Here is a 139948-nt window from a genome sequence, read left to right as displayed (position 1 = left end):
GTTTGGGGGGTTGTTTTTTTGGTTGCTATTTTTTGTTTGTTTTTTGTCATTTTTGTTTGTTGTCGGTTGCTTGTTTTTGGTTTGGGGGGTTGTTTTTTTGGTTGTTATTTTTTGTTTTTTTTTGTCATTTTTTGTTTGTTGTCGGTTGCTTGTTTTTGGTTTGGGGGGTTGTTTTTTTGGTTGTTATTTTTTGTTTGTTTTTTTGTCATTTTTGTTTGTTGTTGGTTGGTTGGTTTTGGTTTGGGGGTTGTTTTTTGGTTGCTATTTTTTGTTTGTTTTTTTGTCATTTTTTGTTTGTTGTCGGTTGCTTGTTTTTGGTTTGGGGGGTTGTTTTTTTGGTTGCTATTTTTTGTTTGATTTTTTGTTGTTTTTTGTTCGTTGGTTGGTTGGTTTTGGTTGGGGGTTGTTTATTTGCTTGATAGTTTTTGTTTGTTGTTGGTTGTTCATCTGTTTGGTTTTTGTTTTGTTTTGGGAGGTTTTGTTTTTGGTTGCTTTTTGGGTTTTGATTTTGTGGGGGGGGGTTTTTTGGTGGTTTTGGCTGCTTTTTTGGTGGGGTTTTGTTTGTTTTTTTTTTGGTTTTGGTTGTTATTTTTTGTTGCTTTTTGGTTTTTGTTTCTGGTTTTTGGTTTTTGTTTGTTGTTGGTTGGTTGTTTTTGGTTTCGGGGGTTGTTTTTGGGGGTGCTATTTTTGTTTGTTAGCTTGTTGTTGTTTTTTGCTTGTTTGGTTGGTTGGTTTTGGTTGAAGGGGTTTTTTGTTTTTTTGTTGTTGTTTTTCTTTTGTTTGTTGGTTGGTTGGTTTTTTGGGTGTTTTTTTTGTTTGTTTTGGGGGTTGTTTTTTTTTGGGGGGTGGGCTATTTTTGTTTGTTAGTTTGTTGTTGTTTTTTGCTTGTTGGTTGGTTGGTTTTGGTTGAAGGGGTTGTTTTTTTGGTTGTTATTTTTTGTTTGTTGTTGGTTGGTTGTTTTTGGTTTCGGGGGTTGTTTTTTGGGTTTTTGCTATTTTTGTTTGTTAGCTTGTTGTTGGTTGGTTGGTTTTTTGGTTGAAGGGGTTGGTTTTTTTGGTTGTTATTTTTTGTTTGTTGTTGGCTGTTCATCTGTTTGGTTTGGTTTGGGGGGTTTTGATTTTGGTTGATTTGTTTTTGTTTCTTGTCGGTTGTTTGGTTTTTGGTTGGTTTGGGGGTAGGTTTTTGGTTGTTATTTTTTGTTTGTTTGTGTTTTGTTGTTGTTTGCTGTTGGCTGTGCATCTATTTTGTTTCGATTCTTGTTTGCTGTCGGTTGTTTGCTTTTGGGTCGGGAGGGTTGCTTTTTGGTTGTTATTTTTCTTTGTGTTTTGCTGGGTTTTGTTTCCTGTCGGTTGTGCGTCTGTTTGGTTTCGTTTTTTGTTTGGGGGTATTTTGGTTGGTATTTCCTGTTTGGTTTTGGTTTTTTTGGGGGGTTGATTTTAGGGTTTGCTTTTTGGTTTGTTTTTTCGGTGGGTTTCTGTTTTGTTGGTTTCGGAGCGTCGTGATCTCTTTTCGTTTTGGGGGTTTTTTTCGGGTGGATTGCTTGCTTCGCTTTGCTTCCTTTTGGTTTTGCGGCGATTTCCAGCAAGCCTTTCTTGCTTGCTCGCTTGAGCCAGGCCGGCAAAATCCCGGAGCCACAGATCCCGGCTTTTCCCCACTTTTCCGGCCAATGTCTGTGGCATTTCTCCCAGCCCTAAGTCACAGGCATGGATGCTGGTCTTTTCCCCATCCTAGACGGCCCGAGCAACGAAGACGGCCGCGGGGGGAACATGTAGCGGGGTGTCCCCCATAACTAGGCCATTTTGAAGCCACGGGGTGAATTCCCCAGCGGGATCCTTGCCCTTCAGAGCCCGGCTCGGGCACCGGGCCGGGCGTGGCGAATTCGGCGTGCGGCCCGAGCGACTCGGCTATTCAGGGGCCATGCTTTTCGGCGCTCCGTTGTCTCCGTGCCAAAGAGGCTGATTTCTCAGAGCAGCGTTCCCGCTGCGGGGCCAGGCCGGGGGGGGAGCTCCGTGGCAGCGGTGCCTAGTGGTGACTGCTGACGAAACGCTCCGGGGAGGGGGAGGGGGACCAGTCCTTCCTCCTGCCTCCAGACCCTGGCACTAAAACTGAACCCCCTAAATCAGCAGGACACTCCCCCCACACACACACACTCCCGTGGGCCGATCGGTGTCTCATCCCCGAGAAGTCGTGCGCTCCGTTCCCGGAAAGTTCTGACGCCGGCGCTCGGGGGGGGGGGTCCTTTGGGGGGGCTTTCTGCTGCTGAAGCTGGGAGGAGGGTAAGGGGGGGCTAGCCCCCGCCCTGGCATCCCGGGACTCCAGGAGCTGGCACTTGATGGGATGGGCCTGGCTCCTCCCCCCCCCCCCCCAGAGTTTCCACGTGGGATTGGCCGGCCCGTGTCAACGCGGTCACTCCGGAGTGAGCTCGCGCCGGGCGCGAGGCCACGGGGAGGGGCCGGGCGCGGCGCCACGGGGAGGGGCGCAGCGGCGCCCTCCGCCTCCCACCGACGTGGCAGCGGCCCCGGCCCGCTCCGATGAGCCGCCGGCTGCTGCTCTTGGCTGCGCTGCTGGCGCCGCTGCGCGCCCCCGGCCCGGACCGGCCGAGACCTCCGGGGCTGGCGCGGGGAAAAGTGGAGGTAAGGGGGGGGAAGGGGACTGGGAACTGCGGGGGCAGAGCGCTAGGGAGGGGCACGGGCCGTGGGGGGCTTGGGGATCGGGGGGCAGAGCGCTGGGGAGGGGCACGGGCCGTGGGGGGCTTGGGGAAGGGGGGCAGAGCGCTGGGGAGGGGCACGGGCCGTGGGGGGGGCTTGGGGGAGGAAGGGGGGGGGGCGGGGAGGGGCACGGGCCGTGGGGGGCTTGGGGAAGGGGGGGGGCACGGGACGTGGGGGGCTTGGGGATCGGGGGGGGGCAGGGGAGCGCTGGGGAGGGGAACGGGACGTGGGGGGCTTGGGGATCGGGGGGCAGAGCGCTGGGGAGGGGCACGGGACGTGGGGGGCTTGGGGATCGGGGGCAGAGCGCCGGGGAGGGGCACGGGCCGTGGGGGGCTTGGGGATCGGGGGGCAGAGCGCTGGGGAGGGGCACGGGCCGTGGGGGGCTTGGGGATCGGGGGCAGAGCGCCGGGGAGGGGCACGGGCCGTGGGGGGCTTGGGAAGGGGGGCAGAGCGCTGGGGAGGGGCACGGGCCGTGGGGGGCTTGGGGATCGGGGGGCAGAGCGCTGGGGAGGGGCACGGGCCGTGGGGGGCTTGGGGAAGGGGGGGCAGAGCGCTGGGGAGGGGCACGGGCCGTGGGGGGCTTGGGGAGCGGGGGGCAGAGCGCTGGGGAGGGGCACGGGCCGTGGGGGGCTTGGGGATCGGGGGGCAGAGCGCTGGGGAGGGGCACGGGCCGTGGGGGGCTTGGGGATCGGGGGGCAGAGCGCTGGGGAGGGGCACGGGCCGTGGGGGGCTTGGGGAAGGGGGGGCAGAGCGCTGGGGAGGGGCACGGGCCGTGGGGGGCTTGGGGAGCGGGGGGCAGAGCGCTGGGGAGGGGCACGGGCCGTGGGGGGCTTGGGGATCGGGGGGCAGAGCGCTGGGGAGGGGCACGGGCCGTGGGGGGCTTGGGGAGCGGGGGGCAGAGCGCTGGGGAGGGGCACGGGCCGTGGGGGGCTTGGGGATCGGGGGGCAGAGCGCTGGGGAGGGGCACGGGCCGTGGGGGGCTTGGGGATCGGGGGGCAGAGCGCTGGGGAGGGGCACGGGCCGTGGGGGGCTTGGGGAAGGGGGGGCAGAGCGCTGGGGAGGGGCACGGGCCGTGGGGGGCTTGGGGATCGGGGGGCAGAGCGCTGGGGAGGGGCACGGGCCGTGGGGGGCTTGGGGAAGGGGGGGCAGAGCGCTGGGGAGGGGCACGGGCCGTGGGGGGCTTGGGGATCGGGGGGCAGAGCGCTGGGGAGGGGCACGGGCCGTGGGGGGCTTGGGGATCGGGGGGCAGAGCGCTGGGGAGGGGCACGGGCCGTGGGGGGCTTGGGGATCGGGGGGCAGAGCGCTGGGGAGGGGCACGGGCCGTGGGGGGCTTGGGGAAGGGGGGCAGAGCGCTGGGGAGGGGCACGGGCCGTGGGGGGCTTGGGGAAGAGGGGGCAGAGCGCTGGGGAGGGGCACGGGCCGTGGGGGGCTTGGGGAAGGGGGGCAGAGCGCTGGGGAGGGGCACGGGCCGTGGGGGGCTTGGGGAAGGGGGGCAGAGCGCTGGGGAGGGGCACGGGCCGTGGGGGGCTTGGGGATCGGGGGGCAGAGCGCTGGGGAGGGGCACGGGACGTGGGGGGCTTGGGGATCGGGGGGCAGAGCGCCGGGGAGGGGCACGGGCCGTGGGGGGCTTGGGGAAGGGGGGGCAGAGCGCTGGGGAGGGGCACGGGCCGTGGGGGGCTTGGGGATCGGGGGGCAGAGCGCTGGGGAGGGGCACGGGCCGTGGGGGGCTTGGGGAACGGGGGGCAGAGCGCTGGGGAGGGGCACGGGCCGTGGGGGGCTTGGGGAAGGGGGGCAGAGCGCTGGGGAGGGGCACGGGCCGTGGGGGGCTTGGGGAAGGGGGGGCAGAGCGCTGGGGAGGGGCACGGGACGTGGGGGGCTTGGGGATCGGGGGGCAGAGCGCTGGGGAGGGGCACGGGCCGTGGGGGGCTTGGGGAAGGGGGGCAGAGCGCTGGGGAGGGGCACGGGCCGTGGGGGGCTTGGGGATCGGGGGGCAGAGCGCTGGGGAGGGGCACGGGCCGTGGGGGGTTGGGGATCGGGGGGCAGAGCGCTGGGGAGGGGCACGGGCCGTGGGGGGCTTGGGGAAGAGGGGGCAGAGCGCTGGGGAGGGGCACGGGCCGTGGGGGGCTTGGGGATCGGGGGGCAGAGCGCTGGGGAGGGGCACGGGCCGTGGGGGGCTTGGGGATCGGGGGGCAGAGCGCTGGGGAGGGGCACGGGACGTGGGGGGCTTGGGGATCGGGGGGCAGAGCGCTGGGGAGGGGCACGGGACGTGGGGGGCTTGGGGATCGGGGGGCAGAGCGCTGGGGAGGGGCACGGGACGTGGGGGGCTTGTGGATCGGGGGGCAGAGCGCTGGGGAGGGGCACGGGCCGTGGGGGGCTTGCAGAATGGGGGGGTAGAGTCCAGCGGAGGGGCACAGGCCGTGGGGGGGCCTTCTTCCCACCTCTCCCCCCCCAACACATATGGGCAGCGCTGAGTGGTGCTTGCAACCTGAGGAGTCGAGTTTGGGGCAGGGAGGTTGCTATGGGGCGGGGAGGGGGAGGGGACTCCTGCCTCCAGTCCCTGGTACTGAACAGCAAAGCCAGGCCTGGGGGGGTGGGGTGGGGGGAAGCCAGGGGGCTGGGTCCCCTTTCCCCACGAGCAGCAGGCCGCTGGGTGCAAGCAACCCCCCTGGGGGACAGTGGGGACGGGCCCAGCCCTAGCCGGGATCCACTCCCAAACTTTGGGCGAGGGAGGGGGCGGAGCCTCCCTGCGCGTTCCCCTGGAAACCGTGAACGTGGCCCGTTGCCAGGACAACCGGAGGCATGTGGCGTTACCATGGCAACCAGGCATTCGTCGCTGATGACCTGGCTTTGGAATCCTAGAACAGGAAGGGACCTCGTGAGGTCATCGAGTTCCATCCCCCGCCCTCCCGGCAGGACCCAGCCCCATTAGACCATCCCTGGAAGATGTCTACAGAATCCTAGAACAGGAAGAGACCTTGAGAGGTCATCAAGTCCCATCCCCCGCCCTCCCGGCAGGACCAAGCCCCATTAGACCATCCCTGGAAGATGTCTACAGAATCCTAGAAGTGGAAGGGATCTTGAGAGGTCATCAAGTCCCATCCCCCGCCCTCACGGCAGGATCCAGCCCCAACTAGACCATCCCTGGTAGATGTCTACAGAATCATAGAAGTGGAAGGGATCTTGAGAGGTCATCAAGTCCCATCCCCCGCCCTCCCGGCAGGACCGAGCCCCATTAGATCATCCCTGGTAGATGTCTACTGAATCCTAGAACAGGAAGAGACCTTGAGAGGTCATCAAGTCCCATCCCCCGCCCTCCCGGCAGGACCAAGCCCCATTAGACCATCCCTGGTAGATGTCTACAGAATCCTAGAAGTGGAAGGGATCTTGAGAGGTCATCAAGTCCCATCCCCCGCCCTCACGGCAGGATCCAGCCCCAACTAGACCATCCCTGGTAGATGTCTACAGAATCATAGAAGTGGAAGGGATCTTGAGAGGTCATCAAGTCCCATCCCCCGCCCTCCCGGCAGGACCGAGCCCCATTAGATCATCCCTGGTAGATGTCTACTGAATCCTAGAACAGGAAGAGACCTTGAGAGGTCATCAAGTCCCATCCCCCGCCCTCCCGGCAGGACCAAGCCCCATTAGACTATCCCTGGTAGATGTCTACAGAATCCTAGAAGTGGAAGGGACCTTGAGAGGTCATCAAGTCCAGTCCCCTGCCCTCATGGCAGGACCAAGCCCCAACTAGACCATCCCTGGTAGATGTCTACTGAATCCTAGAACAGGAAGAGACCTTGAGAGGTCATCAAGTCCCATCCCCCGCCCTCCCGGCAGGACCAAGCCCCATTAGACCATCCCTGGTAGATGTCTACAGAATCCGAGAACAGGAAGAGACCTTGAGAGTTCATCAAGTGCCATCCCCTGCCCTCCCGGCAGAACCAACCCCATCCCTAGTAGATGTCTACCCAACCTGCTCTTCGATATCTCCAGCGATGGAGATTCCACAACCTCCCTCGGCAACTTAGTCCAGTGTTTCACCACCCTGAATAGTCGGGAAGTTTTTCCGAATGTCCATCCTCAACCCCCCCTTCCTGCAATTGAAGTCCCTAGCTTCTTCTCCAATCATCAAAGGACCTACCATGTCCTTGCTCCTCCTCTTGCTTCTAATATATTTGGAGAATGCTTGCTTGTTGCCGTTTCGGTCTCCACTCCGTTTTGTACCTGGGCCTTTCTAATCCGGCACTCTTACGGCACTTTTATTTGTCTGCTTCTTGGAGGACGCCTCCTTTTTTATTTTTTTTGAGCAGTGTTTCTCAACCAGAGGTTCACGTCCCCTCCGTGATAGTCGAGAGCAGTCTCGGGGAACGTGAACACCGCTGACATTTGGAGAACGCTGAATTTGTGTTGGATGTTTTACCGCTTATTTTTGTCCTTTTTACTCCCCAAAATCTCAACGCCTGCCCAGTGACGATGACGTTGTTTAAACGAATGTGTTGCAATGGTAGACAAAAATTGTGGGTCTGAAAACTGGTTAAAAGACAAAGGGTAGGGATAAATGGTCAGTTTTCAGACTGGAGAGGGGGAACTAGTGGTGTTCTCCACGGGTCAGTCTTAGGACCAATCCTATTCAACGTATTCGTAAACGATCTGGAGAAAGGGGTAAACAGAGACGGGGCAAAGTTTGCAGACGATACTAAACTCAAGGTAGTTAAGACCAAAGCAGACTGGGAAGAGCGTCGACAAGATCTCGCCAAACTGAGCGTTTGGGCAACAAAACGGCAAACGAAATTGAACGGGGAGACATGGAACGTAACGCACATGGGGGAAAAATAACCCCAACTCTACGTACAATATGATGGGAGCTAATTTAGCTACGACTCATCAGGAAAGAGATCTTGGAGTCATCGTGAATTGTCCTCTGGAGACGTCCCCGGCGTGGGCAGCGGCCGTCCAAAAAGCCAACCGGATGTGAGGGATCGTTAAAAAAGGGATCAAGCACAAGATGGAGAATATCGTATTGCCCGTATATAGAACCACTGCGCGCCCACATCTGGAATACTGTGTCCAGATGTGGTCTCCTGTCAAAAAAGAGATACTGGCATTAGAAAAGGTTCCGAGAAAGGCGACTAAAATGATTCGGGGTTGGGAACGGGTCCTGTATGAGGAGAGATTAAAGAGACGGGGACTTCTCGGCTTGGAAAAGAGGAGACGGAGGGGGGATAGGATCGAGGTCTATAAAATCAGGAGTGGTGTGGGGAGGGTGAATAAAGAAAAGTGATTTATAAATTCCCTAAATAGAAGAACTAGAGGACACCAAAGGAAATGAACGGGGAGCAGGTTTAAAACGAATCAAAGAAAGTTCTTCGCACAGCGTGTTGTTAACCTGTGGAACTCCTCGCCGGAGGAGGCTAGGACTATAGCAGAGTTGAAAGAGAAGCTGGATCATTTCACAGGGGTTACGTCCATCAAAGGCGACTAGCCAGGGGATAGAAATGGGGTCCCTGGCCTCTGTTTGTCAGAGGCGGGAGAAGGATGGCACGAGACAAGAACGGCCATGCGGATGAGACGAAAATGCTTGATTTGGCATCTCCGCGTCCAGGAGAAAGTGGCCAAGGAAACGTGTTCCCCTCACCTAAGAACTAGGCATCAGCCAATGACGTGAATAGGCTGAACCCAAACAAAAGGGTGTTTTTTCGGCGCCCCGTGCACAACCAGCGGAACTCCTTGCTGCAGGATGTGGGGGACGATCAGGCTTTGAACGGGGTTCCGGACAGAGCTAGAAAAATTCATGGAGGACAGAGGGGTAGGGATAGTGGTTTTTCGGCGCCCCGTGCACAACCAGTGGAACTCCTTGCTGCAGGAGAGGGATGGCAGGAGACAAATCGCTTGATCCTTGTCTTCGGTGCACCCCTTCTGGGGCCGCTGTCGGCAGACAGGCTACTGGGCTAGATGGACCTTTGGTCTGACCCCGTCCGGCCGTTCTTCTGGGATGAAGACCGGTGTGAGGCAGGGAAGGGGAGGCCCAGCTGCCCGAGGGAGGAGAGGACGGGTGGGTTGGAGACTTGTGGGGTCCCCCGGCAACTTGCCCTCGACGCCCATGACCGACGGGGCGATCAGAGGGCCCAGGTGGGTCCGGGAAGGGCTCCGAGCGGAGGATGGGGAGGGGGGGAAGGTGGCTTGGAGGGCGATCCTGTGGCGGGCGAGGAGGTGGGGGGGCTGGAGACGGCAGTGGGGCTGGAGGCGTTGCTCATGCTGCTCTTGCTGCCCCACAGACGTGCGGCGGATGATGGCTGAACCGCTTGAAGGAGGTGAGTGGCAGGCTCACCGAATTCTGCCCAGCCCCCTCCCGTTGTGGGGGGCAGGCCTGGGGGGGCTCTGCGGCGGGGGGGGGGGGAGCATTCGGGTGCTGCTCACAGTCTGCTCCTTTCCAGGTGAAGGCCTTCGTCACCGAGGACCTCCCTCTGTAGTATCCTTTGCCGGGCCGGCCGGGGTGGGGTGGGGGTCGGGCGTTCTTGCCCCCCAGCCCCGGGGAGCCTCCCTGCCCCCCATGGCCAGGCTCCTTAATTCCCCCTTCCAGCCACAACCTGGTCATGAAACACCTGCCGGGAGCCGACCCTGAACTCGTGCTGCTGAACGGCCGCTACGAGGAACTCGAGGTACGAGCTGGGTGCGGGGAGGCGCTGTGATCCCGGCCCGGGACAGCAGGGGGCGCTGTGCAATACTTGGCGGGGAGGGGGGTCTCCTGGCTGGTCCACCCTGGCCGTGCCCAGCAGGGGGCGCTATGGGGAGCAGGGCCAGGAGTACGTACCGGGGGGGGTCCCCTGGCTGCTTCACCCTGGCCGTGCCCAGCAGGGGGCGCTATGGGGAGCAGGGCCAGGAGTACGTACGGGGGGGGGGTCCCCTGGCTGGTCCACCCTGGCTGTTCCCAGTAGGGGGCGCTATGGGGAGCACGGCCTGGAGTACGTACTGTGGGGGTCCCCTGGCTGCTCCACCCTGGCCATGCCCAGCAGGGGGCGCTATGGGGAGCAGGGCCAGGAGTACGTACGGGGGGGGGGTCCCCTGGCTGCTCCACCCTGGCCATGCCCAGCAGGGGGCGCTATGGGGAGCAGGGCCTGGAGTACGTACTGGGGGGGGTCCCCTGGCTGGTCCACCCTGGCCGTGCCCAGTAGGGGGCGCTATGGGGAGCAGGGCCAGGAGTACGTACGGGGGGGGGTCCTGGCTGCTCCACCCTGGCCATGCCCAGTAGGGGGTGCTATGGGGAGCAGGGCCAGGAGTACATACGGGGGGGGGTCCCCTGGCTGCTCCACCCTGGCTGTGCCCAGTAGGGGGCGCTATGGGGAGCAGGGCCAGGAGTACGTACGGGGGGGGGTCCTGGCTGCTCCACCCTGGCCATGCCCAGTAGGGGGCGCTATGGGGAGCACGGCCAGGAGTACGTACTGGGGGGGGTCCCCTGGCTGCTCCACCCTGGCCGTGCCCAGTAGGGGGCGCTATGGGGCGGGAGCTGGGTGTGGGGAGAAGCCATAGGCTGCTTGTCCCCATGGGGTGGGCAATTATGTTTCCGGGGGGGGGGGGGTGCACTTCATGATTTTTGATAGGCAGGCGTGGGCTGGCTCCGTTCCTAGAAGGGGCGGGTCCTCCTGATTAAAGGGGCGGGGCCTCCTGATTAAAGGGGCGTGGCCTCAGAGGAAAGGGGCGGATCCCTCTGGGCCCCCCGTTCATGACATCGTTCGCCATCGCAAACAGCCCGTGGTTCCGGCAGGGAGAGGGCCAATGACTTCACAGGCTCCTCCCCCCGTCCCCGGATCTCGATTGGTCTGGGGGCGGGGCAGCGTGGGGGCGGGCCCTGAGCTGGCTCCGCCCCCGGGGCCGGTTCCAATGACCCGGTGGGCCGTATTTTGCCCGCTGGTTTACCGCCACCCTTTGGAAGCCAGGCCCACCCAGAGGTGCCCGGCCAAACCGGAGCCCTGAGGCCTACGGTGGCCCGGTTGGGACGCCCACGCCCGGCCTGGGAGGGCAGACCCCCACGGCTCTCCCCCCTCTCGTTGCAGCGAATTCCTCTGAGCGACATGAGCCGGCAGGAGATTAACCGGCTGCTGCAGGAGCTGGGTTTCTACCGCAAGGAGGCGCCCGAGGCCCCGGTGCCGGAGCCGTTCCAGCTCGCCCCGGCCGGGTTTTCGCCCGCGCCGGAGCAGGACCCGGGCCCGCCGCCCCCCGGCCGGGACCACCCCGATCTGTAGTGGGCACGGCCGCCCCCTACCCGCCGGGACCGAATGAAGCCCTCGGCAGAAAGTCTTACGTGCTGAGGGCGGATGTGGAGAGTCCCGGGGGGGGGTGGCACGCTGGGGGGCACGGTCCCAGGGTGTGGGTCCGGAGCAGGAGTAAAGCCGCCTTCAGCCCCCCATGCTGCGGTGTGTCGTCTTCCCTGTCGGATCGGGATCCTGGGGGTGGGGGGGCAGCCCTCCGGACTCGGCATGCGGCAATGGGCGATTTCGATGGGTGTCCCTCCTGGAGCAGCCAGCAGGGGGCGGCCGCCGCCGCGGTGCCCATTGGCTGGCCGTTGCGGCCAATGGGAGAGGCAGAGGTGGGGCCTGAAGGCCGTGGGTGGAGCCACCTGGAGGGCCAGGCTGGTCACTTCCAGGAGTCGGCAGGAGTGCCCTTGGACCCCTAGTGCCTCAGTTTCCCTACCTGCACAGCCGGGAGGAGTGCCTTAACTGGGAGCTAGGGAGCCCCCCCCCCACCTCCTTTGGGCCCCGGGACCTGTGGCCCTTAGGGGCCAGCCCCTGTTTAGTGGTGCCTAGGTTGAGTCCTACAGAAGAGCCGGACTCGGGGTCTGCCACGAAGGGGGGGTAGCTGAGCCCCACATGGGGGGGGCACGGCTTTCCACAGCCAATGGGGCACCCCCAATTCTGCTTCCCCGTGGGGCAGGAGCTACCACCAGGCCCACCAATGGGGCAGGCGGAAGGCCCCCTAGGGTGGTCCCGAAGCCCCCACCCCATAGCGATCCTCCTTACAGGAGCCAGGTGGGGGACGGGGTAGAGCCATGAATCCACTGGGGGGAGGGAGAGCAGCTGGGGGGCGGAGGGAGGGGTTGGAAGGGCCCAGCCCTGCCCCACAAAAAGGACCCACAACCGGTCGATCACAACGTTTATTGGCCGGATGGTGGTGAGACACGTCCATGCCCGTGTCCACAGTGACCTGCTCACTAGGCTCGTGGCACGGCGTGCAAAGGGCCCGGGGGACACGGGGGAGGAGGGGGCCAGGCCCTGGGGGGGCTGCTCCGTGGGGTAGGATCTGTCCCCCGGAGCCGGCCTCTTCACCGGGTTCCAGTCCGGCTCCCCCTAACTGACGGGGAGGGCGGGTCCCAGGAGTGGGGTGGGGGGGTGAGCCAGCAGCAGGCAGCGGTGTGCCGGGGGGGGGGGCTGTCGCTGTGTGTGGGCCCAACGCCGGGCAGGGAGGGAGAAGGCTACAAGCAAGAGGGCAGGGCAGGGCCCCCCCTCTGCCCCACATAATCCGGACACCAGCTGCCCAAGCTGGGGGCCCCATGGGTGGCCGCAAACCCAGCAGCATAGCAGTGGCTACAGCCAAGATGGACACGACCACAGACAGAGGGGGCGGGGCCTAGCCCAGACAGCCAGATGGGGCGGGGCCTGGGCCACACAGCCAGATGGGGTGGAGCCTGGGCCAGACAGCCAGATGGGGCGGGGCCTGGGCCACACAGCCAGACGGGGCGGGGCCTGGGCCAGACAGCCAGATGGGGTGGGACCTAGCGCAGACAGGGCCTTGCCCATACAGCCAGACGGGGTGGAGCCTGGGCCAGACAGCCAGATGGGGCGGGGCCTGGGCCAGACGGGGCGGGGCCTGGGCCAGACAGCCAGATGGGGTGGGGCCTAGCGCAGACAGGGCCTTGCCCATACAGCCAGACGGGGTGGAGCCTGGGCCAGACAGCCAGATGGGGCGGGGCCTGGGCCAGACGGGGCGGGGCCTGGGCCAGACAGCGCCTCAACCAGCTAGCCAGACAGGGCCACAGCTAGATCAGATAGGGCTTTGCTCATACAGCCAGATGGGGCGGGGCTTGGGCCAGACAGGGCGGGGCCTGAGCCAGACAGCCAGACGGGGCCTGGGCCAGACAGCCAGACGGGGCGGGGCCTAGCCCAGACAGGGCCTTGCCCACACAGACAGATGGGGCGGGGCCTGGGCCAGACGGGGCGGAGCCTGGGACAGACAGGGCCTTGCCCATACAGCCAGACAGGGCAGAGCATGGGCCAGACAGCCAGACGGGGCCTGGGCCAGACAGCCAGACGGGGCGGGGCCTAGCCCAGACAGGGCCTTGCCCATACAGCCAGACAGGGCAGAGCATGGGCCAGACAGCCAGATGGGGCGGAGCCTGGGCCAGACAGGGCCACAGCTAGACCAGCCAGCCAGACGGGGCAGGGCCTGGGCCAGACGGGGCGGGGCCTGGGCCGGACGGGGCGGGGCCTCAGCCCGGCCAGCCTTGTGGCCTTGCCCAACACAAACCCGACTCCTTACAGCAAATAACTTAACCAGCAACTCTAAAAAGCGCAGGGGAGAGGGGCTGAGCCCCAAGCTGGGTGGGGGGCAGGCCAGGGCTCCGCCCGCCGTGGGGCAGAGGCGCCGGTGTGGGGCGCTCGCAGCATGAACAGCCAGTGCAGAGCCAGTCTTTCAGCCTCGCCCGGGGCCTTTGGGGCGGGCGGTGCCTCCTGGGCCCCCCAGCCCCGGCGGGAGGGAGCCGTGGGGCGGGCCCCTTAGCGCTTGCTCTGGCGCAGGCGCAGCTCGTGGCGCCGCAGGTGGTTGTAGAGGGACTGCACGTAGGTGAAGACGCATTTCGAATCCGGCCGCTTGCCCATGATCATCATGTCTTCCACCTCCACCAGGGGCACGCAGTCCGCCAGCATCCTGGGGGGGGGGGGAAGGGCAATGGGTCGGGGCTGCCGGACCCCCTGCTCGCCACCGGAGCAGCCCCCCCAACTGCTCAGGGCCCCCCCCCCCAGGCCTCTCCGTGCACCCCCAGGCTATGGTGCCCAACGTGGGGCGGGTGCTCAGACAGTTGCACCAGGGCCTGACCACCCCGCTATGGGGCTCACCCTATGGCTGAGCCACGCTGGGCCCCCCCACCTGGCACCCTCAGCCTGTGCCCATATCCCCCCCCCCCGGCACGATCATCCCTCCACACCTTGTGTCCTGGGTGCCCCTCTCCACGCCCACCTCAATGGGGCCCCCAGGGCCCGTCACCCACCCCCTCAGTAACCAGTGGGCCTGGGCCCCACAAGCCCCTTCCCCCCCGGGGACAAGAGTGCCCTGCCCAGGCTGCCTCGTTTTTTGGGGTGCCCCAGGAAGGCCCTGCACCCGGCCAGGCTGGTGGAGACTACAACTCCCAGCCTGCCGCTGCCCGATTGGGCAGCGCTGCTGCAGTGCATGCTGGGAGCTGTAGTTCCTAAGCCACGCTAGGAGGCTGGGCTTTGACATACAGTCGAGCGGGTAGAACGGGTCGGACCATAGGTCCATCTAACCCCCCCCTCCTGCTTCTTGCCTTCCCAACATCCTCCGGCGAGGAGTTCCACAGGTTAACAGCGCCCCAAGTGACGAAAAACATCCTTTGGTTTCTTTCCCTGCTACCTATTCATTTGGGGACCCCCCCTCCCCCTAGTTCTTGCCTCCCCACCCTCCTCCGGCGAGGAGTTCCGCAGGTTAACAGGGCACCAAGTGACAAAGAAGGTGCCCCAGAGGGAGCAAACAGACCAGGGAATCAAGCAATCCCGCCCTGTGATCCATTTCCAGCCTCCGGCAAACGGGCTAGGGCGGCCAGCCCTACCTGTCCTGGCCAATCACCGTGAGCCGCGGCAAGGAGGGGTAGCTCAATGGTTAAAGCACTGGCCTCTTCAACGCAGGGTTGGGAGCTCAATCCTTAACAGAGATCTAGGGCAAATCTCTCAGGAGGGATGGGACTTCATCCCCCCCCCCCCCCTGTGACGGGGGACGACTGGCCTGGACCTCCCAAGATAGAAATATCCCCATATTTGAATGGCCCTGTTCCCCCACGAATGTGCCTAGCTCTTTTTTGGAGCCCTGTTAAAATCCAGGTCGTCCCAACATCCTCCGGCGAGGAGTTCCACAGGTTAACAGCGCCCCAAGTGACGAAAAACATCCTTTGGTTTCTTTTCCTGCTACCTAGTCATTTGGTCACCCCCTCCCCCTAGTTCTTGCCTTCCCAACATCCTCCGGCGAGGAGTTCCACAGGTTGACAGCGCCCCAAGTGACGAAAAACATCCTTTGGTTCCTTTTCCTGCTACCTAGTCGTTTGGTGACCCCTTCCCCCTAGTTCTTGCCTTCCCAACATCCTCCGGCGAGGAGTTCCACAGGTTAACAGCGCCCCAAGTGACGAAAAACATCCTTTGGTTCCTTTTCCTGCTACCTAGTCGTTTGGTGACCCCTTCCCCCTAGTTCTTGCCTTCCCAACATCCTCCGGCGAGGAGTTCCACAGGTTGACAGCGCCCCAAGTGACGAAAAACATCCTTTGGTTCCTTTTCCTGCTACCTAGTCATTTGGTGACCCCTTCCCCCTAGTTCTTGCCTTCCCGACACCCTCCAGCGAGGAGTTCCACAGGTTAACAGCGCGCCAAGTGACGAAAAACGTCCTTTGGTTTGTTTTCAACCTGCTACCTCTTCAATTGGTGACACCCCCTCCCAGTTCTTGCCTTCCCAACATCCTCCGGCGAGGAGTTCCACAGGTTGACAGCGCGCCTCGCAAAGAAAAAAACGTCCTTTTCCTTTCTTTGAAACCTCTGGCCTAGTCATTTCCTCGAGTGGCCCTGGGTGTGATGGGAACACGCCAATAATTTTTCCTTAGTCACGTCCCTCCACATATGCTGGGGGGCAGGGGGGTCAGGGCACAGGCTATGACCCAAACATGATGGCCTAGGCTACATGGTCACGGCCAAGGTTGCAAATAGGGCTAGACAGCTGGGCGTCTGGGGAACAGCAGGGGGCTCCAGGCGGGGACCACCGGATTCAGGCTACCGCAGGGAGCGACAAGTTATGGGCAGGGTCCAGGATACAAGAGGGGACTCCACGTTTCAGGAGGGGTGAAGGCCCGGGGGGGGCGGGGGGTAGGAGGAGATGTAGACTCCAGCCTCCATGAATGCATCTCGCTCTTTTTTGGAACCCTGCTAAAACCCTGATCTTCCTTCGTCCTCTGGCGAGGAGTTCCGCAGGTTAACTAAGTGGCCCGTGTAGAAAAACGTCCATCTCTTTGAAACCGGCTGCTGCGTGGGGCCTGGCCTGCGGCTGGGGAAGAGGCCTCTCCCCCCCCACTCCACCCCAGAGCAGAGCGTAGGGTGATACATGGGCCCAGAGGGAGCCAACGCAGGTCTAGCTCATGCTGCCCCAGGGCAGGACACCCACAGGATGGTGGGCCCCGGCCCGACTCCTCTCCCAGAGGCGGGGCAGCACCTCCTGCTGACCGCAGGGTGCCTCTCCCCCTCCCCCAGCTCCCAGCCAAGGCACTCCTCCCAGCTGTGCAGGTAGGGAAACTGAGGCACTAGGGGTCCAGGGGCACACCGCATGCCAGGGCCACGGTTCCCAGCATGCACCCCGAGCCATGCACGACTCTTCGAGTTTGAGTGTGAGAACATGAAAGGATGCACGCTCCCTCCTGCCCCCAGATGCCCCCCACCGGCAGGGAAACAGCAGGGCCCGGCCGCACCTTCGGAAAAGCAGCCCTGGCCGGGTTTGTAACAGAAACACCGAGGCAGCCTCCAGAGACAATCCCTGCCCTTATAAAGACATAACCGAGCCGGCCGTGGGTCCCCCCCACGAGCCCAAACACGGACAGGGAGCCGCGTGCCTTGAGTCACACTTTCCAGGCAGCCGGCTCCTGTCCATATATGAGAAGGAGGCATCTTGGTGGAGAACGCGAGCGCATCGCGCCTGATCTCCCCGGGAGCCAACAAAGCACGGAGAGGCTGAGCAAACAGCCAGGGGCCGGGAGAGGGGGGAGGCTACTCTGCCAGCTTTGGGGCCGGGGGGGCTGACTCTGCCAGATTTGGGGTTCGGGGGGTCCCCACGCTGCCAGCTTTGGGGCCGTAAAATTGGAGCAGCCACCTGCGTGGCCCTTGGCCGAGCCGGGGAAGGGAAATCCGTTAGGGCGGTGGTGCCCAAACTTTTGGGGCTGCCGGGCGCCCGGGGGTGGGGTCACTCACGTGCCGGGTGCCCGGGCGGCGGGGCCACCCATACGCCCGGGGGCGGAGCTGCACACACGCCCAGTGCCGGCGCCAACCATACGCCGCACGCCCGAGGCCGGCGCCTCTGCTGTGCTACGCGCCCGGGGTTGGGGACACCCATACGCCACACGCCCGGAGCCAGCCTCGCTGCTGTGCTGCGTGCCCGGGGTTGGGGACACCCATACGCCACACGCCCGGAGCCAGCCTCGCTGCTGTGTTGCGCGCCCGGGGTTGGGGACACCCGTATGCCACACGCCCGGAGCCAGCCTCAGTGCTGTGCTGTGCGCCCGGGGTTGGGGACACCCATACGCCACACGCCCGGAGCCAGCCTCGCTGCTGTGCTGCACGCCCGGGGTTGGGGACACCCGTACGCCACACGCCCGGAGCCAGCCTCGCTGCTGTGCTGCGCGCCCGGGGTTAGGGACACCCGTACGCCGCACGCCCGGAGCCAGCCTCGCTGCTGTGCTGCGCGCCCGGGGTTAGGGACACCCGTACGCCGCACGCCCGGCGCCAGCCTCGGTGCTGTGCTGCGCGCCCGGGGTTGGGGACACCCGTACGCCGCACGCCCGGAGCCAGCCTCGCTGCTGTGCTGCCCGCCCGGGGTTGGGGACACCCGTACGCCACACGCCCGGAGCCAGCCTCGCTGCTGTGCTGCGCGCCCGGGGTTGGGGACACCCGTACGCCGCACGCCCGGGGCCGGCACCCAGAAACGGCCCAGCAGGCACCATAGCGCCCTCGGGCACCACGTTGGGGACCGCCACGTTAGGGGCACCGGCCCCCTGCCCTCACGTCTGCCGCGAGGGCTCGGGGCGGGCGCTCGCAAGGAAGGATTCTCACCATCGGGGTGGAATTGGGCTACGCCTTTTTGGTTTTGACCAGCCCCTGCTGGACCAAGCAGCGATAGAACTCCTGAATGTATGTGTACACACACTTCCAATCGGGCTCGCGCATCCGGACCATGTCCTCCACGTCCAGCAACTGCGGACAGTCTGTGTGCTTCCTGGGGGGCGGAGGCGGGAGGGGGAAAGGGGGTAGCAAGTGACCACAGCCCAGTCGGGGAAGGGGAGGACGGGTGGGGGGGGGAGAAAGAGAGAGAAGAGAAACGTATCAATCCAATTCACATTCCCCCGGAACAAAACACTCCAGTTCCTTCATGCTCTGGGGAGGGGGTGCAAGCGAGAAGAAGGGGGGATCCGTTCCCAGGGGAACCTGCCCTACCGGGAGTGTGAAACGGGCCAGAAATTGGGGGACACAAGCAGAGCCGGAGGGGGTGGGAGCGTGAGATCCAGGCGTGAGGAAGCCGGAGCGGAAGGCCGGAGCGAGAGAGGAGAAAAGGGACGTGAGGTGAGTTCGGCGCCAACCAGTGGTTGAGGGATGAATTCCAGAGCGGACCAAGCTATATAGCTGGGTATATAGCCGGGCCCCGCTTGGAATCGGGGTGGGGGGGGGGGGAAGGGGGAGGGGAAAAGCCACCTGGCTTCCAGGCTGGAGGGATGAATAGCTCTCCTGGTCCGCACACCGCTCCCCGGGAAGGCAAAAGGCAACTGAAGACTGCCCCTAGTCATGGTAGCTTGGAGATGTGGGGCCTAGCAACCACGGTCTGGCGGGGGCCTCCTGATCCCAGACGTCTTCCCAGGCAGGGCGGCCTGCACGAGCCAGGGGAACCGCAGGGAGTCCCCATCCCGTGGACTCACGGGAGGAACGAGTCTGTCGTTGCACGGCCTGGGGCAGCCCGCTGTTGACGGGCCGGGTGGAGGGATGGGTGTGGGGACGGATGAGGGATGGAGGGAGGGAGGGATGGGTGGGTGACGGGACGCATGGGTACATGAGGAGATGGAAGGAGAGGTGGGCGTGAGGATGGATGGAGAAATGGATGGATGGGTGGGTGGGTGGGTATGAGGATGGATGGAGGAACGGACGTGAAGACGGAGGGATGGAGAGCTGGAGGGATGGGTGGGCAAGAGGACAGACAGATGGAAGGACGGACGGGTGAGCGAGGACGGAATGATGGGTGGGCGAGGACGGACGGAGGGAAGGACAGAAGGACGGGTGAGAGGACGGACGGAGGGAAGGACAGAAGGACGGGTGAGAGGACGGACGGAGGGAAGGACGGAAGGACGGGTGAGAGGACGGACGGATGGAGGGACGGAAGGACGGGTGAGAGGACGGACGGATGGAGGGACGGAAGGACGGGTGAGAGGACGGACGGAGGGAGGGACAGAAGGACGGGTGAGAGGACGGACGGAGGGAAGGACAGAAGGACGGGTGAGAGGACGGACGGAGGGAAGGACAGAAGGACGGGTGAGAGGACGGACGGATGGAGGGACGGAAGGACGGGTGAGAGGACGGACGGAGGGAGGGACGGAAGGACGGGTGAGAGGACGGACGGAGGGAGGGACGGAAGGACGGGTGAGAGGACGGACGGAGGGAAGGACAGAAGGACGGGTGAGAGGACGGACAGACGGAAGGACGGGTGAGAGGACGGACGGACGGAGGGACAGAAGGACGGGTGAGAGGACGGACGGAGGGAAGGACAGAAGGACGGGTGAGAGGACGGATGGAGGGAGGGACGGAAGGACGGGTGAGAGGACGGACGGAGGGAGGGACGGAAGGACGGGTGAGAGGACGGACAGACGGAAGGACGGGTGAGAGGACGGACGGAGGGAAGGACAGAAGAACGGGTGAGAGGACGGACGGCCGGAGGGACAGAAGGACGGGTGAGAGGACGGACGGAGGGAAGGACAGAAGGACGGGTGAGAGGACGGACGGAGGGAAGGACAGAAGGACGGGTGAGAGGACGGACGGAGGGAGGGACGGAAGGACGGGTGAGAGGACGGACGGAGGGAAGGACGGAAGGACGGGTGAGAGGACGGACGGAGGGAAGGACAGAAGGACGGGTGAGAGGACGGACGGAGGGAAGGACAGAAGGATGGGTGAGAGGACGGACGGAGGGAAGGACAGAAGGACGGGTGAGAGGACGGACGGAGGGAGGGACGGAAGGACGGGTGAGAGGACGGACAGACGGAAGGACGGGTGAGAAGATGGACGGAGGGAGGGACGGAAGGACGGGTGAGAGGACGGACGGAGGGAAGGACAGAAGGACGGGTGAGAGGACGGACGGAGGGACGGGAGGACAGACGGAGGGAAGGACGGAAGGACGGGTGAGAGGACGGACGGAGGGAAGGACAGAAGGACGGGTGAGAGGACGGACGGAGGGACGGGAGGACGGACGGAGGGAAGGACGGAAGGACGGGTGAGAGGACGGACGGAGGGAGGGACGGAAGGACGGGTGAGAGGACGGACGGAGGGAGGGACGGAAGGACGGGTGAGAGGACGGACGGAGGGAGGGACGGAAGGACGGGTGAGAGGACGGACGGAGGGAGGGACGGAAGGACGGGTGAGAGGACGGACGGAGGGAGGGACGGAAGGACGGGTGAGAGGACGGACGGAGGGAAGGACGGAAGGACGGGTGAGAGGACAGACAGACGGAAGGACGGGTGAGAGGACGGACGGACGGAGGGACAGAAGGACGGGTGAGAGGACGGACGGACGGAGGGACGGAAGGACGGGTGAGAGGACGGACGGACGGAGGGACGGAAGGACGGGTGAGAGGACGGATGGACGGAGGGACGGAAGGACGGGTGAGAGGCCGGACAGATGGAGGGACGGAAGGACGGGTGAGAGGACGGACGGACGGACGGAGGGACGGGAGGACAGACGGAGGGAAGGACAGAAGGACGGGTGAGAGGACGGACGGAGGGACGGGAGGACGGACGGAGGGAAGGACAGAAGGACGGGTGAGAGGACGGACGGAGGGACGGAAGGACGGGTGAGAGGACGGACGGAGGGACGGGAGGACGGACGGAGGGAAGGACAGAAGGACGGGTGAGAGGACGGACGGAGGGAAGGACAGAAGGACGGGTGAGAGGACGGACGGAGGGAAGGACAGAAGGACGGGTGTGAGGACGGACGGAGAGAAGGACAGAAGGACGGGTGAGAGGACAGACGGAGGGAGGGACGGAAGGACGGGTGAGAGGACGGACGGAGGGAAGGACAGAAGGACGGGTGAGAGGACGGACGGAGGGAAGGACAGAAGGACGGGTGAGAGGACGGACGGACGGAGGGACGGAAGGACGGGTGAGAGGACGGACGGAGGGAGGGACGGAAGGATGGGTGAGAGGACGGACGGACGGAGGGACGGGAGGACGGACGGAGGGAAGGACAGAAGGACGGGTGAGAGGAGGGACGGACGGAGGGAAGGACAGAAGGACGGGTGAGAGGAGGGACGGACGGAGGGAAGGACAGAAGGACGGGTGAGAGGACGGACGGAGGGAAGGACAGAAGGACGGGTGAGAGGACGGACGGAGGGACGGGAGGACGGACGGAGGGAAGGACAGAAGGACGGGTGAGAGGAGGGACGGACGGAGGGAAGGACAGAAGGACGGGTGAGAGGACGGACGGAGGGACGGGAGGACGGACGGAGGGAAGGACAGAAGGACGGGTGAGAGGAGGGACGGACGGAGGGAAGGACAGAAGGACGGGTGAGAGGACGGACGGAGGGAAGGACAGAAGGACGGGTGAGAGGACGGACGGAGGGAAGGACAGAAGGACGGGTGAGAGGACGGACGGAGGGACGGGAGGACGGACGGAGGGAAGGACAGAAGGACGGGTGAGAGGAGGGACGGACGGAGGGAAGGACAGAAGGACGGGTGAGAGGACGGACGGAGGGAAGGACAGAAGGACGGGTGAGAGGACGGACGGAGGGACGGGAGGACGGACGGAGGGAAGGACAGAAGGACGGGTGAGAGGACGGACGGAGGGAAGGACAGAAGGACGGGTGAGAGGACGGACGGAGGGAAGGACAGAAGGACGGGTGAGAGGACGGACGGAGGGACGGGAGGACGGACGGAGGGAAGGACAGAAGGACGGGTGAGAGGACAGACAGAGGGATGACGAGAGCTGATTCCCGGCCAAACCCCCTCCCGCGTCTCAGAGCCCCACAAGCCGAAGGGCAGCTCCGGAAGCTGCAGGAGCCCCCCCCCCCAGCCTATGGGCTGGGACTCAGCCCCCAGGACCGCACCTCCCGGCCACGGGCCCGACCCGCCGTCCCGTCCCCGCCCCACGCCCCAGACAGCTGGCGGGGCCTCGGCCAGGGCAGGCGTCGCTCCAGCGCTCAAGCGGTTAGAAGAGGGGCCAGCGGCGGGAAGAGGGGCTCCGTGCGCCCAGGGTTAGTGCTCAGAGGCAGCCCCGGGGGCACTGGCGGCGGCCCGGCTCCCACGCCCCGGCTCCCACGCCCCGGCTCCCACGCCCCGGGGAGGGGGACGTACTCGGCCGAGGAGAAGGCCACCTCGAAGTTGCGCCGGCGGTCCTGGGGCGACAGCTGGGCGTAGTCGAAGGCCTCGGGGAAGAAGTTGTGCACCAGGGCGCAGAAGGCCATGCCGTCGCTCCAGCTGGAGGAGAAGTTCTGGATGTCCACGTGCTGGGGTGGGGGAGGCCGAGTCAGGCGGGGGCGCAGGGCAGCCAGCTTCCTCCTCAGGACACCTTTGCCTCCAAGAGTGTCCCCTTCCCTGCCGCTGCCCCCCAAGACCCTCCCCTTCTCACTCCATCCCCCTCCTTCCGGTTGCTGGCGCCCCCCAATCCAGGCTTGCTCATTTCCATTGGGCGGGGCGAGGGGGATGAAAGGGTCACAGTTGGAGTAGGAGGTATGGGCTCCAGGAGAGAGAGGTATGGGCTCCAGGAGAGGGAGGTATGGGCTTCAGGAGAGGGAGGTATGGGCTCCAGGAGAGAGAGGTATGGGCTTCAGGAGAGGGAGGTATGGGCTCCAGGAGAGAGAGGTATGGGCTTCAGGAGAGGGAGGTATGGGCTCCAGAAGGAGGCATGGGGCAAGGAGAGGGAGGTATGGGGCAAGGAGAGGGAGGTATGGGCTTCAGGAGGAGGCACAGGGCAAGGAGAGGGAGATATGGGCTCCAGGAGGAGGCACGGGGCAAGGAGAGAGAGGTATGGGCTCCAGGAGCGGGGCTGGGGGCAAGGAGAGGGAGATATGGGGGCAAGGCGAGGGAGGTATGGGCTCTAGGAGGAGGCATGGGGCAAGGAGAGGGAGGTAAGGGCTCCAGGAAGGGGCACGGGGCAAGAAGAGAGAGGTATGGGCTCCAGGAGGAGGCATGGGGCAAGGAGAGGGAGGTATGGGCTCCAGGAGGAGGCATGGGGCAAGGAGAGGGAGATATGGGCTCCAGGAGGGGGCACGGGGCAAGGAGAGGGAGGTATGGGCTCCAGGAGGGGGCACGGGGCAAGGAGAGGGAGGTATGGGCTCCAGGAAGGGGCACGGGGCAAGGAGAGTGAGGTATGGGGCAAGGAGAGGGAGGTATGGGGCAAGGAGAGGGAGGTATGGGCTCCAGGAGGAGGCACGGGGCAAGGAGAGGGAGGTATGGGCTCCAGGAGGAGGCATGGGGCAAGGAGAGGGAGGTATGGGCTCCAGGAGGAGGCATGGGGCAAGGAGAGGGAGGTATGGGCTCCAGGAGAGGGAGGTATGGGGCAAGGAGAGGGAGGTATGGGCTCCAGGAGGAGGCATGGGGCAAGGAGAGGGAGGTATGGGGCAAGGAGAGGGAGGTATGGGGCAAGGAGAGGGAGGTATGGGCTCTGAGGAAGTGGCCCGGCGTGAGGGCTGTGGACGGAGCTGACCTCAGGTGGCTCCTAGAAGGGGTTGGCCCATCCCTCCCATTGGCCGTCTGCGGCCCCACAGCTCCCATTGGCCGTGGCTGCTAGCCAATGGGAGCTGCAGGGCCGGCCCTGGGGGCGGAGGCAGTTCACGGACCTCCCCCGCTGGGCGGAGCCCTCGCGGCCCTTTCCGGCTGGGGCCACCCTGGTCCCGGAAGATGGGGGGCAGGGAGTGGGCCCAGGAGAAGAGGGCCGGGGGGCAGACACTGACCTCATAGCCGCGGGTCTTCACGCGGCACCAGTCCAGCAACATCTGCTTGATGCTGTTGGCGTTGGGCACCCCGAAGCTGGAGGAGCGCTGCACGGCCACCCGCGACAGGGCCGGGCTCGCGGGGCTGCGGGGGGCACACAACACAGGGCGCGTTGGTCGCCGGCCCCGCGCCCCCCCACTCCTCCCAGCCCTGCCCCCTCGCCTGGTGCCCTCACCTCCCGCCCTCCTTCTCAAGCTTCTCGATCATGGCCTTGCGCGCCTGGCTGGCCGAAGTCTTGGGCAGGTTCTGGGCCTTCAACAGCTCCTTCTTCTTCTCCGCCTGGCGCCGCTCCGGCCCGCTGCTCTCGTCCTCCCGGTCGAAGATGCTGGGGGGGGGGGGAACGAGGACCTTGATCAGCCGACCCCTCCGGAGAGGAGGAGCAAGGAGGCGCAGGTCCCCGCCTGGTCCTGGCTGTCCAACATAGCCCAGGGCGGTGGGAACCGTCCATCGGGGGCGGGGGAATCTGCGGGGCACCCTCAAGCGGGCACCGGGGGGAGCACTCACCTGCCAACCTTCTTGGAGGAGGAGCTGTAGGAGGACTTGGTCTGGACGAAGGTGCTGCCATCTGCAGGGGGGCAAAAGGAAACTCAAGACGCTGGCGGGGAGAGTGGGGAGGGAGGCAAGGAGAGGGAGGAATGGGGGCAAGGAGGGGGAGGTATGGGCTCCAGGAGGGGGCACGGGGCCAGGACGGGGAGGTATGGGCTCCAATAGAGGGAGGTATGGGCTCCAGGAGAGGGAGGTATGGGCTCCAGGAGGAGGCGTGGGGCAAGGAGAGGGAGGTATGGGCTCCAGGAGGGGGAGGTATGGGCTCCAGGAGGGGGAGGTATGGGCTCCAGGAGGAGGCGTGGGGCAAGGAGAGGGAGGTATGGGCTCCAGGAGAGGGAGGTATGGGCTCCAGGAGAGGGAGGTATGGGCTCCAGGAGGGGGAGGTATGGGCTCCAGGAGGGGGAGGTATGGGGCAAGGAGGGGGAGGTATGGGCTCCAGGAGGAGGCATGGGGCAAGGAGAGGGAGGTATGGGCTCCAGGAGGGGGCGTGGGGCAAGGAGAGGGAGGTATGGGCTCCAGGAGGGGGAGGTATGGGGCAAGGAGAGGGAGGTATGGGCTCCAGGAGGGGGAGGTATGGGGCAAGGAGAGGGAGGTATGGGCTCCAGGAGGGGGCGTGGGGCAAGGAGGGGGAGGTATGGGCTCCAGGAGGGGGAGGTATGGGGCAAGGAGAGGGAGGTATGGGGCAAGGAGTGGGAGGTATGGGCTCCAGGAGAGGGAAGTATGGGCTCTGGGGAAGTGGCCCGGCGTGAGGGCTGTGGACGGAGCTGACCTCAGGTGGCTCCTAGAAGGGATTGGCCCATCCCTCCCATTGGCCGTCTGCGGCCCCACAGCTCCCATTGGCCGTGGCTGCTAGCCAATGGGAGCTGCGGGGCCGGCCCTGGAGGCGGAGACAGTTCACAGACCTCCCACACTAGGTGGAGCCCTCGGGCCCCTTTCCAGCTGGGGCCATTTCGGCGACCCTGGCCCAGGAAGATGGGGGGCAGGGAGCGGGCCCAGAAGAATGGGGGCGGGGAGGGGCGGGACCTTACTTTCCGAGCGTTTGGTGTAGCTCGACTCCACCGTTGTCAGGCGGGAGGTCTGGGTGCCGTCGTCTGCAAGGGGAAGAGAAGCCGACGGGGCGTGAGGCGGGGCACTCGCCGTGGAGCGAGATGGGTCCCAGAATGCACTGGGCCTGGCCACGCCCCCCGCTGGCTCCAGCCAACCAATGGGAAGCCTCTTCCGGACCCACAAGCTCCCTGCCCGCCTGGCTGTCGGGCGTACTTGCTAGGAGCTCCAGCCTGGCCTGGCCCTACGGAGCAAGCCGCACCTCCCAAGCCGAAGGGCAGCGCCGTGTGGGGAGACAGGCCCCGTGGCGGCCTCTTGCCCTCCCGTGGGTGGATCCAGGGACCCCTGGGCAGCAGGAAGCCTGGGCAACCGAGCACCAGCAGTGCAGGGGAGGGGGGTGCGAAGCCCAGAAGCCGACACCAAGAGCAGGACCCCAAGACTTGGGAGACGGCAGAAAAGACACCAGCAGAGAGAGACAGCCCCGTGGCCAAGGGGGGCAGGGAGGCGAGGCAGAGAGAGACAGCCCCATGCCTGGGGGGGAGAAGGGGACAGAGAAGATACCAGCAGAGACACAGACCTGTGACCAGGGCGGTGGGTAGAGAAGACGCCAGCAGAGAGACAGCCCCGTGCCCGGGAGGGTAGAGAAGACGGCGGCAGAGAGAGAGAGACAGCCCCGTGCCCGGGAGGGCAGAGAAGACGGCGGCAGAGAGAGAGAGACAGCCCCGTGCCCGGGACGGAAGAGAAGACGGCGGCAGAGAGAGAGAGACAGCCCCGTGCCCGGGAGGGTAGAGAAGACGGCGGCAGAGAGAGAGAGACAGCCCCGTGCCCGGGACGGAAGAGAAGACGGTGGCAGAGAGAGAGAGACAGCCCCGTGCCCGGAACGGAAGAGAAGACGGCGGTAGAGAGAGAGAGACAGCCCCGTGCCCGGGAGGGTAGAGAAGACGGCGACAGAGAGAGAGAGACAGCCCCGTGCCCGGGAGGGCAGAGAAGACGGCGGCAGAGAGAGAGAGACAGCCCCGTGCCCGGGACGGAAGAGAAGACGGCGGCAGAGAGAGAGAGACAGCCCCGTGCCCGGGACGGAAGAGAAGACGGCGGCAGAGAGAGAGAGACAGCCCCGTGCCCGGGATGGAAGAGAAGATGGCGGCAGAGAGAGAGAGACAGCCCCGTGCCCGGGAGGGCAGAGAAGACGGCGGCAGAGAGAGAGAGACAGCCCCGTGCCTGGGACGGAAGAGAAGACGGCGGCAGAGAGAGAGAGACAGCCCCGTGCCCGGGACGGAAGAGAAGACAGCGGCAGAGAGAGAGAGACAGCCCCGTGCCCGGGAGGGCAGAGGAGACGGTGGCAGAGAGAGAGAGACAGCCCCATGCCCGGGACGGAAGAGAAGACGGCGGCAGAGAGAGAGAGACAGCCCCGTGCCCGGGACGGAAGAGAAGACGGCGGCAGAGAGAGAGAGACAGCCCCGTGCCCGGGACGGAAGAGAAGACGGCGGCAGAGAGAGAGAGACAGCCCCGTGCCCGGGAGGGAAGAGAAGACGGCGGCAGAGAGAGAGAGACAGCCCCGTGCCCGGGAGGGCAGAGAAGACGGCGACAGAGAGAGAGAGACAGCCCCGTGCCCGGGACGGAAGAGAAGACGGCGGCAGAGAGAGAGAGACAGCCCCGTATCCGGGAGGGCAGAGAAGACGGCGGCAGAGAGAGAGACAGCCCCGTGCCCGGGACGGAAGAGAAGACGGCGGCAGAGAGAGAGAGAGACAGCCCCGTGCCCGGGACGGAAGAGAAGACGGCGGCAGAGAGAGAGAGACAGCCCCGTGCCCGGGACGGAAGAGAAGACGGCGGCAGAGAGAGAGAGACAGCCCCGTGCCCGGGAGGGCAGAGAAGACGGCGACAGAGAGAGAGAGACAGCCCCGTGCCCGGGAGGGCAGAGAAGACAGCGACAGAGAGAGAGACAGCCCCGTGCCCGGGACGGAAGAGAAGACAGCGACAGAGAGAGAGAGACAGCCCCGTGCCCGGGAGGGCAGAGAAGACGGCGACAGAGAGAGAGACAGCCCCGTATCCGGGAGGGCAGAGAAGACGGCGACAGAGAGAGAGAGACAGCCCCGTGCCCGGGAGGGCAGAGAAGACGGCGGCAGAGAGAGAGAGACAGCCCCGTGCCCGGGAGGGCAGAGAAGACGGCGGCAGAGAGAGAGACAGCCCCGTATCCGGGAGGGCAGAGAAGACGGCGACAGAGAGAGAGAGACAGCCCCGTGCCCGGGACGGAAGAGAAGACGGTGGCAGAGAGAGAGAGAGACAGCCCCGTGCCCGGGAGGGCAGAGAAGACGGCGACAGAGAGAGAGACAGCCCCGTGCCCGGGAGGGCAGAGAAGACGGCGACAGAGAGAGAGAGACAGCCCCGTATCCGGGAGGGCAGAGAAGACGGCGACAGAGAGAGAGACAGCCCCGTGCCCGGGAGGGCAGAGAAGACGGCAGCAGAGAGAGACAGCCCCGTGCTCGGGAGGGCAGAGAAGACGGCGGCAGAGAGAGAGAGACAGCCCCGTGCCCGGGAGGGCAGAGAAGACGGCGGCAGAGAGAGAGAGACAGCCCCGTGCCCGGGAGGGCAGAGAAGACGGCGACAGAGAGAGAGACAGCCCCGTGCCCGGGAGGGCAGAGAAGACGGCGGCAGAGAGAGAGACAGCCCCGTGCCCGGGAGGGCAGAGAAGACGGCGGCAGAGAGAGAGACAGCCCCGTGCCCGGGAGGGCAGAGAAGACGGCGAGAGAGAGAGAGAGACAGCCCCGTGCCCGGGAGGGCAGAGAAGACGGCGGCAGAGAGAGAGAGACAGCCCCGTGCCCGGGAGGGCAGAGAAGACGGCGGCAGAGAGAGAGACAGCCCCGTGCCCGGGAGGGCAGAGAAGACGGCGGCAGAGAGAGAGACAGCCCCGTGCCCGGGAGGGCAGAGAAGACGGCGAGAGAGAGAGAGAGACAGCCCCGTGCCCGGGAGGGCAGAGAAGACGGCGGCAGAGAGAGAGACAGCCCCGTGCCCGGGAGGGCAGAGAAGACGGCGGCAGAGAGAGAGACAGCCCCGTATCCGGGAGGGCAGAGAAGACGGCGACAGAGAGAGAGAGACAGCCCCGTGCCCGGGACGGAAGAGAAGACGGTGGCAGAGAGAGAGAGACAGCCCCGTGCCCGGGAGGGCAGAGAAGACGGTGGCAGAGAGAGAGAGACAGCCCCGTGCCCGGGACGGAAGAGAAGACGGCGACAGAGAGAGAGAGACAGCCCCGTGCCCGGGACGGAAGAGAAGACGGTGGCAGAGAGAGAGAGACAGCCCCGTGCCCGGGAGGGCAGAGAAGACGGTGGCAGAGAGAGAGAGACAGCCCCGTGCCCGGGACGGAAGAGAAGACGGTGGCAGAGAGAGAGAGACAGCCCCGTGCCCGGGGGACACAGCTCAGGCCCCGCCCCTTACTGGAGTGCACGAGGCGCTCGGTTTGGGTGAGGGTGCGGCGGGCCGAGCCGTCGGCCGACTGGGCACTCTGCCGGGTGGTGGTCTCGGTGGCCCGGCTGGCCTTTCCCGCGCCCGCCGGGCTCTTCAGCTCCTGCAGCCGCTGGTCCCGCTCCTTGTCCCGCTGCTCTGCAAACGCACGCGCCGGGGAGGGGCGTTAACGGGGGGCAGGAGGGCACGGAGCCCCCCCGGCCTTCCGACCCCTTCCCCAGGGAGAGAGACAGCTGGCGGGGCGGGAGCAGGGAATCGCCCGCTCTCAGCTACCTCGTTTCCGTTGGCGCAGCTCCCGCAGGGCGGCGCGGATCAGCCGCCGCTCCTCGAAATCCGACGCCCGGTCCAGCTGCCGGGGGAAGCAAGACGCAGCGGTCGCGGAGACTGCTGGTATCACCCCCCGCCCCTCGAAACTCCCGTGGGATCTGCTGGTATCACCCCCCGCCCCTCGAAACTCCCGTGGGATCTGCTGGTATCACCCCCTGCCCCTTGAAACTCCCGCGGGACCTGCTGGTATCACCCCCCTCCCCTCGAAACTCCCACGGGACCTGCTGGTATCACCCCCTGCCCCTCGAAACTCCCGCGGGACCCGCTGGTATCACCCCCCTCCCCTCGAAACTCCCGCGGGACCTGCTGGTATCACCCCCCTCGAAACTCCCACGGGACCTGCTGGTATCACCCCCCTCCCCTCGAAACTCCCACGGGACCTGCTGGTATCACCCCCTCCCCTCCCAAAACTCCCACGGGACCCGCTGGTATCACCCCCCCTCCCCTCGAAACTCCCACGGGACCTGCTGGTATCACCCCCCGCCCCTCGAAACTCCCGCGGGACCTGCTGGTATCACCCCCCTCGAAACTCCCACGGGACCTGCTGGTATCACCCCCCTCCCCTCGAAACTCCCGCGGGACCCGCTGGTATCACCCCCCTCCCCTCGAAACTCCCACGGGACCTGCTGGTATCACCCCCTGCCCCTCGAAACTCCCGCGGGACCTGCTGGTATCACCCCCCTCCCCTCGAAACTCCCGCGGGACCTGCTGGTATCACCCCCCTCCCCTCGAAACTCCCGCGGGACCTGCTGGTATCACCCCCCCCCCCCTCCCCTCGAAACTCCCGCAGGACCTGCAGGTATCGCCCCCCTCCCCTCGAAACTCCTGCGGGACCTGCTGGTATCACCCCCCGCCCCTCGAAACTCCCGTGGGACCTGCTGGTATCACCCCCCGCCCCTCGAAACTCCAGCGGGACCTGCTGGTATCACCCCTCGCCCCTCGAAACTCCCGCCAGACCTGCTGGTATCGCCCCCCTCCCCTCGAAACTCCCGCCAGACCTGCTCGAAACTCCTGCGGGACCTGCTGGTATCACCCCCTCCCCTCGAAACTCCCGCGGGACCTGCTGGTATCACCCCCTCCCCTCGAAACTCCCACGGGACCTGCTGGTATCGCCCCCCTCCCCTCGAAACTCCAGCAGGACCTGCTGGTATCACCCCCCGCCCCTCGAAACTCCCGTGGGACCTGCTGGTATCACCCCCCGCCCCTTGAAACTCCAGCGGGACCTGCTGGTATCACCCCCCGCCCCGCGAAACTCCCGCGGGACCTGCTGGTATCGCCCTCCTCCCCTCGAAACTCCCGCGGGACCTGCTGGTATCACCCCCCTCCCCTCGAAACTCCCGCGGGACCTGCTGGTATCACCCCCCTCCCCTCGAAACTCCCGCGGGACCTGCTGGTATCACCCTCCTCCCCTCGAAACTCCCGCGGGACCTGCTGGTATCACCCCCCTCCCCTCGAAACTCCCGCGGGACCTGCTGGTATCACCCCCCTCTCCCCCAAACTCCAGCCACCCCCCCCGGCCCAACCCACCATCTTATCCAGCACTTCCTCCTCCTCGATCTTGCTCAGCTCCTCGGCGCTGAGCTTGCCTGGCCGGGCCGGCGCCGTCCCATTGGGCGCCTCCGGCTCCGCCTCCATCTGCAACGAGGGGCGGAGCGTGGAAGCCGACAGGTCGGGCCTCACGCCCGCTTCGGAGACCTGCCCCCCGGGGGTCTGGTTTCCCCCTGGCCGGTGTGCCGCCACGGTGGCGCACGAGATCCCGGCCTGGGGGGCGGCCACCCCTTCCCGCCCCACTGCTGTGCCTCGAAGGGTGACGGGAGCCGGGGCCGTGGGGCACGGTGCCAGCTCTGGCTCGGGATTAAGGGGGCTTAGCGGAAAGAGGATCAGCGGCGGCCGGGCCCGACTTCTTCTCCGACAGCGTCCTCGTTAACACGTCCGGCCCGGCCCCCCACAGCAACGCACGGCCCCGTTCCCGCCCCCCAAGGGGGCAGCCAGCCCCGCCCCGCCCCGTCTGCTGCTGGTCCCGTTCCCTAGGGGGCTTAGACAACCGCCCGGGGAGCACGAGTTCCCAGGAGGCCTTGGGGGCAGGGGCGTGGCCTTGGGGGCAGGGGCGTGGCCTTGGGGGGCTGGCGGGAGACCCCTGCCCTCAGCGGGATCTGGGGGGCGAGAGCAGCAAACACGCCCCCCCCCCCAGCCCAGCAGTGAATGCTGCCCAGGGTGTTGTGACCGGATCCTGGGGGGCACGGTCCGGCCATGTTGGGGGGCGGGGGCTGGAGTAGGCACTGAGCATGCTCCCCCTGCCCCCCATGGGCTCCCCTAGCCCTCAGTAAATGGGGCAGCGATCCAGCAAAGCACAGATGGGGGGGAGGGGCTCAGCCCCCCCACCCTAGAACAGCCCCCCACCAAGGCCCCACCGTGCCCCCCCAGCTGTCCCAGAATAGCCCCCCACCTAGAACAGCCCCCCACTGTGCCCCCCAGCTGCCCCAGAACAGCCCCCTATCAAGCCCCCACCGTGCCCCCTATAGCTGCCTCACAAGCCCCCAGCCCCCCAGCTGCCCTAGAACAGCCCCCCACCAAGCCCCCACCATGCCCCCCAGCTGCCCCAGAACAGCCCCCCAACCTAGAACAGCCCCCCACCAAGCCCCCCCACCGTGCCCCCCACAGCTGCCCCAGAAAAGCCCCCGCCATGCCCCCCACCCCTTAGTCCAGCCCCCAGCGTGCCCCCCCCCCACACTCCAGTGGCCACAGGCTGGCACCGGTGCCCCTCCCCGGCCCCCGAAGGAAGGGGAGGTAGGACCCACAGCACCCAGCCCTGCAGCAACCTAGGGGGCAGACTGTACCTGCGAGCGGTGGGGGGCTGCCCCTCCGGCCCCTCTCCCCGGCTGCCGACAGCTTGGCCCCCCCCTCCCCGGCTCCGCGTTGGCCCGGCTAATACTTTAATGAGAGCTGACGGGCCGGCGGCTCGTTAGCGCAGGACACTCCACCTCCCCCCCCGCCCAGCGAGAGCCGCCCCTCAGTGTGGCCCAGACCCCCCCCCGTCAGGGCCTGGGGGGGCGGCCGGGCCGGAGCCTGCGGGGTCCCGGACACATGGCAGACGCCGTGGGGAGACAGAGAGGGGGCTGGGGAGATGGACTCCGCCACTAGGGGGAGCCACCCAGAGGGGCAGGGGCAGGCCCATCCCCACGGCCTCTGGGCGGCAGCCGGCCCCCCCCCCCGGATCCTCCCGGACACAGCCCCAAGCGCTCAGCATGACCCTACATGGGCAGGAGCGCCCGGCCGGGCCCGGCCCCACACGCCCGCCCCCTCCGGATCCCCCCCCACCTGCCCGCCTTGGCTCTCTTCCCCCCCCCACACACACACCGGACCCCCTCCCCCTCCCCCGGGCACCCACCCTCTCGGATCCCCCCGACATGCCTGCCCACCCTGGCTCTCTCCCCCCCCACACACCGGCCCCCTCCCCCTTCCCCTCCAGATCCCCCCCCAAACGCCTGCCTGCCCTGGCTCTCTTCCCCCCCCCCCACACACACACACCGGACCCCTCCCCCTCCCCCCCATGCGCCCGCCCCCTCCGGATCCCCCCCACGCGCCTGCCCGCCCTGGCTCTCCCCCCCCCACGTCTGCTCTGGCCCCCTCCTCTTCCCTCCCCACCGACGCCTGCTCCCCTCCCTGCCCCACTTGCCTGGCCCCACACACCTGTCCACATGCCTGCTCCGGCCCCTTCCCCACCCCACGTGCCCAGCTCCACGCGCCCGCCCCTCCCCACGGACCTGCTGCCCCATGCCTGGCCCCCCCCCGTCACTTGGGACATGGCCAGCCCACGCCTCCCTCCCCTGGGCCGCGTGCCCGGCTGTGTGTCTCCCAGCTGGCTCAGCTCCAAGGCCCGCCCCCCCGCCGGGACCCACGCCTGCCCCACACAGACCCGGCTCCCTTGGCCACAGCGGTGGGGGTGGGGGGTTCCAGTCCGTCCCAAGAATCCCCCCAGGCACCCGGTTGGGTACCATGCGGGGGTCACGCCCCACGGCGTCACCCGGGACCCCCCCCACACACACACTTCCCCCCCACACACCTCTGGCCGGCAGCTGGCTCAGACCCGATACATAGGGGGTGGGGAGTGGGGCAGGTACCCGGCCTGGCTCGGACCCGATACCTGGGGGGTGGGGAGGGGGGCAGGAGGCAGGCAGACCCGAGGTGGGGAGGGTGCGGGGGGGGGGGGAGTGGGAGGGGGAAGAGAAAACCCGGCTTGGCTCAGACCCAGCTCCCATTTCACAACGGAGCCGGCTCCCCCCCAGACTCAGCCGCCCCATAGCCCAGTGCACGGCCGGGGGGGGGAGTGGGGCGGTGTGGGGGGGGCACTCACCTTGGCCACGCTCCCGCCGGTGCGGCTGCTGGCGATCCGGGCGGCCGGGCTGCTCAGCCCCAGGGTCAGCTCTAGGACGGGAGGACAGGTGTGGGGCCGGCCGGCATCCGTGGGGCCCAGCCCCCCAGCCACCCTCCCCCCAGCTCCGAGGCACCTACCTGCCCGCTGGCCGATCAGGCGGCCGCTGACGGGCTGCGCCCGGGCGTCCTTGATCTGGATGGTGAAGAGCGTCTTCATGGCGGCCTCGTCTCGGGCGCACGGCGGCGGCGAGGACGAGGGGACGGGCTCCTGTGGGCCGGCCGGGCGGGCGGCGGCGTTTTTCAGGAGCTTGGGGGCCGACGTCAGCAGCGAGGGGCCGGCCCGGCTCCGCCCCCCGGCACGGCCCTCCTCTCCCGGCCCGGCCGGGCCCCCGGCAGTCGGAGCGGCTGCAGAAGAGGCGGCGGCGGGCTCCTCCGAGGCGGCGGCGGGGCCCGGCCGGACGGGTACGGCGGCGGCAGGCCGGGCGCGCCGGGCGGGCGCTGGAAGGGGAGACAGGAGGCAAGTGAGCTGAGCCACCCACGCAGCCGCACTGCCCCACTCAGCGCTCCACTGGGGGGGGAAAACGGGCCCGATGGTCTTCTCTCTGCCCCACTCCAGCCGGGAAAGGGGGCGGCTTACCAGCTGGCATCTCGGTGGCACCACCCGAGGCCCGACTTACGAGGGAGACGGTGGCCTGGGGGGAGATGAGGGGGGTGTCGGGTTAGTGCCGGACCCCCAGGCGGGCCCCCCGGTGCCCCCCGGGAGCGGCAGGGTTCTCGGTACCTGGCCGTCGTGGGGCAGCCTGGGGCGGGTCTCCGCCGCTGGGCGGGGGTCGCCCGGCCCGGCCGCTGCCTCGGGCTGCTCTGAGTCCCCCCTGGCCTCGGGCTCGCCGCCGCCCTCCGGGGCGCAGGGACTGGCCGGGCTCTGGCCGGGCTCCGGGTGCAGGAGCAGGAGGGGCCCGGAGGAGGAGTCTGGGGGAGAGAGGAGCAGCGTCTGACGGGGGAGGGTCGCCCCAGAGTCCGGCGCCCCCCCCGAATCAGCCCCCCCCCAGAGAATGGGGCGCCGGGGTGACACCCGGGAGCCCGGGGCGGGAGGACGCGACTCACCCGGCGCCTCCGGTTTGGGGGGCTCCCCGCTTCGCTGGCCGCACGGCGCCCGGATCGGAGCCCGGCCCTGCTCCCGCTGCGCCTGGTCCTCCGGGGTCTGCGCCCGGGAGAGAGGGGGTGAGGCCTCCGCGCCCCCCAACGCCCTGACAGCCACCCCCCCCAGAGCCACCCCCCCGCCCTTACAGCCGCCCGGAGCGCACCACTCTGCCCCCCCCGCCCTCAGAACCGCCCGGAGCGCGCCACTCTGCCCCCCCCCCCCCGCCCTTAGAACCACCCGGAGCGCGCCACTCTGCCCCCCCCGCCCTTAGAACCACCCGGAGCGCGCCACTCTGCCCCCCCCCCCCCCCCGCCCTTAGAACCGCCCGGAGCGCGCCACTCTGCCCCCCCCCCGCCCTTAGAACCGCCCGGAGCGCGCCACTCTGCCCCCCCCCGCCCTTAGAACCACCCGGAGCGCGCCACTCTGCCCCCCCCCGCCCTTAGAACCACCCGGAGCGCGCCACTCTGCCCCCCGCCCTTAGAACCACCCGGAGCGCGCCACTCTGCCCCCCCCCGCCCTTAGAGCCACCCGGAGCGCGCCACTCTGCCCCCCCCCCCCCCTTAGAACCGCCCGGAGCGCACCACTCTGCCCCCCCCCGCCCTTAGAGCCGCCCGGAGCGCGCCACTCTGCCCCCCCGCCCTTAGAGCCGCCCGGAGCGCGCCACTCTGCCCCCCCCCGCCCTTAGAACCACCCGGAGCGCGCCACTCTGCCCCCCCCGCCCTTAGAACCACCCGGAGCGCGCCACTCTGCCCCCCCCCGCCCTTAGAACCACCCGGAGCGCGCCACTCTGCCCCCCCCCCGCCCTTAGAACCGCCCGGAGCGCACCACTCTGCCCCCCCCCGCCCTTAGAGCCGCCCGGAGCGCGCCACTCTGCCCCCCCGCCCTTAGAGCCGCCCGGAGCGCGCCACTCTGCCCCCCCCCGCCCTTAGAACCACCCGGAGCGCGCCACTCTGCCCCCCCCGCCCTTAGAACCACCCGGAGCGCGCCACTCTGCCCCCCCCCGCCCTTAGAACCACCCGGAGCGCGCCACTCTGCCCCCCCCCCCCCCCCCCCCCCGCCCTTAGAACCGCCCGGAGCGCACCACTCTGCCCCCCCCCGCCCTTAGAGCCGCCCGGAGCGCGCCACTCTGCCCCCCCGCCCTTAGAGCCGCCCGGAGCGCGCCACTCTGCCCCCCGCCCTTAGAACCGCCCGGAGCGCGCCACTCTGCCCCCCCCGCCCTTAGAACCACCCGGAGCGCGCCACTCTGCCCCCCCGCCCTTAGAACCGCCCGGAGCGCACCACTCTGCCCCCCCCCCGCCCTTAGAACCACCCGGAGCGCGCCACTCTGCCCCCCGCCCTTAGAACCGCCCGGAGCGCACCACTCTGCCCCCCCCCCCCCTTAGAACCGCCCGGAGCGCACCACTCTGCCCCCCCCCCCACCCTTAGAACCGCCCGGAGCGCACCACTCTGCCCCCCCGCCCTTAGAACCGCCCGGAGCGCGCCACTCTGCCCCCCCCCGCCCTTAGAACCGCCCGGAGCGCGCCACTCTGCCCCCCCCCGCCCTTAGAACCACCCGGAGCGCGCCACTCTGCCCCCCCCGCCCTTAGAACCACCCGGAGCGCACCACTCTGCCCCCCCCGCCCTTACAGCCACCTGCCCCCCAGAGCCGCCCCCCCCCCCGCTCTCAGAGCCGCCTGGAGCGCACCACTCTGCCCCCCCCGCCCTCAGAGCCGCCCGGAGCGCACCACTCTGCCCCCCCGCCCTCAGAGCCGCCCGGAGCGCACCACTCTGCCCCCCTGCCCCTAGAGCTGCCTCCCCGCCCTCAGAGCCACCTGGAGCACGCCACTCTACCCACCCCCCCCCACAGCCCTGTGGGCAGCAGGTTCGAATCCAGCCCCCGGAGGAAGTGGCCAGGAGTCCCCAGGGGGGCTCAGCCGAGTCCCACCCCCAAAGCACGGCAGCTCCCCCTCCCCGGAGCCCCCTGCCCCCACTCACCTCAGAGCGGGCCCCGGCCGGGCTCCCCGGTGCCTCAGTTTCCCCTCTCCGGCTGCCGGCGGCTCTCCCGGGCGCGGCTGCGGCTGGGCGGGAGGAAGGAGGCAGTGACGCAGTGGCCCGGGGTCGGGGGGCCAGCCCCACGGAGGGCGCATGGGGCACAGGGCGCTCACTTACCCTCGATCTCCTGGGCCCGCAGCTTGCGGATGGCCGCCCGGATCAGCTTGCGCTCCTCGTACTCGCCGGCGCCTCGCAGCTGCGGCAGAAAGGGGCACAGCCGGGGCATGGCGCGGCGCCCTAACCCTACCCGCCCCCCTCCCCCAGGTCCAGCCCCACGGCCAGCCCCACGGCCAGCCTCCCTCCAAGCGGCGCCAGCGAGAGGGGAAACTGAGGCACGCCGTGGCCCAGATGGCGGCCTCCCCAGGAAGAGGGGAAACTGAGGCACAGCCTGGCCGAGACGGCGGCCTCCCCAGGAAGAGGGGAAACTGAGGCACGGCACACCCGAGGCGGCAGCATCCCCAGGAAGAGGGGAAACTGAGGCGCGGCCGAGACAGCGGCGTCCCCAGGAAGAGGGGAAACTGAGGCACGGCACGCCCGAGGCGGCACCTTCCCAGGAAGAGGGGAAACTGAGGCACGGCCTGGCTGAGACGGCAGCATCCCCAGGAAGAGGGGAAACTGAGGCGCGGCCGAGACAGCGGCGCCCCCAGGAAGAGGGGAAACTGAGGCACGGCACGCCCGAGGCGGCACCTTCCCAGGAAGAGGGGAAACTGAGGCGCGGCCGAGACAGCGGCGTCCCCAGGAAGAGGGGAAACTGAGGCACGGCACGCCCAAGCCGGTGGCCTCCCCCGTAAAAAGGGAAACTGAGGCACAGCGCGGCCAAAACCGCGGCATCCCCTGCAGGAGGGCAAACTGAGGCTTGGCCGAGATGGCGGCAGCCGCAGGAAAAGAGGGGAAACTGAGGCCCGGCGTGGCTGAGATGGTGGCAGCCCCAGTAAGAGGGGAAGCTGAGGCACAGCCGAGCCAGCAGCAGCCCCAGTAAGAGGGGAAGCTGAGGCACGGCGAAGATAGTGTCGTCCCCAATAAGAGGGGAAACTGAGGCACGGCCGAGATAGTGTCGTCCCCAATAAGAGGGGAAACTGAGGCACGGCCGAGACACCGGCAGCCCCAGCAAGGGGGGAAACTGAGGCACCGTGCGGCCATGACTCGCCCAAGGCCAGGCAGCCGCCAGAGAACCCAAGAGCCCCCCGCCGCCCCACACTCACCAGAACCGTCAGCTCCTCCACGTCCGTGATGGAGTCGAGTTTCCCCGCCAGCAGCTCCAGGGCCTTGGCCTGCTCCTCCTCCAGCCGCTGAGACCTGCGGCGAGACGCCCCCATCAGGCCCCGCAGGGGTCCCCGATGCCCCCCACATCCCCGCCCCACGGCACCTACCGCAGCCAGTTCTCCTTGTTCTCCTGCCGGCGGCTGCCGCCCTGCTCCGGCCGGAAACGCTTGGACGCCAGGGCCTCCCCGTCCCCCTCCAGCTCCTGCCGCCGCAGCTCCCGGATGGCCGATCGGATCTGGCGCCGCTCGGCGAGGTCGGCCGTGGCCTCCAGCTGGGGGGGAGGGGCAGAGAATTGGGGGGGGGGTCACAATGGGTCCTCTTGCATCACCGGGTAGCAGGTGGGTTGGGCGCTTGGGCGGCTGTGACCCATTCCCGTGCGCCGTGGTGCGCGGAGAAAATTATTCCGCACAGCGGCGGAAAAATCGAGCAGGAATAAAGGAGGGACTTGGGGGGGATGTAGCCCCCCTCTCCCAGCATCAGGGGCCCCATGTGACATGGAATAGGAGTCCGGGCGGCAGGGGGCACCCCCCAGAACTCCCCCGCCCCGAGGAGGGGGGGTTCCAGACCCCCAGGGAGCGCAGCTGTCAAAAGAAACGCTCGGACCCACACCGGCTGCCGTTCCAGAGGGAGCGGCCGAGGGCAAAGGAGGGGGGCAGCCCCGGGGCAGATGTGGGGCAGCCCGGGGGCAGATGTGGGGCAGCCCCCTTTCTCCAGGCAGCTTGCGTGCCAGGGCCGGAGGTGGTATGTGGCCCGGGGAGAGCCTCTGACCCCCAGGGCCCGGCCTATGGGGGGCAGAGCGACACGGACCTCACGCTGGGCTGCCCCACACGGGTGTGTGTGTCTGGCCCCCCCTCCAGCCCCCTAAGTGGCCCCCAGCCAGCCTCAGGGGCTGAACCGGGCCAGCCCGGCTTCCCCCGACAGGGGGAGGAAACGCCTCCCCCCGCCGCTGCCGTAAGGCCCCAAACGACCCGGCCGCCGCCAACGGCCGCCGCCGCCAGGACAATGAGGCCTTGTGAGCCGGGCCCGGCCCCTCGCCAGCAGCCCAGCTGGGCCGGGACGGTGACACCCGCCCAAGCCACAGGGCGTGGGGGGGGCCCCGGGGGAGAGGTGGGGCAAGGGGGGGGGGACAGCACCGGCCCACGACAGGCCCTGGATCTGCAGCGGGGTCCCTCGTCCTCCCCCATCCCCACCCCACGGCGCCCCTGGGAACGGGCCCAGCCCCCCAACCCACACAGTGCCCCCCAGGAACAGACCCAGTGCCCCCCCAGCTCCACAGTGCTCCCTGGGAACGGGCCCAGCCCCCCAACCCACACAGTGCCCCCCAGGAACAGACCCAGTGCCCCCCCAGCTCCACAGTGCCCCCTGGGAACGGGCCCAGCCCCCCAACCCACACAGTGCCCCCCAGGAAGAGACCCAGCCCCCAATGGTCCCCTGACCCACACAGTGCCCCCCAGGAACAGACCCAGTGCCCCCTCCAGCCCCATGGTACCCCCTAGGAACAGGCCCAGCCCCCCAGTACCCTCTGCCCCCTCTGGCAACAGACCGAGCCCTCCAATGCCCCGGAGTCCCCCCAGCCCCACTGTGCCCCCTGGGAACAGGACCAGCCCCCCAAACACCCTCCCTACCCTCATGGTGCCCCCCCCGGGAACAGACCCAGCGCCCCCCCCCAGCCCCTAGGAATCCGCCCAGCCCCCCAATGCACCCGACAGGCCCCCCACGGTGCCCCCCTGGGAACAGGCCTGGCACAGGCCCCCCTCCAGCCCCACGGTGCCCCCTAGGAACAGGCATGGGTCCCCCCAGCCCCATGGTGCCCCCCCCAGCCTTCCCCCCAGAACAGGGCCAGCCCCCCGTGCCCCCGGGAAGAGCCGGCGGAGAGGCAGCCGGGCGCGGCGAGCCCCACGGAGGAAGCGGGAGGGGGGGGGCAGGGGGGAGAGGCAGGCAGGTTTCCCTTATATGGGCTAAGCCTGTTCCAGCCGCGCCGAGCCAAGAGGCAGCGGAAAAATGCCGCCTCCCGTGCCAGCCGGGAAGGGGCCTCTCCCAGCCAGGCCGGGGGGGGGGGGGGGGGATCCTAGCCCCCTTCCAGCCCCACAGCCGGCGACACCGAGCCCCGCCAGCCGGGCCGGGGGAAACTGAGGCAGCCCCCTTCACAAGTGGCACCGGCAGGGAGAGATGCACGCCCTCCCCCCCCCACCCACACACACACCCTGCGCAAAGGGGGGCAGAGCCCCCCCCCCCAGCGTCCCCCTGCAGCCCCGAACCAGGGACCCCGGGATCGGACCCGCCTGGGGCGGGGGAGGGGCTGGACTTGACAACCCCCGGAGGTGTCTTCCAGCTCGGAGCCGGGAGGTCGTGGAAGCCCCGGAGCGACCGAGCGCAGCACGGATAAGGGACGCGACCAAGGCCATCCGGGACGTCAGTGGCGGAGGAAAAAACCAAGCCCTCCTCTCCTAAGATGCAGGCAAGCGCTTTAACCACTAAGCCGTCTTCCCCCCCCCCCCACTCATCAGGGGCTTGGCTTACAGGGGAAGCCAGGACACGGTTGTTACGGGGGGGGAGGGAAACCGAGTCGGGCCAGCCTCGGCGTTCCCACGCCCCACCCTGGCCCGGCGAGTCTCCGGGGAGCAGGCAAACGTGCTACCTACGGAGTCACACAGGCAGCCGCCCGGTGCCAGCCAAATACCCCCCCCCCGCCCCCGCCACGCCGCACCCGAAAACGGGCGCCACGCACAGCCACGGCCTCTAGGGGGCCCACCGCTTGACCACGAAGCTCAAGAGGGCCGTACACGAGTCCCCCCCTAAGCCCGCCCCCAAGCGAAGCCGTGGGGGGATGGGGGGGGACTAACCAGTTTTCGGAGGGCGCCTTCGTCCATGCTCAAGAGGTTTTGTTCAGACATGCTCGCTGGCTTCGCTCCAGGCACAGGGACCCGGGCCCCGGCAGCTCTCGGAGCCGGATGAAACCGCGCGGGCGGGAGACGATGAGACTGCCGGGTCGGGCCCGTCAGCTCACGAGAGGAATCTGCAAAGAAACCAGGCGGCGGGCACATCAACGAAGCCGCCCACCGGTCCCCGGGTTGCCACACGGCAACGAAGAATCGGCCTCCCGCTGTTTCGCCGGCCGCTGATCCCACCGCTGCCACCAGCCCCTCCGAAAGTCCGTCCGCCGTTCTCCAAGCTCACCGAGGACGTCCAGCCCCTTCTCCATCCCAAATTCATACACCCCCTGATCTGCCAGTGCCCCATAGCATCCCCCCCCCCACAGTTCACACGCCCAGAGCTATCTTCCGCCTGCCCCACACACAAAGGGTGTGTCTATTCTATAGGGTTTCTTCCAAAACAGTAGCCTTTTTTCGACAAAGCTTCCCCTGCGTCCAGACTGCCGCCGCGTTCTTTCGGAGGTACAGCGAAAGACCGCGGCGGGTTTTTTCGACCGCGGGAAAAGCTCGTTTTTCGAGACAGCGCGCTTTCGGAAAAAAGGCGCTACGTCGTGCAAACGGTGCTGTTTCAAAAGAGAGCATCCCGGCTGCCTTTCGAAAAAGCGGCGTGCTTTTCCGAAAGTACTGCTTGGCGCGCTTTTGCGAAAAAGGCTTTCCCGAAAGGCTCTCCCGAGACAGACGCTTTTTCGAAAGCCGTTGGGCGCTCTTTTGCGAAAGAGGCTTTTCCGAAAGGCTCTCCCGAGACAGACGCTTTTTCGAAAGCCGTTGGGCGCTCTTTTGCGAAAGAGGCTTTCCCGAAAGGCTCTCCCGAGACAGACGCTTTTTCGAAAGCCTTTGGGCGCTCTTTTGCGAAAGAGGCTTTTCCGAAAGGCTCTCCCAAGACAGACGCTTTTTCGAAAGCCTTTGGGCGCTCTTTTGCGAAAGAGGTTTTTCCGAAAGGCTCTCCCGAGACAGACGCTTTTTCGAAAGCCGTTGGGCGCTCTTTTGCGAAAGAGGCTTTCCCGAAAGGCTCTCCCGAGACAGACGCTTTTTCGAAAGCCTTTGGGCGCTCTTTTGCGAGAGAGGCTTTTCCGAAAGGATCTCCCGAGACAGACGCTTTTTCGAAAGCCTTTGGGCGCTCTTTTGCGAAAGAGGCTTTTCCGAAAGGCTCTTCCGAGACAGACGCTTTTTCGAAAGTCTCAAAAGTTTGAAAGTCTCCAAACTCCGTTTGGCTTTCGTACGATAAACCGAAGAGTCGTTCCACCCCAGAACGGTTCGATATTTGGGTCTCTTTACCTCCCGCCAGAAAGCGCGGGGACCAGTTATACCAGGGCCCCCCCAATTCATGATCCTGGCTCGGCTGGTCGGAGTACACCCATCGTTTTAACACCGGCCCGTACCTTCAGCCCGGCCGGGTCTGTTTACACTGTATTTGCCACGCTCCGAATTCAGCGCTGGGGAAAGTCACCGGCCTACCAGGCAAACTTTGTTCTGGGGTAACAGGGGAGCTCGGAACGGCTCCAGCCAATCCAAGTAGCAGCTCGCCTGAGGTCCGGCTAAGACCCCCGATTTCCTTAATACGGATTGGATCTATGTTCGCACACACACACACACCCCCCCCCCCTTGGATCCAGAATTCACGAAAGGAAGTGGGAACTGCCAAACCAGATCCGAAATAGCTCATCTCTGGACCGGATGCGCTAGGGAAGGGAAGGGAAAAGCCACAGGGTACAGCCTGGTCCAGGGCGTGCCTGCCTGCCCACAAGGAGCCAGAAATTGGGTTTACATTAGACTCCCCCCGCACACACACACTTGGAGGTTTGCTGGGGTCAACCAGGGTCTTTCCCGCCCCCTGTGAATCCGGATTAGCAAGCGGCTCCCCCGGATGGGGTAGGAGCCTCATTGGGGTAATCCAGACGGGCGACTGTTGCCCGTCCCCACCCGCACTGGGATGAGCCTTAAACCGGATCAAAGAGCACCGGCCCGCCCCTCGCTCCGGTTTAGCCCACGCACCCTCGATCCAGATTAGCCTCCAAGCCACCGATCCGGATTTGCCCGCGCACCACCGATCCGGATTCGGCTCCATCCCCCCCGATCCGGATTCGCCTCTAAACCCCCGAACTGGATTCGCATCCAAACCCTCGATCCGGATTAGCCCGCGCACCCCCGATCCGGATTAGCTGCCAAACCCCCGATCCCGATTAGCTGCCAAACCCCCGATCCGGATTAGCTGCCAAACCCCCGATCCGGATTAGCCGGCGCCCACCCGATCCGGATTAGCCACCAAACCCCCGATCCGGATTCGCCTCTAACCCCCCGATCCGGATTAGCCCACAAACCCCCGATCCGGATTTGCATCCAACCCCGCGATCCGGATTAGCCCGCGCACCCCCGATCCGGATTTGCCTCCAACCCCGCGATCCGGATTAGCCCGGGCACCCCTGATCTGGATTCGCCTCCAATGCCCCGATCCGGATTAGCCCGCGCACCCCCGATCCGGATTAGCCGCCAACCCCCCCGATCCGGATTAGCCCGCGCGCCCCCGATCCGGATTAGCCCGCGCCTGCGACCCCCGCAGATCCGGAGCGCTCCCCTCCCACCTCGCTCCGCCGGGGCCGGCCATGGGCCGAGACGGCTCCGCTCCGCTCCGGCCGCCGCTGGGACTGGGCGGCGCTGCCCCACCGGCCGCCGGCCCCCGCCCTTTGGCCCCGCCCCCCGCCCCTGCGCCCACCAATCCCCGGGCGCGCGGCGCCCAGTCCCTCTCCCGCTCCCCCTCCATTGGCCCGTTTCAATCGCTGGGCCCGCCCCCTGGCGTTAGAACCCCGCGCGCGCGGCATTCTGGGGCGGGTAGTTCTGGGACGCGCCGGGGGGGGGCGGAGCCGCGAGAGGGGGCGTGGCCACGCGGTGCAGGGCGGAGCTAGATCCGTCCTGGCACCTACCAGCCTCCCTAGGGGGCTACTGCCTGCTCCTTGGATGCCCTGGCTCTGCCCCCAGGGCCCTCCCACCTGCCCCTGCCCCCCCCAATTGCCCCTTCTGCCCCCCCTCCCCACCACAGCACCCTCGTGTGCCCGATCTGCCTGCAAACACCCACAAGGCCCCTCTTTGGAGTCACTCCCGCACCCCCCTGCACACCCCGGGGCACGGAGCTTTCCGGAGGAGAAGAGAAGGGGGGGGGGTTGTGCCAGGCCGGGCCTGGTGCTGGAAGCTCATCTGGTCCCAAGGCAGCGCAGCCCAGTGGCCACAGTCTCGGACACAGTCCAAAGGTTCAGGGCAGCGCAGCCTAACGGCTCCAGTCCACGACAGTCCTGGGGCATAGGGCAGCACCGCCCAATGGGTAGAGTCAGCAATCGCGGCCCCCTCATTCAGGATAGCCCTGCCCAGAGTCAGCAAGCACAGCGCCTCAGTTCTGGGCAGCGCTGCCCAATGGGTAGAGTCAGCAATCACAGCCCCTCATTCAGGATAGCCCTGGCCAGAGTCAGCAAGCACAGCTCCTCAGTTCAGGGCAGCGCTGCCCAATGGTTAGAGTCACAGGTTTTTGGGACAGTAGCCCCCATGGGGGGAAGCACCCAGGCCCACCCTACCCCACTCCCTCACTCAGCAGGGACTCCCCCCACAACACACTGCTCTTGCTTGGTTTGGAGAAACCTCCCTGCGTCACATTCCCACCAGAGCTGGCAAGGGGGGGTCACTCCATCGGCTCTCCAGCCCCACAGGCATAGCCTCCCACTGGGGCATGGCGGGGAGACATAACAGGCGTCCGTGGGACGCCCACGTCTTGAGGTGCTCGCCTCATCTCCAAAAAGCTCTCTCGGCCTTGGAAAAGGTTCAGAAAAGAGCAACCCAAATGATGAAGGGTTTGGAACGGAGAAATGAAAAAGACGGGGATTTTTCGGCGGAGAAAAGAGGAGACTATGGGGGGGATAGGACAGAGGTCTATAAAATCATGACAGGTGAGGGAAAAGTGAATAAGGAAACGTTATTGACTGGTTCCCGTAACACAAGAATTGAGGGCGGGGGTCACCAAATGAAGTGAACAGGTAGCAAGTTTAAAACAAAGGAAATATTGCTTCCCGCAGCACACAACCTGTGGAACTCCTTGCTAGAGGATGGGGTGGAAACCAGGACTTGAACCGGGTTCCAAAAAACACGAGATACATTCCTGGGGGACAGGACCCATTAGTGGCTGTTTGCCAGGATGGGCAGAGATGGCGTCCCTCTGTTTGTCAGAAGCGGGGGGATTGGTGGCAGTAGTGGGATCACTTGACGGTTCCCTGTTCGGTTCACACCTGGCGTTGGCTACTGCCGGCAGACGGGACACTGGGCTGCACGGACTTGGGGTCTGACCCACGTGGCACGGTGTTCACTCCCCGATGACTTCCGTGACTCCACATCTCCCTCTGCCAGCCGTGGGGCAGAGTGTGGCTCCGTGGGATGCTGCCAGGTTAAAAGCCAGGCCACTGCCAGGCTACCACGTGTAGCCACAGAGCAGCCCCGGGGTCATTCTGCCGTCCAGAGCTCGGTGCTGTCAGCTGTGCCGTCGTTTCCGTCTTCACCGTATTCCTCCTCCTCGTATTCTGACCCCGCCAAGCGGCCTGGAATTTGTTTAAAAAGAAGGTTTTTTCCACTGGAATCAGCAACGCTGAGCACATCATGGAAATATTGCTGCACCCTGGCCGGCTTTGTCCTAAACACCCAAATTTGGCGCTCAATTGGACCCGCGAGCGCCCCGCAAAGACGGGACTCGGTTAACCATTATGCGTCCGCTCTCCGGCGGGCGCGGCCAGAGAACGCCCCCCCTCCTGCGTGGCCTCCGACCGTCCCCGCTATCGTGGGGACACGGCCAGGACAGGCACGGTTCTCCCCTCGCTGTCGTCAACCCACCTCCCCGAGAAGCGGTCGCTGCATTTCGTGGCTTAGGTGAGCGGAGCTACGAGAGGGGGCAGGTTTTTCGCGGCAGCGTCGTTCGACAGAGCCATGAAAGCCGCTCGGAATCAATGATGCCCATCGGGGCCACAATTCCCTCGGATTTTTTCCGGGTGCGGAATCAATTTTGTTCGGTGCGCCGATGCACAGGGGATGTGCACCACCTCCAGCACAGCCGGCAGGGGTGGGCGCTCTGCGAATCAACCCCTTGGCACTTGACTCTAGAGGAACGCCGGGCAGGTCTAGTCTTTGTGCAAGCCTGTCTATAGAGCAAGGCTATCCTGTTTGCGCACGGAAGAAAGGCGCGCCCTTAATTCGAAACGCCCCACGCCTGCCCCTCCAGAAAGCTCCAGGAGCCCGCTGTCTCTGCTTCGAAGGCAGCAGCCAGTGGGTCACAGCTCTGATCCCTTTCTGCGGCTTAGCAACTTGGGGGGCATCGGCCATTCTGCTGTGGCTTACAGACGAGGCACCAGGCATACAGTGTTCAGCGGAGGCTTGGTGGAGAACGCGGGCAGCCGGTTGACTGGGCAGCTCTCCTCGTTCCAACGCGGCCTCAGCTGGGAGAAATTTACGAGCTCCCTCGGCGTTCTTGGCTCCGGCGTGCACGGAGGAGGGCTGGGAACATCGGGGCTGGGAACGTCGGCAGATGACCTCACGCCATAAAAAGAAATAACAAGGCTGTCGGCACTTGCCCGGGTCGCCCCAGCCAACGGGACACACCTGCCTGGGGGGAACGGGTCAGGTCAGAGAGCTGCGGCTGGGCGGGGGAATGGTTGGAGGATCTGAACCCTCGATACTAGGAGGGAGGGGGGAAGCCAGTCGGATCCTGAGCCAGGCACTGTCACGCCAACAACCTCCCTCTCTCCGCACAGCACAGCCCAACCTTCCCCTGTTTCAAGGGCCTGAACGAAGCGTTCGGTGGCCCAGGCTCCCCCGACTGACGATTGCCCGGCCGTGGCCGTGAGATCCAGGAGTCTGGGGAGGAGACATAAGACCATAAGAACGGCCATACTGGGTCAGACCAAAGGCCACGAACAGGGAGCTGGTTTCAAACAAACCAAAGGAAGTTTTTCTTGACGCAGCACACCTGTGGAACTCCCTGCCAGAGGATATGGTGAAGGCCAGAACATAAGAACGGCCATATTGGGTCAGACCAAAGGTCCATCCAGCCCTGTATCCTGTCTGCCGACAGTGGCCAATGCCAGGTACCCCAGAGGGAGTGAACCGAACAGAGAATGATCAAACGATCTCTCTCCTGCCATCCATCTCCACCCTCTGATAAACAGAGGCTGGGGACACCATTCCTTACCTAGCCTGGCTAGTAATAATTATGAACGGACTTCCTCCATGAATGTATCTAGTTCTCTTTTAAACCCTGTTCTAGTCCTAGCCTGCACAACCTCCTCCGGCGAGGAGTTCCACAGATTGACGATGTGTGAAGAAGAACGTCCTTTGGTTTGTTTTAAACCTGCGGCCCATTCGTTTCATTTGGTGACCCCGAGTTCTGATGTGACGGGAACAAGTCAATCACTTTTCCTTATTCCCTTTCTCCACTCCCTTTCTCCAGTCTCCTCTTTTCCAAGCTGAAAAGTCCCCGTCTCTTTAATCTCGTCTCATACGGGACCCGTTCCAAACCCCGAATCATTTTAGCTGCCCTTCTCTGAACTTTTTCGAATGCCAGGATATCTTTTTTCGAGATGAGACCACATCTGTCCGCAGCATTCCAGATGTGGCCGTACCATGGGTTTATATAAGGGCAATGCGATATTCTCCGTCTTATTCTCAATCCCTTTTTTAATGATTCCTCACATCCGGTTGGCTTTTTTGACGGCTGCTGTCTTCCGAGAGCCATCCACGATGACTCCAAGATCTCTTTCCTGATTCGTTGTAGCTAAATTAGCCCCCATTATATGATGTGTCTAGTTGGGGTTACTTTTCCCAATGGGCATTATTTTAGATCGATCCACATGAAATTTCATTTGCCGTTTTGTGGCCCAGTCACTTAGTTTGGGACGCCGTAAAAAGGACGTGGGGCTGGCTCTCCTCTCGCTTCTCCACTTTGCTGCCCCATTGGCTTCGAGACGAAAGGCAGGCGAGGGATTGCGTTGGGATTGGTCCTGCCTTGAGCAGGGGGCTGGACTCGATGACCTCCGGAGGTCTCTTCCAGCTCGAGGATTCTGTGATCGGCCTCATTTACGTTCCTTTTTCGAAAGAGGAAGGTAGTTCAGACAGTGACCACTGATCTCGCTGCCATAGGGGACTGGCCAAGGGGCAGAGTAAAGGGGAAATCCTTGGCTCCCCCCCACCCGCTGCATCCATCTGTGGGTTCTAGGCCCTGTCCAACAGGGCCATGCGACCCCACCTCTGGCGCCCTCCGCTGGCCAGGCTGGGAGTATCCATGTGCAGAGAGGAGCAAGCGGCCAGCTCTTTCTGAGCCTCAGTTTCCCACACCGGGTCAGAGTCCAGCCCCCTAAAAGAACCCGCTCAGTCCATAAAAGTGGGATTCTCTGCCCGGCTCCCCCTGTCCTGCCCATGGTTCAAGCTCTTTGCACCCCCTTCCAAAATCTTGGAGGACCTTCAGCGTCTCGACTCCACTTATGTCTCTTATGTCTACGGCCATTCTTATGTTATTATATTCTTATATTCTAAAGAGACGGGGACTTTTCAGCTTAGAAAAGAGGAGGCTACGGGGGAATAAGATCGAGGTCTACAAAATCATGACGAGTGTGGAGAAAGGGAATAAGGAAAAGTGATTGACTTGTTCCCATAGCATCAGAACTAGGAGTCACCCAATGAAATTAACAGGCTGCAGGTTTCAAACAAACCAAAGGAAATTCTTCTTCACGTAGCGCACCGTCAACCTGTGGAACTCCTCGCCAGAGGATGTGGTAAAGGCCAGAACATAAGAATGGCCATACTGGGTCAGACCAAAGGTCCATCCAGCCCAGTATCCTGTCTGCCAACAGTGGCCAATGCCAGGTGCCCCAAAAGGAGTGAACTGAACACGGAATAATCAAGCCATCTCTCTCCTGCCATCCATCTCCATCCTCTGACAAACAGAGGCTGGGGACACCGTTCCTTACCCAGCCTGGCTAATAGCCACTGATGGACTTAACCTCCATGAATTAGTCAAACGCTGGAATAAATTGCCCAGGGAGGTTGTGGAATCTCCATCTCTGGAGATATTTAAGAGCAGGTTCGATAAATGTCTACCAGGGATGGTCTAGACAGTATTTGGTCCTGCCATGAGGGCAGGGGACTGGACTCGATGACCTCTCGAGGTCCCTTCCAGTCCTAGTGTTCTATGATTCTATGGTTAATCTATCCAGCTCTTTTTTGAACCCTGTTCAAGTTCTAGCCTTCACCACATCCTCCGGCGAGGAGTTCCACAAGTTGACTGTGCACTGCATGAAGAGAAACTTCCTTTTGTTTGTTTGGAACCAACAGAGGGATGGAGGAGCATTAAATCCTAGTGATCGCTGGGTTAATTGCATCACTTTAAGCCCCTCCGCTTGGATTGGGAACAAGCTCAGAGGATGCTGGGACATGCAGTTACTCTCGACACTCCAGAGGGGGTAAACTCTCTCCTTGATACGAGCCTTTCCCAGATCCAGGATGAAACTCCCATCGCGCCTACTCTGGCTGATGGGCCGGGATCTGAGCTGTGACACCGTCGCCCAAACCGAGTTCCTCTGACGTCGTGTCTCCGTCTCAACCCAGGGAAGAGGTGACATGCTCTGGCCGCCGGGCGTTGAGTCGTACCTGCACGGAGTGAGACACCGTCACACGTGCTGAAGTTGTCAGATCTCATGTTCGGCTCATGCCCTGGCCGAAGGCAATTTGGTGCGTCTGCCCGGCACCAGATTTCTCATTCCTCCGACCTGATTCACGTCCTGCCGGGGGATTGCTCGGGGCGCTGTTCCTGCAATTCGGTGCCTTTGACTTGGCCCGTTGCTGCTGAGCATCGTGTTGGGGCGTGCGGTGCTGTACCAGGGCAGGAGCGATGCGAGAGCGTGGGACGTTCTCGGTGCCCAAATCTGTGGCATTCAGGGAGCATGGCCATGATACTGTTACGTGCACCGAGTAGCCCCAGTCTCTGTCTGATCAGAGCAGATCATCCAGGAAAATATCCCATCTTGATTGACAATTTCCTGGCGATGGAGTTTCCCTCCATCCGGGGAAATTATTCCACAGCGAATTTACATCAAGTATTTACACCCATTTCCAGCCTGCCAGGGGCTAGCCCACGGGGTGGGCAATCATTTTTGGCCAGGGGCCACTTCGAACAGGTTTGAAGTGGCCCCGGGCAGAACAGGAAGGGGCGGGGCATTGAGCAGAAGGGGCGGGGCATCAAGGAAAAGAAGCGGAGCCAAGATATTTCCAGGTCTGGGGGTGAGGGAGTGCCTTTGCCCCCACCCCACATTCCCCAAGAGGCCCACGCCCCTGGCGTGGGAGACTTCCCTCGGTCCCCCGCCCCTTGGCCAATTAGGGTGTGGGGAGCGCGCGAAGCCTCCTCTGCTCTCTCCCCAAGTGAGCAGCGCACGACGCTTCAAAGTGCCCCATGCTCCTGGAAGGGCTGGCCCGTGGAAGCCCTTTTGCCCACCCCGGGTCTAGCATCAATATCCAGCCTTGCGAACATGTTGGATCTTTCTCTGCCCAATCAAAAAGCCCGTAGCTGGTCCCCAGGTAGATATCTACTGACGGTATTCTAGGCCCCCTAGTGCGTGGAAGTGGAGGCAAAGTAGGGTCTCTTTCGCTTCAAGCAGGGAGCAGTAATTCACCTGACTTTTGAGGTCAGCCCGAAACAGCCTCTTTAGCAACAGCGATACCTGCCTGTCACCAGCGTGGGCTCGGTGCCGACTCAGCGCCACCTGCTGGTTAAGCGCCACCCTTCCTGTCGTACTGGCCATCACAGCGGCTCCGTCCGGACTGCGGCGGTTTTCTGAAGGTGCCATGGCCAGGAGGGATGGGCAGCAGCCTGGGGACGAAGGGGTTAACTGTACCTCGCCAGGTAGCAGTCAGCCAATAGAAATGCAGGTAGGGATTTCAACCTGGGAGAAAGGAATTTGGGGGTTTTCCTTCCTTTGTCTCTGAGCCAGTTTGCTCTAGATCATGGGTTCCCAAACTGGGGGGGCGCGAAGAAATTCCAGGGAGGGGCACGAGGCGAACCAGCCCCACACACCTCTGTAACCCCCCCAGACACCACACTCACAACCCCACCCAGCCAACAACCTGTAACCCCCCAGACAGCTCACTCACAACCCCACCCAGCCAACAACCTGTAACCCCCCAGACACCTCACTCACAACCCCACCCAGCCAACAACCTGTAACCCCCCAGACAGCTCACTCACAATCCCACCCAGCCAACAAACTGTAACCCCCCAGACAGCTCACTCACAACCCCACCCAGCCAACAACCTGTAACCCCCAGACACCTCACTCACAACTCTACCCAGCCAACAACCTGTAACCCCCCAGACACCTCACTCACAACCCCACTCAGCCAACAACCTGTAACCCCCAGACACCTCACTCACAACTCTACCCAGCCATCAACCTGTAACCCCCCCCCCCCAGACAGCTCACTCACAACTCCACCCAGCCAACAACCTAAAGCCCCCAAACACTTCACTCAAAACTCCACCCAGCCAACAACCTGTAATCCCCAAGATGGCTGGGTGGAGTTGTGAGTGAGCTGTCTGGGGGGTTACACGTTGTTGGCTGGGTGCGGTTGTGAGAGAGCTGTCTGGGGGGGTTACAGGTTGTTGGCTGGGTAGGGTTGTGAGTGAGGTGTCTGGGAGGGTTACAGGTTGGTGGCTGGGTGGGGTTGTGAGTGAGGTGTTAGGGGGACTACAGGTTGTTGGCTGGGTGGGGTTGTGAGTGTGGTGTCGGGGGGGGGTTACAGGGGTATGTGGGGCTGGTTCACCTCATGCCCCTCCCTGGAATTTCTGGGGGGTTACAGGTTGTTGGCTGGGTGGAGTTTTGAGTGAGCTGTCTGGGGGGTTTCAGGTTGTTGGCTGGGTGAAGTTGTGAGTGAGCTAACAACCTGAAACTCCCCAGACAGCTCACTCACAACTCCACCCAGCCAGCAACCTGTAACCCACCCAGACACCACACTCACAACCCCACCCAGCCAACAACCTGTAACCCCCCAGACACCTCACTCACGACCCCACCCAGCCAACAACCTGAAACCCCCAGACACCTCACTCACAACCCCACCCAGCCAACAACCTGTAACCCCCAGACACATCACTCACAACACCACCCAGCCAACAACCTGAAACCCCCAGACACCTCACTCACAACCCCACCCAGCCAACAACCTGTAACCCCCAGACACCTCACTCACAACCCCACCCAGCCAACAACCTGTAACCCCCAGACACATCACTCACAACCCCACCCAGCCAGCAACCTGTAACCCACCCAGACACCACACTCACAACCCCACCCAGCCAACAACCTGAAACCCCCAGACACCACACTCACAACCCCACCCAGCCAACAACCTGAAACCCCCAGACACCTCACTCACAACCCCACCCAGCCAACAACCTGAAACCCCCAAACACCTCACTCACAACCCCACCCAGCCAACAACCTGTAGTCCCCCAAACACCTCACTCACAACCCCACCCAGCCAACAACCTGAAACCCCCAGACACCTCACTCACAACCCCACCCAGCCAACAACCTGTAGTCCCCCAAACACCTCACTCACAACCCCACCCAGCCAACAACCTGTAGTCCCCCAAACACCTCACTCATAACCCCACCCAGCCAACAACCTGAAACCCCCAGACACCTCACTCACAACCCCACCCAGCCAACAACCTGTAACCCCCAGACACATCACTCACAACCCCACCCAGCCAACAACCTGAAACCCCCCAGACAGCTCACTCACAACTCCACCCAGCCAACAACCTGAAACCCCCAGACAGCTCACTCACAATTCCACCCAGCCAACAACCTGAAACCCCCCGACAGCTCACTCACAACCCCACCCAGCCAACAACCTGCAATCCCCCTGCCACGCCCGCACTCCTCTCCCCGGCCAACAACCCGCAACCCCTTCGCCTCTTCACTCACACACCCCTACCCGTCTCCTTGGCCAACAACCCGCAACCCCCCAGCCAACAAACTCACAACCCAACCCAGCCAACAACCCGTACTCCCCAACCCCCTCACTCACAAACCCCTACCCCGGGGGGAGCGCCACATGCCAGGACCTCCGGATAGCGAATGTGGCCATGCTGGTCGGCCTCGCGCTATAAAGGACCCAGGCCTCGGAATAGGAGGGGGAGGTTTTGTGCGGAGGTGACCTGTGGCTATAGGCCGACTCGGCTGTTGCCTAGGGCGCCGCCTTCAACCGCGCCTGATAGTGACGTCACCCCATTGATGGCCCATTGACAACCGTGCATGCGGGGGCGCCGATCGCGTGTTCCCCCTGGGGCACCAGCTGCTGCAGCCCGCCTCGGGCCGCTCCTGGTCTCGTGCTTGCCCACCTGAGAGTGCGGTCCGAGCCTAAAGTGGGGGCGGTGGGACACCATGCCCGACCCTGGTGCTGGGTGACTTCCTGGGTTTCTCCAAGAACCCGGGGAGAGATCCACAGTCCCCGACACTGGAAGCAGGGGGAAGGCTATGACCCCAGAGGGCGGGATGCGAGGGCACATCTGGGTGCCAACCCAGCCTCTCCGGTCGTGCTCCCAGATAGTACCGAGTCCCGTGGATTTCCTCCGAGCCCGCACGGACGCTGCGAGGTCGAGACAAGTTCCAGCACCTCGCAGACCCAGCGGCACGAACTCCTCCCTTGCCGCTGACTCAGCTCCACGAACCGAGGGACCTTTCGTCGGAGACTGGCGATGAATCGGTAGTTTGGAGGAAGTAGGACGCAAGCCAGGAAAGGGCTATTGAACCCGGAGAGGGGTTGGTGTGTTTCGGCGGTGACCCCGCCAACTCCTGACAGTGGGGTATTCCCCCCATCTTCAGGGTCCTGAGTCAGGGCCCAGCGGAGTGGGAGAACCCCCCTATTTCTTCCTAGAGCAGAATTATCCATCGAGAGGCTTGATACAAAGACTTTTGGGGAACCGACAACGGTCCTGGACTTTGAAGGTGTATAGGCAATTGATAGGGGCTGGGGAGCTCCCGAGACTTTGGCCCTGCCGGTGGGACTCACGACGCAGACCCCTTACGGCGCGCCGGGGACTCTCACAGGGTGTGTCTAGACTACAGGGTTTTGTCGACCTCTATCCTATCCCCACTTTTTTCCTCTTTTCCAAGCTGAAAAGTCCTAGTCTCTTTAATCCCTCCTCCTACGGGACCCGTTCCAAACCCCGAATCATTTTCGTTGCCTTTCTCTGAACCTTTTCTAATGCCAGGATATCTTTTTGGAGATGAGGAGCCCACATCTGTATGCAGTATTCCAAATGTGAATATTCAGGACTTTAACAGGGTTCAAAAAAGAGCTAGATAACTTCATGGAGGTTAGGTCCATCCATAGCTATTAGCCAGGATGGGTAGAAATGGTATCCCTAGCCTCTGTTTGTCAGAGGCTGGTAATTGGTGGCAGCAGTGGGATCACTTGATGGTCAATCTGGGGAACTCCTTGCTGGAGGATGTGGTGAAGACCAAGATTTTTAAAAAGCTAGATACATTCATGGAGGTTAGGTGCTGGAATACTGCATATAGATGTGGTTGCTTCATCTCAAAAAAGATCTCTTGGCATTGGAAAAGATTCAGAAAAGGGCAACCAAAATGATGAGGGGTTTGGAACGGGCCCCATAGGAGGAGAGATGAAAGAGATGGGGATTTTTCTGCTTAAAAAAGAGGCAACTAAGGGGGGAAAGGAGAGAGGTCTATAAAATCATGACTGGTGTGGAGAGAGTGAATAAGGAAATTTTATTGACTGGTTCCTGTAACACAAGAACTAGGGGTCACCAAATGAAGTGAATAAGTAGCAGGTGTAAAAGAAAGAAAAGGAAATCGTTCTTCATGCAGCGCACAACCTGTGGAACTCCTCGCCAGAGGATGCTGTGAAGACCAGAACTTTAACAGGATTCAAAAAAGCACTAGATAGATTCCCGGAGGACAGGTGCATTCATGGCTATTTGCCAGGATGGGTAGAGTTGGAGTCCCTCTGTTTGTGAGAAGCTGAGAATGGGTGACAGGGGAGGGATTACTGGATGATTCCCTGTTCGGTTCTCTCCCTCTAGGGCACCTGGCATTGGCCACTGTGGACTAGATGGACCTTAGGTCTGACTCAGTGTGGCCACTCTTATATATGTTCATGCAGGCTTGAATCAGCACACAGCTGTGGAACTCCTCGCCGGAGGAGGCTGTGAAGGCTAGGACTATCACAGAGTTTAAAGAGAAGCTAGATAATTTCATGGACATTAGGTCCATAAAAAGCTATTAGCCAGGGGATAGAAATGGTGTCCCTCGCTTCTGTTTGTCTTCACACAGCGCAGAGTCAACCTGTGGAACTCCTTGCCAGAGGAGGCGGTGAAGGCTAGGACTATCACAGAGTTTAAAGAGAAGCTAGATAATTTCATGGAGGTTAGGTCCATAAAAGGCGATTAGCCAGGGGATAAAATGGTGTCCCTGGCCTCTGTTTGTCAGAGGCTGGAGAGGGATGGCAGGAGACAAATCACTTGATCATTGTCTTCGGTACACCCCCTCTGGGGCACTTGGCGCTGGCCACTGTCAGGAGACAGGCTACTGTGCTAGATGAACCTTTGGTCTGACCCAGTACGGCCATTCTTATGTTATTATGTGATTTTCTTATGATAGCTTGTAGCAGCAGAGTGTTAACTCTGGAACCTAATGGTGTCGCCGGGGCAAACTTGTTAACAGTAGCACTCCTGCCCAGCTTCGCTAACACACCCAGTGGCTCTGGGACTGTAGACAGAACTGGAGTAGAAGACAGCCACATGCCTCATACACTGCCCACCTCTGCTCTCAGCTGATTGGCCCAGCCAGGACGGTCTCTTGGTGCCCATGCAAACTATGCCTGTCCCCCTTCCAGCAGGGCTGCAGTCACTGGCCCGGAAAGATCTCCTTCATCACCAGTCCCCCACGAGGCTTTCGCCTTAAATGTCTTCATCTTTAGCAGCCAAGTTATTTTTCATACTCCTGACGGCCCTGATAAGGCCTCTCCATTATTCAGAGGCTGCCCAGTTACTTCCCCTTTTCAGGTCACCTTGCAGCGTTCCACTGATCGCCTCGATCTCAGCGTCGTTCCATCACCGACCTCGGCTGTGCCCAAGAAAGGCAGGGCTGGATGGGGAGTGAACGGACCGGGAGAGGAAGGGGTTAAGGGAGGCGAGCGCACCTGACAGCTAATCTCGAAGAGCGAAGAATCCCACATGTTCCCAAGGCGTCTCTTCGTTAGCGCATAGGAAGCAACCCTCTGCTAATGACGCAGGCTGTTCTGTATTGTTCTTCCTCCCCCCGCTCCGCCTGCCAGAGGCCCTAGATTGTATCTTCTGCTGTCACGATTTTACTAGTCGGAGCTTGACAGTTTGTAATAAACACAACTCTGGCTGGAGTCGAAGGAGGGGGGAAAGCTGTTTTTTTTGCACAGGGAGGAAGGGACATCTCAGGCACGTAGCGAGAAGGGGAGAAAGAAAGGGGGAAAACTCTACCAAAGCCGTGTTCCGCTACCGGTGTACCCGGGCATCTCCAGACTTCACCGGGCAGCTTTGGTGCTATCACTCCTCAATGCCGCCGTATCCAGCCTTGCCAACGTCTATTCGCTGTTACCGCTCAAGATCTTGCAGTCGGTGTGGATCATGCTCTGGAAACAACCCCTCCATGTGCAGAGGTGGGGAAAAAAGCCAACAGGGTGTTAGGAATCATTAAGAAAGGGATCAAGAATAAGACCGAGAATATTTTATTGCCGCTATTATTAGACCGGCTCTAACACTAACATATTCCGACATCTTGTGGCACGTCATGTAAGGGTTAGCCTTAAAATGTAATATTTATTCTTACTTTGTGACTAAGGCGGTGTCAACGCTAGAAAGAAAAGTCGGGAAAAGATACGCAAATTGCGAACGTGCGTATCTTTTTCCGCTTTGCCTCCGAAAGAGGCTTTTCCGACATTTGGCCATGTGTAGATGTTGGGGGAAAAACCCTCTTTTGGAATATCCCTTTTTCCTCGTAGAACAAGGTTTACAGGGATGCCAGAAAAACGTGTCTGCTTTTCCGACTTTTTTTCTGAAAAGCAGACGTCCTTTGGATGCAGCAGAGCTTTCCCGGGAGACCTCCAGTGTCCTGGAAAAGCTCTGTAGTCTAGACATAGCCTAACTCTGCAAAGAGAAGCTTCAGAGGGGGAGCCGTATTCGTCTATAGCTTGAAAAATGTAAAAAACGACAAGTAATCCAGCAGCACCTTAAAGGCTAACAAAACATGTAGATGGTCTCATGAGGCTCGTCAGAACTCCTGGGTTCTATCTCAGCTCTGGAAGGGGAGTGTGATGAACCAGGCCGGGACTGGGCACAGCTGAGGGTGTCCGTTCAGGGTGCATTCTCAAACTTGGAGCTCCTTACAGCCCCAAACTGGAGACTTTCCCAAATAGGCCACAAACCTGTCACACCAAGCACTTTAACTGCCAATCTGGCCAGCCAGAAGTCTCACGAGCAAAACCCAGAGTTGTTGACTTGAGTCCCACGACTTGAACGCGAGTCCGACTTCAGTCGCCTAGGTGACTCGACTTGAGACTCGACTCAGGTTCATTGTTTGTGACTTGAGACTTGCTAATTTTGTTAAATCGACTTGGTGAAAAAATTGTCCAAAAATGCCGATATTGATGGCTTGCACAAAAGCGACTTGACATTTTTAAAATTAAGACTTGAGACTCGACTTGGGACTTGACTTGAGACTTGAACTGTAGCAACTTGAGACTAGACTTGGACTTGACAATGATGACTTGAAGACAACACTGGCAAAACTCATCTTGGCCTCTGGGGATAGAACAAGAAGCAATGGGCTTAAACTGCAGCAAGGGAGGTTTAGGTCGGACATTAGGAAAATCTTCCTACCTGTCAGGGTGGTCAAACCCTGAAATAAATTGCCCAGGGAGGTTGTGGAATCTCCAACTCTGGAAATATTTAAGAGTAGGTTAGATAAATGTCTATCAGGGATGGTCTAGACAGTATTTGGTCCTGCCATGAGGGCAGGGGACTGAACTCGATGACCTCTCGAGGTCCCTTCCAGTCCTAGTATTCTATGATTCTATGAAAACTCCTCTGACACCCTAGCTCTTCCTGTGCCCCGATCAGCCCCGGGCCTAACATACAGGTGAGGGGTTATAGAACCCAACCTCACCTACACCGAACAGATCTTTCTGGTCCCAGAGAACCAGCCACAAATCCCCGGTTAATTTACACTTTGGATCTTATCCACAAAATCTTGCTGGGCCAATCCTTTAGAATCTAAAATCGAAAGGTTTATGACTAAAAGAAAGAAAAGCATAAGAGTAAGGTTGTTAAGGAGAATACAGTACAAGCACCAATCACCGAGTTATCGATGCAGGTTCTCAGCAGAGATGTTACAAACTGCTAGTTTAAAAGTCTCTGCTGTACATCCTATGTCATGATGGGCCCCCGATTCTTCCCGGCTCGCTGTCCCTCGCAAGGCTGCATCTGGAATCAGGAGCAGAATAGAAGGCAAGATGGACCCTAATGGTATTTTATATCCATCCCTGGTATCTTCCAAGTAGGAGCAGGTCACATTGCCCAGTGACCTACCCGTGTCATGATATTGGCTGGTTTGTAGGTCCCAGACACATTCCTCCGGTGTGTATTGGCTTCTCTGACAGTCTTGTCCCTGGAGCCCTGCTAATTAGCATAGTCACTGATTGGACATTCCTGGCCCATTGCTCTGTCTCAGACTGAGAATCTTCCAGCATCAACACAGAGTCCATATTCATAACTCCACATCCAGATATCACACACGCACATGAATAGCATATATAGAATCAGTAGAACATTAGCTTTTGTTTGACACCTCACATGGCCCCCTTTGTTCAGACTTTGGGGCAACCATCCCCCCCTTTGGGCACAGCAGTGACCTGTCTGATCCCCTTAACATCCAGTAATGTGACAGGCGCTATCTCAGCTCTGGAAGGGGAGTGGGGTCTACTGGGTTACAGCAGGGGGGAGATACATTTGGGCGCTGTAGAACATCATGAAAATGGCCAAACTGGGTAAGACCAAAGGGCCATCCAACCCAGTGTCTTGTCTGCTCACAGTGGCCAATGCCAGGTGCCCCAGAGGGAGTGAATAGAACAGGGAATCGTGACGTGATCCCTCCCCTCTCACCCAATTCTGAACAGAGAGTAGGGACGCCATTCCTGCCCATCCTGGCTAGTAGCCATTGATGGACCTAACCTCCATGAGCTTACTTTATGGAGGAGGGTGGATAGTGCAGTAGCTTGAGTATTAACCTGCTAACCCCACAGTTGTGAGTTCAGTCCTTGAGAGGGTCATTTAGGGTGTGACTAGACTACAGGGTTTTGTCAACAAAACTATACCTGCGTCCACACTGCCTTTGAGTTATGTCGACATAACGTTGACAAAACTCAGCAGTTTTGTCGACGTATGTAAACCTCATTCTACGAGGAATAACGCCTTTTGTTGACAGAGTTCTGTCGATAGAAGGCATTATTGCATTTACACTGTCCTTTGCGTCCACACTGTTGTGTCGACAAAGCGGCTTGCTTTGTCGACAGAACTGGCTGTAGTCTAGACACTCTTTGTCGACAGAAGCTTTGTCCACAGTATCTGTCGACAAAACTTCTGTCGACAAAACCCTGTAGTCTAGACGTACCCTTAGTGATCTAGAGCAAATCTATCAGGGATGGTACTTGGTCCTGCTGTGAGGGCAGGGGATTAGACTTGATGGCCTCCCAAGGTCCCTTCCAGTTGTATGAGCTAGGTATATCTCAAGATACTACTGGAGCCCTGTTATAGTTTGGGCCTTTCCATCATCCCAATATTCTTCTTTTTCCCCACATCGTTCATGATTTCCTAGACCTCTATCTAACCTATCCCTCCACCCTTTCATCATTTCTTTTCCAAGGTGAAATGTCCCCGTCTTGTTAATCTCTCTTCATATGGAAGCTGTTCCTTACCCCCTCTTCATTTCTGTTGGCCTTTCTGTACCTTTGCCAAATTCAACAGATCTTTTTTCAGATGGGGTGACCAGATCTGCATGCAGTATTCAAGATATGGGCATGCCAGAAGCAATATGATACAGGCAGCCCCCAATTTGCGACACGATCGGTTCCTGCGGAAGTGTTGCAAGTCGCGGGCGTTGTAACTCGAACCCAAATTTACAATAGGCACCATACGCCATCGTTAATGCAGACCAAAGAAGTAAGTCGGGGGGGGTTGGCCCCTTCTGCACATACAAAAATGGTCACAAGTACAGGGGGTTGCAACTCAGGCCATCGTAACGTGGGGGGTTTCCTGTATTTTCTGTCGTATTCTCTATTCCTTTCCTAATGATTCTCAATATTCTGTTAGGGCAGTGGTTCCCAAACTTTTCGGCACCACGCCTCCTTTTTGATTTTTGAGAAATCCTCATGCCTCCCCCCCGAAAATAGCAGAAAAACTCGGAAAAAAAAAAGTTGCCCTTTTAAGAGTAGAGCAGACATTGCCCTTTTAAGACGGCCATTTTTAAGCCTACCCGGGACGCTCCATCCTCCCCTGAATTTTTTTTACCAGACGAACCAGGTTCTTTTTTGGAGGGGAATTGACGGGGAGCAGGGTCACCTTGCGCCCCCCACTGGAATTTCTTCATGCGCCCCCCAGTTTGGGAACCTATGTGTTAGGGTTTTAGACTTCTAATGCACATCGAGCAGCTGTTTTCAGGGAACTATCCACAATGATTTCAAGATCTCTAGGTACGTCTATACTGCATTCCTATTTCGGGATACTGGAAGTATCCCAGAATAGCAACACTGCGTCCGAAGAACACGTCCACTATTTTGAAATTTTTTCGAAAGTACGGGCGCGCTCTTTCACTATGCCTGGAAACCTCGTTCTACGCGGAATAAGAGATGGCTCGAAAGAGCGCTTTCTTTCTAAACTTGGCGCTGTGTCGACACACTAAATGTCGAAAGAGCCTCTCTCGAGATTCAATCGAAAAAAAGCACAAATTGCATCTCTTTTTTTCAGTTTTCCAGTGCAGTCTAGATGTAGCCTCTCTCTATTTTGCCATCTCATTGTCAAGAACATTTATGAGAGATTGTACAGCAGTGTCCAAATGCAGATTCCTGCAGTACATCACTATTTATTCCTACTCTTTTCCCTCTCCCGCCCCCGTATCTGTTAAGTGGAGTAGCCAATGTTTCCATGATGTTCTAACGATCCTTCAGCTACTTGAATGACAAGCCCTTGGTTATCTTACTAACCCTGCCTCCCTCTTGTTTATAAACAAACTTCCTGTCCCAAAAGCAAAGCTGGGAACAGCATAAACTCTGTTGCAGTGATGAGTTGCATCTGGAGCCAAGCCACGCACTTAAAGCAGACCTCAAGTATGAAATCCAAGGGTTCAAACTTTAGTGGGGGCTACTGACCCCTGCTATTCCCCATAAATGGCAGCCTAGCCGGGCAAAACCCATCCAATTGCCCTTCATCCTTGTCAACTCACAGGGCCGTGGACGGACAGGATTATGGATTCGCTTCCACACAGAGTTGATTAGGGATTGTTTGTTTTATTAGCCTCACTACGTCACTGCTCCTACAGAGTTAATGTTGCTGAATTGTTGTTCTATGACTATTAGGGTATGTCTAGACTACAGAGTTTTGTCTACAGATACTGTTGACAAAGCTTCTGTCAACAAGGAGCGTCTAGACTACATCCAGTTCTGTCGACAAAGCAAGCCGCTTTGTCGACATAACAGTGTGGACGCAAAGGACAGTGTAGATGCAATAACGCCTTCTGTCGACAGAACTCTGTTGATAAAAGGCGTTATTCCTCGTCGAATGAGGTTTACATACGTCGACAAAACTGCTGAGTTTTGTCGACGTTATGTCGACATAACTCAAAGGCAGTGTGGACACAGGTATAGTTTTGTCGACAAAAGTTCACTTTTGTCAACAAAACCCTGTAGTCTAGACACACCCCTACAGAGGCTATGTCCAGACTGCAGGCTTCTTTCGGAAGAGAGTGTCCACACACAAAAGTGTGTGGCAGGCAGGAAACTGGCTGGCAGGAAGCAGGGGGAGGGGGGAGTCAGGGGTAGCAGGGCTGGCCGGGGGAGGTCCCGTGGGGAGGGTAGAGAACTGGCTGGCAGCAAGCAGGGCAGGTCGGGGGCAGCGGGACTGGCTGGGGGAGATCGGGTGGGGGAGGGGACCGGCCAGTGGGAAGCGGGGCTGGCTGGGAGGGGATGGGGGGGAGCTATCGTGACTTATAGCTGGTTCTTCTCATAGCTCAAGGAGCGCCTCTGCTAAATTTTTCCCTCAGGGTAGGGCTTCTCCTCCTGCATTCCATTAGGGTTGTCCGGTATCGAACCAGACAGTCCGGTATTTTCGCACCCTGTCTGGTAAAAAGATACAGAAAATACCGGACACCTAACATGTCCGGTATTTTCTGATTTTTTCCCAGCAAGGAGGCGAAAATCCCGGGTGCTTACCAGGTTCTGCAGGGGAGCCATCTGACCCGGCACAGGGAGGCAAGATGGCAGGTGGCTGTTAGGGCCAAAAAGCCTCAAAAGCAAAGCATTTCTTAAAGGGGCCACACTTTTTTTTTTTTTTTTTGCTCAACAACTTTGGCCTCCTTCTTTTTGGCATGCCGCTCTTCCTCCCCCATCAGTGAGGCTCACAAAGCCACCCCTGAGGCTTGCGAAGCTGCCCCCGCCTCCTGGTTCCCCTGTGCTCACCGGGGTAAGGGCGCCGTCCGCATCCAAAATGGTGGACCCAAAATGGGGGCTGCGGATGGGAGCTTGCTGAGGCCAAAAAGCTGTTGGATCCAAAATGGCTGTCGTGGCCATTGATGGGAGTCAAAAAGCCATCTTCAAGGGCCAGTCTTTTTTTTTCTCTCTACCATTTTTTTGCCCACATCTTTGTGCTGAACAGGTTGGCCACCCCTGGTCTAGATGGTGCTTGGTCCTGCCGTGAGGGCAGGGGACTGCACTCAATGACCTCTCGAGGTCCCTTCCAGTTCTAGTGTTCTAACCTAATTAACGCATCCTTTCTCCATGCTCAATCCCTTATCTCCCTCACTCTCATTAGAAGGAATGACCAGATGCAGAACCCGGTCAAATTTTCTCCTCATTCCCTGGCCACTTGCTTGCTTGGAGGTTGTTCGTTTGGAAGCCTGAGTCATCAATAAACACTCTGTGGAGTGATGCGTGGGTGGGGGAACCGTGCCGAGTTCCGGGAGAGAGCTGTGCAATTAACAACACATCAAATCTCTGAAGAAAGTGGAGGGAAGCAAAGAACCAAATATTTAGATTCAGTGGAGTATTGGCCAAGCACAAGATTTTTCTTTATATAAAACATTTACAAGCACGTCATAAAAATATTCGAGAATCTACATATATTAGAGTGCATCTGTCTGTTTGTGAGTCCATTTGTCCAAGAGCGCCTCCTAAACGGTAAGAGCTATGACCACCAAATTCAGTATACAGCTTCCTCTTAGAATCATAGAATCTTAGAGCTGGAAGGTCATCAAGTCCAGCCCCCTGCCCAAGGCAGGACCAATCCTAACTCAGTCAACCCAGCCAGGGCTTGGTCAAGTTGAGACTTAAACACCTCTAAGGATGGTGATTCCACCACTTCCCTAGGTAACCCATCCCAGAGCTTCACCACGCTCCTAGTGAAATAGTTTTTCCTAATATCCAACTTAGACCGCCCCCACTGTAACTTGAGACCATTGCTCCTCGTTCTGCCATCTGTCACTACTGTGAACAGCCTTTCTCTGTCCTCTTTGGAACCTCCCTTCAGGGAGTTGAAGGCTGCTCTCAAATCCCCCCTCACTCTTCTCTTCTGCAGACTAAACAGACCCAACTCCCTCAGCCTCTCCTCGTAGGTCATGCGCTCCAGCCCTCGAATCATTTTGGTCGCCCTCCGCTGGACCCTCTCCAATGCGTCCACATCCTTTCTGTAGTGGGGAGCCCAGAACTGGACACAATACTCCAGATGTGGACTCACCAGAGTCGAATAAAGGGGAATAATCACTTCTCTGGATCTGCTGGCAATGCTCCTCCTAATGCACCCTAATATGCCATTAGCCTTCTTGGCTACAAGGGCGCCCTGTTGACTCATATCCAGCGTCTCATCCACTGTCATCCTCAAGCCCTTTTCTGCAGAACTGCTACTTAGCCAGTCGGTCCCCAGCCTATAGCAATGCTTGGACTTTTTACCTTAACTTAAAGCAAGGTTGTGCCAGGAAAATGGGAAGTCCTTTGAAATGGAACTCTGTTCCGTAACATGGAAAGGGAGGAGGCAGAGAGGAGGGATGTGATATCTACAGTGGCCACTAGGGGCAGCACATGTGGGGGGAGCTATATTGCAGAGTGACCACTGGGCACCATCAAGAGAGTGGCCAGTTGGGGCTCGCCATCTTGTCTGCCCTCAGACCGGGTAAGTAGTCTCCCTGCCCTCAAACCTCCTCCCACCCCCAGCCATTGGCTACAGCACTGGAGAGGGGAGAGGAAAAGTCCCCCTGCCAGCTGGGGGGAGAGAGAAGGCTCCTGCCAACATGGTGTGGGGGAGAAAGTCCTAACAGAACTTATCGAAGTAAACTAGGTAATAAACTTATTCGATAAGAAATTAAGAGTTTAGATAACTTAGGAAATAAATGATTCCTTTTATTAAAAAAGCTACTAAAGAACAAGATGGTAAGGATATAATTGAAGAAATTAAGCATACATGTACCAGCCCTGTGGCAGGAATCTGGAAATATAAACACTACTACTAATTTTTTTGAAAAGTGATGTGAAACTAGAAAAGGAGAAGATAAAAGAAAGTCAAACATACGGATCATAGAATCGTAGGGTTGGAAGAGACCTCAGGAGGCTATCGAGTCCAACCCCCTGCTAAAAAAACCCTTTTTTGAAAGATCTTGTACTCCTCAAAAAATGAGTACAGGATCATTTGAAAAAAAATTTTTTCCCGAAAGAACCGTGTCTAGACAGCGGTTTCACTTTCAAAATACCCATTTTCGAAAGAACGTGCGGCCGCCACTATGCAAACGAAGTGCGTGAAATTCAAATCCTGGCTGTTCATAAACATCATAAAGGAGTTCTTGTTACAAACGGATGTCTTCAATGTGGGCCTCCGAGCTGATCTCTCCCAGATAGTGAGAAGTGACGAGCACCCCATTCTATACATCAGAAGGAAGTTGTTCACAAGGGAGAAGGCCTACTCCATGATCAAGAAGGAAGCGGTGGACTCACTCCACTCTTCCCCCCTGGACAAACCTTTTAGTTCCTAGGGGATCTCTTCCTCGTTTATTTTTGGAAGAATAGTCTTCTTTATGCATATCCACTGACATCACTGATTCGAGGTATTGAACAAGATCAAATAGGACAAAGCCAGAGTCATTCTAGTTGACAAGACATGGATAATTCACATACTTTCTTTCCACAAAAGAGGCTATGTCTAGACTACAGGCTTCTTTCGGAAGAATCTTGTTTCGGAAGAGAGCTTCTGAAAAAATGTCTTCTGAAAGAGTGTGTCCACACACAAAAGTGATCTGCTTTTTCGAAAGATAGCATCCATTCAGTGTGGACACTATCTCACATTTAAGCTGTGATTACTATGGACAGAATGGCCACCAGAGCACGTGTGCTTTTTCCTCTTTCCTCTTCTTTCGAAAGAACTCCCTCTTCCTCGTCTCCACACTCCTTTTTCCCAAAGTGCTTTTTCAGAAAAAGGCTTCTTTTTCGTAGAAAGGGGATTACCAACGCCAGGAAAACCCCTCTGTTCTTTCAATTTACTTTTGGAAGAACGCGATTACAGTCCCGTCCCTGATCTTCACTTCAAGGGCCGCAGTCGACATGGCTCCAGCTGAGGGGAAATCCAGGGCACCCTCCAAGGTCTAGGTTCATGGTGAAACACACCAGGCACGATTGCAGTGTGGACGTAACTCAGGTTTTGTCAGAAAAACGGCTGTTTTTCTGACAAAACTCTGTAGTGTAGACATACCCAGAGACTACCACCCCTTCCCCATCTGCTGACTTAGGACTCTGATCATATTCTTCACTCCAATCTGAGAATTATTCCTGGGCTCCACTCTGATTCCCAGGGATACAGATTTTGTCTTCAGCAGAAGTGTAACAGGTATATTTAAACACCACGAATCTCTCTCTATCTGTCTATGCAAAACACCCTCAAAAACGGAAGATAGTCCACCACTGGTATGTCCAGCAAATGTTTTTACCTTTCGTTTTTCCCTCTTTGCTGCCCTCCATTACAAGTTAGAATTTAAAAAGTCAGATCCCTCCATGAATGTGGTCAAGATGCCATCTAGTGGCAGCTATCCATGTTTTCATTCATCAAGAGATTCTCAGTTTGCGCCCATCCCGTAACAGTAAGTTTTGGTAGGGGGTTTCTTTCCTCAAATTAAAGAACCTATGGGCTGTGTCTAGACTGGCAAGTTTTTCCTCAAAATCATGTGATTTTGCGGAAAAACTTGCCAGCTGTCTACACTGGCCGCTTGAATTTCCGCAAAAGCACTGATGATCTCATGTAAGATTGTCAGTGCTTTTCCAGAAATACTATGCTGCTCCCGTTCGGGCAAAAGACTTTTTCCGAAAGACTTTTGCGCAAAAGGGCCAGTGTAGACAGCACAGTACTGTTTTCCGCAAAAAAGTCCCAGTCGCAAAAATGGCAAACGGGGCTTTTTTGCGGAAAACCGCGTCTAGATTGGCCACGGACGCTTTTCCGCAAAAAATGCTTTTGCAGAAAAGCATCCTGCCAATCTAGACGCACTTTTCTGAAAATGCTTTTAATGGAAAACTTTTCCGTTAAAAGCATTTTTGGAAAATCATGCCAGTGTAGACGTAGCCACCATGTGTGTGTGCCTCAGTTTCGCTTGGGCACTGCACTGGTACCTAGAGGGTGATGGGAATTTTAGGTGTGCGCAATGGCTGAAGCCCTTTGTAACCTGAGCCCAGGAGGGGAGTGGCCAGGTGATACCTTTTGCCCAGGGTGCAAGACAAAGGCCAGAAGAAGGGTTGGCTGAGAGGCCGGGACCAGGCTTCTGGAAGTGTCTCAGTCTCGGCTGTTTTGGTGTACAGAGAGAGGGCCAGGGTCCTGGTCTGGGCCTCTCGCTCCGCAAGATGGATTGTACTGACTGCTTCTGGTTATTGTGCTGACAAGTCTGTTCCACGCTATGTCCCTGATGACTAAAACTTTCTGTTCTATTTTGGCTGAGAGTCACATCTGACTGCAGATGGAGGTGCAGGGCCCTTGGTGACACAGCGCAAGAGGTACAAGAGGATCAGTACAAGGGGGTTGTGCTTGCACGTTCAAGCCCTGCAGTAAAGTATTGCTCTTCTACCCTCAGATTTCCTCTACCCAAGCTCCTTGCCTGCTGGCAAGGCCTGTATGAAGTAGTTTGCAAAACTGGTCCCATCACACACGAGATCCATCAACCAGGCCACCAGCAGAAGAAGCAAACGTAACATGTAAACCTTCTCAAGCCCTGGCAAGCAAGGGAAGGCCTAATGGTGACCCCCAACTCTCTCAAGCCAGCATTAAGCCCCAGGTCTTGGGTTTGTCTATGTCCAATGTGGCAGAGGAGTCAGCCCTAAGGGCATGTCTAGACTACATCCCTCTTTCAAAAGAGGGATGTAAATTAGACAGATCAAAATTGCAAACAAAGCCGGGATTTGAATTTCGCGCACTTCATTTGCATAATGGTAGCCGCGCGTTCTTTCGAAAACGGGTATTTTGAAAGTGAAACCGCTGTCTAGACACAGTTCTTTCGGGGAAAAAAAACTTTTTCAAAAGATCCTGTACTCATTTTTTGAGTACAGGATCTTTCGAAAAAAGGGGGTTTTTTTTAGCAGGGGGTTAGACTCGATGGCCTCCTGAGGTCTCTTCCAATCCTACGATTCTATGATCCTGTCACTTGAAATCCAGTTCTACCATCAGTGAATGATCCAACTCTGAAGCTCCCTCTTCCTTCCAGGTATACTGCTCAGGAGTCACGTAAAATGGAGCACCTTACAGGAACACTTCTTCAAGGAGAAATTACTTACCTTGTACAGTTACGGCAGTTGTTCGTAACGTGTTCCTATGAGTGCTCTGTGACCTGCCCTCTTTCCCCTTAGCTTCAGAGTCCTTTTGGAAGAGAAAATGTTGATGGATAATAGATGCCTATTTTTAAGCATTTTTTAAATTTTTATCAATTTAATTTTTTATGGTTTCACAGAATTATCTGTTATAAGCATTTTATATTTTTAAATCTTCAGTTATGAGAAATGATGGGCAATCAGAATTATTTAATGACAGCAGACACCGATCAAAAATTTAAGGCTTTATATTCGTTAAAATCACATCAACTTCGCATCGTAAAAATACAAAGTAAACATCCTTGCATCAAACTCTAAGTTCTCAAACTATTTTTCTTACTTTGCCTACAATTTGATTGGTGGAAATATATTTTCAATTGTGCGAGGACAGTGAATTTGACATAAAAATGAAATCCTTCTAAACCTATCTATTGTACAAGTACCAAGGAGTCACCTTTGTTTGACAAAAACTTTTCCTTTTACATCTGTGTTGCCCCTAGTTCGTTTATTTTCTAATGTCTGAGTGACAGCTGTTTACTAGAAGATAATGACCAGAGTAATTCTCCAAAGATCCGTATGTTTGACTTTCTTTTATCTTCTTCTCCTTTTCTAGTTCGCATCACTTTTCAAAAAAATTAGTAGTAGTGTTTATATTTCCAGATTCCTGCCACGGAGCTGGTACATGTATGCTTAATTTCTTCAATTATATCCTTACCATCTTGTTCTTAGTAGCTTTTTTAATAAAAGGAATAATTTATTTCCTAAGTTATCTAAACTCTTAGGCTACGTCTAGACTGGCATGATTTTCCGAAAATGCTTTTAACGGAAAAGTTTTCCGTTAAAAGCATTTTCGGAAAAGAGCATCTAGATTGGCAGGACGCTTTTCCACAAAAGCACTTTTTGCGGAAAAGCGTCCGTGGCCAATCTAGACACGCTTTTCTGCAAAAAAGCCCCGATCGCCATTTTCGTGATTGGGGCTTTTTTGCGGAAAACAGTACTGTGCTGTCTACACTGGCCCTTTTGCGCAAAAGTCTTTTGGAAAAAGACTTTTGCCCGAACGGGAGCAACATAGTATTTCCGCAAAAGCACTGACAATCTTACATGAGATCATCAGTGCTTTTGCGGAAATTCAAGCGGCCAGTGTAGACAGCTGGCAAGTTTTTCCACAAAAGCAGATGATTTTGTGGAAAAACTTGCCAGTCTAGACACAGCCTTAATTTCTTATCGAAGACTGAATGACAGGAAGAATGGTGGAGGGAGGGAGAGATACAAGTGAAAGTTCGAAGATGCCAGCATACAGCCAGCCACATGGGAGCAGGATTACAGTCTTTCTGATTGCGCAAAACCACACGCCTCTGCCCCACCCCTTTCTCCAAGGCTCCATCAACATTTACTCCACCCACGCTTCCTCCCTTTCTATGGACAAGGGCAGGGTGTGCACTCCAGCTGGGTGACTTCAGGCAATTCCTGGAGACGTTCGGCATGTTCGATTCCTAAGGGTGCTCTGCGCATTACTTGTGCCTGCAGCCAACATTGCTGTACTTTCTATTGGTTTTGGTTCCTAGCCACTGGGAGCTACAGAGCTAGCACATGAGGTGGGGGCAGCATATGCAGGCCTGGCACTGCTCCTGCATCTAAAAGCCAAAGACACTAGCTGCTTTTGGGAATCATGTGGCGCTAAGGCAAGTAGGGATCCTATTTTATTCTGCCGTGCCACGGATTGGAGCTTTGGTGGCCTGGTCAGAAGTGCCGACCGCAGTTGGCAAGATCTCTTTTTGATCAAGTGTTCAGATCAAAATGATGGACACCTGGAAAACCTGTGTGGGTTGTGGGCGGATGCACTTTAAAGGCAGAAGGGCACAACCAGGCACAAGGATGAGGTGGGAGAGGCTGCATGCAGCAAAGGTCATTTCTATGGGCCACCAGGATAGCTGCCGGAACTTAAAGTAGGATTGCCAGGTGTCCGGTTTTTGCCCAGACAGTTCGGTATTCAGGTCCCGCATCCGGTTTAAAAAAAAAACAAACAAAAAAAACCCCCACAACCCTGTTTCCCTCGGACAGAAACCCGCATCTGGCAGGGGAACGAGGAGCGCAGGAAGCCCTGTGGAGACAACTTCCCCCTGCTGCATCTGGCGGGGGAGTGAGGAGCGTGGGGCCATTTGAAGGCGCAGCACACTTTTTGGTTTTGGCTTAACAACTTTAGTCTCCCCCTCTTTTTTTTTCCTCAACAGAATTTTTTTCAGATTTTTCTGAGGGAGGGGAGGAGGGCAGGTATTCCGTATTTTTTGTTAAACCATCTGGCACCCCTAACTAGAAGTGCTACCCCCAGCCGGGATTTCCATTATATATGGGTTTAGTTTGGTCCCATGGCTCTCAGCCTCCACTCTCTATAGCAGCGGTTCCCAACCTTTTCCAGATAGGGACTCATTTTGACAATTCAGGAAGACTTGGTGACCTAAGGCAATTCGAAAACGAGGGTGGGGGGCACAGCCAGCTGGGGAGACACTTGGCAACCCTTCTGAAATGTAACGGCAATCCATATTTGGGTCCCGACTCATAGGTTGGAAAACCTTGCTCTATATCAAGGGTGGGGAACCTTAGGCCCGGGGGACAGATGCGACCCCTCAGCTTGCCTGGATCTGGTCCCCGAGGCTCAGGGTCAATCCCACCATCGGGTAGCCCGCGCTGGCGCTTCACCCCACGCCCCATCCCCATTGGAGCACTTGCCCAGGCCCCCGCCGGCAGTGGTGGGGGAGGGGACTATGGGGTGTGTCACCTCAGTGAGGGACACCAACGCAACATGCACACACACCCGCGCACATGTGCACACGTCATGCACACACACACGTGTCACACACACACACACACGTGTGCACACATGTCGGACACACGCACACGTGTGTGCACACATGTTGCACACACACGTGTCACACATGCGCACACATGTTGGACACACGCACACGTGTCACACACATGCGCACACATGTTGGACACACGCACACGTGTCACACACACATGCGCACACATGTCAGACACACGCACACGTGTCACGCACACACACACATGTTGCGCGCACACACGTGTCACACACACGCATGTCAGAGAAAGGGGAACAGCCAGGTCTGTTCCACGGAAGGGGGAGCTGCCAGGCCCCCCACGGAGGGGGGGGGCAATTAGGGAGGGCCATCCAGGGACCCGAGGGGGCGCGCTTGCCACCTAGGCCCAACCAATCAGGGCGCAGGACCCGGCCGACCCAACCTCACGCTCCGCCGCCGCTCGCTCGCGCGCGCCTCAGAGCGCCGCCTCGCGCTTTAAAGGCCGCCTCCGTCACGTGACGCGGGCAGGCGGGCGAAGCCGTCGCGGCGGGCGCCATGCCTCTCCCGTCACGCGCTCCCGGCGGCGGCCGCCCATTGGCGGGCGGCTCGGTTCCCGCCCTCCCGGGAGGCGGGGCCGGCGCGCGGGGCAGCCTGCGAGCGCGGCGCGCGCCAGCCCACAGCAGACAAAGCGGGGCCGGTGGCGGTTGCAGCGGGCGGAAAGGGAGCGGGGGGGGTCTCGCGGCTGAGGGGGGGCGGCGACGCGCGGGGCCCGGCGTTGGCGGGAGGCTCGCGCCGCATGGCGGCTCCGCCCAGGGCAGGCGGCGCCTCCTGGGACAGGCCGTGACGGGCGCGGCGGCCTCGAGGCTCTCGCTGTGGAGGGGGGCGGGGAAGCCCCGTAGGCGCCCAAGAGCGCGCGAATTAGCGTCGTGCTGAGGGGGGGGGGGCAGGGCTCGGGCCCGGGCCCGCCATGGCCTTCACCAACTACAGCAGCCTGAACCGCGCCCAGCTCACCTTCGAGTACCTGCACACCAACTCGTGAGTGTCCCGCCCAGCGCATGGCGCCCAGCCGTAGCTTTCTTTTCAGCGCACCGGCAGCCGGGCGGGGCCGGCCGTGAGCCAGCCGCAACCGGTTTTGGCCAGTCTCGAACCAGTCGCGGCTGGTCGTGGCCCGTGTCGAGCCAGCCACAGCTGGTCGGAGCCAACTGCAGCCGATCGGGGCCCGTGTCGAGCCTGGTCGGGGCCCGTGTCGAGCCGGTTGGAGCCCGTGTCGAGCCTGGCTGTGGCCTGTGACGAGCCGGTCGCAGCTGGTCGTGGCCCGTGTCGAGCCAGCCGCGGACGGTTGGAGCCAGCTGTGGCTGGTTGGGGCTTGTGTCGAGCCAGTCGCAGCTGGTCGGGGCCCGTCGCAGCTGGTCAGGGCCCATGTCGAGCCAGCCGTGGCCGGTCGGAGCCAGTCGCGGCTGGTTGTGGCCCATGTCGAGCCGGCCGCAGCCATTCGGAGCCAGCTGTGGCTGGTCGGGGCCCGTGTCGAGCCAGTCACAGCAGGTCGGGGCCCGTGTCGAGCCAGCCGTGGCCGGTCAGCGCCAGTCGCGGCTGGTCATGGCCCGTGTCGAGCCAGCCGCGGCCGGTCGGAGCCAGCCGCGGCTGGTCTCTGGCCCATCTTGACCCAGCCGCAGCCGGTAGGAGCCAACTGCGGCTGGTCTCTAGCCCGTCTGCAACTTTAGGCCTTTTTTTTAACAAAGAACCGATGCCAAATTGCCTTGCTAATCCAGAAAGGGTCCTCCGTTTCCTGTCTCGCTTGAAGAGAGCCTTCCGCTACAGGAGTGGGGTTTGTATTTTCACCTCAAGTCCATTCGACCCATTTATATGAGATGAAACTCAACGGTGGATGTTAAAAGAATCACATACTTCTCCTGCTGCCAGCTACTCTTGATCAAATGATCCAACAGCATCGGAAAGATAGAAGCCGTCAGAGGTGACTTCAGGAAAAGAAACGACACTTGAAAATAGTTTGTGAGAAGAATGTCCTTTGTGTCGGATTCCTCTGCCTTTGGTTTTCTCTCAAAAATAACGTGTCTGCTGAGGAAACTGGTATTTTTCTTTTCCCTGAAGGATCTGTAGATCACAGGGTAAGGAAGACAAATAATTTTTGCACGTACATAATGCCTTTCAAGCATCACAAAGTGCTTACAAATAATAAGTATCAGAATGCCTCTAAGAGGTAGGTAGGTATTATACCCATTGTAAAGATGGGTAAATTGAGGCACATGGCATGACATCATACATCTGTAGCAAAACTGCGAGTAAAATCCAAGAGTTAACACCTAGGTACCTGCTTTAAATACTAGATGAACTATCTCACTGGAGAATTTGTTAACAAAGGAACTCTTTTTTTTTTTTTCTTTTTATCTACTTACTTATGTTTTAGAAAAATAGACACTTTCCTAAAATAGCGGACACTTTAGCATAGCTCTTGGAAAGTGAAGAACATGGAACAATTGGAAAAAATAGACTTCCTAGAGTTCACAGAATGTGCTTTTCTGCAGAGGAATTTGGATATGAACAATCAGTCTTTCTTGATAATGGTCTTTTCTCTTTTATAATGTTTCTTTGGGTTCACGCATGTCTTGTTCAGGTGTATTTTTAAGTATGTTTTGTTTCTGTTTCCAGTTGGCTTTCAGGGGCTGTTGTGTTTTAGTACAATATATTGGAAGTTCTGAGGCTGTTTTCTTAGAACATACCCCATGTTGCTTCTGGAGTCAACGTGGCAGTGTTTTAAGAAAATAAAAATAGTATATTGATACCTGTCAGAAAACTTCAGACTACAAGTAATCAGTCGTGTACTGCTATATAAGAGAGACGGAATTCCATCATAAACTGTGAGATTTCGTTATCCTTACAGGAATACGTTTGGGTATAACGATGCACACTAGTGATGGATTCTTCTCATTGTTGTCATTTGGCCGTTGGAGGAACTCTACTGGTTGGATTTTACGGCCCCTTTGTAAAAGAGGGAACAGGTAGAATTGACTGAGTATTAATAGGAGAAGTATGTATGTTGTGTGAGGTCATCTGATGGGTATATGAAGACTTGGAGTTGAGTTTCTGGTGCTGTCATTGAGTTTCTGGTGCTGTCATTGACTGGCCAAGTGACCATGATGTCCAGTTGCTCCACTTCTGTGGCGCGTGTCTTACCAATCAGGAAATGATTAAAATATCCAGCTCCATGGCAAACTGGTTCTAAATTGTGCTGTGAGGTCCCAAGAGTCTGCAGTACTCTCGTGTGGCAGATTGAAAAGTCTGCAGCATCTGCATTTCAGCTACAAAATGGAGACTTCCAATAAATATGAGATTGACTAGTACAATCATTAGTTGCATGTTTATTTTTATATGAAAGTAATTTTTTGCTGTCATCACAATTTCAGTTTTTAATGTGCTATAGATTTTTGCAGTGCATAATTGCATCACAGAAATTGTTAGCAGGTAGGATGGAGGTTTTGGAAATAGGGAGGGGCACAATTAGAGTTTTCAGCAGCCAACCAAGATGACAGGCATTTTGAGATTGTGGAACAAGTACTTTAGTTGGCTATATCTACTAAAATGATCAAGAGTAAAATAATTAAAGAAGCGACATTTTAAATTTCAATCTGTTTTGAATTAACTCCTTGAGATGAATGGAGCATTCGTCTTTCAAAACCATTGTCTTGGGCATTTGCAGATTGACACTGTCATGTCTCATGGTTGCTTTCACAACCATGAATACTAAGACCTTCTGAAATGGCTGCTTAGATTTTGAAGCAGTTTGTGGCTGTGGAGATGCAAAATACATAGTTCCTGATTATAGCTATTTACTTCTTAGATTTTTGTTTACTGGGAAAATGAACCATGGCTTGTTTATTTTTGCTTTTGTGGGGGTTTTTTTTTAATCCACTCTGCACAAACTAAGCGTTTTTTTTGTTTTGTTTTGTTTTTGTTAATTAGAACATTGCTAGCCACTCCTTAGCAGTTCAGCTAACACTTAAACATGCATTTACTGGATCACCCTTAGCCATGACTTTAAAGGTCGACCTTAGGAGTTATGATTAATGGTCTGTTTTTAAGCATCTGGTGTGTTTGACAGCTTGCTAATTAAAGTATTTAAATAGATACGTTTTTCATCACAACTCATTTTCGCAGTATAGATAAAAATCTGAGTTGTATTAAGAACTGTAAAGACTCTTGAGATCATAGAACACTAGAACTGGAAGGGACCTTGAGAAGCCATCGAGTCCAGTCCCCTGCCCTCACGGCAGGACCAAGCACCACCTACACCATCCCTGATAGATGTTTATCTAATCTGCTCTTAAATATCACCAGAGATGGAGATTCTACATCCTCCCTAGGAAACTTATTCTAGAGTTTAACCACCATGACCATTAGGAAGGATTTCCTAATGTCCAACCTAAACCTCCTTTGCTGCAATTTAAGCCCATTGCTTCTTGATCTTTTCATGAAAGGTTCTGTGTAAGGCAAAGTATGATTATAATGAACAGTTATGGATCCTTAGTATTACAGATACCCTAAACCCATGTGTTCATGTGTGTTCCTTTATTTTAAAAAAATTAAAATGTAACTATTAAAAGTTTGAGAAACTGGTACAAAATTAAAATTTCAAGCATTTAAAATTTTTAAAACGAGTGGAGAACCTTTTTTGGTTCGGGGGCCATTGACCCACAGAAAAATCAGTTGGGAGCCACACACAAGGGAGAAGTTTAAAAAAACAAAACAAAACCCCAAGCCCCTCACTAATGTGGCACCTGTCTGAAAAGGAGAGAGACACTCCCCACATTTCCCTCCCACACCAGAGACTAGGGGTGGGGGGGCCCAGCTAGTCGATTTTGTGTGCTGTAGTGAGGCAGTGGGAATCTGGAGTGCCAGTACAGGTTCCCCAATGCTGGGAGGCCCCTGAGTCTCGGGAGGTTGGATCCAGGCAAGCCCCGGTCCTGCGACTCTCCACCCCGGTTTTAAAATGAGATGAACACAAAAATGCATGTAGACCTGGCTAATTTGTCTTTACGCTGGATTTGTTGATACGTGTTTGTGATGTGTAGTTGTTTGAAGCAATTTTTAAAAATTTGTACCACTAAATTGTCTTCAGAAACAAATCTTGTAATGACCGCCTATGGTCGAGAGTTGTTAATTTGTGGCTAAGTTAAAACGAAATCTGGCCCTCACAAAATAAGCCTTGTTCACTTCAGATGTTGTTCTCAGTAGATTCTGCAGATGTTCAGAACATGATCACACCCACTTTCCGGGTTCCTTGAATTTGACTTCCCTTCACTGTGGTCTGAATATGTTATACCTATAGCATTGTTGAGTTCCTTGGGGCTTAAGTCTTGGTGATACTCGAGTACCTTGGACTTGGTTCATTTTTGAGTGGTGGATGGTAGTAATACTACTTCCCAAACTCACATCACTTGTTTCTCAGAGTAAAGAGAGGAAATATATTACAAAGTTAAACAAAATGTACATCATATGATTAAGCAGTGCAATAGCTAATAGTGAAGATACTTACAGTAGAAACATCTGAATAAATATATACACCAAGGTGAATGGGATAGTTCGTTCCTCTCAGATATTATTTCAGGCTCTTTGCTAACTTGGGCAGATGACATTTCATTGGTTAGATTTGATTCATGTTTTACAACATTTTCTTTACAACTGAAATAGCTCAGACCTCTTACTGGACAAAAAATGTGTCTTGGGAGAGAATCTTTACATTGTCAAGTTGTACATAGGATAGATGCAAGTATTTATTTTTGGGGTAGCTTTGACACAGAGGAAGTAGGCATATTGTTGCTATGAATGAAGAGCTTCGTTAATAACAGTGCAGGTCAGCATCTTGGTCTGGTTTGAAAGTTAATGTGAACTTTTTGGGGATCGTTGGTGGTTTTTCAGAAGATGCCAGTTCTGAAATCAGTAGTATACTTTTTTATACACACTGTAAGAAAGTTACATGTTTATATGCCCTATCTAGTGATAAATATTTTTGGATTTCAATTCAAGCGTTTTTAGCGACATTTTGTCTTTTTGCCTCAATTGATACGAGGAGACTTTGTTGTTAGGTATTCAGATACCACTGTGAGTCAGTGCTAAAAACACAATTATTTAGAAAGGGATTAATCTTTTTTTTTTCCATCTCCTTATCTTATTGTATGATCAGGTTTTTCATTCCTGTGATCTTTGTTTTTAAATCCATATTTACATCTTTAAATAATGCAGAACAACGTATTCTTAAATAGTAGATTCACTATGGTTTAGTTTGAAGTGTTTGGGGATGTGAAATGTGCAGAAGTATAATGCGTATTAATTCTGAATCATTTGTTTGCTTGTGGCTATCCATAGTATGGAGTATTCTCCAGATATATTTTCTGTGGGTTTTTGTAATTGTCCTTAAACATTAGAGCATTAGAAATCTGCGTATGAGGGAATTCCTCACTTTCTGTGGATTTAGCATTTCCATGGCTATTCCTGTGTTCTGTCCAATTTTTAAGCTTTCATTTTAAGAGAAAATTAAATGCTTCCAGGTCTCCTGGTTATGAACAGAATTTTCCCAAACTAATACAACTTGCATGCAAACTGAAACAATGTCTGAAAGATGTGAAAGGCATTTGTATAAATGAAGTGGCTCCTGAAAGCTAATACCATCTTCACTGCTGATCGCTTTTCTAGAAACAGCCCATCCTTTTGACCTTTTGGTGCAGAAACATCACATCCTCTTCTCTTGTACCTATGGGTGAAGTCTGAATACTACTACTTTTAGTCTAATCAGAGTTCAGCTGATGCGTTGGTTTTTTTTATTTTTGTAGTGGATATGAAAGATTAATCCTATATCTGCAAGACTCATTTGGACAAAGCACCTCTGTGATTAGGTGTCAGCGTTCTTCTAAAGTTAAACGTCTGAGTCAATAAACGTGAATTTCTAGCTCTACATGTGGCCCAGTCTGTATTGATCACTTAAACTGATGAGGAACACCATTCCTCCAGATTCTGCGTTTCCTGTAGTTTAGGTGAAGTTATCAAAGTACGCAGCTAGTCTGCATTTGAAAACAGATTAGCTTTTGAAGATGCATCACCATGTTGAATGTACAGTGGAGATTTTATGTCCATTGGACATTACCCAGAAAAATAACTTCCCCTCTTCTTTAAAGCTTTAAAGAGCCCGTAAAAGACTTTGTGGGGACAGACCGCCACAAAGTAACCATGTGAAATGTTAGTTTTGGATTGAGCACCTCTTACAAATTACTCAGAACTTTGGACTCAAATAGTCTAGTCTTCATTGCAGTCCTGAACTGGGATTCATTTAGATACATTTTGACATTGGATTCCTCAGACCATGTGATTAAATATGCCATGCTGACTCGCAACTCACTTTTTCTGGATTAGCAACAGCTGCAGCCATTGATTTCTCTGGAAAATATCACATGATTTGTGCAACAGTAGTAAGCATATGAATGCATACCACATTAATATTTATCAGAAATTCAACTCTCAGAAGAAAAGAAACCGCCGATCCTATGCAGTTTAATCATTGCTGTGGTGTGTTTTATTAGTTAAAAGAATTTAATTAATTGTAATTTGAAAGAAACAGACAGTATGGTAAGTAATCAAGGATTCACATGTATTGATTACTTCTCAATAGAAGAGTGCTTGTCAGTTCTCTGTTTTGACACCTCGTAATAGGGAGAGTTAATATCATAATTTTCCCATTAGCTAATAACCTTAATAACAATACATAAAGCTGATAAGTTAGATGTTGATTCACAGTGGTTAATATCTTCCTTTAATCATTAGCTGTTTTATCGGTCTCTTGTTTTTGACCGGAGTGAATACAGCCGGTCCCCAAGTTTGTGAACGGTCGACTTATGACCGTTTGCAGTTATGACCAAGCTGTTGTAAATGGTGGACCCTGAGTTACAAACGCGATCCACGCTTACGAACAGCGCAGTTGCGTGTAACTCAATGGGGTACGACTTACGAATGAACAGAGTTACGACCAATTGCTTGGTCCATAACCAGTTCGTAAGTCACGAAGAGGCTACAGTGCACAACTAATTGTTAGGTTTTTTTACATTGACTAGCAGGGAAGTATGATACAAATTGGAGACTTAGTTTGACATACATATGAAATTGAGGGAAACAGTCTTTCAATATTGCAGTAACCTTACTGACTCTCCGTGTTTGATGTTGCAGAACCACTCATGAGTTCTTGTTTGGTGCCCTTGCTGAGCTTGTAGATAATGCCAGGTATGTATTTTGAGACTGCATTTGTATTGGGAGATAATTAAGTTGCTGGTTAAATGTGTGAGGTGTGGTTTAGGAGAAGCAGTGATCTTTCATTTCCAGTACAATAGCCAGAAAGACATAATGCAGAAGCTTATAGCTGAATGGTGATGGTGCAGGCCCTATCCAAGAGGAGGACAGGGTCCCATTTTGAAAAAATGATGGTATTAAGCAGCTAGAAAACAGTGTGTTGAGAGACCAAGAAGGAAGATCAGTTGTATAGCCTTTTCCCCCTAAACTTTTGATGTGGTTTTGCATTGTTGTGCTTTGCAAAAGTGAATCTTAAGGTGGCTTGATAGGGCATATGCTAGAGTAGGGGACTCTAAGAACGAGAAGAGTTGATGAAGGGAGAGCAGAAGTGGAATTAATTAGTAGAGAGAAAGTAGAAGTAGATAAAAATGAGAGCCAACACAGATATGTAGATTCTAAAACTTGAAGGAACCATTATTATCCTTTAGTCTGATCTTCTGGATAGCACTGTCCATAGAACTTCCCCAAAATAATTCCTGGAGCAGATCTTACGGAGAATCATCCCATCTTATTTTAAAATCTTAATTTAAAAATGGGCATCAGTGAAGAATCCACAACACACATTAGTAAATTTTTCCTCTGTTGACTCCCTATTAAAAATGTATGCCTTATTTCTGGTCTCAATTTGTCTAGCATCAACTTCCAGACATTGGACTATATTCTACCTTTATTTGCTAAATTGGATGGCCCATTATTAAATATTTGTTCCATATGTAGGCACTTATACTGTATAGCAAATCAATGCAAAACTTTCTCTTTGTTAACCTAAATAGCTAGATTTGATCTCAATCATTGCAGGAATATTTTTGACTCTCTTAATTTTTGTCATGGCTCTTCTCTGAACCCTTTTCAGTTTATCAATATCTTCTTGACTTTTGGGCACCAGAACTGGATGCAGTGTTCCAACAGTGGTTGAACTAGTGCCAAATACAGAAATAAAATAGACTCTCTACTCCTCCTTGAGATTCTGATGTTTGTGCATCCTGACATTGGCTGCTGCCGGAATTAATGTTCAATTCCGGTCGGTGCCCATGATTTAAGAAGAATGTTGATAAACTAAAGATTGTTTAGATAAGATACATGACATTACCAATTGTTACTTTAGTTTAACTCAACTACATAAAAGTTACAACTTCTTCAACAGATCTGCGCTTTCATTTTCTGACTCAATCACGTCAGTGACAAATATCAGAGGAGTAGCCGTGTTAGTCTGAATCTGCAAAAGCTACAAGGAGTCCTGTGGCACCTTATAGACTAACAGATTAATTGAGCATAAGCTTTCATAGGCAAAGACCCACTTCGTCAGATGCAAACAATCAGTGACAAAACGTCTTTTCTCTTAGCCTTTCAGAACTAATGAAAATAAGGGGTAGGGAGCTGGAGTTTATTTTGGGTTTTGTATCTTCAACAGAATTATAAACTAAAATCTGGGTTGTAAACTATTTACTGGTAATAAAGATAGATAAGGAGAACTTGAGTTGAATTTGCAGGACTGGCTTTTTAAAAAAAACTCAGCTTGTGAAGTAAACACATTGAGGGTACATCTACACAGCAGGGCTAAAGTTAAATTAAGCTATGCTACTTCAGCTATGTCAATTGTGTAGCTTAAGTCAAAATAGCATAACTCGGCTTTTGGTACTGAAGTTGAAGACTCTTCCTTTGACTTCCCTTACTACTTGTAAAATGAGGGTTACCAGGAGTCGGACTAAGAAGTCCTCTAGCTCGACATTAGTTCAAAATAAAGGTTTGTAATGTAGATGCACATTATTATTCCAAAATAATGTTGCTGTGTAGATGTACCCTGAGAGACAACTTCTCAATATAATTGCATTTCAAATTCACTAGCTAAGAAAGCAAGCATAGGTGATTCTCTGGCTTAGACATTTGTGTCTCTAGCTCTCTGAAGAACTTTTGGTTGAAGAGGAGGTAAGTGATGCAACTGAAGTTTTGATGGCTTTCAAAACCTGGAAGAAGCTTGACATTTCAGGCTTATTCCATCATGACGTAAAAAGATTTTTTCTTTATGTATTTGATTCCCTCATAAAATTGGAATAGTTATTTTCATTGTAACCAGGTTTAATTACATATGCCAACATCAGTGTCTTGAGGTAGAGTTTGGATCCGAACAAAGGAAGACCAAAAATGGAACAGAACGCAAACGCTGCTTGCATTTGTTTGAGGGGTACTGGCATTTATAGGCTTAGAGAAATGTGGTGGGTGAGAGATTTTTCTATTGACCAATTTCTGTTGGTGAGAAGACAAGCTATTAAATACTATAAAAACTATTACCTCGTTCATCTCCTGTAATATCTTGGGACTGACACATTTACAGCTACGCTGCATACACAGAGCTAGCTTATATAGTTTTTGATCCATACTCTTAACTCCTGTTGAAATTCCCCCTTATACTTGCCTCTTGGGCTTTCTGAGTTGTTTCATCTTCATTTACGCTTTGAATGCTGATTGTGTTTTTGTTACTTTGTAGAGATGCTGATGCAACGAGAATAGATATTTATACTGGTAAGTCAGACTTTTGTTTTTTCCTTAGGTAGCAGCAATGCTTAGTAACCAGGAGATTGCAAAATACACCTAGCAATTATGGATTTACAAGTGGATAAAATTGTATTGGGGACACAAACTCACTAAGGTAATGTCACATTAGGAATCCCTTCAAATGCATAACCAGGGCTTGACAATTTAGAGCCTGAGAGAATGAGCAAGAAACAGCCAGTCAAGTACCTGAGAGAACGAATGCTTGGTGTCAACTCTGAGCCCAAAGCTACCACCCAAGGTCTCATTTCCAGCTGTGACCAGATCTTGATGCTTTAAAGGCAGGAGACTAAAAACATTCCCCCCCCCCCCCCCGAATGTACTAGGGAGGGGAAAAAATGCCTTCCTGGCTCCTGCCAGTGGCCAGCTGAGATGCTGAAGCATGAGCTTTAGGAACAGGAACCGGGTGTGAGCGTGAGCCCTGCTCCCCCACCTTTGCAAACAATTCTGTCGTTAAAATTGCACTCAAATGTGTTAGTTTATTTCCCCCGCAACTTCTGTTTGGAGGCTGTTCCAGCACCTACCCCTTCTGATGATTGGATAGCTTCTTCTAATTTCCAGATTGAGTTTGTTCATGGTCAGTTTATATCTGTTTGTTCTTCTGCCTACGTTGTCATTTAGCTTAGGTAGCTCTTCATCCCTCCCTATTTACCCTGTACTGTATTTACAGAAAGCATCATATCCTTCTTCAGCGTGCCGTTTAGTTTATTAAACAAGCCGAGCTCTGGGCCCTCCATTTCCCTGATCATTCTAGTATCGAAGAATCCTAGGGTTGGAAGAGACTTCAACAAGTCACCCAGTCCAACCTCTTACCCAAAGCAGGACCAACCCCAACTCAATTATTCTAGGCAGGTCTTTATCAAGCCTGGACTTAAAAACCTCTAGGGATGGAGATTCCACCACCTCCCTAGGAAACCCATTCCAGTGCTTCACCTCTTCCTAGTAGCTCTTCTTTGCACTTGTTTCAGTTTAAATTAATCTTTTTGGAACATAGATTACCAGAATTGTACACCACTTGATATTTTCTGTTCAGAAACAAAGACATGAGCTTCTTTTAGTTGCTTTGATTTTAGCATATGAGCTTAAGCTACCTTCTCTCTCTGATAACAAAGATTAGAAATTTTTCAGTAATAAAAATGCCTATAATTTCATCTGCTCCTTTTCATTCTTATTAATGGTGGTGGCTAACTACTTTATAGTGCTTCGGGTGAGTAGCCAATTTACTCTGTAAGGGTGTGTCTAGACTACAGAGTTTTGTCGACAAAAGTGGACTTTTGTCCACAAAACTAAACCTGCATCTACACTACCGCCGAGTTCTGTCGACATAACGTCGACAGAACTCAGCAGTTTTGTCGATGCTGGTAAACCTTATTTTATGAGGAATAACGCCTTTTGTCGACAGAGTTCTGTCGACAGAAGGCATTATTGCATCTAAACTGTCCTTTGCGTCCACACTGTTATGTCGAAAAAGCAGCTTGCTTTGTCGACAGAACTGAATGTAGTCTAGACGCTCTTTGTCGACAGAAGCTTTGTCGACAGTATTTGTCAGCAAAACTTCTGTCGACAAAAGCCTGTAGTCTAGACGTACCCTAACTGGAAAAACTTTAACAACAAATAGTTGAGCAGCACCTTCAAGACTAGCAGTGGTACCACTCGTAAATCATTTTGAAGTTTGAATCTTATTTGCCATGCTGCTATAGTCCGGAAAATTATGTGCACATTTCAAACAATTTTTAATTCCCCTCCCTATTTGAGTGTAATGTTAATTCTTCTCTTGTAGAACGACGGGAGGACCTGCGCGGTGGATTTATGCTATGTTTTTTGGATGATGGAGCAGGAATGGATCCAAGTAAGTGGCAGAAAGCTGTTTGCACAATGGTTTGCTGAGAAAAATAACGTTAATCTTTGCAAGTATTCTACAAATGTCATGTCTGCTCAGTGAGCGATGCAGGGGATATAAAAACTTTGGTTAGACATTTAGGACAGCAGTGAATCAAGACAAATTGAATCAGACCGTCATAAGGAGTCCATGCACATCCATGTCACGTCTGCAAGGGAGACTCAGAGCTACTTTTTCCTGGGCCAGGGAATCGGTGAAGCTGTGACCAGACTAATTAAACCAGATTTTTTTAGTCTGCCTTGGACCTAAATATGTCTTGCTGTGAGGAGTTCTCTGTCTGCTTTGCAGAAAAGTCTGGCTAAACTCAGTTTTTCCCAGGACCAAGCAGTTGGGATCTGAAGACACTTTCACGAGTTTGACGCAGGCATATCACTACAGGACATCTAAGCACAGTGGGAAGTCCATGCCACCACATAAATGAACCCTTTATTCTCATAAGTGATTAGACGTGGTCTGCTATTGATGAAAAGCATATCAGTACTACTCTCAGATTAAGTATTGGCTAATACTACTTGTTGTAGTTTAATCTGGGCTGCAGAATATATTACTGATAAAGCCATGTGTCTGTCTTCCCTGCTTTGGACAAGAGAAGAAAGGTGTAAAAAGACTCCAGGAGCACTTGACATCAATAGTCTAGAAGTTTCTCGTTTATTTGGTTGAGGTTTGTACTAAGTACGTAACGGCATCCGTCCTAGGCTGTGGGTGCTCTTGGCAAACTCTAAATACCATCAACAGACTCAGAAGTTGACTTAATGAGAGCAATGTTTGAACAGCAATCACATTCCAGCAGCAACCAATATTCAGAACTACCTCTCGAGTCCCAACCTCAGCCTAACCATCAAAACTCCCTCTGGGAAACGGAGACAATTTGGGTCTGACTGTGTGTCCTCAGAGTTAACGCTTGTTGGTCTTCCGGTCATGAGCAGAAGGCAGATTTCCATGTCAATATTTCAAGATCTACCTGTAGCTTTTGACCACATCTCTCTCTGTCTTACTGCCTTGTTGAGGTCGCCTGAAAGGATAGATGGGAACCTCACTTAGTTGGCTAACCACATTTCTTAAGGACATATCTGAGAAGGTTTTGGTGGCTGGTTGCTAGTCTTCCCTGAGCTTTTTCATCTGTGCAATCTTGCTGGATTCAGTCCTCTGTCTATTTTTGAGCATGTATATTGAACTACTGGAAGATATTAGTTGATACTATGGGCTTCAGTGACAACATTGTGCATTGGACATGAATTATGTCCTTTGCCAATTGACTTGGTACTCGAGCGAAAGTGTTGGTTCAGCCTGAGTCTGTGAAGGATAAATGCGAAGCTTGTAGAAAGGGGACAAAGTATTTTGAAGAATTGGATGGAACCATGTCTTTGTTCTTTGAGGGCATCTGCCGTTGGATTGTTAAGTTGGTAAGCAACTCAGACTGCTTCCTCTTTGCCAGCAAATGTTTCTTCCTATCTTCAGCAGGCCAGAAGAGTGTGATACTTTGTGACACCGACCTAGTCACAGTGATCTGTCCTTTCATTGCTTCCAGGCTGGATGATTACATTGGGCTCCACCGGTAATGAAGCCACATGGGGGCTCTGCCTAGTTCATTATGCAGCAACCAATCTTAACGGAACTACTGAAAAGAGACCGTTGCTGTACCTGCTGCACTGGCTCTATATCCATTCCACATCTGCCTGAAGGTCTCAGCTCTTACATATGTTAGGATCTAGTAGTCTCCAGTGATCTCTCTCAGTCTCGGCAGATGTGGCAACCAGTTGACCTTTAGGATGAAACTTGCAGGGATCAAGCATAGCATTGTCAGTAGAAGATCTTCTGCCAGAAATCAAGCTGAGTCTTGTATTCAGGATAAAACACTTCTATGTACAAGTCTTTCCTCAATAAAGGAACAGCTTGTTAATGTATACTCCGTAGACAGACCAGAGCAATGTCACTTAAAAATGGAATTCAAACAAAGGAAGGATGGAATGGGGCAAATCTTGGGTTTTCTGGGCTACTTCCATGGCTCCTCGCTAGAAAAGAGATGAGTATATTAAGAATACCTTCGTAACTCTCCATGTTGATGGCAATGGAGCCTGGATATACTCATAGGTTGTGTCTACATTGCACACTTCTTGTGCCAAAACAACTGTTCTTGCGCAAAAACTTGCTGGCTGTCTATACTGCACGCGCGTTCTTGCGGAAGTAAATTTACAGTATAGGGTCAGAAAACTGGGCTTCTTCCAGAAGAGTTATTCCTCTCCCCATGAGGTATAAGCCCTCTTGCACAAGAGCTCTTTCACAAGAGGGCAGTTTAGACAGGCAGCATGAATTTCTTGCGCAAAAAACCTCTATGGTTAAAATGTCCATCAGAGCTTTCTTGCGCAAGAGAGCTTTCTTGTTAGCTTGATCTGTGGCTTTCAAGTGCCACTGTGGGAAGGCTTTGGTTTTGGAAAAACCGTTTTTGAATCCCAGTAGCTTGCAACATCCAAATATCTGTCAGATGTTTGGTGAACACTAGGCAAAGGCAGTGACATATGCATCCAAAAAAAGCCCTGGAAAATATTTGCCTGTCTTTTAAAACAGACAAAATACAGGACATTCCAAAAGAACTGTTCCCTTAGAGCAGGCATGTCCAAAGTCCGGCCCGCGGGCCAATTGCGGCCCGTGTTCCGGTTTAATACGGCCCCCCCAGGTAATTTGGCAATATCTATCTTTTTATGGCCGCCAACGAATCCATATGTATTGAGATGAATACATTGTAAAATCTCAGTTAATGTCAGTTGGTCTAAATCAGTTATAAATATATTTGGACACAACATGTATACTTGGTGTTATGTTCCTGTTCATATTTTTTTAACTTAAAAGTTGACAGACAACCTTTATTACCAATAATATGTAATGTACTTTACAATGTTCCTGACATATATTTCAGCTTCCTGGATTTTTTTTTTCATCTGGCCTTCAGATATGAAAGGCAGAGTGATTTAACACCTGTTTAGATTTGTCATCCATGTGACGAAATGAAAAGTATGCCGTTTGCAATAAACTTTGCATAAAATAGTTAATTTGCATTTAATTTTAATGGTTCAAGGAATGTCAGGCAAAATGGTCGGCTCTCACGCATGTTCACTTCATCAAATCTGGCCCTCTTTGAAAAAAGTTTGGACACCCCTCCTTAGAGCCTGTTCTTTTTCCATGTCACATGGACAATGTGGAACTCGCTTTCTTATGTAATATGAAATAAATATCATAGGTGAGGTAGAGGTTAGGGAAGACTTCTGATTAGATCCCTCCTCCAAAAAATGTCAGATACCTAGTTTTGATGCTCCATTTCTGATGCCCCAAAAGATCTTGATGGAAGACTTCTGTTTGTGGAAGGATGAGTGCAAATGATTTAAACAGAGGGAATCTCAGAGTGAACCAATTACTCTCTAGAACTTGCACACTATCTTAGAGAGAGGTTTGTTCTTCCCTACTGGCTAAGAACATCCAAAAGAGTTAAGATATGCACAAGTTCCTTACCTTTTTTTTTTAATTGAGGCTATCAAGGGAGTTTCCCGAAAGAGGCTCAACTCAATTTTATTTATAGTCAATAGGGCTACGTCTACACAGCAAGCCTCTTTCAAAAGAGGCTTTTTCGAAAGTATCTTTAGAAAAAGCCTCTTTCGAAAAAGAGCATCTAGACAAGAAGATTTTTCAAAAAAGCGGCTCGCTTTTTCGAAAGTCTAGACGCTCTTTCAAAAAAGCCCTGTTTTCATGCAATAGCGCCATTGTTTGAAAGATGAATTTTGAAAAAAAAAGCATTATTCCTCATAGAATGAAGTTTACCACCGTCGACAAAACTGCCGCATACTTTCGATTTACTGTTGACAGCATGCGGCGGTAGTCTAGATGCAGGTACAGGTTTTTTTTGTTTTGTTTTTTTTCCAAAAAGCCACTTTTTTGGATAAAACCCTGTAGTCTAGACACACCCTAGATGTTTAATAATATCTGTTTGGTGTTAGACCCCAAAACCTTGAAGAGATACTCTACGGAGGCATAGAGCTGGTCTACACCGAAGACTTGGGTCAATATTGGGCGTGCAATCTGTCTGACTCTCCCTCTCTCTCAGGGATGTGCAAAATCTATACCCCTCAGCTGACTTAATCCCTGCTGTTGATGGTACTGGGTTTATGGAAAAAACTTTCTGTTCACAACAGCACACCATCCACTGCTTGTTCCATGCTTGGTTTGGGCCTCCCTCGTCTGGTGGACCAAACTGCAAAGGAGCTCGTTGGCATCCACTTTGCAACCACTGGCCCAATTGTTAACTTTTGTACAAATTAGAGTCGTGTGATCATCCAGGGCTGAACTGAGCATGAGACCCACCTGTACATCAGTGTCCTCCAGCTTCACTTGTTACACGTTCCTGTTGCTCAGCCGTGCTAGTTTTGCTCAGACCACCTGTGATAATATCAAAGCGATGGCCTTCCTAAACAGAGGGGCACCAAGCCGTATAGCGTAAACACAGCTTCAACTAGCAAAACCCAAATGAAATAAGTGCTGTCGGCAAAGGTGCACTGTTGCACCTAAATTATGACTACATTTAGATTTCTTTTGCTGGTACAAAAATACCGTAAAAAAAAATCATACCCCACCCAACATTTTTCTGGCTTTCACTGTATGGATTCAGTAATCTCATCTGTTGCTATGTCATGTAATCATGATACTCTTGTAAAATCATAATTATATGTGTGCAAAGAAAGAAAGAATTGATTTTTTTTCCATACTTCGTAAGTTGCTCTCACCTTCCACTCTGTCATTCCAGGTGATGCTGCAAGCGTGATTCAGTTTGGTAAATCGGCCAAACGATCACCAGAATCGACTCAAATTGGGCAGTATGGGAACGGCTTGAAATCGTAGGTATAACGGAAGCCAGCCTCCTGAGGTCTTGGGGTTTGGCTGGTAGAGCACCAGCAAAAGTTGAAATGTCTATAAAAAGGAAACACTCTAAAAAACATTTTATAAAGCTGTAAGGGAATCGTGACCGGCCTCATTTGTTAGTTTAGCGTTAGGTATGTAAACAGTTACCTGGTAAGTGTTAGGCTTGCTGGGTAGGTAACCGGTTAACCAGCTGGATGGCAAGAACCCAGACAGGGCAGCAGGTAACCCCAACCCCTGTGTGCACCGCATGCAGGTAGCCAGAATCCTCAGCGTTGGCCTAAGGGGGGCAGATGGGACCCTGGCCATGCCATCAGCTCCGGCCACGCCACACCCCAAACAGAGGCAGATGGAAGCCTGGCCTGACTGCTGCAGCGGCAGCTCCGGCCCTGGCCACCCCAGCCCGACACCCCAGGTGGGACCCAGGTCAGCTGGGCTGCAGTTGTGAACAGGGGGTACTCCATTTTGGCCTACTCAGGCAATGAAATTGGTCCTGTGCCTATGATAGCACAGTAAGGGTGTGTCTAGACTACAGGGTATTGTCGACTAAAGTGGACTTTTGTCGACAAAACTATACCTGTGGCTACACTGACACTGAGTTCTGTTGACATAACATTGAGTGAACTCAGCAGTTTTGTCGATGATGGTAAACCTCATTCTACGAGGAATAACGCCTTTTGTCGATAGAGTTCTGTTGACAGAAGGTGTTGTTGAATCTACATTGTCCTTTGCGTCTACACTGTCATGTCCACAAAGTGGCTTGCTTTGTCGACAGAACTGGATATAGTCTAGATGCTCTTTGTCGACAGAAGCTTTGTCGACAGTATCTATCGACAAAACTTCTGTCGACAAAAGCCTGTAGTCTAGACGTACCCTAACTTACTCTGCGTGGCAACATCATGATAGTGAGACTAGAGGTTTTAATGACTGTTTACAAGCAGGAGGCTCTGCTGTTGGCATATTAAGGTGAATCCTGAAGCTACAACATGGGTTCCTAAAGACTCTTCTTGGATGATAATGAATCTTTACTGGGAATGAGGTTCTGATTTGTTCTTTTGATTTGGGGCACATTCCAAAATGTGGGGGGCAGCCAGGCTTTGAGTGACTATTGGGTCTCAGTTTTGGGGATCAGAGTGGTTTGTAAAATCGCTAATCGCACCTGAAAAGTGTGTCTGGGGGCCCATTTGTGAGGCAAAGAAGTATGTGCATAAGCATGGCAGTCCGTCTTCCTCCAGGCTCAAGAAGAACAAGGCATCTTCTACAAGTCCTAGCCTTGGAGAAGCAATGTGTTCCAAGACTCACAATCATGACAAATTGCCAGATCTGCTGGTTATGTCCGAGTCATGTATGCCTTCCAAGTCAGCTCCCCAAAATCCAGGAAAATATCTGTCCTGAAGCAGTTGTCCATTCTGGCTCTGGTTCTGACTGCAGATATGTGCCACTGACAACAGCGAGGTTGGAGTCAACACCTGGGCCTCATGAACTTTTTGCTTTGGGTGAAACACAGTCTCTGTGCCTTCCTATACAATCTGAACATAGAGAAGAATGTTCTCCTGCCTTGGACTTATTGCATTTGGATTGCACTTCTGCCTGCTCCTCGTACAGTTCCGATGATACCACTTTTAGAACCAGACTCCAGAATCTCATCATTGGAGGACTCAGATGGGTTGCCGGACCACCTCTGCTCTACCACCTCTGCCCAGTCTGTGGCAATACCCTCCCTTTTCCGCTCTTTGGGACTCTCCGTAGCATCTAACTGATCCATCCTATTGGCCACATAGAGATTCCTGGCTGCAGTATCCTTCTTTTGGAGGCTTCCTGTTCAGCAAGAGCGGAGTCACCTCTTTCCCCGCTTTAATTATCGTCAACTGAGCACTTGGGGCCAGTCTTGGAGGAACTGCTCAGTTCCTCTCCAGTGATACCACTGCAACTGGGAGGATATTTGACATCCTCTCCTGATACCACTGTATCTTTGACCATCCTCTCCTTTGGCCTTCAGATGACTTTTTGTCAATTCCAGGATCTCTTGCACAGTGTGGCTGAGGACCTCCATATACTACTGGGGGAAATACAGGGCACATTACAACAGTTTCTCGACATCCTGCACACCTCAGTAGTAACCAGGGCTGTCTGCCAATCAATTATGTCCTCCTTCAACCCATTCCAACTGTCTGGCACTCCCTAGCTACTTGCACACTCACTCCCAAGGGGACAGAGAAGAGACCATGAGATGTGAGGACATGAGGGAACAGGAACTATCTAGTTCTCTAACAATACCAGTGACAATGGACTGCACCAGGTAGATGCGCTATTCTGGCAGAAAAGGAGGGCAAATGACTGGGCCCATTGGCATGCAAGATCTTCTCAATGTCTAGTCTTCACTAGACACTTTTAGCTAAATGTGCCTTCTCAATTATGACATGTTGTTGGACTTTACAGAATACTATAGAGGACTGGAATTTCAACGTGACTCATCTTTTAAATCTGAGGCTGGCAATACTCTCCACTCACTCCATTTTCAGCATGAGTCTATCTACTAAGGGAATGTATCCTTTGAATACTCAAGGAGCTGATTGAGGAGGTATCTGAACTATTAGCTGTCATCTTGGAAAAATTATGGAAGACGGGAAAGATTCCAGAAGATGAGAGAAGGGCAAATCTAGTGCCCATCTGTAAAAAGGGGAAGAACAACAACCCAGAGAACTACAGATCAGTCAGCTTAACTTCTGTGGTAGGAAAGATAATGGAGCAAGTAAGGAGTCCATCTGCAAATATCTGGAAGATGATGCGGTAAGTAACAATCAGAATGGATTTATGAAGAACTAATGATGTCAAACCAAACTGATAGTTTTCCCTGATGAGATAATAAGCCTTGCATATAAGGGGGAAGCAGTAGACATGGTATACCTCGATGTCAGTAATGTGTTTGATATAGTCTCTCATGGCCTTCTTATCAATAAACCAAGGTAATATGACACAGATGGGGCTACTATAAGGTAGTTGCGAAATTAGTTGGATAACTGTTCTCAGTAGTTATCAATGATTCCCAGTCCTGCTGGAAGGGCATAATGAGCGAGGTTCCACAAGGATCAATTTTGAGACCAATTCTGTTCAATATCTTCATCAACGATTTAGATGATGGAATAGAGAGTACGTTTATGAAGTGGATGATACCAAACTGGGAGGAGTTGCAAGAGCTTTGGAGGAGAGGGTCATCATTCAAAATGACCTGAAAAACTGGAGAAATAATCAAAGGATGAAGTTCAATAATGACAAATACAAAGTACTCTACTTAAGGAGGAAAAATCAGTTTCACACATCCAGAATAGGAAGTGACTGTTTAGGAAGGAGCCCTTCAGGAAGGGGTCCTAGTGAATCACAAGATAAATAGGAGTCAATAGTGTGACACAATGAAAAACAAACAAAACATGATTCTGGGATGTATTAACCGGAGTATTCCAAGCAAGACACGGGAAGTTCTCCTTCTACTCTACACTGTGCGGATTAGGCCTCAACTGGAGTATTGTGTCCAGTTTTGGGTACCATGTTTCAGGAAAGATTTGGAGAAAGTCCAGAGAAGAGTAACAAGAATGGATAAAATGTCTAAACGTGACACGAGATCCATTTAGTAGGACTTTCAAGCATCTAAAAGGATGTTACAAGGAGAAGGGAGGAAAATTTGTTCTCATTGACGTCTGATGATAGGACAAGACACATTGGGCTTAAAGTGCAGCAGGGGAGATTTAGGTTGGACATTATGAAAAACTTCCCGACTGTCAGGGTGGTTTAGTGCTGGAATAAGTTGCCTACGGAGGTTGTGGAATCTCCATCACTGAAGGTATTTAAGAACAGATAATATTAACATCGTTCAGGGATTATCTAGATCGGGGTGGACAATCATTTTCACAGACAGGCCACTTCGTGAATTTTGGTACGTGGTCATGGGCCGTGGCCTTCAGACTTCAGATTTCTGAGAGAAGCCATGTGCTGTGTCTTTCAGACCGGGCAGGCTGTCCTGCTCTGTCTGCCTCCTCCCGTGTTTTACAGAGATGGGGTATAGAGGGGAAATGTGTCTGAGAGCATGAGAGGGAGAGCACTGAAATCGTAAACGGCACACTCTGCCTCTTACGACAGGCACTCCTTTGAGTCACTTACTGTCGGTGCTTCAGATGGGAGCAGCTCCATTGTGTCTCTCCCCGATCCCTGCTCTACAGAGATGGGGTAGAGTGGTAGGGGGACACCCTGACTTCAGCACTCCCCTCCTCTCTGCCCCGCTAGAAGGAGAATCCTGGGAGCAGCTCGGCTGCAGGACAGAGCAAGGTAGGGGGAGGGGCAGCTGAACACACAGCTGTAAGTATCCACGCTCTGCTAGTCAGCTGGGCAGGCCAGAGAGACCGGATCCGGCCCATAAGCCTGATTTTCTTTCTTTGCCAATCTCTTATCTAGACGTTGCTTGGTCCTGCCAAGAGGGCAGGGGCTGGACTTGGTGACCTCTCGAGGTCCCTTCCAGGTCTAGATTCATACCCTGCAGAAACTGATTTGCCAAAGTGGTCACCAGTCCTTAGTTTCAGTCAAGATTTGTCTCTCTTCCTTTGGCCCTGTACATATTTGACTACTGTTGCTGCCTTCAGCTGTGGCTCCCGAAAGTCTGTTCTCCCAGGTGACACACCATGGACCTTCTGCTGATGGCTTCCACCAATGTACTCTCCTTCCTCAAAAGGTGGACAGGCTAAGGTCAGGTCGGCACCAAGAAGCCCTTCCTTCCATCCTCCCCAGACATGATCATCATCACGGTCTCCTCACTTGACACAGGGAACTCAGACTAGCTGGGAAATCTAGAATACATATCAACATTCTGGAGCTTTGAGCGGTACAAAGGGTGTGTCGTGCATTTCTCCCATCTAGTCTCCATCATAGTCTTGTTATGTCAAATACTACTGCTACCATACATCAACAAACAGAGGTACGTAGTCATTGGCACCTTGCACAGATGGTTATAGGATTGGTGTTTTACCCACAAGATCTTCTTGTTGACAGCCTATCTTCCAGGACCTCAGAATGTAATTGTTGGAGCATGGCGATCTAGTTATGAACCTCATTCCTAGTCTGTCATCTCCCTGAGAATCTGCATTGATTCCCACAAAACCCACAAATTTCATAGAAGGACTCTGGACGTCTCCACAGCAAGCGCCTACCTCCCAATGGAGAGTCCACACCACAAACAATTTAATAAACAAGTGTGCATCAGATTTCAGACTCCAGGTCAGGGTCTGCCCTTCCCATTTAGACCATGTGGCTTCATGCACCCATGTACCACCATTTGCCTGGATCCTCCTACACAGTCTACAAACCTGATGTCAGTTTTTCTACTCACAGTTAATAAAGAATAACAATCTCAACCATTGTGGTGGCTTCTCTTGCCTAGTGGGCAAACTCAGGAAAAGTTTGACCCACACACCCAAGGTGAATATTGTCACAGATGCTTTCCTCTTAAGTTGGGGAACCCACATGGACAATCACATTCCACAAGGCACTTGGACCCCTGGAGAGGCCAGGATGTGTATAATCAACCTACCAGAATTAACTTAAAAAACAACAAATGGTCTGGTAGCACTTTATAGACTAACAAAACATATAAGGGTGTGTCTAGACTACAGGGTTTTGTCGACAGAAGTTTTGTCGACAGATACTGTCAACAAAGCTTCTGTCGATAAAGAGCGTCTAGACTACATCCAGTTCTGTCGACAAAGCAAGCCGCTTTGTCGACATAACATTGTGGATGCAAAGGACAGTGTAGATGCAATAATGCCTTCTATCGACAGAACTCTGTCGATAAAAGGCATTATTCCTCGTAGAATGAGGTTTACATACGTCGACAAAACTGCTGAGTTTTGTCGACGTTATGTCGACATAACTCAAAGGCAGTGTGGACGCAAGTATAGTTTTGTCGACAAAAGTCCACGTTTGTCGACAAAACCCTGTAGTCTAGTCACACCCTAATTGGCCTCCAGTGTGGCAGACTCTGCTACTTTGGATCATTGCTTTGGCCATTTCTGTGAGGCGTGTCCCCCAACTAGTCGTCGGGCCTCTTGGTGGGCATATGCAAGTCCATTCAGGACCTCCTGTTCAATGGCCTAGTAATGGTCTCAGAGCACGCCGACAGTAAATTATATGGCCTGAAAGATGCTAAAAGTCCAGTGTGTGCACGGTAGCGCTGTGCACCAGGGGCCTGCAAGAAAGTTGTTCAACCCATAGTAATCCCACAGGTTCAAGAGCTACAAACACTGGCAAGGCCATCAGCCGGCCCCCACAGCTCACTTGAACACTACCTTCATCTGCTCAGATGTAAGGCTTACTGCGGGGGGAGAGTCACGGAGGTAGTCCCTTTGCACCGGAGGGGGGAAAAGTTTTACTCACACTATTGTTTGATCCCAGAGGCCAAGGGCGGTCTGTTCCCCATTCTCGACCTGCAAAACCTCAGTAGGTATCTCAAGAAGTTGAAGTTCTTCATTGAGTCCCTGGCTTTCGTCATTCCTTCTCTGGATGTAGGAGACTGGTACACCTCCCTCTACTTGAAAGACCTATACTTTTTGTGTTTGTGAAGTGTTGACATGTGCAAGTTCCTGCGATTTGTGGTTGGGGCTGCACACTGTCAATTCCCAGTCTGACCTAGCAATGGCACCACCGGTGCATTTTGGTAGTGACAGCCTATCTCAGATGTTGGAGTATTCAGATTTACCCAGACCTTAATACCAAAGTCCAGGTCTAGTGCAGCAATAATTATTGAGACGTTGCAAGCCACCTGTCAAATCCTGGGCCTCTTGATAACCTGATCCCGGTCCAAAGCATAGAGTTTGAGCACTCCTCAACGGTGCCAGAAACCAGGCTCAGGCCAACGCGAGGTCTTGATTGCTAGCATCAGTGTCCACCCATTCACCACTGCCTGGATCTGCCTTGGACTATTGGAGCATGTGGCTGAATGCACGTACAATGTCTGAGACTCAGACTACGCCCTCTTGGTGGCTGGTATCCGTCTACTCCCTGGCTAGGCATCACCTGGACAAGCTCTTCTCGATCCCGCTACAGCTTCTGGCAGCTACAGAGGTGGTCTGACCTGGTGCTGGTGTTGGAAGGTGTGCTGTTTGTGAGCTCATGACCCTCGAGGTGTTTGATGTCAGGAGGGAAGCGCATCTCCGCACTCTGCAAACGAGGGGGTTATGGTTGCAAGAAGAGCTTGAGCTATGTATTGACATGAAGGAGTTCGTAGCTGTCCATCTGGCTTGTGCAGTGTTGGTTCCACACCTGGGGTGTGCCCATACTACAGGGTTTTGTCGACAAAAGTGGACTTTTGTCAACAAAACTATACCTGCCTCTACACTGCCGCTGAGTTCTGTTGACACCACATCGACAGAACTCAGCAGTTTTGTCGACGGCTGTAAACCTCATTCTACGAGGAATAAAGCCTTTTGTCGACAGAGTTCTGTCGACAGAAGGCGTTATTGCATCTGCACTGTCCTTTGCGTCTTCACTGTCAGGTCGACAAAGCGGCTTGCTTTGTCTACAGAACTGGATGTAGTCTAGACGCTCTTTGTCGACAGAAGCTTTGTCGACAAAACCCTGTCGTCTAGACGTACCCTCAGTGCTGACCGAATATAGAGGCTATGTTGTCTGTCAACAACAAGCAAGAGGGAGGTGATTCGTCAGCTCTGTGTTGAACGAATATGGAGGCCATGTTGTCTGTCGTCAACAAGCAAGAGGGAGGCTATTCATGAGCTCTGTGCCAGGAAACCCTTTTGTCTGTGGGACTTCTGCATGCCAGAACTCTGTCGACAGAACGCGTTATTCCTCATAAAATGAGGTTTACCAGCGTCGACAAAACTGCTGAGTTCTGTCGACGTTATGTCGACAAAACTCAGCAGAAGTGTAGACGCAGGTTTAGTTTTGTCGACAAAACCCTGTAGTCTAGACACACCCTTAATCATCAACAACCATGGGCTCAACGCCCGTTGGTGTCCAATGACTCCTTCCATCTTTCCCTATCCTGCTTATTTAAAATCTCCAGAATCAGGTACATGGTGTGCACATGAGGACCACACATCTCAAAGAACCTCTAGTTACAGCTAAGCAACCGCCATTATATCGGGGGAATGCTTGAGTTTTCTTGGCTGGGGAAAGTGGCGGTGGCGCTGCCGGGTGCTGCATGTATCTCCAGCTGAGTCTGAAGTGGTTTTTCTGCAGAGCTAGTTGACCCTACTTTTGGTTATAGTGGGATGGCTTTTTGGAGGCAGGGGGAACAAGCTCAGAGGCCCCCATCTGATCCTACAAAAATACGTCCTTTTCTGGATTGTCGTCTTTGTGAGGTGAATCAAATTATTTAGGGCATGAATGACTTTGGATTTTTGTTTGCAGAGCAAGAGATCTTTGTCTTGAGCATTTTGAGAGGTTTAACTACTATATTGTGTGTTGACATTTCAAAATACATCGAAAAATAGGCTGGAGGAAGGGATCTTAGTAGCTTGTAGTAGAAGACAACAGGACTTGTAGTAGGGATGTTAAATATTGGTTAATTGAATAGTCGATTAACCTCATGAATTCTTATTGGTTACTCATTCTATAGTCCCCAGGGGTGGGGCCGGCAGCCAGTGCGCTCTGGCCCCGCTCCCAAGGACCAGCTGCCTCTCGGTCTGTGTTGCTGCCTCTGATAGAGCAGTAGCAGCGTGGGGTGGTAGCCCCTGTCTGCAGAAGGGACGGAGGGGGGGGGACCAGTGTGAGCTGGAACTGAGCCAGGCTGCCTACCTACCTGGCTCTTAATACACTTTAAATGCAGAGCTGCAGCAGGGATAGGTCCCAGACCCGGTGCAAGCCGGGACCTAGCTGAGTTGCTGGCCAGCCTGCTAAAAAATTTACTAGTAGGGCAGGAATATGTGCAGTCTATAGCAGTGTTTCTCAACCAGTGGTACGAGTACCCTTAGGGGTACTCGAGAAGTCTGGGGGGTACGTTAACACAACTGAAATTTGACAAAACTGAATTTTTGTTTCAAGTTTTACAGTGTTTTATTATTTTTGTGCTTTTTACACCCAACAATTTAATCACCCGCCTGGATACGATTAAGTTGTTTAAACAAACATATTGCAATGGTAGAAAAAAAAATTGTGTCTGAAAACTGTAGGTACTGGGGGTACTTAAAAAAATTTTTTTAAGGGGTATTTTATCAAAAAAAAAAAAAAGTTGAGAAACACTGGTCTATAGCATTAACCGATAAGCTTTTGCTTATCGGTTAATCAGATAATTGACTACACGATTACATCCCTAACTTATAGTAGAAAGTGTGTGTGTGGGGGGGGGGGTTCCGACTGACTTTGTACAGCAGTTAATATAAGTAACACGCCCTCTGAAATCTTCCTCCAGGGGTTCCATGCGGATTGGGAAAGATTTTATCCTGTTTACCAAGAAAGACGCCACCATGACCTGCCTCTTCCTGTCACGCACTTTCCATGAGGAAGAAGGCATTGATGAGGTTTGCCACGCCCTTTGTCACTCTAAAATATAATGTGAGGAATTTGCTAAGATGAGCTTTTTCTTGTTCTCTGTACTTCGTCGGCACTTCTAAGGAAGAGAGCCTGATTATTTCTGAGAGTAGTTGATCATTTCTCTTGTGGTTTGCATTGTACTTGGGGTAAAATATATTGGTTTGGGAAGATAAGCTGTGTTAAAAGGTAACTCTGAGAGGGTTAGAAACAAGGGTTCTTGGTGTTGGATACTGAATGAATACTTAGCTGTTATTGGTGGGGGTAAGAAGAGGTTCAAAATGCCCTAGGTAGAGGCCATCAGAAGAAACAACACAAACACGGGAGCCAAGGACGTATCTCCTATAGAGTCAGGATATACCTACACTTGCTCCCTAGTCCGAACTAGGGATGCAAATGTAGCATACCGAAGTTGCTAACGAAGCGCGGGATTTAAATATCCCGCACTTGATTAGCATATTCGCGTCCGGTCGCCATTTTAAAAATTCATTAGTCTGAATTAACTTGCTGCGTGTAGATGCCGTACTCCAAAAGAAATCCCTTCCCTCGGATTGTTACTCTTTGTGCTTCACTGGCAACTTCGGGATGCTACATTTGCATCCCTAGTTCAGACTAGGGAGCAAGTGTAGACATACCATCAGAGCTTCATCTTAATCCCCATCTCGTCCTTTCTACAGGTCATTGTCCCACTGCCCACGTGGAACACACGCACCTTGGAGCCCATGACCGACAACATGGAGAAATTTGCTATTGAGACGGAGCTTATTTACAAGTATTCCCCCTTTAAGTCGGAGCAAGAGGTGATGCAGCAATTTAAGAAAATCCCTGGGGAGAAGGGTAAGTGTAAACTGGTGCTGCACGTGGGGCATTTGGAGTTGAAATAGGAATGTATCCCTCCCACACTTCTTCTGCGAGCCCACAGTCCCTCCAGCACTGCAACCCAGGCTATGTCCCAGCCTGGTGAAAGTGAGTGAAGCCAGGACAGATTGAATAACAAAGGGAAGGAGGAGTAAGTGTGTGGGGGTGGGGCCTCTGAGAAGGGGCGGAGCAGGATGAGGGCAGATTAGGTGGCCTTGGGATCTCTGAAAATGGGATTCCTTGAGTTTGAGAACACTTGAAATAGGAGAAATAATTGAGGTGGCAGTAGGTGGAGCTAACTTCAAGTTTGTCACCTACTCAGGAACCCTGGTGATTATCTTTAATCTCAAACTGATGGATAATGGGGAGCCAGAGCTAGATGTGACCTCTGACCCCCGAGATATCCAGATGGCAGAAACACCGCCTGAAGGAACGTAAGTGTAACAGAGACACCCCAGGTGCTGGGGCTGTTTGTATGAATGGCTTGTGATGGTTGTAGGTTGTTGTGTCCTGTTCAGGTGGCTGAGTTGCTGAGAATTCTGCATTCTGGAGTGCATCAGGTTGGGGTTTCAGAAATGCCTCGGTTCTCCTGCTCCCTGATGTTGATGCTCTTAACGGCTCATGGACGTTATTCTTGTGTTCTAGATAGGGGGCAGGAGAGTAGCGTGCTATAGCTATCCTGCTACTGGGTTACCCCAGAGAGGGCAATAGCACGTGGCCAAATGTGACATTTGGTTAATTCAGCTGGAGGAGGCAAGACTTGGGGTACCGAGTGATTTTTATAACCGATTGAAAGAATTACTGGGATGGAGGGCAGTAAGCGTCTCCCTTGAACTTTGCTTGAGTTGGGCGGCTAAATCCGCATTGTGGCCAGAGATGGAGCTCTGGTGAGGCTGGCTGCCTAACCAGGGTGAAAAGTCTGAGGGATAGCCGTGTTAGTCTGATGGGTGTGTCTACATTGCACGCTTATTTTGAAATAAACTATTCCGGAATAGTTATTCTGAAATAGCTTATTTCGGAGTAGCACATCTATGCTGCAGGGAAGACTCAAAATTAGTCCGAGGCAGGCTTTCCTAATGTAGACGTGATATTTCAGTTTAGAGCCCCAGGAGCCACTGGGGAGGAGTAACTTAGAATGGTCCTGGAGAGGGGCTGTTTCAAAATAGCAGCAGTGGAGCATCTACACACACCTTATTTCAGAATAGCTATTTCGGAATAGGCGTTATTCCTTGTAGAATGAGGTTTACAGATTTTGGAATAAGCCGACCGTTATTTCGAAATTATTTTGAAATAAAAGAATGGTTGTGTAGACACTTGCATTATTTCGAAATAACGCTAGTTATGTCGAAATAATGGTGCAGTGTAGACGCATCCTGAGAGACTAACATATATAGTCATGAGCTTTCGTGGGGAAAAACCCACTTCATCAGATGAGTTAGAGGAGAAATAACAGAATCCAAGGTATACGTAACGGCAAAAGCAGTTACCTGTAAATTATAGGACTGGTGTTAATGAAGCTAATGCTGCCGACTTCTGGGTAATGATTACTCTGTTTCATGTTAACGTGCCTGTTCCTGACTCATCCTGACCTCACCCGGTTTCCATATGCATAAAAATTCGGTCTCTGGGGAAAGCTTTGGTGGAGCGTCAGAACTTCAGTCGCCACGGGGAATCCAGTGCTCAGTGGCAGGCATTCTGGGAGATGCTTGGGCATAGAGATGTGGGATCTTCAGTTTGGGTAGACAGAGTAGAGGCCAGTGCATGTGAAAAGATGGAGTGTCTCGTAATGGGAATCTGGAAGTGCTGGAGCAGATAGGCAAGAATGGCACTGAAGGAGCTCAAGGTGAAGAAAAAATGAAGAGAATTATTGCTTAATTAAGGAGGTGTGGGACATCGCTTGGCGGATGAATTGGCAGTGCTTCCTGGATCATGGATATTGTTTAAGGATGGCTTGGGAGCGGGAGGGACTTACTGTATGGGGAGAGTGTTGGGGTGCTGCTCAGGGTTGGATATGAGCTGTCTCTTCGGATAAGAGATGTAGGGGGCACTGCTTGAATAGACTCTCTGGATTCCGTAAGCTTTCTCCTTTTGCAGAAAGCCAGAACGTCGCTCCTTCCGCGCCTATGCTGCTGTCCTTTACATTGATCCTAGAATGAGGATCTTCATCCATGGACACAAAGTGCAAACAAAGCGACTTTCCTGCTGCCTCTACAAGCCGAGGTAGGAGCCCTGACCTAGGGGACCACATTCAGCCGCAAGGGTCCCATGAAGTCCCTGGTAGCTTGCTGGGTGTGTTTGCCCTGTGTGAGATCACGTAGAAGCGTAGAAATCAAAGACTCTGGCTAATCTGAAGTCATAAGGCAAGATTTTCAATGCTTTTGGGTCAGGGGAAATGGGACAAGTCTTCTAAAAATTCTACCTGGAACTGTCTCTAAGGGATACAGAGAAGTAAAGGCCTTTTGGCTGCTTTTGTGGCAATGTTACAGCTCTTGTTTCAGACCCCAATACCTAGTTGGGTATGTCTGGGAAATCCCCCTTTGGAATAGTATGAAAATTATATCCCAAGGAAATGAAACTAGGCTGAGTATCTAGAACCACTACGTGTGTGGTGGTCTTTTTAGATACAGGGTGTCCCCGCCATACATCCAAGATACGTTCCAAAAAACATGGGTGTATAGCGAAATGACGTAAAGCGGGGAATTGTTTTCCTGCGGCTGACTTCCATTTACACAAATTGGTCTTTTTTGCACCACGTAAGACCAGGGAATGGGAGGAGTTATAAAATGACAGTTCCTACGAGCGTCAGTGATGTTAGTGTGGAAGCAAAGTATACCGGCGCAACGTATAGCGGGGATGCCCTGTACAGTAGTTTTAACTTTCTATGATGTGTTAAAGGGTAACAAGAAAACATTCTACAAATACATTAAAAGCTAGAGGAAGACCAAGGACCAGGTGGGACCATTACTCAATCGAGAGGGGAAAAATAACAACAAAAAATGTGGAAATTATTTTTTTTGTTTCAGCTTTCACCAAAAAGATTAGTAATAATTAGACGTGTATTAGTGAATGCCAGTGAAAATTAGGTGGGATCGGAGGGTAAAATAGGGAAAAGAGCAAGTTAAAAGGTACTTAGACAAGTTAGATGTATTCAGGTTGGCAGGGACTGCTGAAATGTATCCTAGAATACTCAGGAAACTGGGGAGATATCTGAGCCATTTGCGATTGTCTTTGAAAAGTCATGGAAGACAGCAGAGATTTCAAAGGACTGGAAAAAGGTGCAAATACAATGCCCATCTATAAAATAAGGACCACCCTCGGGAATTATGGACCAGTCAGCTTAATTTAAGTATTTGAAAAGATAATTGAGCGAATAATTAAGCAATCAGTTCACCCATATCTAGAAGATCATGTCTAAGTAACAGCATGGATTTGTTGAGAACAAATTGTCAAACCAATTTAATAGTTTGCTTTCACAGGGTTACGAGCTTTGTGAATATAGGAGAAGCAGCAGATGTGATATGACTTGACTTTACTAAAGGTTTTGATACTTGCATGACCTTTTCATAAATCAGCTAAGGAAATAAACCTAGATGGACTTTTGTGTAGGACATTCAGACAAGCTGCAAGCATCTTATGTTTCCGGGGCCCAGAACAAGCTGGCAGTCCACCTCAGCAGGTCTTTCCATGGACATAAGTCGTCTCTTCCCCCAGATGTTGCCATCTTACTCTTCCAAAGGTGGGGCACTTCCCAAGTGGACTTGTTGACTACACACCACAGTAGGAAGCGTCATCTGTTTTGCTCATTCCAGAGCCGCGGTCCAGGATCGTGCAACAACGCATTCCTTCTCCCATGAAGAATTTCTCCTCTACGCCTTCCTGCCAATTCAGTTGGTACACAGAGTACTCCTCAAAATCAAGGGGGAACGAGCACAGGTCATCTTAATAGTGCCGGCCTGGCTCGTCAGCAATGGTACACATCTCTCTGGGACATTTCAGTGAAAGTGCCAGTCACGCTTCCTCCTCGTGCAGATCTTCTGACACAAGACCAATGTCCTCTCACATCTGAACCTCATGTCCTACATCTCACAGCCTGGAAGCTCTGTGGCTGAATTCCAGGGAGCTTTTCTGGTCAAACCAGGTTCATCAAGTTTTCATGGGTAGTAGGAAACCCTCCATGAGAGCAACTTACCTGGACAAGTGGAAATGGTTCTCCATCTAGGCATCGCAGCTCTGTTCATCTTCTACATGGGCTCTTATCGTAGACTACCTTCTTCAGCTGAAGCAGCAAGGTGTTTTGGTTTTACCTACAAGGTTCTACTTGGCCACCATATCAGCATTCTACCCCAGGATACAAGGCTGCATGGTATTCTCTGACTCTATGGTCAACCAGTTCTTAAAAAGTTCTAGGCAGGCTATACCCATACATAAGCCAATCTGTCCATCCATGGGACCTAGTCCTAGTCCTATATAGGCTCATAGGTCTACTAGTTGAACTGCTAGTCACATGTTCTCTACTTCACCTTTCTTAGATGGTGGCTTTTCGGGTGGCCATAATCTTGGCCAGGAAAGTGCCAGAACTCAAGGCTCTAACCTCAGAGCCCCCAAACACTGTGTTCATTACGGACGAGGTGCAGTTAAGACCACACCCTTCATTCCTCCCTAAGGTGGTTTCTCAGGTCCACATCAATCAGGAGATATTTTTTCCAGTGTTTTATCCAAACCCACATTCTTGGAGTTGGGAACAAGAGACTCCACACTCTGGACATATGCAAGGCATTGGCCTTTTCCATTGAGAGAATTAAGCCATTTAGAAAATCAGCCCCGTTATTTGTAGCGATTGACAGATAGCATGAAAGACCAGCCTGTATCATTGCAGCAAATCTCCTACTGGGGTAGTCTCCTGATTCACGAATTCAGTGCTAGTGTTTGGGGCCTAGGCACAGCAATCATGACACATTCTACCAGGACGCAGGCCTCATCCACGGTATTTCTTGCTCACGTTCCAACGATGGAGATATAGGGCAGCGACATAGTTGTCTGTCCACATGTGCACAGCACATTATGCAATCACCCAGCAGGCCAGACACAACGGCAGCCTTTGGGAGGGTAGTGATCCAATCATCTTGTGGCTCTGACCCCACCTCCTAAGGGTTCGGCGTGAGAGTCACCTGGTTGGAATGCACATGCCAGATGCGCTGAAGAATCATATGTTCCTTCATGCTTTGACCACTATTCCAGAAGACATGCGTCCATGCTGATGACTGATCAATAACAGTCCAGAGCAGCATGCACCCAAAACTTGTTCATTTCACCATGTGAGTCAGATGCTGATTTTTCTTTTGTGGTAGTTCGGCTTCTGTAGTTTTCACATTGAAGTGTTGCTCATAAGACTTCTGAAAGCATGCTCCATGCCTTGGCCCTCTGTTTTTGTAAGGCACTTCAGGTTCTTAAGTTTTCGGTTGAGTGCTGTAGCTATCGTTAGAAATCTGATATTGGAACCTCCTTTGTGTTCTTGTCACATCTGCAGTGAAAATGTTCTTAAATCAAATGTATTCTGGGTTGGCATCTGAGACTACAATAACTCGTTATATATTGCAGAACTTGGGTAAAACCATGGAGCAGAAGACCTACAATTCTCTTCCAAGGAGTTCAGTCACAAATTTAACACTTTTTTTTTAATAAGCATAATCCGCATGAAAGCATGTCCTCTGAGATGGTACTCGAAGCATGAAGAGACATATGAAAGTTTAGCATATCTGGCATGTAAACACCTTGCAATGTCTGCCACAAAAGTGCCATGCGAACTCCTGTTCTTGTTTTCAGGTGACATTATAAATAAGCGGGCAGCATTGTCTACTGCAAATGTAAATAAACTTGTTAGTCTTATTAATTGACTGGACAAAAAGTAGAATGGAGTGGACTTGCAGCCTCTAAAGTTTTATAGCGTTTTGGTTTTGAGTGCAGTTACGTAAAAAATTTCTGCATTGGTAAGTCGCACTATCCCCGTGAGGGCAGGGGACGGGACTCGATGGCCTTTCAAGGTCCCTTCCAGTTCTAGTGCTCTATGATTCTAAAAGGTTACACTACAGTACTTAAGAGGCAAACTGAAAAACCAGTGTCTGTCTCAAACAAAAGACAAGACTATGCAGCACTTCAAAGACTAACAAGATGGTTTATTAGGTGATGAGCTTTCGTGGGCCAGACCCACTTCCTCGGATCAGTTTGTGGAAGAAAATTGACACGACCATATATACCAAAGGGATACAATCAAAAAAAAAAGTGAACGCATATAAAATTGACAAATCAGATTTTAGAACAGGGGAGGTGAGGGGGCGAAGGTTAATGTCTGTGAGGTAATGATATTAGGGGTGATAATTTTGTAATCAAAAGTAATATCAAGTGAGCCATGTACGTCTAGTATTTTGTGTTGTAATTGAAATCAATATATTTGAAAATGTAGAAAAACATCCAAAATATTTAATAAACAATGCCAGTTGAAATGTTATGCAATTAAAACTGCAGTTAACAAGGATTTATTTTTTTGAGTTAATTTCATGAGTTAATTGCGACTAATTGACAGCCAGTGAAATACATAGGTCTGTTTTAGCGTGTTGGATGAAAAGAGCTATCAGGGGAGACTAGTACCATTATCGGCATTCCACATGGGAGGAGGAGGCAGATGCTAAGACCAGATGTTCAGAAGTGGCGAAGGCTCTTGATGCCAGCTGAGAAACCATAGTTCCCAGTGGCTTTGTAGTTGTGGGTTCTCTGCACCTCTTAAAAACTAGATCCAAGGGGTATCAATTAGATAAAAGCCAAAAGTGAGTGACTGATTTTGAATATGGATTCCTTAGAGATTTTTACAGGTCACAAAGGGTACATCTGCACAGCGGCGCTATTTCGGGATAACATCCTTTATCCCAAAATAGCGTTCTGCATGTCTTAACAGCATGTCTGTTATTTCAAAATACATTCAAAATAACTGGCTTCTTATTCCGGCCTCCTGTAAACCTCCTTGCACGAGGATTAAGGAAGATGCCGGAATAGCGATTTATTTCAAAATTAGCACTGTGTAAATAGTGCCAAATTTCGAAATAAGCTATACAATTTGTGTAGCTCAAATTGCATAGCTTATTTTGGGGCGCACACTACTGTGTAGATGTACCCAAAGTGACTTGGTGGGAGAGCTAAGAATAGAACCTATTCAAATGTCAAGAAATAATGCTTACAAATTCTGGTTTTTCCAGGTCAGAAATCTCCTCTATCTTCACTCGAGTTACGAACGAGTTATGGACCAAACACTTGGCTGTAACTCAATCTGTTCGTAACTCGGACCCCATTGAGTTACATAGCAACCGCACTGTTCGTAAGCGCGGGTCGCATTCGTAACTTGGGGACCGCCTTTACGACTATTCCATGGGAGCTTTGGTCGTAAATGTGAACAGTCGTAACTTGACCGTTCACAACTTGGGGACCGTCTGTATTTGCCCAGTTTTACTTTAAATACAATGTTCAAGTATAGGGCAGGGAATGCAGACTTTGGTGGGAGGACCGCTTGAGAGAAGAGCATAATTTGATTAATGTGGAGACATTTAGTCTCTAGACCAGCTAATTATTAAGGCTGATGGTAGATCGAGGCACATTGCAAAACCTGTGGGCTGTCGTTTTGCCATCTTTCTCCATGTAGCCTTTGTACAGTTATTCCTGAGCTGGCTAATAGGATCGCTAATCGATTCTGTTCATTACAGGATGTATAAATACACTTCAAACCGTTTCAAGACCCGTGCGGAGCAGGAGGTGAAGAAGGCAGAGCACATGGCTCGGATAGGTGGGTCCCGGGTGTGTGTGTGGGTCCTGCGTTAGTGAAGGAATGCCTGACTTGCTCTGTAGTGGCATCGGTAGTAGTGAACCCCCATGTCTGATTGGCTGCCCTGCTCGTACGTGTATGCTCATATGCATATGCCCAGCCTCTGTTGCATAGAACTAGCTTCCCAAATGATCCCTTCTTTGTCTGTCTTCCAGCGGAGGAGAAGGCTCGAGAGGCCGAGAGTAAAGCCCGGGCACTGGAACTGCGACTGGGGGGAGATCTTACACGAGACTCCAGAGTGAGACATCTGCCTTGTTTGCTGGGGTGCTCCGTCATGGGGGGTAGTGGTGTCTGTTCAAAGCCCTGCTCCGTGAGCTACATGGAGTTGGTTAAAAGTGAAAGTTGCCCAAGAGAGCTTCAGAGACCATGCCGAGGGTGGGGGCAGCATGCAGAACTTGCCTCGTTGACTCTCTGCCTAGGGGGCCACCAGGACATGTCTGCACTTGCAGCTCCAGCCCCAAGGATGGGAGGGGGCGCCAAAGCTCAGGGTTCCAGCCAACAGTGTGGAGACTTGCCATGAGCTAGATGAAATGAAGCCACGAGTTCCCCACCCCTGTTCTCATCTGTTGTGTTGGGTGGTTTAATAAGGGTTGTGCTGCATCCGAGAGGCAGCACTTTCCACACCTTAATGAGATCAACCTGTAAAGTTCTCAGGGATTCTTGGGCAGAAGATGCGCTACAGAAATGTGTGTTAAATTTGGTCTTATTGTGAGTTGTGTTGCATCTTTAGGTGACGCTCCGGCAAGTCCAGAACACAGCCATAACCATGCGCAGAGAGGCGGATGTCAAGCGGCGAATCAAGGAAGCAAAGCAGCGGTGAGTACAAGGCCGTTTCCAGCTTCTCTTGACCCAGGCTGACACTCCATCAATGTAATTTTAATACCAAGCATCTTAATTGTCCAGCAATGAAGGGAATACTGGAGTCTTTGTACTACACCAGCCTTCTTATCCCCATAAGGCCTCAGTTGGACCACTGTGTCCAGTTCTGGGCACCGCGTTTCAAGAAAGATGTGGAGAACTTGGAGAAGGTCCAGAGCAGAGCAACAAGAATGATTAAAGGTCTAGAGAACATGAGCTATGAAGGAAGACCGAAAGAATTGGGCTTGTTTAGTTTGGGAAGGAGAAGACTGAGAGGGGACAGGATAGCGGTTTTCAGATATCTAAAAGAGTGTCACAAGGAGGAAGGAGAAAAATCATTCTCCTTGGCCTCTGAGGATAGGACAAGAAGCAATGGGCTTAAACTGCAGCAAGGGAGGTTGGGGTTAGACGTTGGGAAAAACTTCCTGTCCAGGTGGTTAAACACTGGAATAAGTTGCTTAGGGAGACTGTGGAATCTCCGTCTCTGGAGATATTCAAGAGCAGATTCAATAGATATCTATTAGGGATGGTCTAGATGGTGCGTGGTCCTGCCGTGAGGGCAGGGGACTGGACTCGATGATCCCTTCCAGTTCTAGTGTTCTATGATTCTATAAAACAGCCTATTGAAAGCACACTCAGGACATGAGGGGTCCACACATCTATTCTGGATAAGTACATTAGCTGGACATCTTCACTACGATGACTACCACAAAGTTCAACCTACCTGTTTGCAATTCAGTTCTCTCCCATTGCGGTGAATTGGGGGATTCCCTACTCCTTTGGTGGTATTGCATGCTGGAAGATACTGCTGTTGTGTCCTAAAGACTTCCTTCGCTGCTGGACGATGAGGGTGGCACTGAAGAGTGTAATCGGAGGTGGCAATCTAATGCAAGTCCAGCATGTTTTGGCTTTGCCTGAGTGGATGGAACCAAATCATACTCTAACCACATTTCCCAGTGCTGGCACTAGGTCTGTAATAAGACTCAGGCCAGTTCTATGCTTGACCTAACAGAATCTACAAGGAAGAGAGAGTATCAGAGGGGTAGCCGTGTTAGTCTGAATCTGCATCTGACGAAGTGGGTCTTTGCCCACGAAAGCTTATGCTCCTACACTTCAGTTAGTCTATAAGGTGCCACAGGACTCCTTGCCGCTTTTTAAGGAAGAGAGAGTTAGTCAACCTGATTACGGTACACAGGACATGAAATTTTGCATAGCCATGGGCGATGTAGCAATGTCCATCTTATTTGTGTGTGTAGACCTGGCTTCAGTAACATGGGTAGACACAGATCGGACCAACCATGTCACAGCAGGATTGCGTGATTGTCTTATAACGTGATTTCATCTCAGTAGTTTTGCTACCGTAGATGGGTTCTAGAAGAAAACTGTAGTATGCCGATGGGGGCTGCTTTTACCTTTTTCTCCTTGCAAATTCATGACAGAATCAAAGGCATCATTGAATAAGATCCCATATAAAATTCATCAGATCTGTTGATTCAGGCGATCGGCAAGCTCGGGGTGGGGAAGTCTGTGTATTGATTATATTCGCTTCGCATTTTGAAGGTGGTGTGTTTTTTTCATAACCATGACCTCTAGAGACTCATCAATTTAAAATGAAAGCCGAGACTTTGAAAACAGTTGAGAGGTCTGTCCGTCTATCCCTCCTTCCTCCCCAATTCTTTTGCACGCCTGAGAGTACTGCACGTCGGGAAGCGTTGACCTAAATACCTTGCTAAATGTGGGCCCAGATAGACACTCTTGCAGACAACAGAGGAGAGAGAAAAGTTTGAATTTAAAATTGATCTTGGAAGACCTGTGACTTCAGGGAACCAGAAATCCCAAAAGGAGACAGCTTTCCTTTATTCCCCTGTATATCATGTCTTTTCCCTTATTAATTATTTTTTGTTTTTGATGGAAGTGCTTCATAAAAGTGAACCTCTGTGAATGGGGCCCAAGGGAATGCTGTTCTACTCTCCCATATTAATAAACATAAAACACCTGGTGTCTCCAGGCAAACATCTCTTCCTAGAAATGCAGCATCCCACAATTCAACGGTAAATGTGAAACTACTAAGGACTACAGTTCAAGAAAGCTTTTGGAACGGCACCAATGCATTTACTCCAGAGTGTGCAGTTGGAAAGACTTTAAAGCTAACATACATGATCCTGCTTCCCTACATAAAGTTTTAAAGAATTCAATATTGAAGTTAACCGCAGAAATCAAAAATATATATTTTGGCTGTAAAACCTAAGCTTTCAATGGCAAAAATCCTTTGTGCGGCTTTTCTCTGCCCTCCCCGCTCCCATCTTTATGCAATCAAAGACTTCTTTACACAAGGCAGTATTGTCCCTAATTGAAGAACTGTAGTTTGCTTTCTAGAATTACAGGAAACCCCCGCCTTACGACGGCCCGAGTTGCGGCCCCCTCCCCTGCACTTATGACCATTTTTGTAAGTGCGGAAGGGGCTGAAAACCCCCGACTTACATCCTCAACCCGCATTTATGACCGCGCATAGTGCCCATCCTAAATGCAGGTTCGAGTTATGACATCCCCAACTTGCAGTGCTTCCCCAGAAACCGATCACGTCGCAAGTCGGGGGCCGCCTGTAAACTAAACAAGGTCCCGGGAGATAAGGAGAGCCCTGTGTGACAAAATAACACGTTCTTCTTTGAGTGCTTGCTCATATCAGTTCTAGTGACGTGTACACACATGCATGGCTGTCGGAAGATTTTCCTTAGCAGCTGACCATCCGGTCACCCCCCGAAGTGGTGCTGGAATGGCACAGTATATATGACCCTGCTGACCTCTCCTTTAGTTCTTTCTTACTGCCTGTGGTGGTTGTTGGAATAGTGGTTCTCTTGCTTTGTAATTGCCATGCTTGTCCCTAGTATAGATTATTGCTCGGTTCTTCTTACCATCTTAGGGTATGTCTACACTTGCACCCTAGTTCGAACTAGGGATGCAAATGTAGGCATTCGAAATAGTAAATGAAGCCGGGATTTAAATATCCTGTGCTTCATTAGCATAATCTCGGCTGTGCGCTGTTTCGGAACCCCGCTGTTTTGAAAGCACTTCCATCAAAAAATGAGGAGTAACGTTAGTTCGAACCAAGGGGTTTGATTCGAATGAACGGCATAATCTCGGCCACGTGCTGTTTTAAAAGTGAAAGTGCATTCCGGGCCGTGTTTGTTCGAATTAAACCCCTTGGTTCGAACTAACGTTACTCCTAATTTTTTGATGGAACGTTAGTTCGAACCAAGGGTGTGGATCGCGGTCACGGAATTAGCGACACTGTTCCAACTCCTGGCACTGACCTGCCTTGAACACAGCACCGCTTCCCAGCCAGCACCAGTCTTTGATCCTCCCCTTCTCGATGGGACCGCTCGCTGGTGCCAACATCCCCAGGTGTCAAAGATGTGAGGGGTCAAGGTTTCAAAAGTGCTCAGCAGTTGCAACAGGAGATGTATTTTCACTGAAACTGCTTGGTGAAAATCCATGCACTTTAGGGACTGGACTGGAAGTGGAATTCTTCTGAAAATCGGGTCCAAAATGCCTAGAAAGGAGCCCTGCTTTATATGCTACGTGGGTGTGTCAGCAGCTTGAAATGTGCTGGAACTGTATTGGAAAATAAGTGTCTATAATAACGTTAAGTCCTCATCCTACAAAACCCAAGGGCACGTGTCCTGAAATTGACAGGTGTAATGCTAAGTATGTATTGAACAATTGGGCCCAGTTTTGAGTGTAAAGCACAGTTGCTGTGTTATGCAAGCCATCAATCACGGAGCAATGAATAGGTTGCAATTAAAGGGCAAAATCTGCAACGAAACATACAGCCAGACTGCAGACTTTGATCTAATCTAACGCCTTTTTCTTTCCAGCTGAAAAGAAAAATATTGGGAACAGAAGCCAGAACAATGACCCCTTTATAAAAAGTCACAGTTCATGGTGTGCCAGACCTGTAGTTAGCAAAGCAGGATTGTAACCTGTAATTTGCATTCAGCAAATTTTTTTTTTTTTAATTTAAACATTGATATCCTCAGGAAATACGCCAGTAAGTCTCAAATGGACACAAAAAATGGGGTTTTCTTGGTTGTGGATTTCAAATTTCTGGATGTAGTAATGGGCTGATCTTGGCCTGTTTTTCTTCTGTGTACACGATGGAGGTTTCTGATTCTTGCTGCCTCCTGTTCCAGGGCCCTGAAGGAGCCTAAAGAGCTAAACTTTATCTTCGGGGTGAATATCGAGCAGCGGGATTTGGATGGCATGTTCATCTATAACTGCAGTCGACTGATTAAGATGTATGAGAAGGTGGGCCCCCAGCTGGAGGGTGGCATGTGAGTTCCTTTCAGAAACTTTCTGAATTCCCTTTGCCGATGATGGAAATTGGTTTGTACAGCAGTGCTGGAGAGGGGGTATGAACCATTCCTTCCAGATTCTGGAGCGTTACTCACGCCGTATCTGCCTCAATCATAGTTTGTCCTCGTTTATTACAATTTGAAAGCCCCGGATTTCCCAATAAAGATGAGGTTCTGCATGTAGAGATGGCGTTTTCCCAGCAGTGACATAAAGGTTTTCTGCTCTGTGCCAGCTGTTGGTACTGGGCCCTTCCTAGAGAAGCCTGCAGAATGAAAGTTGACAGTTCATTGACTCGTTAATCACTCCCATGTCAAAAAGGGTGTGTCTAAAATTGAAATAAGATACGCAATTTGTGCAATTTTCGATTCTCTTTTGAAATAGCTTATTTTGAAATTCGGCACATCTACACAGCGCCAAATGTTGAAATAACACGCTATTTTGAGACATCCCTTAACCCTTGTGGAACGAGGGTTGCAGGGATGCCAAAATAACCCACCCGTCATTTTGAAAAATATTTGAAGTAATGGGCGGCTGTTAAGATGCGGGGTAGCTATTTCGGGATACCGCTGGTATCCCAAAATAGCCACGCTGTGTAGACATACCCAAAAACGACTAACTCTTTGGGCAAAGCAGGATTATTGGGACTAATTGAACACACTTGAAAGCACTTTTTGGGCATAACGGGGAAAACAAAGACATTTATTCCCATTGTAATTTTGTGCCACTGTGCAGGGCAGAATTAACATTCCCCATAGAATTTTATTTTTTCATGCAAATTTTGTGACTACTTTAGGGCGGGGAATGGCAACCCAGCCATGCTTCTGTTAGCCCCACATTGGCTGGGATTCCTGTGGATTATATTGTGCTATTTTAACAAAATAAGCAACGTTTTAAAAGTGCATGCAGAATTTTGAATTGTTTGGAATAGAGTTCCCCTGGGAATAGACACTTGACGCTAAAAATCCAGCCCTAAATCCCTGGTATTAACGGACTGATACGACACGAATATTAAAGGGTTTCACTGTCTGAAAGCATACTGCTGCAGGAGGTAACGCATGAAGTCAGCTAGTTGTAGTATGTGATTGATATTGCTTATTGTGGTCAGGTGCTATGGTGGGTGTTGGCAGTGAATAGTGCGTTATAGTTGTTTCTCACTCCCAGGGCATGTGGTGGAGTGGTAGGCGTGGTGGACATCCCCTACTTGGTTCTGGAGCCTACCCACAATAAACAGGACTTCGCAGACGCTAAAGAGTATCGACACTTGCTGAGGGCGATGGGGGACCACTTGGCTCAGTACTGGAAGGATGTTGCTATTGGTAATAAGGCTTCACAACTTGACTGGGGTGGGGAAGGGAGTCTGGGTCACTGGTGGGACAGAGGGCCAACCGTACCAGAGAAGGACTATATTGATACAGCTGAGAGCAGCTGCATGATGAACGTTCTTGTTTTGTTGTTTTTTCTCCAGCCCAGAGGGGTATAATCAAGTTTTGGGATGAGTTTGGCTATTTATCAGCAAACTGGAACCAGCCTCCTTCCAGTGAACTGCGCTACAAACGCCGACGAGCCATGGAGATTCCCACCACGATTCAGTGTGGTGCGTCTGATTGCGGTGGTGTTGGATTGTTGCGTTATAGGGAGGAGAAACTACTCTTCGGGGAGCAGAGCAGCTACGGGGCAGGACTAACCATTGTGGAGGGGCTGAACATTGAGCCATCCAAGACACTAGAAGTCTTCAACCCCTATGATTCTTGGTGGCATTCTTGGGCTCGTACTGATCACCAGGTTTGGGGTCAGGTGGCCATTCTCCCCTGCTGAATTGTCTAGACCTTTCAGAGTGTTCCCTCCCTTTGGCACATGGTGTGGGAATAGCATGAGTATCAAATGAGAATATCCCTCCTGATTTCCCTTCCTTCACCAAGGATGCGTCTACACCACACCCTGAACTCGAAATAAGAGACGCAATTCGCACTACGCAAATTGCGCATCTTATTTCAATTCTGTTTCAAAATAGCTTATTTTGAAATTTGGCGCATCTATCCAGTGCCACATTTTGAAATAACGCGCTATTTCGAGACAGCCCTTAACCCTCGGGATGCCGAAATAGTGCACCCGTTATTTTGAAAAATATTTCAAAATAACGGGCGGCTTGCTAAGATGCGGGGTAGCTATTTCGGGATACCTCTGGTATCCCGAAATAGCTGCGCAGTGTAGACATACCCTTAAGGAGACCTTAGGAGTTGTGGGACCTCAGCCTTCCTGACCACCATTCCAATTATTTTTATGATTTTGTTAGTGTATTTTTAAAGAAAACAAAACTTTGCAACACAGTCGAGTGACTTGGAGGGAGATGGAAGATGGCCAAAATGCCAAGTGTCTCTGCAGCTGGAAGGGGATGTTATTAGTCGATTAATGCTCTGGAAAGTCCACAAGGGCCAAATGGGTCTTCTTAGAACCTAGGGGATTTTGTGTGTGTGTGTGTGTGTGTGTGTGTTAGAATCAATATGCTGACTGTGTATTTTGTGTGGCAGATATGTGTTTAAAGTGGCGGACCCTCCCATTCCAGCTGAGCTCTGTGGAGAAGGAGTACCCAGATACTTGGGTATGCTCCATGAACCCGGACCCTGAGCAGGACAGGTGAGTATGAGAGCCAGGGTAGGGAACTGGCATTAATGTGCCTTTGCCATGCTGTTCTGGCCACCGGACGGGATAGAGGATGGTGTTCTGCATACATCACAAGAGTCTGCCCACAGTCCTACTGAATCGAGACGTTTCTACTCCAGAGTGGGCCTCAGTGAACTAGTTAGCTGTGTTGCCATTAAGTGACATCATGTGGTTTGAGCCAACACGCCCACTGAGACGAATGGAAGAAATGATCAATTCTAATGGTTGGCAGGCGCCGGAAGGTTGCAGAGCATCGAGTTGTTCTCCAAAGGTGTTCTTTACAGCAGTAAGGAGCAGATAAAAGGAAAGTTAGATCTACAGCCCTGAGATGCCACCAGAGACGCACTTGTATGAGTCAAGCTGCTCACCAATCTTCCTTTCTGTCCGTTCGCACATGGGAGGATCTCTCCATACACCCTCTTTCCAGTCTTTTTGAGAGACTGCCTCAGCACATGTATTTCTTCCATGCTTTCCCTTCAGTGTACCGGCATAGGGAAGAGGAGTCCTCCCTTTCCTCCCAGAACGGGTGTTCTTGGTGAAGCTCAGCCTTCACAGTGGGTGGACTCCAGAGCTAACCACAACACCACACTCTATATCCGTCCGGTTGCAGTAAGGATCAAACCATCGGAGTGTGGCATATGCACCACAAGGCCATGTGTAGAGTCTAAAACCATCAGTGTATACATTGTGACTACGTCTACACCGGCGTGATTTTCCGGAAATGCTTTTAACGGAAAAGTTTTCCGTTAAAAGCATTTTCGGAAAAATCGTGTCTAGATTGGCAGGATGCTTTCCCACAAAAGCACTTTTTGCGGAAAAGCATCCGTGGCCAATCTAGACGCGCTTTCCCGCAAAAAAGCCCCGATCGCCATTTTCGCCATCGGGGCTTTTTTGCGGGAAACAGTACTGTGCTGTCTACACTGGCCCTTTTGCGCAAAAGTCTTTCAGAAAAAGACTTTTGCCCGAATGGGAGCAGCATAGTATTTCCGGAAAAGCACTGATGATTTTACAGGAGATAGTCAGTGCTTTTCTGGAAATTCAAACGGCCAGTGTAGACAGCTGGCAAGTTTTTCCGCAAAATTAGATGATTTTGCAGAAAAACTTGCCAGTCTAGGCACAGCCCGTGTGAGGCCCACGAGGTGAGCAGGGCTGCCTGCCTCAAGAGGCAGCCAAGCAGAAGTCCTTAAATAGTATGTCCTGTAGGCATCTGGCTAAAATTTGTGACTCTTCATCTCTGATGTTAAGGTTATCGGAGTAGGAACATAGCTAGGTTTCCTGGAGGCCAACGTTTCTCTCTCTGTGGAAGTTTTTTGTACGTTACTTTTTGGTCTCTTGTTGAGCTTGTCTTCCGAACTGGTAGGTGTGACGCTTCAGAGCAGAAGCAGAAAGTTCCCCTGGGAGTGCTGAAAAAGGACATCCGGTCTCAAGAGGAGAAGCAGAAGCAGCTGACGGAGAAAATTCGCCAGCAGCAGGAGAAACTGGAGGCTCTTCAGGTGACTCTAGAGCTGAGCGGGGTGGGAGGCTGAGATGCCATCTTTTGCAAATGAATTACACTGAGTTAAATGTCTTTCATCCCAAAATCGTTTCATGATTTGCACTACCGAGCCCAATCCCAGACCAGGGCCCCCTTATGGCAGGTGCTGTACAAAGCGAACCCAAAGGCTTTTTGCTTCCCCAAGGAACTTACCATGTCAGGACAAGACAATAGACCGACCAAATAATACAAGGAAACAGTGACCAATCTGGTCAGTACGATAGGTAATAGTCTCAATACCAGCATGCTAGCTGCTGTAAAGGTTTTTTTGTAGGCATCATGGAAGAAGATGGTACTTAATCCTGCCATGAGGGCAGAGGACTGGACTCGATGACCTCTCAAGGTCCCTTCCGGTTCTATTATATATAAAATAAAATGGCCGTTTTGAAGGAGGTTGGTGCATTCATTGGGTGTGTCTAGACTACAGGGTTTTGTCGACAAAGGTGGACTTTTGTCGACTAAACCAAACCTGCATCTACACTACCACTGAGTTCTGTCGACATTACGTCGACAGAACTCAGCAGTTTTGTCGACGCTGGTAAACCTCATTTTACGAGGAATAACGCCTTTTGTCGACAGAGTTCTGTCGACAGAAGGCGTTACTGCATCTACACTGTCCTTTGCGTCTACACTGGCATGTCGACAAAGCAGCTTGCTTTGTCGACAGAACTGGATGTAGTCTAGTCGCTCTTTGTCGACAGAAGCTTTGTCGACAGTATCTGTCGACAAAACTTCTGTCGACAAAAGCCTGTAGTCTAGACGTACCCATTTTGTGGATGTTTGAGGAGTTCCTCCCCCATGTGAGAGAAGCATAGAACATAATACAGGTTGAACCTCTCTCGTCCAGAACTCTCTTATCCAGAAACCTCCGTCATCCAGGATTTTAGTTAGCTGACTATCCACTTCTCATGGGTGTGGCCAAGTTTCCTGTGGCCCCATAAAGTTTGTTTACAGCCACCAGTCCTGGCTGTCCATGTTCCCTAGCTCTAATTAACCCCTCGAGGTCGTCTTAACAGCTCAGTAAGCAGTGGTCGTGTAGGTAATGCTGCAGAAAACACTGACCTCCCGTGGTTCAGAAAATTCTCTCGTTCGGAACTGGTCTAGTGCCAACGGTGTCAGTCGGGAGAGGTTCGTTCAACCTGTAACAAAAAATGAGCAATACGAGTTAAGACCGTTCGCACTTACGACCCAAGCTCCCATGGAGCGGTTGTAAAGGCGGTCCCCGAGTTACGAATGCGACCCGCACTTATGAACAGCACGGTTGCGTGTAACTCATTTTCAATGGGGTCCGAGTTATGAACAGATCAAGTTACGGCCAAGTGTTTGGTCCATAACTCGTTCGTAACTTGGGGAGAGGCTGTAGTAAAACAAGGGTCAGCTCAAACTTGAGGCTTCCCTTCGTTTTGGACTCTTCCCTTTGGACTGCTCAGCCCACAGCCCTGTGTTTAGAGGGTCACGCCCCCTTTTTTTTTAAGGTTGGATGAGAAGGTGAATTCCCACCTTAGTGAGACAGCAGAACCCAGTTAACCTTCCCCTACTGCCTGTTGTCAGCCTGTAACAGGTTCATCCTGTCAGCGAGCCCCCCTTAGTGGCTATAGGGGGGCTCGCAACAATGACCTCGCCCACTCGGGGTGAGACACAGTCCAATTGGCAGTTGAGGTCCAAGGTTCCCCTCTTGCCTGGGGTTCTTCCACGCCGCCCCAGGCTAGCCTCCTGTTGCAGGATCTAGCCTGAGTTCCTTGAAAAGGTCCAGCTTCCACTCGGAGCTGGCTCAGGTGTTGATGCTCCCAGCCGGCCCAGAGTTCTGGCCAGGTTGAGCTCCAGGAAGGAACTAACTGACCTTCACTCAGCAGCTCCTTATATACTAGGCTGCTGAACCCTAATTGGCTGCAGGGCCGGCTGCCCTTCTTGGAGGCCCTCTCCACTGTCCCCGCTGCTGGCCATGGTGCTGAATGGCCTCCGGTGGAAGATGGGTTCTGTCAGCCCCATCATACAGCCAAACGCGGACATCTTTTAAAGCGGCCTCGTTCTGGTTGTCTTGCTACAGAAAACTACTCCAATCCGGTCCCAAGCTGACCTGAAAAAGTTGCCTCTTGAAGTGACCACACGGCCAATAGTGGAAGTGAGTACCACCCAATGCTGCTGCAGATCGGTCCTCTCCAGAACCCCGTGGAATTGTTCCGAGAGCAACTTCTGGCTTGTTATTCCTCTCTTCTCTCAGGACTCCCAGTCGCTGAGCAGACCTCAACGCCCGCGATCGCCACCGTTACCCGATGTAATTAAAAATGCTCCCAGCAGGCCGCCACCGCCTCCCCCCAAGTCCATCAGCCAGCTGCGAAAGGCTCCCCTGGCCCGACCGGCCATCAGCACCCCCAAACTGGCGAGCGTGCTGTCCAGGGAAGAAGCCGGTACTTCTAGGACCCAGCAACACACTGTGACGGTGGGAAAGTCCAACAGCACTGTCGTCAGGACGCCTGCCAAACCGGTCCACGTGGGGAAGCCGCCCCCCATGCTCCTGCAGAACTCTGTAGGCCAGCGCGAGACGCCCAGCCCTAAAATTACAAAGACGCCAGTACTGAAAAAACCTGCAGCAGCCAAGCCTTCTCCGCCGGTGAGTCTGTTGTTTGATAGTATGGGAAATGATCGGCGTTTACTCAGCCTCCAGGTATGAGAGCGCCCTCCTCCCGTCAGCATAGGGTGGAAGAACTTGTGCTAGGGGAAAGCTCGGCCATGGATTCTCGGTAGGATCTCTTGCCCCAGCTTCTTCCTTGAGCCTCTCAGTGCCTACCCTGCATGGAGTAGAAACATGGCAGCAGGTGCATGGCGATGTAGGACGCTGATGGCCTTGTGGCGTGGAGTAAAAGACCTGTGATTGAGCTAGGACCTTCTGTAGGAAGTCTTCGGTGATCCGATTTTCAAAATGGCTTGGCACCCTGCTGCTCCCATTATTCTCAGCTGGAGTGGCTGAGAGCGGAGCTTTCTGGAAGCTTTGGCTACTGTGTGTAGGTGGCGGGAGAGTAGTGGTCTCCCAACCATTTTAAGCACAAGACCACTTCTTGCATTGTTAGTACGTTCCAGGATCTCCCTCAAACCCAGACATCCAGCTGTCCTCTGAGACCCTGCTCTCCTTGTTCCATCCTTCCTTTCCCCCATCCTCACTCGTTTTCAGGCTGGGGTTGGGGTACAGCACTGCTTCCCAAACTTTTTGGCATCACACCCCCTCTTTGATTTTTGAGAAACCCTCATACCTCCCCCCCCCAAAAAAAAAACCCCAGCAAAACTTGAGCAAAAAAAAAAAAAAAAAAGTTGCCCTTTTAAGAGCAGAGCATACATTGCCCTTTTAAGGCGGCCATTTTGAAGTCTGCCCGCCGGGACGCTCCATGAGCCCCAACCAAGCCATGTTCCAGCGGATGCCAGAGTCAGGAAAAACAGAAAATACCAGACATTTCACATGGTATTTTCTGAATTTTTTTTTTTTTTTTACCGTACGGACTGGGCTCTTTCTTGGGAGGGATTGATGAGTGGAAAGGGGGGCTGGGTCACCTCACACCCCCCAGTTTGGGAACCTATGGGGTATAGGCTCTGGTCTTGGTCCAGGGTGTTCAGAGTGTGGGAGGGACTCTGGGCTGTGCCTAGGACAAAGAGTTGGGGTGCAGGAGGGCATTCAGAGTACAGACTCTGGGGGGGAGTTTCGGTGCGGGGGGGTGGGGCTTAGGACTGGGGCAGGGGCTTGAGGTGTGGACACCAGCTGAGCACAGTTTACCTCAAGTGGCTCCTTGGCCTTGTGCCACTCCCTCTATCCTGAGTTCTGGAGATGGGGTAGAGTGTGCTGACATCAGTGCTCCCCTCCTCCACCCTGCGGAGCAAGCAGGAGATACCTGGGAGGGCAGGAGCAGCATGGCAGGAGGGGGAGCATGGACACTTAGTAGCCTCCCAACCAAACCAGTCAGGATCACCTGTCAGAAGCTCCAGGATCTACCAACAAATCTCAATCGACGGGTTGGTGACCATTGGTATAGAGGCATCTGAAAGTCCGGCCCCTGGAAAAGGACAGTCGGTGGCGCTCGTGAGAGTCAGCCAGAAATTACTTGCTCTCCGCAGGCTTCCAGCATCCGCAAGCGGACGTTTAACGCCATGGAGGAGGGTGCTGAGGAGGAGGTGGAGCAGAAAAAGGAGAAGACCAAACGAGGGAAAATTGTGGTCGTGAAAGAGGAGAAGAAAGACTCGAACGAGGTGGTGGTGGAGGTGAGGATTGCGGGGCGGGAGCCAGCACGTTCTCATCTCCTCGGGAGCTGGCTAACATGAGTTCTTTGTGCTTACAGCTCACAGACAGTGCCGGGGAGGAGGAATTAGCTGATCTGAAAAGAGCCCAGAAAGGTGAGGCAAACCATTACGCTTGGCTCGTATTTGCCAGTATGCAGAAGGCAGTGAAAGGGGCAGGGAGCACGTTGCAGCCCCGGCCACGCTGGCTGGCCTTCCTGATTGGAGCAAGGTCCTCTTTAAACCTGTAGTCGCAGTGTCTGTGCCAATAGAGTCCATATTTTGCCCAACTCCAAGAAATTTGCATAGAGTTTATCTGATTGTGACTAAAGTTGCTTTGATCCTACTGGGACCTGTAACCTTGGGGCTGCACATTTATGTTAACATTGAAGAGCTCTTCCATGTCGGAGCCTGAAGCTTTCCTTAGTCATGCCCGTTACCTCTGCTCATTATGTGTCCCCTTGAGTTTGTAGCTAAGAGGATAACAGGTTGTTTGTCATGTTGCATGGCCTGATTTGGAAACCTTGTTCTTTCACGCTCTTCGTTTCTTTGTCTGTATGTGGTAGTTACACATAGTTGTTGCTGGTATATAGAGTAGTTATAGAATAACTTCTCCTAATGGACATCTTCTAAGTCAGGGCTGCTCTGACGGTTTGGGTTTATGTGGGGCTCAACACACAGCCTGCACATGGCCTCTACTGGGAACACGCTCCACAACAGCGAGTCAATATAATGGCCTTTTGTTGATATGTGCTTTAGTAGTTACATTCCTGGACTGTCATTGCTCGTTAAAAGTGCTGTCATACGGGTAGAAATCGGGTAAATATTGCATTTTATTAATATCAGCAGAACTGACTTAAATGGGGCCTGCGTGTTGTGTAGTCTTGCCTTAATCTTTGTGTTCAGTGTGAAAGAAGCTATTTGCATGTATATTTACATGTGTATATAGAACCACAGTTAAGTTTCGGCCCTCGGCGTATGCTATATCATTGTGGCCCCCGGGGCTTCCGAAGTTGAGTAGCCCTGTTTTAAGTCATTCCCACCCCACACCCAGGAAGCTTAGGAACTTCGCCTCTGTAAATTCACGTTCGTTCCCAGCCGAGTACTGAGGAAACATGAGCTTCCCTCGTGAAATGTGCTTTCGGCATCTTTCCAAACCCCCTCACATCTACCTGCCTATGTCTCAGACAAAGGGCTGCATGTGGAGGTCCGAGTGAACAAGGAATGGTTCACGGGCCGTGTCACGACTGTGGAGATGGGCAAGCACGCCATACGCTGGAAGGTGAAATTCGATTACGTTCCGACAGACACCACACCAAGAGATCGCTGGTAACTAACCATAATTTTTGGTTGCGTGGGCTCTGGAGATGCAGGGAGGGGTGAGGGAACTCTGTTACATTTTCACAGGTTCCGAGGAGAGGAATAATCTATTCTTACATTGGGAAGGTTGTGTACACCGGAATGTTTGGAGAAAGTTGCTTTGTGATTGTGTAAGGAACAGGCGTCTGTATGAGTGGGCGGCTGTGGAAGAAACTCTAATCTGGGAGCAGTTGTCAGTGATGGGGGGCTCTGAGATGGTACTAACCAAGTGTGGCTAATCTGGAACAGGCTGTATGTGATTCCTTCTTGACCCCTCCAGGGTAGAGAAGGGCAGTGAGGATGTGCGGTTGATGAAGCCTCCCTCTCCAGAGTATCAGAGTCCAGACACACAGCAGGAAGAAGAGGAAGTTGCAACTGAGCCTTCAACCTCTGACTGTGCCCGAATCGAGCCAGACACTACTGGTCCCAGTAGCAACCAGGAGACTGTGGATTTGCTAGTCCAGACGCTCCGGTGGGTTTCTTGGGTGCTCCAGGCAATAACAATTTCTGAGTGTTTCAATCTCCAAACAAGACTTAAAACCATCCCTGTGGCTGCTTGTTTTTTCTTGGGTAGGAATTGTTTGCGGTACTTCTTGCCCCCGAATTTTCCCATCTCCAAAAAGGAGCTGAGTTCCATGAGTTCAGAAGAATTGATGGCTTTTCCTCTGGTGAGTTGAGTGCCTCTCCTTTACACAAACTTCTGCTGGGTCTACAAATTCAAAACGGACGGCTCGTGGGTTTTTCTGGTTTGGGAATAGAAGGGTTAAACCGACGTGCCTGAAGTGTTCGTTCTTTTGAGAAAAGACAAACACACCATTTTTATTTTACCAAATCAGAGCTTGTTTGAAAATGATCGTTTGGTATCCAACAGGTGAACATTTCTCCCTCTTTTTTTACCCATGGATGGTGTATGAACCAGGAAGTGCCTCTGCTACTCCACTGAGGCTGTGTCTAGACTGCAGACTTCTTTCGGAAGAAGTTTTTCCGGAAGAGATCTTCCGAAAAAACTTCTTCCGAAAGAGCGTCTGCACCACAAAAGCACATCAAAAAAACAATCTGCTTTTTCGAAAGAGATTGTCCATTCAGTCTGGACATTATCTCACATGTAAGCTGTGATTGCTATGGACGGAGTGGCCACCAGGACATCTGTGCTTTTTCCTCTTCTTTTGAAAGAACTCCCTGTTCCCCGTCCACACATGGGGTGTCTCTAGACTACAGGTGTGTCTAGACTACACTGTCATGTCGACAAAACGGCTTGCTTTGTCGACAGAACTGGCTGTAGTCTAGACGCTCTTTGTTGACAGAAGCTTTGTCGGCAGTATCCGTCAACAAAACTTCTGTCGACAAAAGCCTGTAGTCTAGACGTACCCATGGGGAAAGAGCTCTTTTGAAAAAAGGCTTCTTCCTCGTAGAAAGAGGTTTACCAATGTTGGAAAAACCCCTCTGTTTCGATTTTATTTTTCTCAAAAGAACACGATTGCAGTGTGGACGTAAGCGAAGTTTTTTTTCGGAGAAACAGCCGTTTTTCTGAAAAATCTCGGCACTGTAGACATACCCTAAGGGTCATGCTGCTTAAGGTTAGAAATGCGAAGAGACCCAATTGTCATCACAAGGCAACTGAAACTAGCTTTTGGGTCGTTACAGGGTTTTTCCACCCATCGTTCAGTTTTCCTTAAGACGAATATTTTTTTTAATGAAAAACAAATAGGATGGAAGGTGACCAGATGCTGAAATAAAAGGAGTGGTTTAGTGCTAGGCAAATCAACTTCATAATACTGCTGTCTGGATGCTTCTACCAGTCAATCCTGGAGGAAACTAAGGGCAGATTTAAGCTGGTGTGGGAATTCTGTTGGGGCGGAGCTTTGGGGCATATCGGTCTCATCCCTTTTCACAGCACGTCAACTCACTTTATTTGCCACCCGCAGAAAGAATACTTCAAACAGTACGAAATGGGGCTGCAGAATTTGTGCAATTCCTATCAGACTCGTGCTGACGCCCGGGCCAAAGCATGTGAGGAAAACCTCCGCAACTCGGAGCGAAAACTCAAGGAGACGGAGGAGAAACTACAGAAGCTGCGGACTAATATTGTGGCACTTCTGCAGAAAGTGCAGGAGGTGGGTGAGAGCCAGGTGGGCAGAGTAGAATTACCGAGCGCCACTGGATTGGGTCCAGTGGAGAACTTAGGGAAAGTAAGGACTTCCTTTATCATGTCCCACTGTGTCCCACCCCCAGTTGAATCTAGATAAAAGCAATCCAACAGCTCGAAGAACTTCCTGTGACCGGTAAGTAATCTCCTCGTGTGCCTTTTGGTTTCAGGACATCGATATTAATACCGATGATGAGCTGGACGCGTATATTGAGGACCTGATTACCAAGGGAGACTGAGTCGTCCAGAGCCAGCACTGGCAAGCAGCACGGAAGAGTTGGTCCCTGTGATCTGAGGCGTGGCTTCCTGCCGCACAGGGGACCCGAGCAGCGCATGAAAGGGGAGGGCCATTAGACTGTGTATTATATTGATGTGTTGGTGTACAATCTGTTCTTGTGATTTTACATGCAAAAGACATTTGTGCAGTTGGCAGGCAAGTTTTTAACATTGTAGTTCTTCAACTCTCTTTCCTTTGTTTATAAATATTTATTTTTTAAAAGAAACCAGAACTGTGCCTGGTATGACAGGAAGGAGGGTTGTTATATTGTCTTGTTTGTTCAATGCCGTAAAAGTCCAAGAAGTTTTTTTCCTTTGGGGTATACTGGAGATCTAAGCCCAACCTTTGGCACCAGAACATCCTGTCCAGCACCTTGTAATTGATGTTTCTTCAGACGAAGAACGGAAAATCTAGCAACGACTAATGGAAATACCTAGGGTATGTCTAGACTACAGGGTTTTGTCGACAGAAGTTTTGTCGACAGATACTGTCGACAAAGCGCGTCTAGACTACAGCCAGTTCTGTCAACAAAGCACGCCGCTTTGTCGACATAACAGTGTGGACGCAAAGGACAGTGTAGATGCAATAATGCCTTCTGTCGACAGAACTGTCGATAAAAGGCATTATTCCTCGTAGAATGAGGTTTATGTATGTCGACAAAACTGCTGATTTTTGTCGACGTTATGTCGACATAACTCAAAGGCAGTGTGGACGCAGGTATAGTTTTGTTGACAAAAGTCCGCTTTTGTCGACAAAACCCTGTAGTCTAGACACACCCCTACTCTGAGGCTGAGCAGAAGGTGGCGGGGTTAGACGGCAGTAACTGAGCCCAAGGAAACTCACAGCCAGGTTTCTAACTGTACCAAGGGGCCGGCGTTCTCCATCGCTACGGTGGACGCTGTAGCTGAGCAGGCATGCAGGTGTTGTCAGTCAGGGTTTCGGGGTTGCCCCGGTGGGTTCATGACAGATCCTCTACTCTGTCGGCCATGATAAACTTTCGGCTGCGTGCGTGTGCTCCCTCTTATCTAAAGCGTTAAACCTCGTGTGCTTGGGTCAACACAGTAGACCTCTGAGAGTTCCTGGACATGACCACTTCAAGCAAGGATGAAACCAGTCGAGCAATTTTATTGCCAAAGGCCGTGCATTAACAGTTGTTAGCAGAAAGTCTCGACGCTAAGCCACTGTGCATTCTGCAAGTGTTGGCAATGACACTCACCTATACAAGTGCCTATTGCACCCCATCCCCCAATTCCTGGGGAGGCATGGAGGGGCGTGCATGGAGGCTGTCCACAGTAGCAATCGCAGTTCGTCTGCCTCCAGCTGAGTGAGGGGAGAGATGGGAAAGCCATCATGCTGATGTAAATCCAGTTACCGCGGGTGTCTCGATTGATTACACCAGCCCTACGTTGACAAGAGCAGCGCTGAGGATAGAATCGAGCCGTAGGGTCAAGCTGAGCATCTTTGTGGGCATTTAACACTAGCGGAGCTGTCTCCTCTTCCCCCTCCGCTCAGGAGCTTGGGTGCAGGACGTGACACATAGAGGGGGACAGTTAGAGCCAGAGGCTGTTCCATCGAGCTCAGAGCATTCTGGGAATGTGGAAAGGTCACACATACGCATGGTTCATGGGACAACTTTTTCCCTGCTCCTGGGTTTTGAGAACGTGCCAGACACAGCAACTCACCCTGTACCTGCCCGTGACTGAGCCTGGGCCTCCCTTACACCCTGGGGCAGGGAGTTCCCCAGGTTAGCAGTGTGGCTCTTGCCCATTTCTGCCACCTACCCCATCATGGGGCTCTGCCCAGGTCATCCACCCTGTAGGGAAGCATCTTTGGTTAACCCTGGTGTCTTCTGTGCCCCCCCCCATCTCCCTCTGTGTGTCGGGGGGAAACAGCACAACTGGACTGGAGCAGGGGCGGCCCCAAAAAGGAGGACTCGGGGGCCAACCAGGCTGCCTGCAGCTCCCACACCCAGGCAGACCAGAAGGAGGGGGGTAGATCCGGCGTTGCGGGAGATGCCCCGGCAGGAAACTTCCATCCTCAGCCCCAGCGGCAAGAGCAGTGGGGCCCTGATGCCTCCCGCGGCAAGTTTGTGGCTCCTGTTGGAAAAATCAGCCCTGAGCCTCCCCCCCTCCCCCCGAGCCTTCCCTGCCCCACCCCAGGGTGCCCGGTCAAAGAAAGACTCCGGGCTCTGCCTGCAGGGCTCCTCCAGACTGTGGCGCGACAGGGAGCGTGGGAAGAGGCAGGGCCGGGACTGCGGGCCCCACGCAGCACTTCTCAGTGTCAGCGCAATGCCCCCCGCGCAGCCCGGCAGCGTCTCCGTGTGCGCGCAACACCCCTCCGGCGAGGAGTTCCACAGGTTGACAACACGCTGTGTGAAGAACTTTCTTGTATTAGTTTTAAACCTGCTACCCATTAATTTCATTTGGTGTCCTCTAGTTCTTCTATTTAGGGAACTAATAACTAACTTTTCTTTATTCACTCTCTCCACACCACTCCTGATTTTATAGACCTCTATCCTATCCCCCCCTCAGTCTCCTCTTTTCTAAACTGAAAAGTTCCAGTCGCGTTAACCTCTCTTCATAGGGGACCCCGAATCATTTTAGTTGCTCTTTTCTGAACCCTTTCCAAGGCCAAAGTATCTTTTTGGAGGTGAGGAGACCACATCTGTACACGGTATTCCAGATGTGGGCGTACCATAATTTTATACCGGGGCAGTAAAATATTCTGGGTCTTATTTTCTATCCCTTTCTTAATAATTCCTAACATCCTATTTGCCTTTTAGACCACCGCAGCACACTGTATGGACGTTTTCAGAGAATTAGCCACGATAACTCCAAGATCTCTTTCCTGATTTGTCGTAGGCAAATTAGCCATCACACTCTACGTATAGTTGGGGCTATTTTTCCCGATGTGCATTACTTTACGCTTGTCCCAAAGGCCACCTTTAGCCCAAGACGGGAGTCCGCATCCCTCACCCTCTGTCCCCAGCCTCATAAAGTGAGTGAGGATGGGGGAGGGAGGAAGGGCAGGCCCCGAAGAAGGGGTGGGAAGGAGGCGGGGCCAGGATGTTCGGGTTTGAGGTAGATCCTGGATCGCACTTACATTCAAAAAGTGATCTCGTGCTGAAAAAGGTTGGCGACCCCACCTGCATTTGCCCCCATTCCTTGCCAATAAATTTCTAACAGGCTGGGCAGCAGCCCGGCTCAGTCCCAGCTTGCACTGGGTCCTGGACCTACCCCCCCACTGCATTTCAAGTGGATTACGCCCACCTCAGTCCTGGCATGTGTTGAGTCCTGGAACTCAGACCCCTCTTTAGACAGGGGCTGCCCGGGGACTATAGAAGAGTCGACTAACCTATAAGAATGCAGGAGGTTAATCGACTATATTGAATTAACCGATATTTAACATCCCTAGTGAGAATAACATACTTGAGGGCTGTGTCTAGAGTGGCAAGTTTTTCCACAAAATCATCTGATTTTGCGGAAAAACTTGCCAGCTGTCTACACTGGCCGCTTGAATTTCCGGAAAAGCACTGACGATCTCCTGTAAAAATCATCAGTGCTTTTCCGGAAATACTATGCTGCTCCCGTTTGGGCAAAAGTCTTTTTCCGAAAGACTTTTGCGCAAAAGGGCCAGTGTAGACAGCATAGTACCGTTTTCCACAAAAAAGCCCCGATGGCAAAAATGGCGATCGGGGCTTTTTTGCAGAAAACCGCGTCTAGATTGGCCCCGGACGCTTTTCCACAAAAAGTGCTTTTGCAGAAAAGCATCCTGCCAATCTAGACGTGCTTTTCCGAAAATGCTTTTAACGGAAAAGTCTTCCGTTAAAAGCATTTTCGGAAAATCATGCCAGTGTAGACGTAGCCGAGGTATGTGGGGGAGGGGGATCAGGGTGCAGGCTGTAGGAGGGAGTTTGGGTGCATGAGGACTCAGGTCTAGAGCAGAGATTTGGGGTGCAAGAGGGGTTCATGTTTGGGGCTGGGGTTCAGAATGCAGGCTTCATCACAGGTGGCTTCTGGGTAGTGATGCAGGGGGTTAGGGCAGGCTCACCTCTGCCCAGAGACCACCCCACTCCCAAAAGTAGTCAGCAAAATCTTTCCATTCCTTACCCCCTGTTTCCACTCTGTGGGGGTGGGGGAAGGGCACTCTGACATCAGCACCCCAACCTTTCCTTCCCGTGTCATGCACGGCAAGCAGCAGGCTCCCAGGAGTTGGGGGCAGCTTGAAGGCAGAGGGCAGGTGGAGCACAACAGTGCTGAGAGCGCCAGAACGTGATAGCGTCCTGGCCAAACCTGTCAGGATCACCTGTCAAAAGCTCCAAGATCTATCAGTAGATCCCGATCGACTGGTTGGTGCCCACTGCCTTCATATTTTTAAATGGCAGTAAATGTGGGGAAAAAAACCAGACAAGCAGTCATAATGTGCCCCTCTGAAAAAATACAATCAAAATATCCCAAGTGGTCACGATGCCAAAAGTGTACACGTACAAAAATGAGACCCAACGGCATGTCATAAACCAAAAAGGGGGCATAGACCTGTCAAAAATGTACATAGTGACGAAAGATATACAGCCTTTTACTACTGCTCCTCTCGTCTTGCAAGATGGGAAATGCGGAATCAAGGCTGACAGCCTGCCAGGATACAACATGCTATTTCACAATCGTGGAAAACCAAGTACAAGTCCCCCGATGTATTTTAAAGTAACAGTTACTTGGCAGTATCTTACTGATTTTAATTGTATATCTATTGTCACTGAACGGCGTGTTAACAACAGATATGTTTACTACTAACGTGGACACTAATGAAACATGCAAAAGAGCATTTTGCTGATATAGTTTATTGCAGTATTCTGCCTCATCCCACCCCGCCACACACACACACACACACACACACACACACACACACACCCCAAAATAATCTCTACTGGTAAAAGTGCAAAATTCAGCCGTGTAACTGTGCCTACACAAAGGGCATTTACCAACAGGTCATTCATTCACTCACAAATCACACTTTTAGACATAACTCCTGGCAAAACATATAGGCTACGTCTAGACTGGCATGATTTTCCGCAAATGCTTTTAACGGAAAAGTTTTCCGTTAAAAGCATTTGGGGAAAAGAGTGTCTAGATTGCTTTTGCGGAAAAGCGTCTGTGCCAATCTAGACGCTCTTTTCCGCAAATGCTTTTAACGGAAAACTTTTCCGTTAAAAGCATTTGCGGAAAAGAGCATCTAGATTGGCACGGACGCTTTTGCGCAAAAGCATCCATGGACAATCTAGACGCGCTTTTGTGCAAAAAAGCCCTGCTCACCATATTAGTGATCGGGGCTTTTTTGCGCAAAATAAATCTGAGCTGTCTACTCTGATCCTTTTGCGCAAAAGGACTTTTGCCCGAATGGGAGCAGCATAGTATTTCCGCAAGAAGCACTGATTTCTTACATGAGATCATCAGTGTTCTTGAGGAAATTCAAGCGGCCAGTGTAGACAGCTGGTAAGTTTTTCCGCAAAAGCAGGCAGAAAAACTTGCCAGTCTAGACACAGCCATGGGCTATGTCTAAACTACAGGTTTTTTTTGAAAAAAGTGGCCTTTTTTTGAAAAAAAAACCCTTCACCTGCGTCTAGACTGCCGCTGCGTTCTTTCGAAATAAATCAAAAGAACGTGGTGCTTTTTTCGACAACGGTACACCTCATTTTATGAGGAAGAACGCCTTTTTTCCAAAGAGCTCTTTCAAAAAAAGGCGTTCTTGACCACAAACAGGGCTTTTTCGAAAGAGAGCATCCAGATTGCCGGGGTGCTCTCTTTCGAAAAAGCACATCGCTTTTTCGAAAATGTTGTGGCTGTCTAGACGATCGCTTTCAAAAGAAGCTTTTTCAAAAGATTTCAAAAAAGCTTCTTTCAAAAGAAGCATGTAGTATAGACGTACCAGTAGCATAGACACAGTTAGGTCAACAAATGGGTCCATTTGGTGGGGGAAATGGTACCGTTTATACTAACAAAACTCTTGTTAGTATAAGAAAGGCAAAGGCAAGTTTCCTAGAGATCTTATTCAGGTCAGTACAGCGAAGCCACAAAACATGACAGTCTGAAGCATTTCTCACATGTGGCACATTCGTGGAATTTTCCTACTGCGGAAATACTCTGAGGCTACGTCTACACTGGCATGATTTTCCGGAAATGCTTTTAACGGAAAAGTTTCCCGTTAAAAGCATTTCCATAAAAGCGCATCTAGATTGGCAGGACGCTTTTCCGGAAAAGCACTTTTTGCGGAAAAGCGTCCGTGGCCAATCTAGACGTGCTTTTCCGCAAAAAAGCCCCGATCGTCATTTTCGCGATCGGGGCTTTTTTGTGGAAAACATTACTGTGCTGTCTACACTGGCCCTTTTCCGGAACAGTTTTCCGGAAAAAGACTTTTGCCCGAACGGGAGCAACATAGTATTTCCGGAAAAGCACTGATGATTTTACATTAGATCGTCAGTGCTTTTCCGGAAATTCAAGTGGCCAGTGTAGACAGCTGGCAAGTTTTTCCGGAAAAACGGCTGATTTTCCGGAATAACTTGCCAGTGTAGACACAGCCTGATAGTTAATAGTTTGATGTTCCGATGGAAGCATCTCTTTACATTACACTCTGGTGTGCGAGGGGAATGTCTCTCCAGTCAGAGGCCACATCAAGGGTTTTTTTTGGAGGGGGGCTTCTCACTTGTGTGTGGGCCCCCAACTGATTTTTGTGGGGGTCAGTGGCTTCCGACCCAAAAAAGGTTCCCCCACCTCTGTCTTACAGGGTCTCCCTGGTGTGCGTTCTCTGATGTTTTATAAGGTTGGAGCTCCGATTGAAGGTTTTCTCACAATCGCTGCATCTAAAGGGCCTCTCTCCCGTGTGGATTTTCTGGTGCTGAAGGAGATGCGAGCTCTGAATGAAACTTTTCTCGCACACCGCACACTGGTAAGGCCGCTCTCTAGTGTGAGTTCTCTGATGCTGAATTAAATGCGAGCTGTACACGAAGCTTTTCTCACAGTCGGCGCACTTGTACGGCTTCTCTGCTGCGTGGTTTTTCTGATGGAGCGTAAGCTGCGAGCTCCGGCTGAAACTCTTTTCACAGCTGGGGCATTGGTAAGGTCTTTCCGCGTGGTGGGTTCTCTTGTGCCGAAGAAGATGGGCGCTGCTAGCAAAGGTTTCGTCACACTGGCTGCACTTATAGCTCTGTTCTCCCGCGTGGATTCTCGTGTGTTTATTTAGCACGGAGCTCCGGCTAAAGCTTTTCTCGCACTCGGGACACTTAAAAGGCTTTTCTTGGGTGTGAACTCTCTGGTGCTGAATGAGATGGGAGCTCTGGTGGAAACTTTTCTCACAGTCAGAACATTGGTAGGGTTTTTCTCCCCGGTGCACTCGTTCGTGCAGCTTCAGGTGAGAGCTCTGAATGAAACTTTTCTCACAGTCGGAACACTCATAGGGCCTCTCCCCCGTATGGATCCTCTGATGCTTACTAAGATTGGAACTTTTGTTGAAGCTTTTGTCACATTCGGCGCATTGATAGGGCTTCTTTTGATGTTTGCGAAGGTCCGAGACAAGACCAAACCACTCCTCGCAGCCATCGGACTTGTCGAATTCCTCACCCGCGTGCATTCTCTGGTGCAGAATGAAATGAGCCCGGACCAGAAAGGTCTCCTCGCATTCCCCGCAGGCATAGGGTTTCTGTTCCGTGTGCACCCTCTGATGTTTGAGAAGATTCGCACTCTGTACAAAGCACTTTGCGCAGGTCGGACATTTGTAGGGTCTTTCTCCTGTGTGAAGTCTCCGGTGCTTTATAAGGGTGGAGCTCCAACTGAAGGTTCTCTCACAGTCTGGGCATTTATAGGGTCTCTCGCCCGTGTGAACTCTCTGGTGCTTAATAACCGATGAGATCCAACTAAAGCTTTTCTCGCACTGAGGACACTTGTGCGGTTTCACTCCCGTGTGGACATTCTGATGCTGAATAAGCCGTGTGCTCCGAATGAACCGTTTCCCACACGTCTCACATTTGTAGGGTTTCTCTTGCGTATGCGTTCGCTGATGGTCAATCAGCTCTGATCTCTGTCGGAAGCTTTTCTCGCACTCGGTACACATATAGGGTCTCTCGCCCGTGTGGATTCTCTGGTGCTGAAGAAGATGTGCACGGCGAGTGAAGCTTTTGTCACACACAGTACATTTATGGGGTCTCTCGCCTGGGTGGAGAGGAATGTTTTGGCCTTTGCTGAAAGCTCTTTCATTTGGAATCGATTTCTCCATGCTCTCGCCTTCTGCGTTCCCATGTTGGCCAGCTGACCTATATTCACCCTCACACATATTTCCCTCAACAGAGTTAAATACTTCCCCTCTTGGAGATAAATTCCTGAGCTTTACCAAGCCCTCAGAATTTCCCTGTGAATGATTCTCTTCAGTCTTCCACGTGATTCTATCATTTGCTGGAATAAATGAGAATCCAAATGTTACTTCAACACACAAAGGATACTGGACATGTTAACATAAGGCACATAAACATACAGCATGGCTGTGTCTACACTGGCCACTTATTCCGGAAAAGCAGCCACTTTTCCGGAATAACTTGCCAGCTGTCTACACTGGCCGCTTGCTTTTCCGGAAAAGCAATGACGATCTAATGTAAAATCGTCATTGTTTTTCCGGAAAAACTATGCTGCTCCCGTTCGGGCAAAAGTCCATTTCCGGAAAAACTGTTCCGGAAAAGGGCCAGTGTAGACAGCCCAGTAGTCTTTTCCGCAAAAAAGCCCCGATCGCAAAAATGACGATCGGGGCTTTTTTGTGAAAAAGCGCGTCTACATTGGCCATGGACGCTTTTCTGGAAAAAGTGCTTTTCCGGAAAAGCATCCTGCCAATGTAGACGCTCTTTTTCCGGAAATACTTATAACGGAAAACTGTTCCGTTTTAAGCATTTCCGGAAAAGGGTGCCAGTGTAGACGTAGCCCATATGTATGGAGATTTACCTATCTCATAGAGCTGGAAGGGATCTTGAGAGGTCATCAAGTCCAGTCCCCTGCCCTCACGGCAGGACCAAGTACCATCCCTGACAGATTTGCCCCTAAGGGTCTGTCTAGACGACAGGCTTTTGTCGACAGAAGTTTTGTTGACAGATACTGTTGACAAAGCTTCTGTCGACAAAGAGCATCCAGGCTATATCCAGTTCTGTCGACAAAGCGGCTTGCTTTGTCGACATGACAGTGTAGACGAAAAGGACAGTATAGATGCAATAACGCCTTCTGGCGACAGAACTCTGTCGACAAAAGGCGTTGTTCCTCGTAGAATGAGGTTTACAGCTGTCGACAAAACTGCTGAGTTCTGTCGATGTTATGTCGACAGAACTCAGCGGCAGTGTAGACGCAGGTATAGTTTTGTCGACAAAACCCTGTAGTCTAGACACACCCTAAATGACCTCCTCAAGGATCAAACGCACAACCTTGGGTGTAGCAGGCCAATGCTCAAGCCACTGAGCTATCCGTCCCTGTAAGATCATACTGGCGTTCTGTCTACAGGCTTTATTACAAAAGCTGAAAGTAGTCCTTCCATCTCCCTTCAGGAGTGTAGTACTCCGTGCCCACAGAAGGAAGGACAAAATGCAACGGGCTAAAGCAGTAGTTCTCAAACTTTTCGGCATCATGCCCCCTTTTTGATCTTTGAGAAACCCTTATCCTCCCCCCCCCCCCCAACAGCAGCAAAACTTGTTGAGCAAAAAAAAAAAAGAAAAGAAACTGATCAGGGCATAGCAGGCATTGCCCTTTTAAGGAGGCCATTTTGAAGTCAGTCCATTTCACATTTCTGAATTTTTTTTACCAGATGAAGTGGGTTCTTTCTTGGGGGGGAGGGGAGATTGACGGGGGGGCTGGGTCGCCTCAGCCCCCCCCCCGAATTTCTTCTCTCACATACCCAGTTTGTTGAGCCAAACCCCCCCCCCCCCAAAAAACATGCTGCCCCTTTAAGAGCCGCAAGTGCGGGAGCTGCAATTTTTCCTCATGAACTGCGGGTTGGCCACCTCTGTGTTAGTCTATAAGGTGCCACAGGACTTCTTGTTGTTTTCGCAGAACAGGTCAGACTCTCGTCAGGGTTGGTTGTGGTTTCTTAGGACTAGGTCCTGACTCAGTGCCTCTGAAAGCCCCTTCCAGCTCTACATTTCTACGGTTCAGAAGCTCGTTCTCCACCTCCTGGCTTGGTTCATGTTTCAAAAGTCTACAGAGAGGCCAGACAATGATACCAAATGTGTCCTGCCATTCCACTTGAGCAGTCAGAAGAATCATAGAATACTAGGACTGGTAGGGACCTCGAGAGGTCATCGAGTCCAGTCCCCTGCCCTCATGGCAGGACTCAATACTGTCTAGACCATCCCTGATAGACATTTACCTAACCTACTCTTAAATATCTCCAGTGATGGAGATTCTACAACCTCCCTGGGCAATTTATTCCTGTGTTTGACCATCCTGACGGTTAGGAACTTTTTCCTAATGTCCAACCTCAACCTCCCTTGCTGCAGTTTAAGCCCATTGCTTCTTGTTCTATCCTCAGAGGCCAAGAACAAGAAGTTTTCTCCCTCCTCCTTATGACACCCTTTTAGATACCTGAAAATGGCTATCATGTCCCCCCTCAATCTTCTCTTTTCTAAACTAAACAAACCCAATTCTTTCAGCCTTCCTTCATAGCTCATGTTCTCAAGATCTTTCATCATTCTTGTTGCTCTTTTCTGGACCCTCTGCAATTTCTCCACATCTTTCTTGAAATGCGGTGCCCAGAACCAGACACAACACTCCAACGAAGGCCTAACCAGCGCAGAGTAGAGCGGAAGAATGACTTCTCGTGTCTTGCTCGCAACACACCTGTGAATGCAGCCCAGAATCATGTTTGCTTTTTTTGCAACAGCATCGCACTGCTGACTGATATTCAGCTTGTGGTCCACTATAACCTCTTAGCTCCCTTTCTGCCGTACTCCTTCCTAGACAGTCGGTTCCCATTCAGTATGGCCGTGTCCAGACTCAGGGTTTTTTTGGGGAAAAGTAGCCTTTTCCCGAAAAAACTTCCCCTGCGTCCAGACTCAAGCCGCGTTCTTTCGAAATTATTTCGAAAGAACGCGGCTTTTCTTTCGATGGCGGTAAACCTCATTTCACGAGGAAGAACGCCTTCCTTCGAAAGTTCCTCTTTCGAAGGAAGGCGTTCTTCAATGTAAAGAGGCCGTCTTCGAAAGAGAGCATCCAGACTCGCTGGGTGCTCTCTTTCGAAAAAGCGGATTTCCTCTATCGAAAGATCCGCCTGCTGTCTAGACGCAATCTTTCGAAAGAGGCTCTTTCGAAAGATGCTTTCGAAAGAGCCTCTTTCGAAAGAAGCCTGCAGTCTAGACATAGCCTATGTGTGAAACTGATTGTTCCTTCCTAAGACAGAAGCTACAGTCTAAAGCCAGTCAGGAGAGGTAGAAGTCCATGACACATGCCTGCCAAATAGAAGTAATAATGGCTGGCGACTGAGCTGATGGGAAGAGACAAAAGCAGTTTTAATAGAAGCTCGTGAAATGGGGGTGTCTCCTTTAGGTCTTTCCTTCCCTCAATGTTTTTGAAGAGTTCATTAGTAATTACTCACCAGAGGAGTCCCCTTTAGAAAGGCTTCTTTCTCTCGAGTTCTTATGATCCCAGTCACGTGGAACTTCCCCACGTTCAATCAGAGATGCAACGTCAGGTTTGGTGGCCGCACGACTGTTGGCAAAAAGAGAGAGACAAACAATGTTGGGACTGGTCTTGATGACCTCCTGAGGTCTCTTCCAGCTCTAGGATTCTAATGTTTTCTGTTACTCAGCAAGCACTGTGACTGTGTCTACCTTGGACCACTTATTCCGGAAAAGCAGCCGCTGTCTACAGCCAGCTGTCTACACTGGCCGCTTGCTTTTCCGGAAAAGCAATGATGATCTACTGTAAAATTGTCAGTGTTTTTCCGGAAAAACTATGCTGCTCCCGTTTGGGCAAAGGCCTTTTCCGGAAAAACTGTTCCGGAAAAGGGCCAGTGTAGACAGCACAGTAGTCTTTTCCATGCATTATTTACACCACAGTTAATCGTTCTTACTAACCATCAAGGAATAAAGATTTTCATCGCTTCCCAAAATCGAGTTCCTTAGGAAGGAAGACAGTGCCAACTTGAAATGCAACTGTTTATAGCACTGACCGGAAACACCGTGTACAACTCAAAACAGTTAAAACTTTCAAGTGTCAGCCACTGGGCGGTTTACCCCGTACAGTAAAATTGGGTTAGAATTCATGAAAAGCAGAAAACTTATTTTTATTTTCACATTGTTCATTTCAAAGGCCAAGTAAATAAAGAAAAAATTTCATTCTAGACTTCTCATTTTTCTCTATATTGAACGTGGAGGCGGGAAGGTACCAAAGTCATAGTTTACCTAGGGTACATCTAGACTACGCTGAAGTTTTAAAAGAGGAAGAGCAGAGCTTTTGAAAGTGAAAGTAGTCGGGACACGGTTTTTTCGGAATCCTCCCTTTTTCGAAAAGCCACTCTTCCTCAAAAAATGAGGCTTACATGGCTTTTCGAAAAAAAGGGGGGGGTCCAAAAAAACCGCACTCCCACAGAATGTGCATCTCCTCTTTCGAAACTTCAGTGTAGTCTAGACATATCCCTAGGGTGCCAGATGGGCAGGCTGTGAGGGAAAACAGGCTCAGTGGGGTCTCAGCAAATCAGATGACAGTCCTGAGGTGGACCCGACCGGTCACAAGAGTCATAAAAGACAAACACGACATCATTTTACAGAGCTCTTGGATCACTAAAGTGCTGGATGAGAGCAATGCAATTTCCTGATTGACTGCATGAATGCTGAATTGCAGAAAATGTCAACTGCTTCTATTAGTATATTGACATTTTCCCCACGTGAAACATCCCTTATTTGCACCAACACATCACGTGCAATGACCCAGCAGTTCACTTTTGCTCGTGGGCTAAAGATGGATGGAGAAGTACAGCCATTGTCCTAAACCAGAAGATTGTAAATAGAGGGTTTAGAGCAAGGATACTCAACTTTGGAAGCCCCGGGGGCCACAATGATACTCACAGCACATGCCGAGGACCACATCTTTAATGTTGTTGCATATACTTGCAAATATATATGCAAATAGCTTCTCTCACATTGAAGGTCATGAATACAAAAATTAAGGCAAGACTATACAACGCACAGGACCCATTTAAGTCAGTTCTGCTGATATTAATAAAATGCAATATTTACCCGATTTCCACACGTCAGCACTCTTAATAAGCAATGACAATCCAGGAATTTAATTTCCAAAAACGCATATCAACAGAAGACCATAATATTGGCTACTTTTTGTTTTAGCTTCCTCCCGCGGGCTGCAAATAAATGGGCCACGGACCACATGTGGCCCACAGGCCGTGTGTTGAGTAACCCCGGTTTAGAGCTACCTTCTGTATTTTGAGTCTCCATTGATTGGAGTGGATGTTTTTCCCACACACAAAGGAATGCAAGTGCAAACCATCAGCGGAAAGCAATATCCCTGACCTGAATATCACTCAAGTCTGTCAGACCTCATCGACACTTCAACAAACAAACAAAATGAACATTTTTACCCAGAAAGATCAAAGTTGTGTAGTTGTTCCTCACTGAGTTCTTCTTTAGTTCCTTCTGCCATCCTGCTAGCTCTTCTCCCTCCTCCTTGAGGACCCAGATGGCAATGTCACACATAGCCTGAAATGAAACACAGCGCCACTCTGGATCTAAACTCACGGCTGCAACCTTCAGGCAGACAGACAGATGGACGCTGGCACGGAGAGCTGTAAAATGAGGAATGACGTGGTTCCAGTTTGGAACGCAGCGAAAGCTTATTATTTATATACTGTCTTCTATATTAGGCTGTTCTTCTCATTGCGAAGCAGTTGGTATCTGAAACCTACAACAATCTTAATTCTTGTTAGTGCCATGAGAGATGGGCAGACGGAGGTACAGGCCGTCATTGCTGTGAGTCCAAGATACGTTCCAAAAAACTTGAATGTATAGCCAGGGGCAGATGATGATTTTGCAGGGCCCCGGGCAGCACAATTTTGCGTGGCCCCCTTTTGCGTGGTGGCACCACGGCGCATGCGTGGGGCTTCTTGAAGCGCGGGGCCCAGAGCGGCCGCCCCGCTCACCCTGCCCTATATCCACCCGTGCGTATAGCGAAACAGCTTAAAGCGGGGAATTTTTTCCCCACGGCTGGCTTCCATTTGCACAAATGATTGCGTTTTTCTGGCGCGACGTAAGGGAGAGGAATGGGCGGATGTACATCGCACCCGTTCCTACAAGCGTCGACGACATTAGTGCGGAACGGATGTACGCCGGGGCGACTTATAGCGGGGACGCCGCGTACGGCTGAGTCTCCTCCTAATCAGCCAACGGACAGGCTTGAGGTTTAGACAATAGGTAGGGACAGTTTTACCACCGCCAGGACCAAGGCCTCTTCGAGTGGCTTCGCTGCCACTGGTTCGTTATCGTGCCGAAGGGAACCGGCCTCTCCCAGGGGCTCATCGGGCGCCGGCGTCCCTTTCCGGGCGTGTCGCTGCACTGGGGGAAGCCTCGTGTGGGACCCTCTGCAAAACCAGGGCTAGGCCCAGCTCCTTCCCGGGTTAAGGTGTCGGTGACCCCCCCCAACCACACACACACACAGACCCCCGCACGGGCAGGCCCGCGGCACTCGCCCCCGCGGCCTGCTCCTCGCGCCCCCTCAGCGCGCCGGCGGGATTCTCGGGCCGCTCCCGCCCAGCGCGCGCGCCAACCCCCCTGCGCGCGCTGCAACGTCCCGGCCTCGCGCCGCGCCACGGAGCCTGAAACCGCCGCCGCCGCCGCCTCACCTCAGGCCGCCGCCATCGCCCCGCCCGCCCCGGGCAGCGTCAGCGCCGCCCCGCCCGCCGTAAGCCCGCCCCACAGGGCTGCCCGCCGCCCCACGGCCCCCCGCGCGCGCCCTTTCCCCCCATTTGCACCCCACAGCCCCCTGCCCCACATTCCCCCGACTGCCCCATGGACCCCCGCGCGCGCCCCTTCCCCCCCATTTGCACCCCACAGCCCCCTGCCCCACATTCCCCCGACTGCCCCATGGACCCCCGCGCGCGCCCCTTCCCCCCCATTTGCACCCCACAGCCCCCTGCCCCACATTCCCCCGACTGCCCCATGGACCCCCGCGCGCGCCCCTTCCCCCCCATTTGCACCCCACAGCCCCCTGCCCCACATTCCCCCGACTGCCCCATGGACCCCCGCGCGCGCCCCTTCCCCCCATTTGCACCCCACAGCCCCCTGCCCCACATTCCCCCGACTGCCCCCATGGACCCTCGCGCGCGCCCCTTTCCCCCCACAGGCCCCGTGCCCCACATTCTCCCGACTGCATCCCTTGACCCACAGCCCCCCGCCTGCGAGCCCCCTGCCCCACATCTCTTGACCCACAGCCCCTGTGCCTCACATTCCCCCAATTGCGTCCCTTGACCCACAGCCCTCCGCCCGCACCCCACAGCCCCCTTGCACCACAACCCTCCAGC

At 53.5% G+C, this 139948-nt stretch overlaps 4 protein-coding genes across 13 annotated transcripts; 2 read left to right on the top strand and 2 right to left on the bottom strand.

Annotated features, from left to right (window-relative positions):
- Positions 1-2474: 2474 nt before the first annotated feature.
- On the top strand, positions 2475-11110 carry SELENOM (selenoprotein M). The gene is made up of 5 exons (XM_075917054.2): positions 2475-2634; positions 8982-9017; positions 9141-9175; positions 9287-9365; positions 10758-11110. Exons 1-5 carry the CDS (start codon positions 2533-2535, stop codon positions 10944-10946), a joined length of 441 nt encoding a protein of 146 aa, XP_075773169.1. The 5' UTR covers positions 2475-2532; the 3' UTR covers positions 10947-11110.
- A 728-nt stretch (positions 11111-11838) lies between these two features.
- SMTN (smoothelin) lies at positions 11839-43717 on the bottom strand. Of its 8 annotated transcripts, none has more exons than XR_016348386.1 (21): positions 43605-43717; positions 40936-41108; positions 38200-38363; positions 38032-38125; positions 36947-37025; positions 36773-36855; positions 34762-34858; positions 34439-34626; positions 34295-34349; positions 33796-34155; positions 33638-33708; positions 30811-30918; positions 29230-29305; positions 28930-29094; positions 25485-25547; positions 24415-24475; positions 24086-24235; positions 23871-23994; positions 22273-22424; positions 12473-13623; positions 11839-12385 (listed from the first exon to the last, which is right to left on the bottom strand). XR_016348386.1 is itself a non-coding variant. In XM_089775344.1 (20 exons), the coding sequence occupies exons 2-20, from the start codon at positions 40984-40986 to the stop codon at positions 13473-13475; spliced, it is 2292 nt and encodes a 763-aa protein (XP_089631470.1). In that variant the 5' UTR covers positions 40987-41108; positions 42405-43250; the 3' UTR covers positions 12408-13472. The 8 variants fall into 8 exon arrangements, 4 of the variants coding, with proteins under 4 accessions (XP_089631472.1, XP_089631470.1, XP_089631469.1 ...); XR_016348388.1 differs by having other exon boundaries at positions 11839-12356; positions 12547-13623; XR_016348389.1 differs by having other exon boundaries at positions 12568-13623.
- A 27982-nt stretch (positions 43718-71699) lies between these two features.
- Positions 71700-124631, top strand: MORC2 (MORC family CW-type zinc finger 2). 2 transcript variants are annotated; one of them, XM_075917044.2, is made up of 26 exons: positions 71700-72038; positions 79233-79286; positions 81838-81872; positions 83683-83751; positions 88592-88682; positions 98114-98222; positions 98910-99069; positions 99413-99524; positions 101185-101310; positions 106839-106918; positions 107113-107195; positions 107688-107773; positions 112006-112146; positions 113330-113484; positions 113634-113762; positions 114697-114802; positions 116190-116322; positions 118411-118485; positions 118585-118974; positions 120465-120608; positions 120686-120740; positions 121811-121952; positions 122263-122454; positions 122557-122650; positions 123908-124096; positions 124299-124631. In XM_075917044.2, the coding sequence occupies exons 1-26, from the start codon at positions 71971-71973 to the stop codon at positions 124365-124367; spliced, it is 3087 nt and encodes a 1028-aa protein (XP_075773159.1). In that variant the 5' UTR covers positions 71700-71970; the 3' UTR covers positions 124368-124631. The 2 variants fall into 2 exon arrangements, with proteins under 2 accessions (XP_075773159.1, XP_075773160.1); XM_075917045.2 differs by lacking the exons at positions 71700-72038; positions 79233-79286; positions 81838-81872; positions 83683-83751 and having other exon boundaries at positions 88592-88686.
- Positions 124632-128964: 4333 nt separating this feature from the next.
- Positions 128965-139311, bottom strand: LOC102443792 (uncharacterized). 2 transcript variants are annotated; one of them, XM_075917052.2, is made up of 4 exons: positions 139271-139311; positions 138014-138131; positions 136013-136125; positions 128965-132843 (listed from the first exon to the last, which is right to left on the bottom strand). In XM_075917052.2, the coding sequence occupies exons 2-4, from the start codon at positions 138073-138075 to the stop codon at positions 131177-131179; spliced, it is 1842 nt and encodes a 613-aa protein (XP_075773167.2). In that variant the 5' UTR covers positions 138076-138131; positions 139271-139311; the 3' UTR covers positions 128965-131176. The 2 variants fall into 2 exon arrangements, with proteins under 2 accessions (XP_075773167.2, XP_075773166.2); XM_075917051.2 differs by having other exon boundaries at positions 138014-138217; positions 139271-139308.
- Positions 139312-139948: the final 637 nt, after the last annotated feature.

This window comes from Pelodiscus sinensis, chromosome Z (genome assembly GCF_052426305.1).
Source record: "Pelodiscus sinensis isolate ZL-2025 chromosome Z, ASM5242630v1, whole genome shotgun sequence".
Taxonomy (NCBI): domain Eukaryota; kingdom Metazoa; phylum Chordata; order Testudines; family Trionychidae; genus Pelodiscus; species Pelodiscus sinensis.
Note: the sequence above shows the minus strand (reverse complement) of the source record. Positions and strands in the feature narration are given on the sequence as shown.

Excerpts from the sequence above, each read along its gene's own strand:
- MORC2 (XM_075917044.2), top strand. The coding sequence starts at position 71,971 with ATGGCCTTCACCAACTACAGCAGCCTGAACCGCGCCCAGCTCACCTTC. Across the intron at positions 81,873-83,682 it reads GAGAATAGATATTTATACTG|AACGACGGGAGGACCTGCGC; the intron begins GTAAGTCAGACT and ends CTTCTCTTGTAG. Across the intron at positions 107,774-112,005 it reads ATCAAGGAAGCAAAGCAGCG|GGCCCTGAAGGAGCCTAAAG; the intron begins GTGAGTACAAGG and ends CTCCTGTTCCAG.
- SMTN (XM_089775343.1), bottom strand. The coding sequence starts at position 40,986 with ATGTCTGAACAAAACCTCTTGAGCATGGACGAAGGCGCCCTCCGAAAA. Across the intron at positions 36,856-36,946 it reads GCGGGCCCAGGAGATCGAGG|CCGCAGCCGCGCCCGGGAGA; the intron begins GTAAGTGAGCGC and ends CCTCCCGCCCAG. Across the intron at positions 34,350-34,438 it reads GGCTGCCCCACGACGGCCAG|GCCACCGTCTCCCTCGTAAG; the intron begins GTACCGAGAACC and ends ATCTCCCCCCAG.
- LOC102443792 (XM_075917052.2), bottom strand. The coding sequence starts at position 138,075 with ATGGCAGAAGGAACTAAAGAAGAACTCAGTGAGGAACAACTACACAAC. Across the intron at positions 136,126-138,013 it reads CACAACTTTGATCTTTCTGG|TCGTGCGGCCACCAAACCTG; the intron begins GTAAAAATGTTC and ends TTTTGCCAACAG. Across the intron at positions 132,844-136,012 it reads TTCTAAAGGGGACTCCTCTG|CAAATGATAGAATCACGTGG; the intron begins GTGAGTAATTAC and ends CATTTATTCCAG.